Raw genomic sequence first — 144,179 nt, 5'->3', positions numbered from 1 at the left:
GTTTGCTCTTCAATGCGCACGCTCACTAGCGGGATAAGTCAATATTTTGTGTGTGTGATTTGGGCTAAATAAACACAATTTATTTGACCATTGTTGTCATTTTATACCCTATTTTTGAAAAATGTAATTTAAACTTAACAATGACAAACAATTTTGGCGATTTTGATCGTTCCTCATTCCAGTAAACAGTAAACTTCTCATCTCTTGAGGTAACCAAGATGGCCGCTGAAGGGTTAACATGTTTTCAAAAGCGAACTAGGCCTATATAATCATGCTAATGTCTAATAATTGTGTCTGATGCGCAAGTTCATCCATTCATTCACTTATCATCCACACTTTTCTTCCAGCAGAACACCTATGAAAGCTCTCAAGCAGACTTCATCAGAAGGGGGAAACAACCTAGAAAAGAATATTGCATAAAGATAATAAAAAACTGGGAAGACACAAAAAGGGAGCAAAAGAAGAAGGTGAGTAGAAAATGAGGAGTGGATACGTCAGGCTGTTTGAAGTCGGGCATTGTATTAAGGCGTTATTGTGTCTGACAGCGAGCGATATAATGAAGATGAAGAAAGTAAAAGATAGGGCTGATGTTAATAATGCGTCGACCCCCCGTTGCTCCGACCTACCCTCTTCATCGCCTAATTGACCGGGCAGGGCCTCTTGAGCCCTCTGCTATTATTTATTAACAATTCAAAGATAAATAATTCACGATTTGGAAAAGAAGCTAGAGGACAGAAGCTGTTAATTGAGCACTGGAAGGGAATAGCAAGGCCTCTGTCCTGATTTAACACCATCCTGGTGTTTTTATCTCAGTTTTTTCTTTGTCTTAACTTTATATCATACTGAGTGCAGATCAGGCCGTTCGTGTCTTACTTAAGGAGTGGACACATTTAACATCGTTTGGCAAAATGTCATGGATGAAATGTCAATTCCAGCAGATTTCACAACCAGTTCAAGTAAAAAACCTGCTTGGTTTGAAAGGTTTCTTTCACACCTGTGATTGTTCTATCTTTCTGTGGATTAAAATAATGAAGTGTTTTAAATGCAGTTATAATTGCAAAATAATTGCAAAGTTTACTATACAACAAATAGCTAGGCACATCTTAGCAACTACTCAAAACAATTTTCCCCATCTCAAGATAATTGTAAAAGCGTGTACAAAAACATCTGACAAGTGTTATTTAAGTATAATTGAATAAAAAAAATATATATTCTCTTTTCATTTTAGTTCAAGTCTTAGTACTTTTATTGTGTGTTCTTGTATTTATATGTACTTTTTAGTTTTTTTTTATTATGTTTGTATAGTGTTTCTTAATTTTTATTTTAGTTTTATATTGACATCCAGTTAAACCAAATGAAAATGAGACATATTTCCTCTGCATCTAGCAAAGGTTTTATTATTATTAATATTATTGTTAAAAATAATCCATAAAATATACTGAAAAAAAAACGGCAGCTGTGGTTGCCAGAAGTATACCGTAAAAAATATGTTTAACGGTTATACCTTAAATTTACAGTTAAATACCTTAATATAACTGATATAATATTAATATACCAGCAAGTGGTGATGAGAAAGTCACGTGATGAAACAAAGCCCATCACAAGCAGCTTTTAAATAATAAGATATATAGAAGGTGAACAGTGTTATTCACACAAGCACTAAACACCATCATGGTGAGACTCATTCAACTGAAATATTCAATAAACATTAATGTAACAATATTATATGCAACCCTAAAAAATAAGAAGTTATTTCAAAGAAAAAACAATAAATTCAAATACAATTTTAAATGCAACACAGAGAATTCTGGGAACGTCAGGTTATGGTTAAAGGGAATTACCGTTAACCATTTAACAGGATTGTACTGTTGCATTTTCAAAAAAATTCACCGTTAAAATCACAGTAATTTTTTTTGTACAGTTTTGTTTTAGTTCATGTTTATTTATTTATTATTTATGAATAGCATTGTGGTGCCACTCACATTTTTTTTTTTTTTTTTTTTGTAGGAAATGTAGAAATCTATTTATTCTAACGTTTTATGTTCTAGTTCACGCTTTTTTTTTTTTTTTTTTTTTGAGAAATTCAACAGAAAAAATGTATATTGATAACTGTCAATTGTTTGTGTTAAATTATTTATGACGTGATGTAATTTGCTCTAAATAGATATATCCGGAGGGATTAGCCCTGTTCTTAATATCGACTGAACATGAAAAGCTTGAAAATTCTGCCACAGGATTTGGAAACCATCTTATTTTTAACAAAAGTCTCATGCTTATATATGGCTTGCTAAGTTTGATCATCACGGTTCTCTAGGGCTTCCGATCATTAATAAACCAATCTTGATTCAAAGAAGCTAATGCTTAAAGTTTGCTTTTCACTCAAGTACAGTTTCTGCTGGGATATAATAAGTCAGAGAAATATCCCTCTGAAGGTCTTCTTTAGCTTGCTTCTCATCGGGGAACGGTTCATCAGAAGTTTTCAACAAGGTCCATACAAATCTCCAGCTGCCACAGTACAACATACAGAGCCTTTAATGATCGCTGCTTTGGGGAAGACTGCAGATGGGAAGATAGTTTAACTCTGCTCCCTTTATATTTGTATTTTTGAAGGCATCACTGTAGACTTCACTTAATCTAAAAGTACATCAAAGCTTCTAATGCTGCTTGTGCTAAACATTTGTCTGGTCCTTATTACCAAAGTGTATCATATGCCCGTGGGACACTGAAGAGTCTAAAAGGAAAAACAAACATGCGCCTTTAGCTCACAAATAACTGTTTATGCTGGTACAAATGAGCATTCTGGGTAAACAAATACTCTCGAATGCTAAAATTAAAACAGTTTTGGTGCCTTGTGACTTGGTGTAAATGATCAATAACAATGGTTTATCTCAGATCAAAAGATTTTAATCAAGTGAAACGATGAACATTGTATCAATAAATAAGTGGCACAAGTTTCCAGTTTATTAATGACGCTGTGCTTTTATGAGCACAGAACTGCACTGCCTCGCGAGCGGGTCCCGGTCCGAGGTGGAAACACCTCTCCGGAGACGCTGCATTTTGCTTGCTTGATCTATCCGAGTATATTGCGATCCGTCTCTCACATGCTGCTAAAGCAGATCTCCAAACCCGCTGAGAAGCGGGTGAGTTTTGAAGCCCGGGCTGGTGAATATTAGAACAAAGAGAGAATGAGCCTTCTGAGGTTCCTCTGCTCTTCAGTGCCCCTCTGTTGAACACAGGGGGGAAAGAGATCTGCCTTATCATAATAAAATGCACTGATGAGTGGTAAACAATTGCTAAAAAACATATTATTGTGTTATTGTGATGTTTGGGTTAGATAACAGATGCCCACACATACACTTGTGGGGGAGGATGGGTAAAACTTCATCTGAGAGGATTTTGTTCATATTCTTTAGTAGAGAAACAGAAGCTAGGGCTGGGTGATATGTTCAGTGTATATTTGTGATGATTTTGCTGTTGGTCCTCAAAATGGCTTTAGAGTTGTTAAATTCTCTGAATCTGTTCTAAAATCGATTGATCTAAAACTCTGATTTATTGATTTGTATGTGTTTGAGAGTAACTGTTCAAACATTTAGAGTCGTTACGATTTTTTAAATGTCTCTTATATTCACTAAGGCTGCATTTATTTGATCAAAATACAGTTATATTTTGAAATATCTTTATAGTTTGAAGTAACTGTTTTCTATTTGAAAATATTTTCAAATAAAGATTTGATGCTCACGAAACATTTCCTAATTTACTAAATGTTGTGCTGCTTAATGTTTTTGTGGAAACCATGATACATTTTATCAGGATTATTTTGATGAACAGAAAGTTCAACAGAACAACATTATTTAGAAATAATCTGTAACATTATAAATGTCTTTACTGTCACTTTTGATTAATTTAATGTGTCCTTGCTGAATAAAAGTATTAATTTCTTTCCAAAAAGCCTAGTATATATTCCAAATGTGTCTATATTATAATATCTCTATTATACTGTAAACTTTGAAGTTTTATTGTAATATGTGTATCCTAATATTATATATTTCACTGTGCATTTCATGTAGTAAAATGTGAAAACTTTTTACTGTATTTTACTTCTTTCTTTAAAAATGTGGAATTTGATTGGCAACGATGGTTGATTATAGATCTCTCTATCTATAATAGGTTTCACAAATACTTTTTCAAAATAAATATTTAAACATCTGAAATTTCTTTGAACTGTTTTAGTCCTACTGCAAAACCTTATAGACAAAATGTCCTTATTCATCATTTTATCTATATATCTATCTATATGGTTACATCAGTCCTACTGCCATCTGATCACTGCGTTTGCACCAAAAGGCTGCATTAATAATGTTCCAAGATGGGACAGAGTCATGTGGTCCCGTGGGGCACCCCCTTACTTTTGAGCGTCCGAAGAAGAGCGAGTAAACTCTTTGGTCGTCACGTAGAGCGACTGAAGTTTTGGCAGCTTTGAGGCTTCTGCCCCGATGATTATACACTTCATTAGAGCTGTCAGTCACTTGGCTCCTGTGATGGAGCGGCACTACAGGGCCCCCTCAGGGCCTAATCAATGCAGCGTCCCAAGGAACGTGCCATTGAACAGATAACAGGGAGAGGTGCATGCCGGACACCCTCCCCAAATGTGCCCAGATGGCTGTCATTGATCACAGCGATCTCTTTGTGTTTTTTATAACTTAGTTAAAGCTATCGTTTACTTTTGTTCCATACAATAACAAACATTTTACTCCAGGGCCTTAAAGGGATAGTTCACCCCAAAATAAAAATGGTTGTCCTTTTCTAATCCTCATGTCTTTCCAAACCAGAAAGTGCTTGCTTTCCTTTCTTTTGGTCCAATGTTGTTTTGGACCCCATTAACTTCCATCGTATACAGCCAAAAACAGTTATTCAAAATACAATTGTTTTCCACAGAAGAAAGAAAGTCTTACAGATTTAAAATGACATGAGGGTGAATAAAGAATGACTCAATTTAAATGTTGTTTTTTTTGGGGTTGAACTGTCCCTTTAAGAAAGGTTATAAACAAACCTTCTCAGTCCTGCTGAAATGTTAATTATGCAGTTTAGAAGTAACAAAAGCTTTGTTTTATGTTATGATTCATCGTTAGTTTAATATAATTTTTTTTTTTTGTCTCACCATGTACAAAACATGATAAGCATGAAAAATAAATGGACAGATGGCCGCCGATCTCCAACCTGAGTCCCTGGAACAATGAGATATCCTCCATATTGTGTTTCGCAAATACATCAGGAACACACACACACACAAAAAAGGCTAAATATAACATAACAAAATAGACTTTGAAGAAAAGTTCTGCAGACAGAGTTCCTTTCAACAATATACAGATTGAGTGTTTCTCAGTACTTTGTGTTATTCAGAGCATTCCTCTAAATATTTTGAGAGAGTGAGTCGAGATGAAAAGAGCAGAAAACAATGAGGCTGCACCGTTGTTGTGGCGTCGGTGAGCCCTGGCTCGTCTTGTCTTTGTGTCTGCTCCAAAGGGTCCCAAAGACACCCTCACTAGGTCCTGCAAAGACCATAACTGTGTTCCCTAGTACTTCTCCAGGTGGACCCTAGTCAAATGTTTTAACGCAATCTCAGGTAGCATTTTTCAGATATTAAAATGTTTTAGTAAAAACACTACCATTCTAAAGTTTGGGGTTGGTAAGATTTTTAATAGAATCATTCTAATATGCTGATTTGGTGCTCAAGCAATAGATATATATATATATATTTTTATTATCAATGTTAAAAACAGTTGTGCTGCTTAATATTTTTGTGGAACCGGAAAATCTCCTTCAAATGTTTCAACCTTTGACCCGATATCTATATTCATAGATACAGGTTGAAAGTAATGCATCATCCCTTGGTCCCGGCTCAGTTATCTTTGAAGCTAATGCCGCAGTAGCTTCAGAGCGGGAGGTGCATGGGGGTCTGATAAAGAGTTCACCTGTGGGACGATGTTCCATTCATATCTTATTCATACGATAGACCATATACGCATCACTGAGATTGAGCTCAGGCGATATGGTTTGCCATGGGACGAAAGAAATTGTTGCAAAGACATTGGGGTGAATATTTCTTTTATAATATCAACATGAATTTTGCTGTCCCGTTAGTTTAAATTTAAAGCCATAGCTCACCCCAAAATGAATATTTTTTCATGATTTACTCACCTTTGTGTTATTCCAAACCGGTATGATTTTTTTTTCTGTAGAACATAGATATTTTGATCAAACTTTACTTTTATTGTATGAACAAAAATAGGAAAAAATAACAGAATCAACGATGCAGATGTCATCAAATAAGAGACAAATGAGCAAACATGGTATATATGTGCAAATAAGTACATTAAGAACATTTTCAAAAGAGCAGATTCATTATAACATGATTAATTAGTGTCTGTTTTAGATGCGACTCCACGGTCTTCCACTTGAGGGAGCTGTGCATTGAGATGGAACTGGGAACAAAGGATGGTAAATCAGATCTCTCTTGGTTTTATTCTATTTCAGGTCAATTTTCCCTCCGAGGGACATTTATTATAAGGCTCTATAGACTCCTATAGTCCTTCTTTTACAAAAACAAGTTACAGTGTCAACTTCCGATGACAAAAAGCCTAAAACAACACCGAATATGACTTCCCAAACATCACATGCTCACATCTCCAGGCCTGAATTAGGAGGTAAAGACCTTAGTGAATGTTCACTGTGTGGCCGAGATTATTCTCCCTCATAATGGAGTTAAACACTGCAGTCAGCAGATGACACAGCGCAGGGCTCAGTGTGTTGTACACAGTGGCTTTGGAGAGGCAAGTGTGAATAGAGGGACAGATTTAATGCTCCAGCTCGGGATGGATTAGCGCGCTAAACTGCAGCCTTCGTCCTGTAGTCTCAGCAAACTCTTGGGGGGCGATAAGCACGGTGAAAAAGGGTCTCACGTTCAGCCCATATGAAACAGGATTATCTCCCTTCTTCCACCAGCAACCCTTCACTCGATCTCATTCTAAATTCCACGTGCCCCTTGCCTTTCTTTTGTCCTGTAGTTTGAGGAAACATCTCCGTTTGCCGTTTTAAAAACTGCATACATGTGCCAGATAGATGGAAATATGGGCTTGGTTCATGGTCATGTGTCGGGGGGCTTGATGTGGTGAAGGTAATCCAGGTTGATCTGGTTTATTCTGTCACAGATATGCAGCTGAATGACGGTGACCACCGAGTTGGAGCCCGAAAAGGACTAGGGGCTAAAAACAGGATTATGGCGGTACATTGGCGTAAACGGACTGGGTTTATCTCTTAAATTCTCAAAAAAAAAAAAAAAACTCCAGCCTGGCTTCCGCACAGCAGAACCGTCTGTGTTTATGTGGGGGAAAAAAGCACAGGAAAAGTTTCGGGCATCCAAGATTATCTTTGAGGCCAATGCAACATCATTTTACATCAATTTGTGCTTTAAAAAGTAATTATGGTATCATTCAGGGAGGGATAATTCTTCATGGATAGTTTCCACTCGAGCAGTGAGTGACTGCTAGAGTTTGGCTAGTAATGCACTTCCACCACACTTGCTGCCTAAACCCAATTATGATGATTTTGTTAGCAAATAGTGAGCTAGACATGAAAATATGACTAATTGTCAGTTATTTTGAGAATATGAATGTCTGTCTCCGGCAAATCTGTGCACATAAACACATAAAGAACCACACATACACTGCAAAACGGTCATCTTTTTGCCTAATAATTCAGTTTAAATATCAAAAACTCTTAACACTTAGCAACATTTCATAAGATATTACGACTCGTTTTGAGATAATGTTTTTAATATGATATTGTGTCACGTTCAAACATTTGGGTTTGGAAATAATTCTTAATGTTTTTGAAAGAAGTCTCTTGCGCCATGTTTATTTGAGTAGAAGTGCAGTAGAAATGGTAATATTGTGAAATATTGATAACATTTTACAATAAGGTTTCATTTGTTTACTTGCGTTACCTACAGTATATTATTTAACATGGACAATAATTATAGCATTTATTAATGTTAGTTAATATTAAGTTCAAAACGAATAACAAACAGTAAAAAAGATTAATAAATGCTGTAAAAATGTATTGTTCGTTGTTAATTCTTGTTAATTAATTGTTTATATAGCAATGGCAGACAACGAGGGGAGCACTTCTGAGAAAAGTCTATGAAACAGGGTCAAATGTGTGTATGCAGACTTTGCTGGAAGTGTTTTACCCATATTTATTTTAGGGTTAAAAACAATGTCTTTAAATCTAACTGATAATGTCTCGGGAGAAAATTAGCAGTACCTTTTTCATTTTTCTACTGATTTTTTTTTCTTACTGTGAGTGTTTGAAAATTATTTGGAAACAATAATTATTTTGCATTATGTGTGCCATTTGGAGCTGCTTATTGCACATAAATGAATCACTTGAGTACTTATATTTCACCTGAGCAATTTCTGAGAAATGAAATGTTCTTCTGTGAACACTAAATAAAACACACACGCATATTTAAAAACATTGAGCGACAAGCGTTCCTGCACAGCCATGCACTTTGCGTTCCACGGCTCTCGGCCTCCTGACAATTACTCGCGTCTTCTCCAATCTTGCCTCGAGACCTTGCGGATATCGATCTGCGCACTTACAATGACTCCGGCAAGCATAAACAAACAGTCGGAGCTACTCACGCACACTTACAAACACGGGCTCCCACATCCCTAACCACAATCCACAGGGTGGAGGACCCGAAGCACACAGAGAAAGATTCACAGACTGTGTGGATGCTCCAATGTTTATGTTTGCAGATTAGCAATGATGAAAGAATTCCTTTTCATGTCTGTACTCGAACAACCCTCACACACACACACACACACACACACACCCCGCCCGGGCGTCTCACACACACACACACACACACTCCTGACTCCCTTCATGAGGCGAGACCTCCTCGATGAACATGGATCTCCTCTCCTGCTATGGTGGACTTTCAGTTCTTTGATACGTCACCCTCATCTTTTGTGACATCTCATCATCAATGCTTATATGAGTTCATGTGAAAGGCTTCTGTTGTTTGCAAGCAGCATGACTGTGGTCTCTATTGCTCTCTTTCTCTTTCTTTAAGTTTGGCCTGATTTTTCCTTTCCCATGTCTTTTTTCTTTGTGGTGACTGGGATTATGATGTGATTTATTCATGTTGGGGTTCCCATGCCAGGAGCCTTGACTATCTCCACCACTTCCCTGCTGAAAAGACCAGCAGGGGCATATGTTGTGTTTCAGATGCTGGTGTATACTCACCAGGCTTTTCAACTAGCTTAACATGCAAAACTTCCCTGTCAACCAGCTTCATCACAAACACCATGCTCGGTCAACCATCTACAAGTTTATCAGTGAACACTATGGCTATGACCAAGCAAACTAGCACTAATTAGTAGGTCTGCACAGAAAAATAATCACATTTTTAATAACTGTTAACTGTTAACCAAAGGTTTGAACTCAAACTGTGTTAAGAACTGAAGCCCCATTCTTTTCCACAGATTTGTGTTAAAAAATATATAAATAAATAGAAAAATAAATAAATGAAAAATAAGAAGGGAAAATAATAAATAAGATGCATTATTTATAGTAGTAACTTTCCTATTGTTCTAAAGCTGAATGCATTTTTTTCTTTGTGAGGAATTAATTGTGTGTGTGTGTGTGTGTGTGTGTATATACATATATATATATATATAATTTTTATATACTACTAAGTTTTATATTTTCAGATTCGAGTTTTAGTTATTGTTATTTGTTATTTGCTTTTCTCATTTTTATTACTTCTATTTAATTCAATTTGTATTATTTAAAATATATATTTTTTTCCTTAGTTCTAGTAATTTCAATACTTCAACCTAAACTTATTTATTTCAGTAGCCAAAGCAACATTTAATTTTTGCATGTTAAATGTATATTTTATTTGATTTCATTTTTTACAAATTATTATTAAACCATTTTTTTTAAAACAATTTTAGTTAACAATAGCAATAGTTAACAATATATATATTGTATATATATATATATATATATATATATATATATATATATATATATATATATATATATATATATATATATATATATATATATCTTCTTCTTTACTAAAAAGAAAGTTGTACAGGTTTGGGATGATACGAGGGTGAGTAAATGATGACAGAATCTTTTTTTTAAATGTAAACTATCCCTTTAAGAAACATCATCTAATATCTTTGGAACCAAATCAAAAAGAATTGGCTGTAATTTGGAATTATTTTAGATTCGATAGATGTGGCGCCAGTCGTTTGCAACGTAGGCAGCGTAACACCCAATATGCACTGGAAGAGAGTGGCGCTGCAAAACTAGAACAAGGCGTAGACATCGTGTAAATAAGAGATTTATTGAGCAGTGTAGGCCGCTTCGTTGATCATAACGGGATGGAAGTGGTTTAGTATTGCCACATTGCTCAGTTTCTGAGTGTGATTTATTAAACATTTGAATAACAATTTTGTTTTTTATGCTGCCAAGAGGACCAGCGTTGAGTTGGTCATTGTCTTGATTTACTGTTATATGAAAGAGTGATAAATTCAGAAACACAGTTCCCATGTTTAGAGCGTGAATAGAATATTACATGCAGTTTGTCAACACAAAATAAGAATTTTTATGTAATATACATATGCATTTATCGTATGAAATTCATTATCGTATTCATTATCATTTGCATTCACAATTATTATATTAATATTCATTAAATACAATTATGGGAATGAGAGTATCAAGTTAAAAAAGTGTGTTGTTTTTATAACTTTTCAGTCCTTATTCAGGGTTCTGCATTGCTCTCCATGTGATTCACTTTTCCCCTCATTCTCTCCAGGTTGGTGGATTTGGATTAGGGAATCCCGTGGTTGAAGTGGGGACATGCTCAGGCAATTTGTTTCCCATTATTTTAATGCAAGGGCGACTTCTTCCAAACAAAACAGGATTGCTGGCAGCCGAGCGGGCCTCTGGTCGGTGCCTGCGAAGTCAAGATCTGAAGACTTCTCTCTCAAACTCTGAGTCATATTTAAACGGAAGATAAGTCGCAAAAGACACTGAACATTAATCATTAAACGTTAGATCCTTAGGGCATCTATAAATCACTGAGAGCCCCTTCACCTCCCATTAAGGAGTGTGTGGATCTAGCCAAGTCATAATTTCTACATTCATCAGATGTTATTGTTTTCTTTGAATGCAGTGTAATGAGGCACTAACAAAATGATACAAGCCAAATGCAAGGATGGATACGTTTGTTCTTAGGGAAAATATTTGTGTGCATTTGTTTTGCTGAGTGAGCCTTTTTTTTAATTTGTGTAAAAAAATAAAAAAATAAATTCATATTCTGAGCAAGAGTTGGGCAATATGTCCAGTATTTTATATCATGGTAAAACTATATTAATTTATTTATATACATATTTTTGTTTATAATGATTTATAGTTATTTTTGTTGGAAATTCGGCAAAAATTGTTTATGTAAAAATGACTTATATTATATTAATAAATATGTTTGATTGTATAGCACTGTGTTGGACACTACAACTACTTCATCTCTTATTATTATTGTTTCTTTTTATTTAAGTATAACTTGTATGCAAATTAAAAGACAAGAATATTCATAATTGACCACTGAGGTAAATGCTACTCATTTGAACTTTCTATTTATCAAAGAATCCTGAAAGAAATGTCCACCAAAAATATTAAATAGCACGAATGTTTTCAACATTGATAATAATAAGAAATATTATTACTTAAGCAGCAAATCAGCATATTAGAGTGATTTCTGAAGGATCATGTGACACTGAAGACTGGAGGAATGATGCTGAAAATACTGATTTGCATCACATGAAGAAATTACACTTTAAAATGCATTAAAATCAGCTTTTATGATTTGTAATATTATTTAGAAATATTTATTTTTTATTAAATTAATGCACATAAGATACTTTTTTTAAAACATGAAAAAAATCTACTTGACTTTTAAACAATAGTGCAAGTCTGTCGTCAATGCAAAAAAAAAAAAAAACACTTCCTATTATGTAAAAGTTTAAAAGACACAGACCAGTATATTAATATGTACTGACTACTAATCTTCTCTTTGTGTGCCAGGTTTTTCCTCATCTTGCCTAACAGTGTCATATATCAGACATTGTAGACAGACTATAAGCCATTTTCTTGAGAATAATCTGTCTGTTCCTCCTTGTAGTGGGCGCCTCACCTCTTTGTCATTAGGTGAATTGAGGTTTGATTGCACAGAAAATCATCTTATCATTTGAACTCATACTTTACCTGCCAAAAGCTTTCCATGCAGGATGAGAAGCCCACCTCCCTCAGGCTTGTATTGGAGTTCTTATCTCTTTAATAGATAGACGTACTCCAGCCAGAGAAGGAGGGATGATCTCCGTACTCAAGGCCCAGAGGGTTGCGACCGTTCGGCTGTGGTCTGTGATATATGAGCTCTACCAGGTGCTGACACTCAGCCTGAAGCAGAAGTTCAGGGCCTATTTAGACGTAGCACAACTTTACCATGAATGCCGTGATTCACACTCGTGGAATGACAGCATTGGATTACTAAACCTATGTGTCCCTGTCTGCTTGTGAATACACGAAAGACATTAGAAATCTATCTATCTATCTATCTATCTATCTATCTATCTATCTATCTATCTATCTATCTATCTATCTATCTATCTATCTATCTATCTATCTATCTATCTATCTATCTATCTATCTATCTATCTATCTATCTATCTATCTATCGGTAACACTTTAGTATAGTGTCCAATTCACACTTATAACTAGTTGCTTATTAGCATGCATGTCTATTATTAACATATTGGCTGTTTATAAGTGCTTATAAAGTACATATAATGCATGACATCCATAATCCTACCCAATACCCTAAACTTAACAACTACCTTATAAATTATTAATAAGCAGCAAATAAGGAGTTAATTGAGGCAAAAATCATAGTTAATGGTTAGTTAATAGTGAGAATTGGACCATAAAATAAAGTGTGACTGCATTTTTATTCAATAAATTAGTATTAGAATGCTAAACAAAATCAATGTTATATTCATTTATTTTTATATAGAATGACAAAAGACAGCTTTGCGATTAGCATGAATATTTTGAAGCAGTTCTTGTCATTTAGTCTAGAAAGATGTGACTAAGCTTCTATTCCCAATAGTAATTTCAGCACAGTTTTCTAGAAGCATATGCATGCTGAACACTCAACATATTTTTCTGAAAAAAAAATCGGAATTGCAATCTTCCACACGACAGCGTCAGTAGAAAAAACCCAGAGACCCAGAATGCTCTAAAATGGGCGAGTGAATCTGTTTTTCTTAGTGTCGTCCCTGATATCTTCCTGTGCATAAGGGCCCTCATGGACCTGCCGTTGACCCCTCTGTGTGTTCCTGTCCAGGAGCTGAACCGTGGCCTGAGTGCCCTTATCTGGTCAAACTGGGCGGCGGGGGAGTCTTTGAAGCCACACTCATGTAGCGATGTAATCAGCCAGCTAGCTGTAGGGTCTCTGCCCCATCATCCACAGCAGCATCAGCCTTGCTGTAGAAGAGGCCAGAGAATCACACTCAGTGATCACAACAAGGTCACGTAGCACTCTTCTACCTCCAGTTTTGAGAAATGTTTTGCTAATCTTTTCCTGATAACCTGGTCAGCCAAACTCCAGGGATCCAATCAAGAATTTTCCAGCCTTGACGGAAAAAATAGATAAATAAATAGCATAATCTAACAAGAAATAGAATATCAAAACAACCAGCCTGAGAATTTATTTGCAGGAGTAAGAACAGATTTAGAATGATCATTTACAGTCAGACGGTCAATGCAAAATGGATCAATACAGATTTTGTATTATACTGGAATTATTACAGTATTTCTGTTCTCAAAAAAAGGTTTATTTTTTATTTTTATTTTTTTATTTTTATTATTCAGCAATTCATTCACAAAAGATGCATTAAACAAATTCACAAAATATTAAGCAACAAAACAGTTTTCAACACTGATGATAATACAAAATTATAATAAAAAAAAATGATAATCATATAAAATAATACTAAAATAATAATACAAAAAGTTTGAGCAGTAAATCAGCATATTAGAAGGATTCTAAAACTCTAAAACTGTTAAAGTCTAGAGTGATGAAGCTGAAAATTCAGTTTTGCGTCACAGGAATATACTGTGTATTAATATATATTAGAATAGAAAACAATTATTTTTTAATGTAATAACAATTCACAATATTGCTGTTTTTAAATGGCTGCAAACATCACAAATGTATGGACTTCAGTTTAGAATATTTGTGAAGTTTAGAATTCTGTGACTGACCAATCAGAATGAAGTATCCCAGAGACCTGTGAAATCAAATATTTCATATAAATAACCAATGTTAAGCATATAAACAAGTCCAAAAAATGTATTACAAAACCAGACTGAATCATTTACTTTAAAAATTGTTGAATCGTTTTGGATGGCTAAATTTAGATCATTTGTAATTAATATGATTTTGATCATTGGTAAATATGGTAAGAAGGAAAGCGAATGCATTTTGTGCTCTGAATTGGGCCGTGCACCATAACTTTGCAAAATGTCTTGTTCGCGGTGCCTTCTTTCTCTATTTTTTCTTTCTGTGCTCTTTGAAGTGCCTGTTTTAATTTGGAATCTAATTGAATCTGTGCTGCGATGTCTATCAGCTGTGTGATCAGAGATCCCATGGTGCAGTGCGGCGTGCCCCCACACTCCAGTGAGTAGGAGTGCAGATATCCGTCAAACAATAGCAGTGCCCACAGGGCCTTCTATATGTTCATTTCCAATGCAGATTGCACCAGCTTTGGCGCCATCAGGTTGCTTTAATATTAGCCGTATAAAAGCAGTTAACCTTTTCATTCTTCTCCACACACTCTTGGTACCTTGGTAAGGTTCTTCATGGAACAATAGATACCAATAAACAAAACCTTTATTTTTAAGAGTGTGGTGCTACAAGAGAAGGTTTTACCATTGCAGAATCACCACTGGGAGGTTAGTTAGCCGTCTTATGCTATCAATATTAGCATCAAGCATCTCACAAGTAGCCTAACTCATTTTGGCTGAGTGTTGAGATGTTTGGGAAGATCTGACTCGATGGCCTGTTTCTTCTGTCAGTAAATCAAAGCAGGTGGTTTCCTCTCCTGTGAGACGTCTGCACCGAGAGCTGCGCTCCAGGGTGAACAGGTTATGAGGGAGCAATGATAAAAGTCAAGTCATAAATCAGTTCTCTTTCTCTATCAAAGGCATATTTCATTCATGTGTCTATAGCATTTAACTAGCAGTGAGGTCATAAAAAAAGATTTCCATCTGTATGGAAACTACACAGGATATGAGGCTCGTGCTCTTAGCCATATATTAATACCGTATTCTCAGACGTACTGGAAGTCATGTTCAGACACAGAAGGGTGAGGAGGGGAAACCCCAGCGCCTTTTAAACCCACTTTATGCACCGGCCCTGCTCAAAAAGAGCTTACTAATTGTTTATAGCAACACATTTGCATGGAACAACTTTTGTTTTGTTTGCAGTTTTCCTGTAATGTTATTTAAATTGGCTCGCAATGCTGGGATAGAAAATCTGTAGAAACAATATCACAATTAAAGAAACTGGAACGCATTGAGTTCATAAATGTGAGATTTTGAAGAAAGACTGAAATAGTATTTTGTTGTCAAATGTAATCTAATAATCTTTGTGTTATTTTTGTGTAGAGTAGTGTTGGAAACTGAGAATCAGGCTGCATCAGTGCAGTCCAATTACAGAATGAATGACTCTTTTTAGTGAATCAGAAACATACTTTGCAACCAAGCTTGTGTTATTGCTGAATGAATCATTCTTCTGTCAAATAAGTTTTTATTCAGTCATCGAATATCCTTGAAATAATCACAATTGTCAGGATAAATTTTTAAATGCACAAAATACATACGCTTATGTAAAAAAAAGTGATATATATATATATATATATATTCCAGTCTTTCTACTTCAAATTCTATGCATTACTTATTGTTTCTTAAAACTATATTATGAAATTTAGAAATTTTAGAATTTTATTATGAAATATTATGAAAAATTTTAATACACCATTTTTTTTACAGAGTAGATTTTATTTTATTTATTTAGACAAATAGCTCACCATTTGCCAGTTAAATTGAATTTATTTTTCCAAATATTTATTCCTACTAAAAGAATCATCAATGGAAACTTTGAGAAAGTGGAATGGGTAAGAAGAAATAATTTTTTTAATAAATAATAAATAATACAATATTTTCTTTTGTCCATAGATGAAAACTGCATATACATCTCCTTTTCCTTTCTTTATCAAAAAATATAGAAGCACCTTGAAAATTCTGTTGCATTGAGAATGTATCATAAAAATCTGCTAACATCAGGGTGAAAACTAAAGCTAATGAATATGATGCATTTTCAAATCTGACATAGCGTTCTATCCCAGTCGAGCAAATTATTATAAGGCCGATAAATCCATTGCAGGCAAACATCAGGGTAGATTCAAGAGACATGCTCAGATATGCCGGTAATGAGTTTTTTTTTTTTTTAAAGAGCTGCTTCTGTGACTCAGAGGAGAAAGTCTAGAGCGAAACTTAAAACGCATGAAGATAAATAACATGGAGTTACTGCCGGGATCTTTAATAGTGGAGAGCAGTTTACCTGCCTTATCCACCGGCAAGACCACCGCCGCTTTGATGTGCACACAAGCCTTTCTCTCCATCACAAACATTAGCACATACACATAAGTGTGCAAACACTGATCTTGATATGAAATGATGCATCTCGTATGTGTGGCTGAATTGTTTAGAGTCAAGAAAATATGTGTACAGCATTTTAATTGCATCACAGCAATTATGATGGGGTTTACAGTGAAAGTTTATTTGTCAGAAGAAAATTTGCCCTCGCTCCCGTTGCCCTAAAAGCAGGGAGACGTGTTTGTTACTTTTCTCTTAATAGGCTTGCCTTTCAAGGTTGTCGACCTTGGCTCTGATGTAAGACCCAGACACCCTCACATCAAAGCACATAGACCTTCTTTAGATAGATTTCTATCTCCGAGGAGGCTAGTGACTAGGCAGCAATCAATGAAGCATTTCTCTTTGATCTTTCTGCAATGATGCTAAATTTCATTGAGGCCAGTCACTTGCTAGATTTCATTATGTACCATTACATTCATCTACTTTTATGATTGCAAAAATTTATAGGCCATATGCAATAAAGCAAGATGGTGAATCTGATCAGAGCTTTTTCTCCTTTGAGAGCTCTTGGGAAGTACACTTGTGTGGCCAGACACACACACACTTTAATATGGACCCGAAGACACACAGACATGTTTGCGGTGGGTGTACCTCACATAACGCAGGTGCACCCGGGGAGAATGGGGATGTTTCCCCAAAACAAGTCATCAACAACCTGGAGGCGTTTGTTTGCACTATAGGGGCCACCTGTGGTCCTTGGCTCGTCTTATTTTACCTCAGACTACACATACCTGCGGTGCTGATGGAAGAATGGTGGAACTCACAGGTGTAGACATTTATTTGGGGTGGATGTGGCAAGCATATTATTCTGAGATTTTTTTTTTTTTGGCTGGGTTTTTCACAAGTTTACCAGAAACCATAAAGAGCCAGTGGTTTCTGGTGAAAAGCGCAAAAAAAAAAAAATATTCTGTCTAATACACTTGCCTCATCCACCCCAAATAAATGTTCAATCAATAACTGTGATTATCTCCACACACACGCACACGCACACACGCGCACACACACACACACACACACACACACACACACACACACACACACACACACACTCACACACTTACACTCATGTAACATTATTCACTAATATTTTAATATCTCTTTTGCCCACCAAAAATAACTTTTCTACTTGAATATTTTTCAAAATATAATTGATTCCTGGGATGCAAAGCTGATTTTTTTCATCATCATTGTTCCAGGTTTCAGTGTCAAATCATTCTATGCTGACTTGGTGATAAAGAAATATTATTATTATTATCACTTTTGAGGGAAATTATGATGCATTTGTATGCATTATTTAATAAATAGAAAGTTAAAAATACAGCTGTTATTTGAAATAGATTAGATTTTTGTAACCATTTAAAAGTCTTGCTTGCTTCCATTCTCTATGTTTCTATTCAGTTACACAAAAGTTTGGAGAACAATTCTCACTATTAACTAACTATTAATTACTTTTGCCTCAATAAACTCCTAATTTGCTGCTTATTTATATTTAGTAAATTGATTAGGTATTCGATAGGAGGATTAAGGGATCTGGAATATAGTAATGCAGAATAAGGCATTAATGTGTGCTTTTTCAGTACTAATATGCAGCCAAAATGCTAGCAATATACACGCTAATGAGCAACTCGTTAATCGTTATAATTAATATATATATATGTGTGTGTGTGTGTGTGTGTGTTTGCGTGTGTGTGTGTGTATATGTATATATAAATCAGATTTTAATTTATTCTTTGTTCTTAAAAAGCCGATTCTACCATTTGATAAAAGCTGATAGAAGGATTCTGAGGTTTTAACTTTCATTTGTTTCTAGAAAGTCACTTGGTTTCCTCTGAAAACCCACATACAAACACATTCACAGTAATAGTAATTAAAAGCAAGTTGTTATTCCCCACTTTTCCACAGACTGTGAAAGCACTCCTCTTAATCTTCTGTCCCCTGCAGGCTTCTGGCCTCGCTCTACTCCGCTGTTTCAGATGCTTCTGGAGATCATGTACCCGACACACACACACACACACACACACACACACACACACACACAAAGCACACAGGTGGCTGGCCCGCTTCCAGAGCACCGATATGGAAGCTACCTCTGAATGAGTCACTCATACACACACACATAAAGGGAGATAATTCCCCTCGCCCACATGAAAGGAGCATGCAGTGGGCCACTTGCCAGGTCTCGGCTACCTGGAGACAAAGGAGCAGCACCTCCGGGTGGGTGCAGATGCTCATCTGGGAGCGAGCATGCTGACGGATGATATCTATGATGTGTGTATGTGTGGCCGTGCATGCATGCATGAGTGTACAGACATGTGCATGATACGGGGTGTGCTGCCTGTAAGCTGTCTCTGTGTGTGTTTGTGTGTGTTCCCAAAGTGATGTTCAGTCACAACCTGCAATTAATTTGGCCTTCCCTGTGGGCGAGACCCGCTCCCCTCGGCCTGCCACTGATCCCTGCGGTAGGGGAGGAGAAAGGCCTGGTTTGCCACTGAAGCTGATAGTTAAGTGGGACTGAGGATAGTGAGAAATCTCTAGTGTCTGAATTACTAATATGCTGATAGGTTTTCTTTGTTGTAGTTGATCCAGTTGGGCAAAACTCATTCCTAATGTGTTTTTGTTTTTTTACTTATTTATATAGTTATTTACAAATATAATATAATTATTATTGTCATTATTATTATAGTTTGTTTGAAAAACTTGATGATGTATTCCTTCTGACCCTGATGATATCCAAAATATTGCTTTTATTACTTTAATTTGTGGTACGATAGCTCTCTTTCTTTCTTTCTTTGTTTCTATGTTTGTTTGTTTCTTTCTTTCTTTCAAAAGTGTTAAAAAATGTGTTTTTTTTTAATAAAATGTATTATTTAGAGAAATCTAATGACTCTTTTGACAAAATAAATTGTATATATTTTGAGATTTTGAAATAACAAGATTGATTTTGAACTTTGAGGATAAAAAATACAGCTTCAAGCTTTTTGAAAAAAACTGGATGCTTCTTAGCTTTGCCCCACAGGAAGTGACATCACTCACAGTAAGAGCTCCTCTAATGATCTGAGCCGTCATGGTGTCAGGTGAAAGCCGTATTTTTAGCAGTGCAGGTTGTATGTGATTAGTGCTCTGCAGTGTAAACCTACAGTGAGTTTTTTAATGATGTGTGTTTAAGGAGAGACGGAGAGGAGGAGAATATGGAGAGGCTTATCTGTGCTTCAGTGTTACATTCCTCTTAATTAAAAACTCTATCAGTGGCTTTGAAGTTAATGAGTCAGTTTGGTTTAGGGGGAAAAAGAAAAAAGAAAAGCAGGGCCAGAGATATTTCAAATCAAGGATTGCCCATCTTTGATTAAACTCTTATCTTTATGTTCTTCAAGCAATGTTCACCGTGTGCTACACTGACCTGCTCCTTCACTTTCCTCTTGATCAGTTTTTTTAAATGTGTACAAACGCAGGTGTTCAACTTTTAGTCTCAAGTTTCTTTGTCAACACTATCAGTTTGGTTTAGGGTCAGGTTTAGTGTAGTTGGTTGTTCTCTAATGCAATAAAGCAATAACCTTTTAGAGCCACTTAGTGTATATTAATTTATGAACTGCTGTGAAATGTACAACAACCAATGTAAGCGAACATCGTCAGATTCATTTTCATAACCCTCACTGGAAATTCCACTTTGAAAGTGTCAAAATATTTTTTTTTTCAAATGAGCCTGCATTGTTTCATATAATACTACTAGTGCCAATATTAATATGATTTCATATCGCCTTAGGTTTAGCAGTTAGTATACCAAATAAAATTTTGAATGAATTAAACTAACTGATTTATACATTGGATGATATTTTTAGAAAGAAAAACAATCTTGCTGGGAATAGCTGCTGCCTTTTTCATCATCTCCATATTTTACTCTCATTATTCTTAGCTAGTCTTGTACATACGGTTCTAGATTATGTTAATTGCATTTTATGGTTGCACAAATACCATGTTACCAAATTAGGAGGGTGCTATACATTATTTTTTGACGCATGACAGAAGAAAAAATGCTGAAAAGTTGTATTTTTCTGGCAGGTCTAGCTAATGCACTTTTGTGAAACAACAATTGACTCTTTTATCTGTAAAGCAGGACTTATTTCTTGAATTTCTATGTACATGTACAATAGTGATTGCTACGTGGATGATTAATAATTAAGCAGCATTATATATATATAATTATTATTTTAATTTTTTTGTCAGAAGCAAGACTATTTACCTTTACGTCACAAAATGAAACTGTGGCTTAATTATTGTCTATATTTTTTGTGTCTGTTCACTTTGTGATGATCTATAACATTTCATTCTGATGCAAATAAATAGTCCCTTGTGCCCATATGCTGCCAGTCTTTTAAATGCTAATGAAAAAGTGTTTAGAGACCATGGTTTTATTCATTTCACACACAATATGAGAGATCGTTCAAGAAGAGCTTTTAATAATCAGACACACTCAGCGAGCACTGTGCCACAGACAAATACAATCAGATGTTCGGTTCCCTCAGCTGGCATCATAAAGCCAGGCCTTTTGCAGTCTGAAACGCACTCTAAATTTAACTGCAACAGCAGACAGAATGAAAGCTTTCTTTTATTCCTTTGGTTTTTTGCTAACTTCCTCTCACCGTTTCCTGCTTTCAAAGCCCTCCTCTTCACCTCTGAAACTGCAGACACCTCACCTAGATTTCCAAAACCTGGATAGTGTTTTAATGTGCTGTGTTGATTTCTTTATTCCCTCAAGTTGAGTGAACTTCAAAAGGTGCACACAAAGGCGCAAGACACCTTGATGTCACCAGCAATCGGTAGCGCTTTTCTCTGCGGGATTGGAGCAAGCAACTTTCATGATTTGGATGAAAAAAAAAAATGACATAAGAAGACATAAATGGGATTGTTCATTGTTCAAGGCCAAAACGAGTTGTTGTTGTGCACCTGAACAAACTGTCATACTGTCATGCAAGCTTCCAGTTCATTTAGATGTGTCCAAAATACATTTATATGTATCCAAAATACATCTAAGACCAGCCTGAGCTGGTTTGATTGACTTTCAATGGTCTGTCTGCTAGTTTAAGCCCAGGAGACTAAATCAGCTAAGACCAGAAACAAATGACATGAGAAGAAATAACTGGTCCAAATAAAAGTTCTGGAATGGGAGTCGCCTTTTGAAGGTGCAGATTTTTTCTGCATTGTTCAAGTCCAAAATATATTGTTGTCGTTCACCTAAACAAACTGTCATACTTTCAAAAACACTTCCCTTTTCATTTGCAAAATGCCCAGCACTCAGCGAAAAAACATTTGAAATGAGCACAAATGAAAATGAAGTCAGAAAGACAGGCTTTTGAACATGCTGCTTTTGTGGGAACTCTTCAAAGACACTGGCCTCCGCCAGCATTCATGCTTTCTTCGTCTTGGAGCACTCTAAAATGCGGGGTTTCGTAAAATTGCTTCTTTGTGTCTAGAGGTGTAATTCTCCGCAGCATCTTGAGAGATGTCCATATCTGAGGACGTGGAGGTTCTTCCCGCTCTTAAGGCTTTGTTCTGGATAGACTTCCCTGATAGCCCCCCTGCCCCACGACATCTCCCTACGGGTCCAACATCAGTGTAATTGAAGATCATTACGCACCCACAATGCATCTTGACAGAGCTTGGGCTTTATAATGGAGTTGAATAGTAGGGTACACTTCAACGCGTGCTGCTCGGGAAAATGAAGGGGAGCAGCTGAGGAATATTCAGCCTCGAAATGAAGATGTGATTTCCCGTGCACAATGCCATTGGTCGGTGAAATAGCTACTGATTATTGGCTTACGTGCATCCACTCTGCATGCTTTATTTCTTTATTTCTTTATTTTTTGGGGGCTTGTTTTGTTTTGTTTTGGCTGAAGTGGGGTTGGGGATGGGGGGTTGCCTCCACACTTCAAAAGAATTTGTAACAAACCTAATTCATCTGAAGCGTAGGATGAGCTGGTAAGGAAGATGAAAGATGAAAGTCTGTTGGCATGGAAACTGAAAGTACATCAGTGCCTTGTGGTGAACAAAAGCCTGCCTGTGTTGTGTTGGACTCGTGAGAGCATCCAGAAAGGTTTTAAGTAGTAGCATAGAATTGCTAAGAAAATTACCCACTTATGATTATTTTATCAAGTTCGGTTTGGACTTGTTTTGTACATTACAATCCGCCCTCTCGCAATGGGATTTAATTTACCTCACTGCTCACATTTCTTATGCTGAATCATCTGTTCTGTATTTGAATGTAATTTGTGTCATATTAAAACAGAGGCTTTTGTTTCTGAATCACAAGGAGTTGGTAAGACAAGAACCAATCAACAAATACTGATCAGTAAGCCTAAATGGATCTATCTATCTATCTATCTATCTATCTATCTATCTATCTATCTATCTATCTATCTATCTATCTATCTATCTATCTATCTATCTATCTATCTATCTATCTATCTATCTATCTATCTATCTATCTATCTATCTGTCTGTCTTTCTCTCTGTCTCTCTGTCTGTCTATCTGTCTTTCTCTGTCTCTCTGTCTTGCTGTCTGTCTCTCTGTCTGTCTCGCTGTCTGTCTGTCTCTCTGTCTGTCTGTCTATCTGTCTGTCTGTCTATCTGTCTCGCTGTCTGTCTGTCTGTCTCTCTGTCTGTCTGTCTGTCTGTCTGTCTGTCTGTCTATCTGTCTCTGTCTGTCTCTCTGTCTGTCTGTCTGTCTATCTGTCTGTTTCTCTGTCTGTCTGTCTGTCTCTCTGTCTCGCTGTCTGTCTGTCTGTCTCTCTGTCTCTCTGTCTGTCTGTCTATCTGTCTCTGTCTGTCTCTCTGTCTCGCTGGCTGTCTGTCTGTCTGTCTCTCTGTCTGTCTGTCTGTCTGTCTCTCTGTCTGTCTGTCTGTCTGTCTATCTGTCTCTCTGTCTATCTGTCTCTCTGTCTGTCTCTCTGTCTCTCTATCTGTCTGTCTGTCTCTCTGTCTGTCTCTTTGTCTCGCTGTCTTTCTGTCTCTCTGTCTGTCTGTCTGTCTGTCTCTCTGTCTCTCTGTCTCTCTGTCTGTCTGTCTGTCTGTCTTTTTGTCTCGCTGTCTGTCTGTCTGTCTGTCTGTCTGTCTCTCTGTCTGTCTGTCTGTCTCTCTGTCTCTCTATCTGTCTGTCTCTCTGTCTATCTGTCTCTCTGTCTGTCTCTCTATCTGTCTTTCTGTCTGTCTGTCAGTCTGTCTGATGTCACAGGTGTTGGCAGTAAGAGTTAACTGGAGAGTGAATGTTGTGTAGAGGGGGATTTCCACACCTCAGGGCTGTTACTGCTGTTCTCTATGACTCTGAACTCTCTCTGGAGCTATATATCATTCACACTCACAATCTGTGATTTACAGTGAGCACACACACTCATACTCACATAAAATACACACGCACACTCATACTCACGGCTTTGATTTAATCACCCACAGATTTGCACAGTTGTGCTTCAGTGAACTCACAAAAGTATGCATGCACTTTTTCTTTTTAATGACAAAAAAATATTTTTGTTAGCCCTAATCAAAATAAAGAAATTGGTCTCTCTTTGCATGTGTGTGAGAGAGAGTTTGTGTATGTGTGTGTTAGTAAGATTTTTATACTGTTCCTTTCCTAGATTCCTTCTAAAAACAACCACAGATGAAACGGCTATATTAAGAGGCTCCTAAATTACAACTACTGTATGAATATGCAGCCATCATCACTTTTATTATTATTTTTTATTTTTTAGACAATAAGCTGCCCAAACACATCTACTAGTCCTGCATTCATACCTTTTCATGTTTTCTAACCAGAGGAGGAGATGGATCTCTCTGGGGATCCTGCAATGTCACAAATTCGCATGACAAGACAGCAGCTTCAAAGACCATCACTGGCATTTTTTTCAGAATAATGAAATATTCATTTTAAAAGTGGGATAAAAATATAAATGAAATCAGTACAGAAAGGGAAAAGAAGTCTGTGACAAAGCTGTCAGATTTGTGCCAAATATAAAACAACCTTTAAGCACCTCATGTTTTTTTGTTGGTTTTATTGTACTTCTATAAAGCTAAGCTGTAAATAGAGATTTTTTTAATGTTCACTACTGTTTTGTCAGTATATAGTGTTATTGTTGTAAGTTTTAGGCAAGATTTAGTCAGAAGAATGCATCTGGGAATACTTTGTAGAAATAAATACCTGTCCAACTGTCTATTTTATAAATACTTTTTTAATGACCTACCAAAAATAGAGAACACTCATAAATGTTCTCGATATACGCACCCAAATATATTAACATGTAGACTTAGAAATGCATATGTTCAAGTATACTGTACAACCAAATCTCTATATTGCACTCATTCACATGCTCAAGCATATTTTTCCTTCATCATTAAGCCTGTGCTCAGAGTGTTTTTACTTTGCAGTCACTTTGATTTGCCCAGTTCACTCAAGATGATGGGGAAGATGCTTTCTTCTTCTCCAATTAAAACTTTCTGTGGTTCGTTATACTGCACAGAAATCTTTCGAATAACTGGCTGCAATGTGCTTTTTTATTGTGGCTGTTAAAAATCCTATGAAAGGCTGTGATAGGAAGAATTAGAATCTAAAAATGAGGCTCAATTAAAATGGCCCATTTTGGTGGTTAAATACAGCTCATCTCAACTGCTCGTAGCACCAGCTGCATTCGTGATCGCAACAAAATAAATTACTTGATGTATTTTCTTGCTTTCTGTCACACGATAATCTGCTGTCAAGTGTGTGCGATTCTCTTCGCCAAATTTGACAGCTAATTTTGAATGAAGCTTGCGAGGGATAAAAGCTGCTGACAATGGAAAAGGCAACCCTTCTTTTTCCCTGTCATGTTTCCAACCAAACCTTTTAATCTGGCTCTTGTGCGAGAGCTCAGTTGCTTAGCTCAGCGGAAGGCTGGGATCTTTTGGGTAGGCTATTCATCAGGCAACCTCAAACAATACTGACAGTGGAAGACATGACATTAAAAAAAATGAATAGAACTTAAAAACAATTGCATGAGCTGAAGTTATATACTTTTTTGAAAAAAATTTGAAAAAATTACTTATTTGAACTGAAAATGTCAAATTGCCATGAATTAAAATCTGCTGTAGCCTAATTGTAAAACAATTTCAGAGATGTATAACTCGAAAAGATATCTATAAAATCGCTTTATTTTAAACAGATTATGAAATATTTACTGTATGTGTAAATACATTGCATTTTTAATGTTTTTTTCAATGTGCACTGAATGTGGGCAGTTTTACAGTAATACATTTCATGAAACACACAACCTTCCTTTGCTTCACTAGGACTAGCATGTACTTGAAAATAGCACACACGGACCTAAAGACCTAATTACAGTATTCATTCTGACATCAGAAGCGGTTATGTGACAACACAATCATGATAACTCTTAAGGAAACTGTCAAACGGTTAAACAAAATAACATTAATTATATACGCTAATGCATGATGAGTGAACTGCAAATGAGTCGGAACTACAGCCATTTTTTAGAGTGAACTCAAAATACACTAATCCAACTCACTTGTGTCAATCAGTTCGCAATGAGTTATTGGACCTGGATTAATTTGACTCTTTTTGATTAATCAAAATCTCGGCTTTCCAATTACATCAACTTTATCGCAAAATTCAAACAGTAAATGTTTTTGGCGCTCTTCAATGTGCTGTAACAGATCTCTAGCTTCGGCACCAGTCCAAACAGCAGGATGGATGGTGTTTTAAGCTTTTTTAGTAAAGGAAACTTGAGAATGAGAATCAGAAGGTTCATTGAAAGATACAGTACAACTTACTGAAACATATCGTCTTTCATGTAATCGGACAATTAGGGTTTTAGCCGCGAAAGACCTCACTAAATCAGTTTGTGAACAACATGTCATCTGACGTTAAATTTACCTCAAGAAAGTTTGTTAACTGGAAAAAGGAGAATATTGTCAATATACTGCACCATTGCTGTATATAAATATTGTAAATTATATAGTATTCGCTCTGTCATATAAAAATGGTTGAATTTCAGCATGATTATTAGATGCTACACCCTTTATGAAAATTAACCATGGTTTTATTATAAAAAAAAGTGTAACTATGTTTTTTATATATATATATATATATATATATATATAGTATTGATTACCATTTTATAACCATGGTTAAGTTATTGTTACCATGGTTTAACTATAGTAATCATGTTATTATTTGGTTTTATCTGTTGTAAAAATCTGAACAGAGTTCTTTAAAATATTATACTGCCATTTGCACCCTTGTCCCAAAAAGTGGGATCTCCCATCATTTTTTTTTTCTTGGCAGTTTCCTTGGAAATTCCGACCAGGCTGTTTGTTGGAGATTGTACTTTGGGAGGGGTTTGAGCAAACACTTTTTCAATTGTTTTGGTGGTATCGGCCTACACATAGAAAAGCTCTGTGTTGTTAGCACAGACCAAAGCTAATCCATAACCCTTTAGCGGAGCTGATCGCATTCTTGTGAAGCAAGCCACACCCTGAGACCCCCCGGAAAACAAAAGGGAGTTTCCCCACTTGCATACATTTAAGCATTTTTCTTCAGTGTTCATACAATTTCTTTTCTACATATTTTTCTCTCATAGGACTAGCAGTCACATGTTGAAGATGTGACCCTTTAATGTTGCTCCAAGTGTTTGAGGCCTTACTGAGGGGACAACTATGTTGTCTAAAGCCCTGTTCACACCAATTATTTTTGGAGAGTAGCAGAGTAGCAGAGTCCACACCACAACTATAACAATAACAGCACAGAGGAATTATATCTCTGGAATTACTTTCCAACAATTTAAAGCCTGAGCATTTAAAATGGCAAATTACATAACTGTACCACATGCTTATAATTACATGCAGAACTTTATTGCATTATGGTGTGGACGTTAATATATTCATAATTATAGTTATCTTTATAGTTATCATTCTTATGACTAAGTGTCCACATCAGTGGATGATACATTCAAATTCAGTTTATTCCAAGCCTGGACTATAGTTTTGTCATCTGTCGCTTTAAATGCACAAGCGCGTCGGATGGATTCTAATTGGCTTTAAATGTTTTTATAGTTCATCAGTTGGACAAAAAAATAATTCTGAAATTGATTCCAGTGATATTGTTGCTCTGTGTTGTTATCATTATAGTTGTGGTTTGAACTTAACTATTCTCATAGAATTAGAACAATTGTTAAAACTTATATAGTTATAGTTATAAGATTAATGCCTTTGGTGTGAATGGCCTTAACACTGGCAGAAAATGTATCAGTTACAAATGATCATTACTTACCTATAGTGCCCTAAATGGTTTAGCTCCTGCGTACCTAACTAGTCTTCTACCACGTTACAACCCATCACGCTCCCTAAGGTCACAAAACGCTGGATCTTTAGTAGTTCCTAGGATAGCAAAGTCCACTAAAGGAGGTGGGGCTTTTTCAGATTTGGCTCCCAAACTCTGGAATAGGCTTCCTGATAATGTTCGGGGTTCAGACACACTCTCTCTGTTTAAATCTAGATTAAAAACACATCTCTTTCGCAAAGCATTCAAATAATGCACCTCTTAAATATCTGATCAAATGCACATTATTATTCCTTAGCTAGGGTTGAATGAATTAATTTTACTTTTTTGGAACAGCAGCTATGCTAATGATGTCTCTATTTGTTTCTCTGTTTTGCCACGGGTAGAATTTACCCAAGCTCCAGTCTGGATCCAGAACACCTGAGAAGAGATGATGCTGACCCTCAGATGACCCCAGATGATGCTAACCCTGAAACGACAGAACTAACAAATATCGCTACTTACTATGCAATCACATTATAATGGCTGTTAATAGTGTTCATCGTCTAGCTGACTACGTCTTGTATTAATTTTTCTGAAAATTCCTGTCATATGCACATAAACTGATCACCACTTATAAGCTACTATTAAATATTATAGAAACGTAATTTTCTGTAAAGTTGCTTTGCAATGATTTGTATTGTAAAAAGCGCTATACAAATAAACTTGAATTGAGTTGAAAAAAAGTACCAGGTTGTATACGCACCATGATAATGCCATATACCTGAACCGTATAAATAACAAATCAGTAAACAGTATAAAAATAACAAATTAACTGTTCAGCTGTCCAATAATTTGTTCAAAGGAACACACAAACCATTCAACAAATAAACAAGAGGAAGGAGGAATTGAATGAAATACATTTTTCTTGGTTCTCATGTTGCTATAAATGTGATTCCAAGTACTTCAGGGAGCTGGGTTTCTTCATTGTTATTTCAACCTTCAGTTTGAGTTTATTTTAAAATCTTGAGATCGCCTTTGCAAAATATGAATTTCCTTTACTTCTGAAACCAGATTCCCACTGATTCCCACTGAGGGCTAAGACATTAGCATTTGGAGCTTTAGCTCTTCCTCTGTTATCCCTATAGCCATTTAGACATGACAAGACTGTAACACATCTGAGTGAGCCATAAAAATTGCGGCCCATGCTGGGTAAAGTCATGTTAAGCTTCAGTGATAGTATGCCAAAGTGATGCTGTTCAATCTCTTAAAAAGACACTCACAGCAGGAACACGTGTGTGTGTGTGTGTGTGTGTGTGTGTGTGGGTGCCCAACATTTGCACAACACTAATCCCATCATTAATGAGAAGACACAAGTTGACACTAAAAGAGGCCCTTGTGTCAAACTCAGGTGTGGAGGTGAGCAGGGGAGCGCCGGAGAATGGGTAAGCAGGAAAACAGTGAGGAAATAAATATTAGTGATCAGATAAGTGAATAAATCTCACGCTGTGTGTGATGTAGAGGTAAAATGAGTGGATTAATTCATTAAAAGGGATTAATTAATTTTTCTCTCCAGATGACTGTTCAGCAAGAGTGGTTATACAAGGCTGTTTTTAATAATTTTCAAGACATCCTACATTGATTTATATAACAGTTTGGACATTTGAGACATGTAGATGGCTTTATGCAAACTAGTATAACCTGACTCGACTGCTTGTCAATCAAATAAACCATGACACCTCTCGTATTGAATCACTGGGTTTATCATGAGCAAGCAAATAATGAGGAAGATGGAAATCTGTATCTCTCTGCCTGTCTCCCTCTCTGTGTCTCACACCTCTCTGTGTCTCCAGGGATGCAAATCCGACTTGGCACATCTCCCACCCTCACCATAGCTGTTCACCTCCTCCCCTCTCCACTGCTCCAAGCCTTTGATCTGAGTCCAATGCCCACACAGCCCCTGGGGGTCAACCACACTCAACTCTTTCACAGGCTGGCACACTCCTCCCTGTTGGCACAGCCATGGCCTGGCTGCCAGAGTGCCAAGTGAGTTTCACAAGAGATGAGAATGATCAACGCAGCTCGATTGTGGGGAAACAGTGGGGTAATTAACCCAAGAGCTGTGGGTTTCCTTCTTAATGGGAATGGTGCATGTTTGGCCCAGACTGTTTGGTCAAAAACGAGCTTGATATGAATCCTGCATACATGGGATGACATGATACTATCACAAAGAGGCACCTGGCTTTAAAATGTAGATATTTGCAAAGGTAAAAATGGCATTTTTGGTTCTGTTTATGATCTGTGTATTCCCAAATGAATTTCCTTTTCCACTGGCATTCTGTTTTTTGCCCAATAGTTTAATTTGAATAGTTCTCACCATCATGTCATTCTAAAACCTTGGGTTGCTATTTTTCTCCCCAATGGAAATCAGGCTATGTTTACACGAAAAAAGAAAAGAAAAAAGAAAACGTCCAGAAACCCTGTATTACATATGCCAGGCCAGTAGTTGGAGCTGTCACCTTGTTACTAAACAGTACCTGTAGGGAATTGACGATTATATGATCATCCACACTTTGCTGAAGAAGCGTTAGCAAACTCTTGAGCAGCAACAACAATACCATTTATTCTGCCATTGTTGTGTATGTTTGTTCGCGCATTCCTTTAAAATGAACACATACTGCACATGTCTACATACCTAACACATACTTTCCCCTACTTATTAAAAAGCTATACGTTCATTACAGTAGCGAACATCATGAACATGATAAACATCAGACAGACACCTCAACATACATAGCAAACCACAAATGCCCAACTTGGAGGCATGTGTTTCTTCAGTGCACTTGAAGGCAGTATAAAATTAAATAAATCCCTCTTCCTATCATTAAATTTCAATGTAATGTCAGGCTAATTCAATTCAAATTCCCAGCTCTGTTGTTTAACACACCTCCTCTTGAGCGCTATACATGTTCTTGTCTTCTCCACTGGAGCCAATTTTATCTGATATTGCTCATCGGCAATTACTTCAAGCTTCTGCTAGCGTCTGTTCTTTAGCGACGGCATATTCAAGCGAGCTCCATTCACATGCAGATGTTCCCAAATCCCTGTCTTGTTTTGGTTTCCCGTTACCCATCAATCAGCACTCCTCCCATCTGTTTGTTACTCGCTACTTACTGCCACCCTTTTAGAGTACAACACATGAAAACAGCATAATATCCTTCTCTTTATCTCTCATTCTCTTTTCAAACCCTCAGGCCTTTTGTATTTGGATGACTTTTAGGGGTAAAAAAGATGCCGATCCTGCTATGAAACCAGTACACCTACATTTTTTTACTTTCTGGACATCATGTAAATGATCAAACATAGTGCTTCCCCCCATGTTAAATGTAGGCATATAAAAAAGGGAAAAAGTTGTGGTAACTTAGTGATCTCTAATTATGTCATGCCCCTCAGTTCTGCGGTACAGGCAGAGTTGGTGGGAGATGAAAAAAGGGAACCCTGGATGACTGACAGCGCCCCTTCCCTCAGGAACTCATTAGGCTATGGACTAAAAGCTAGTGGGCACACACAAGCTGGTCTCGCTTCGTCTAGTCTTCTTTTAGTCTTACATTCAATCAGATGGAAAAAAGAAATGCCTTGTTTCAGTTAGCTGCAAGAAAAGGGAAAGGAAGGGGGAAAACAGGCTTGTGCGCTTATTTTATCTGATCAGACGTTGCTTTAAAACCCAGAGTTTTTGGCCTTTTCTTTCAATTATAGTTTCTTAGAGATTTTTTTGCTTACTGCTTTTTTCTTACCTCGCTTTCTCTTTTCTGTGTGTGCTCTCTAAGGCTGGTTTGGGTCTGTTACAAGGCTTCTGAGAAGAGTTTTGAAGTCCTCAGCCCTGGGAGAGACTCGCAAAGATGTTGTACAGTTCACATAGAATTCAAGACACTTTTTTCCCCGAAAAAAAAAAAAAAAACACAAAACAAACCAAAAAAAAGTTCGGTTGCAGCGTTTCATGTAAGCTGTAGTGCTTGGACTGAAGGGAACATCAGCAGGAATATCGCACATTTCTCCATGACTTTGCTGGCCTTTTGTCATGAGTTAAATCAGGACCATATTTAAAGACAGCATGCATGACCAATGGTGCTTCAAAGAATACTGATGTTTTATTTCCTTTCACTTTTGTTTTATTAATTTTTTTTTGGCTTATAGGAAGAAATCAACGTGAAATTATTTGATGAATTATAATTCCGCTCCTAAAGCAAACTAATTGTGAACTGCTGCCATAAGCTCAATTTTGTTTCGTGCTGGTGACATAACATTGGTCCCGCTGGGACTTTGACATCATCACAGGTTGATGTGCATTCAAACAAATTTAGCGAAAGTCTACTCCGGGTGTTAGGAGCTCAGCCGGCAAAATCATGTGTGATGTCCGGATGGATATGTATATTGTAGTTCTTTCTATGTTTGAAGTCTGTTTCAGCTTGGCAAGATAAATGGCTCAGTTTTCAAGGAGTCCGGCTATTAGCCATCTCCAATTAGAGAGGGAGGGTGTAGTGTTCTTCCACAAACCTAATCCCTTCTTAAATTAAGAAAGCCTGAGCCAGAGCCACTCAGGGCAAAGGATATGGTCCACTCACTAACCGCTTTTCATTATATATGTCCAAACACACACATCCATACACACGCAGCCACTCACAAAGAATGAGTCTCATTTCAAAGCTACTGTTGCCCCTTCAGTGGGATTTGTACACTCAAGCAAGACATCTCTCAACCCTTATTTTCCTCTCTCTGACCAATTTATTCAACAGGCAATAGATTCATACCCCAAACAGCTATTCATGACTCGGACGGTCTATTGCAGTACACACAATATGCAGATTCTCTCTGATTTGGTGAGATTATGTTAAAATGCACGGATGTGTTGATGTTTCCCACACATTTTTCGCTAAAAAGCGAGTATTAGTGTTCATTTTCAGCTGTTTTGTTTGTATGTATGATTCTAAATATATTACCGCTCCCATCTGCCGTTTGAGCAAATGATTAACTCGCTTGCGAGGGACTTGTGTAGCTAAATGTTTTGGAAAATTATGTTTGAATTGAGGGGATTCCACCACATTGAAAAGCGTTCGGCACAGGAACTGGATTTACCGAGTCGGAATTAATGACTGTTTTGAAGGCTTACGAAAAGTTTTTTGGTGTTAATCCAACAGTTTCGTAAAAAATTAAGAAGAAAGCTAGAAGATCAATGGAGTTTGTTTCACATCAAATCCCTTTGCTTAACGTCTCATTTGAAGTTCGGAGTGAGGAGGCTCATTCACTGGAAATCAAAGAGCTGCCATCTCGTTTTGGTTTCAGGGGATCATAAGATGTTTTAGGAGTTTTAAGGGTTTCAGTTGCAATCTAAATATGAACATCAAGATTGACTGCTTGCCATGCGCAAACAATGATCCCAAATATTCCTCAGATCTAATGGTGCCCGAAACCGCCAACAGAATGTGCAGTTGTCATTGAGTCACCACCTAAGACTCGTCTTTAACATTTTGGAGGCATAACTGCACAGACTGCTGGGAAAGAACCACATCACATGCCCAAGCCGAACACAATTGGAGGGAATCCATGTCAACTGAACTAAAAGAGAACAACTCTTATATAACTTTTGTAAAACACACTTGTATATCATTCCAATGCCTGCAGCGTAAATAAATAAAGTGTGTTGGATGGTCTGAGTTACCGCAGGTTTACTAAAGACCGCTTTTCTGAGTTGAACCAACAAAGAGAAACGCTCCAATCAAAGAGCACTCTGGCACGCTTCGGGCCGGCCGTGCTGACTACTCCACTGCCATACACGACCAAAGACTTCAAGCGCCTCGCCACCCGAAAACCAAACCTAAGATAAGCTAAATGTGGTCTGGCCTGAAGGCTTTTGTGTGGCTTTTGAATACTTTCTGTCGCTCGCTCGCTTGCTCTCGCTCTCTGTGATTCCATCTGGCTGGTCTGAAGCGATGGGGCACACTCGTCGAGCCCCTCAGAGGGTACAAAGGGAGGATTATTCCAGCTGCCAGTCACACTAAGACCCTCAGCAGCCCGCTCCCTTACCACGGGCAACGTCTTCAGCCCTCATCCCCGTCGCTCACAAAGGGACATCATTAACACGGGACAATGGAGCCTTCCAACAAATCACCACCATCAGCCAGACACTCATCCTCCCAGAATACACTCTGTACCCTCGTTAAAAATGGGGGAAAAGTCCTGGAATATTCAGATTAGAGGAAGATTCCAGTAATGTGATTTATGATGCTATCAATCACTGTGCAAAATTGTCTTTTAGATGCTTATTGCTGTTTTCGACAGGGTCGTAACTTGGGTAGAGGTTAACAGAGCACGCTATGTGTGTCTTACACCAGTTATAACATTTAATAACATTTAGAGAGATAGTTCAACCCAAAATTAAGATTCTGACTACATTTACTCACCCTAAAGTTATTCCAAACCTGTACGAATTTCTTTCAGCTGTTGAGCACAAAATCAGATGTTTTGAAGACCGTTGGTAAGCAAACAGTTGACGGTGGCCATTGACTCCCATAGTATTTTTTTTTTCTCATACTATGGAAGTCAATGGCTACCATCAACTCTTTAGTTACCAACAGATTTAAAATATCTTCTTTTGTGCACACCAGGAATAGGAAACCCATACAAATTTGGAATAACTTGAGGTTGAGAAAATGATGACAGAATTTACAATTTTTGGGTGAACTATCCCTTTGAGGTCATGTAAACATTTACATTTATGCATTTGGCAGACGCTTTTATACAAAGCGACTTACATTGCATTCAAATGACACATTTTCTCAGTTCTTACTTTCCCTGATATTAAACCTATGACCTTGGAATCACCAGCATCATGCTCTGCTGTTTGAGCTACAATAAAATATGCTTTTTTTATAAGGTGAAAATAATTTATTTAAATCAGTACATTATTATGCACAAATGGATGTCTAAACGAATGCAGTACTTTTCATTTAAGACATTTCCTTTTTTTCTTGACACCCATCTCTTGTATGTTATCTGACTTTTTTTCTATCTCTTTCACAGATGACTCTTTGTTTCATAGAGGAAAGAAAGCGAGCTGTGGCCCATTTCAACAAACAGCACAGTGGAGCTGAACAGACAGCAAAATTGCGCTGTGTGTGGATGAGGTTGGATTAGGGCTTCATTTTGGTCACCTCTGGGATCCAATCCACCAGCTCGCCATGATCCCCTCAGGGGCCCAGCGTATCAGTGCTGATGATCCTGTGTCAGATGGCGATGGAGTCTGACATGCACAGGGGTATAGGAGCTCCTCTGATGGGTCTATAGGTATCTCCAGTGGCTTGTTAGCAATGGGACCCTAAAGAACCACTTCAGTTTAGACTTTGAATCCGAATTCTGGTAAATTGACATCACATTTTGAACACCCAAATCTAGCTTAATATTAGCTTTCATATTGATCTTAATTTTTCTGCCTCCTATTATTCATCTAAATCTTAAGAAAGTAAGATACATTCAAGTTCTATGTATATATATATATATATATATATAATTCTTTAAGAAACATTAAAAATCTTCCAGATCAGCAGTGTGTGTGTATGTATGTATGTATATATATATATATATATATATATATATATATATATATATATATATATATATATATATATTGAATTTAAATTATAAAAAAAATCTGTAAAGTAAAAAAAAAAAAAGACAGAAAAAAATATCTATGTATTTCATATCTGGGTGTTTCTTTCAGGCACAGCATATGATACCATATCAGATGAACATCGTCAACAAACACAAATGCTAAATCAGTATCATGGGATAAACTGAATGTTTGTGTGTTTATAAGGGTGCAAATATTTTCCAACACTGCGCTGTCTGCGATTGAATCAGTTCTCTCCAGACACGCTTTATCAAAGTCATGCCGTTTACTAAATGCTCAAAAGATGAAGAAATTGAAGGAGACCACTGGGGAGGAATGTTTATGGCAGTGAGGCGAGAAATCAAAGCAAGGACATTAGCACATGGGAGATGCGAGAGGTGCTGAGACGGAATGGAGGAAGGACGGTCAGTCGATGAGGAGGAGATAGAGAAAGAGGAAGGCCGAACGCTGAGATAGAACAGAGGCCCATGGGAAACAGGAAGCACATCAGAGTGCATGCACGCTAGCAAGGAACACTATAAACAAACTTGACGGGGCCACGGGGTCCTCCAGAAATGCTCCCTGTTTACCCACGAATCCTCTTGCTGAAGGAACGATTCATCGTCAAATGAAAGGCAGCTAATATTTACAGAACCCCGCTCAGCCGATGCTGTGGTGTTGTGTGAATTCATGAAAGGACCCTTTGATTTCTGTATTCCCTTGGCTATTGATGATAGGGATTATACAGACAGATGGTTAGGTAAGTAATGACTAGACAGGGAGTGTAAGGGGAAGGGCCTAATCTAAGAGGTGGGGTCAAACACTATTAGTATATTAGATTATAATTTCACAGTTATACACATGGTAATTTGGCACAGTATAGGACGTACAGCTTTAAGAAATGTTTGCATAACATTTATCAGATACTAAAAACCCTTCAAAAATTATTTTCAAAATAATATTTCTTTCTTATTTTTAATGTTTAATTTAATTAATAATTTTTTTACTGATTCTTTGTAATTTTTTGAAAATATTTACTTGCACTTTCTGAAGGCAAATATTTTTTTCTCCATTTTTTTCAGTTTACTCTTCAAAAGTTTGATGTCAGAATTATATTTGTATTTTTTATTTTGAAAGCCGCTTTTGCTCACCAAGGCTGTATCCATTTGATCAAATATACAGTGATGTTGTGAAATATTATTACAATTAAAAATAATTAATTTCTATTTGAATATATTTATAAGTGTATATATATATATATATATATAAGTGTCATGTATTCCTGTGATGCAAAGCCAAATTTTCAGCATCATTACTCCAGTCTTCAGTGTCATTTGTTCTTCAGAAATCATTCTGATATGTCTTATTATTATCACTGTTGAAACCAGTTCTGCTGCTTAATAATTTTGTGGAAACCATAAAAATGTTTCCTTGAGATTCCTCAAAAAAATAGAATGGTCAAAAGAACAGCATTTATTTGAAATAGAAATCTTTTGTAACATTATAAATCTTTTTACTGTTACTTTTGATCAATTCAATGCATCTTTGCTGGATTTAAGAACTGATTTAAAAATATTGATTTATCACTAGAGAACGAGACAATAAATTGACAAAGTAACCCCTTTCCTTATTGCAAATGGTGAACAGAGCACATTTATGTTATTATGTGTGTCTTTCATGACTCTGTTGCTTTAGATTGAGATGTTTTATGAGTGTCTTTTACACCAGACACTTGCTAATAGTCATTATCATGTTTTTTTTTTCTCCTCTGTCATCTCAGAGTTGTTTGAACAGGGTCTTTTAACCCCAAAAGCACTCAATAAAGTCGCCTACCTAAATCAGATAAAAACATGACTTATTGTGTCTAGGAAATCCCTCTGGGACAAAGGTAGGGTTAGTCTTATGTAACCAAACTTTTTTTAATTATAGAAATAAGGCTAACACGCCTTAAATATTTATATAGAAATAAAATGATAAAACCCAAGTTGTTTTTTTCATTTTTTTTTTCATATGGATATGTGGTGGATGGAATTTTTTTTCTAGAACAGGATTAAATTTTCCCATAAAATTAAATGATTTCTCATACAATGAAAGACAGTAAATAAGATCCAAAATGACACTGAAATCCATTGTTTTTCATTTACGGTCTGCAGGTGACGGAAGGAAAGTGATAGGTTTGAAATAAGTAAATAATAAAAGGATTTTCCATTTTGATTGAACTATACCTTTAATCACATTATTATTAATATTTGCTTATGTGAGCGTTTGATATGCAGTAGCATTGAGGGCTGATGTGTCTGCTGCTCATGAGGAGATATTGACAGTGATGGGTCTTGTTTGATCTGGCGGTGGAGATGACCTGTCTGAAGGATGTGTGTGTGTGTGTGTGTGTGTGTGTGTGTGTGTGTGTCTGTGTGTGTGTTTGATTACAGATGTGACTGATGCACTGTGACCGCTCGGTAGGGTGCCCATGACCTTTGACACCTTCCCAGCAGGCCCTGACGCAAGCTCAATGTGTTCTTCAATAACGTGGCAGGATGAAAAGACAGATACAGCATTCTGGGCTGCCGGTGGACTTCCTCTCGGAAGCCAAACACAAGTTGTGGAAATTGCACAGAGGTTGCCTCAATGTGTCGGCTCCTCAAATGTTAAACAGTTTGACTCGTAAGCCACAGGTTCACATTCGAACAGCATTCTGACAACACATTCTGCAATATACCTTTCAAAAGTTTGTAGTCAGTAAGATTTTTTTATTGTTTTTGAAACACTGACATTGTAAATGTCTGTTGCCACTTTTGATTAATTTAATGCATCCTTGCTATATATAAACACAAAAACAGCAAACATGTCCTACATAAATTAATGATAAATATTAAATTATATTCAGTAAATATAACTTTTTTTCTTGACCTGAAAAATACAAGCACACACTGTAAAAAATTTCCTGTAGAAATTACAGTAACTTACTGGCAGCAGTTTGCCAGTAACTTACTGTAAATTAAACTTACAGTAAAAATACTGTATTCATATTTACAGTACCATTTAACTTGCTGTAAATGTATTTGCAGTAATATATTTTTTTACTGTAAAACACAATTATGTTTTTTTCTCCTTTTATATATTTTAATACAATAAAATATTACTTTACACTGTGAAATTTACTGTAATTGGTTCACTTTTATTATGTATTGTAAAACTTTACAAATTATTGTATTTCAACAGGTCTCATGTCTCAGTAGTAAAAACTATAAAAAGAAAGACAGGAGACTGTTTAACTTCTTTTATTGGTTTAATAGTTAAATTGTAATACTTGAAATAACATTTTAATATTCTTGCAGATTGTACTTGCAGTTTTCCAAAAACTTAAATACATTTCATTTATACATAAAAGTTTCATATTAAGAGCATTTTAAAACAACAGACATGAACAGATTCAGTCATAAGAACAATCTTAAAAATTTACAAATTCAGAAAACTCCTGTGTAGAATGTATTTGCTCTTAGTAGCTTAATAGTTTTGCCAGCTGAAATCCAGAAACTCCTTAAAGGGATAGTTCACCCAAAAATCAGAATTAGGTCATTAATAACTTACCCTCATGTCGTTCCAAACCCGTGAGACTTCCGTTTATCTTCAGAACACAGTTTAAGATATTTTAGATTTAGTCTGAGAGCTCTCAGTCCGTCCATTGAAGCTGTGTGTGGTATACTGTCCATGTCCAGAAAGGTAAGAAAAACTTCATCAAAGTAGTCCATGTGACATCAGAGGGTCCGTTAGAATTTTTTGAAGTGTCGAAAATAAATTTTGGTCCAAAAATAGCAAAAACTACGACTTTATTCAGCATTGTCTTCTCTTCCGGGTCTGTTGTGAGACAGTTCAAAACAAAGCAGTTTGTGATATCCAGTTCATGAATCATTCGATGTAACCGGATCTTTTTGAACCAGTTCACCAAATCAAACTGAATCATTTTATACTATTCGCGTCTCCAATACGCATTAATCCACAAATTACTTAAGCTGTTAACTTTTTTAATGTGGCTGACTCGAGAACGAGTCAGTATTTTGTTCATTATCTGGCTCAGCTCGGTGTTCATCTTCAGTTCTCTTTTCACAGCAGTTCAGTCAGTGTACTTTTTGAGTAAATGAATTACTCCGGGATATTGGTTTGTTTGAACTCAGAAGTGTCAGCCACATTAAAAAAAGTTAACAGTTTAAGTAATTTGTGGATTAATGCGTATTGGAGATGCGAACCGTTTAAAATGATTCAGTTCGATTTGGTGAACTGGTTCAAAAGGATCCAATTACATGGAGTGATTCGTTCGCGAACCGGATATCACGAACTGCTTTGTTTTTTAACTCTCTCTCACAACAGACACGGAAGAGAAGACAATGCTGAATAAAGTTGTAGTCTTTGCTATTTTTGGACCAAAACGTATTTTCGATGCTTCAAAAAATTCTAACTGACCCTCTGATGTCACATGGACTACTTTGATGATGTTTTTCTTACCTTTCTGGACATGGACAGCAGACCGAACACACAGCTTCAATGGAGGGACAGAGGACATAAATGGAGGTCTCACGGGTTTGGAACGACATGCGGGTGAGTTATTAATGGGTGAATTAATTTTTTGGGTGAACTATCCCTTTAATGAAGGAGGATACATGAGGGTTCAGACCAGAGTTCTTCCTTTGCACCATCTTCCCACTTCTTTTGATGACGTGGAACTTTGAGGAGCACTTGCTGCTGTCAGGGTTAACATTTAACCTTTACATAACAAAAAAAAAAGTTAGATCATTTGATGTGAAAAATGTCTAACAAAACAACCAAATATTCACAACACAACCAAATACAGAAATGCACTGCAAATGGCACAGAACACAACAGAAATATTTCCAGGGGACCCAATATGTGACGAACCCGGATGGAGCATGTTTAGTACTCAACGTCTACTTTTGTTTTCTTGCAAAAAATACAGAGATTACATATTTATGACATACAACTTTATATGCAATATAAAAAATGTAAAAAGAACATGAGGGTGAGATATTAATCTATACATTAGTAACATTGTAAAAAAAATTGTAATGTTATGTTTAAATAAGTTTCATAGGTAAGAAATGTAAGGTAATGTAGGGTCCAAAGATGAAACAGCTAATTTTAAAGTTGAGACACACACAGACAAATAAAGCATATTACGAAAACTTTTTTGTATAAAATGTATTTATTTGAAACAGTTATTTTAACAGCAATAATAAGACATTTATGTCCTAAGTACAGCTATTAAGCTGATAGACACCATGCTGCTTTGTCACGAGAACATCCCAGGTTAAAATAATGAGGAAATTACGTTGGCTAAATCCGAAATCGCCCCCTTAACACTCATTCACTCATTTCTACATTAGTCCACTAATACGGTTCACTTGAAGCTGTGAATGAAAACGAGTGAATGAATTCGGACAGCCGTTGATCGCGCATTGGATGTACACAGTCGGGTTCGTCACTTACTGGGGTCCCCTGAAAACATTTCCATTGTGTTCTGTGCCATTTGCGGCGCATTTTCGCGAACGAGATTATGTTATTCTCCCGATGCTGATGTACAGAACAAATGTTACATTTGAAGTAGACATATTTTTCTCTTGGTTGTTTAGTTTCCTTAACTTTATGTGTTTGCGGTAACGTTAAATGTCAGACTGAGGGGCGGAGAGGCTTTGGAAAGTGTATGGGCATTCAGGAAGTGCACACGAAAACCTTAAATTCGCCGTGTTTTTATGCCCTTTGTCATGATTAATAAAGGCGTATAATGTCTCCACAGAGACGCCAGTGTTTGCAAACGACACGAACATTGCGGGTTTTACTCTAGCACTACAAGCATGACGTGCATTTATATGGGGTAATCAGTTAACAGCAAGCGATAATAGCGGGAAAAAATCCGACTGACTTTAAGCTAAATCCACGAAAGCTTTGTTGTTCGGCTAACAGTTGACATGAACACTCACCAGCTCCTGGAGTGGTCAAACCCAAGGCAGAGACCCGTTAATTTCCATATTTTGACGGTGAAACGTTCAGAAAAGGGAAAGAAAGGAAATAAATATGAATGTTTGCACAGTGTCACCACAACTCTCTCTAGCTCTCTTCACAGCATAAATGTGAGGTGACTGCGCGCCGTTCAGTGGCAGCGTTTTTTTATTTATATTTTTGTTTTAGTTAAACCAAAGATATAATATATTTAAAGTAAAATAAGTAATATTTGTACCCACCTTTGCATCTGACTGGTTCTTTTCGCATCTGTGTGTCTTGTTTTCTTCTTTCTCCAAGTGGGAAATAAAACTTGATCTGTGATTGGTCAGGTTTCGCGCTCATTTTTTTCTTTACTGTATTTAGATTTACAGTAAATTAAAAATACTGTAATTTAGTGTCGCCAAGAGGGTATTCCCCAAAATGTAACTTTAAAATACAGTAATATGCTGTATAACTGTCCTACAGTAAAATACAGTTCATTTTACAGTTAAATACTGTTAAATTTACAGACATTTCTAACAGTGCACATCAAAAGAGATATTCTCAACTTTTATGTATTGTCTGTAACCCTTTTAATTTGTATTATGTGTTTTGACAAGCTTTAGTGTATTACGCTTGCCAAGAGTGAATTTGTGTAGGTGCAGAGGGCTCCAAACTCAATAACCAAGCATAACAAATTTCCCCTGTTGGGCCTTTTCCCCTCCTCAGCTCCATCCAGAATATGATTTTATTTTAATAACAGTATGTCTGCTTCTCGCCGTGTTATAAATCAGCAGATCACAGAGGACAGAAGTGGGGCTGAACGCTCAACTCATCCCCTCTAGACACTTTCCCTTCCTCTGAACATCACCTGTGTTCCCACCAATAAAAAAGTAGCAAAAATCATCTCTTGCCTCAGACCTCACCCACCTCTAACTCTGCTTCCTTTGACTGATAAATGGCTTTTTTCCCCCTCTCAACTTTAATTGTAAGCTCTTTTCATCTTAATGTGATGTTTGTTTCCTGTCGTTTATTAGCTTCACAGCTATAATTTTCAGTTGGGGGTGGGGGTTGTCAGAACTGAAGCAGGTGGAAGAACCACTGGATCATCTGCCAGCTTTATCATGGAGAGCAGAGGATGAGCTTTCATTCTGCTGTATTGTACTGTAATTGTCTTTGTCATTCTTGAAATTGTGGTTCTGTATCAAGGTAATTGCACTTGAGGTTGCAAATTTCAATCTTTTTAAAATCAATGTGAATTCAAAATTACTTGTCTAATTAGACCAGAAACATGTACTTGAATAATTCACCCAAATATACTAACCCTCAGACCATCCAAGATGCAATGGCAATGGTTTGATGTTAAAACAATGGGTCTGAAGTTCTTTACAAACATGCAGCTTTTCACTTCACAAGATTTTAATTGATGAACTAGAGTCGTGTGGGTTATAGTGATGTTTTTATCAGCTGTTTGGACTCTCATTCTGATGGCACCCATTCAGTGATGCAATGGGGAAGTTCTCCAAATCTGAAGAAATTTCTGAAGAAATAAGCTCATCAAGGGTAGCCTGAGGGTTAATACCTTTTCAATTCTGGGTAAGTTATTCTTTTAATACATGTTCCTGTTTCTATTATGAATGATTCAGCAGAATCCACAGTTTAAAATGTTTGTCTGATCTTTTATTGGAATAATAGCTTGTTCTTCCACTGATGCAAGAACGTCAGTAATACCTGAGCGTTGCCACCCTTGAAGTCCTTGCATCCTGCTATCATTTCTTAAGAGCAGTCAGATTCAGATTGTATTTTTCAACCATTTGAGCCACAAATGACATCATGACGAAGCAAATTGGCTGACGACACACCAAAAAACATGTCCTATTCCAGGCCTTTCAACATCGACTGTCAAGAGCTGCGATATCAAAAGCAGCAGAAAGAGAAAAACATTTGAAAAAGTGCACTAGAAAAAAATAATCTATTTAATAATAAAGAAATATTTGTGATTTAAATGTTGTTTGCAAAACATATTTCATTTGTTATTTCATAAACAGCCTCCTTTCATGATTTTCCTACATTTTTTCCCCCATAAAATATACTATGGAGTTATTTAAAAATACATTGGTTTACTAAAGTAAAATGGGCTGTGTTATAATTCAGTGATTTTAAGATAACATACTTAATAATGTAATTAAGTATATGTATCATTTTCATGCACTTTTTAAATGAGTCAGTATCATATTGAAACATTATTAATCATTTAATCAGCAAAATTTTCTCCCACTTTATAGGTCATTCCCATCCTCAGATAACAGTTGAACCAAATTATTAATCCACAATTCCTGATCAATAGCAGTGCATGCATGGACATCACAGCAAGAGGGCAATCTTTTCTGAATTTCTCTTCTGAACCTAACAGTCTAATTCTCCTCTAGATTAGCTGCGATCTGATAAATTATGCTGTGTTATGGATATATTCCTGGTCCTTCAAGGTTATATAACATTCAGTATGCAGTAGAAGAGTGAGAGACAACTAAATTCAGGTCAGGACACAGCAGGACGCTTTCCTTTTCATGTTTGATCCAGAGGGGTCACTTCTGCAAACTCATTAAGACAGAAATGCAAATGATCTTCTCTTTCACTAGATTTCTCTTTTTTGAAAAAAAAAAGGCAATTATGCTGCCTAATTTCTGTAAGAGAAAAATACTAAGCTAAGGCCTTTAAAGGCCAGTGTACATAGTTTACATGTTTATGCTAAATTATAAGATTTCTAAGTCTAATGTCCAGCGATGATGAAATGCTTGGTTCTTAAATGATGTATAAGCAGTGTACGTTTTCCTTTGAAGTCTTGCTGGATAAGTTGTATCTTCTTGTCCTTACGATCAGGTCAGATACCCACAATACGGTGAATTTGGATTTTTATTCTGACTGTTGACTGTAATATTCAACTGTTTCGAGACAAACATGTAAAAAAAAACAAACAAAAAAAAAAAAAACAACTAAATTGTATTAAAACTTGCATTTAAAATGTTACTGTTATCACTGTTCATTCATTATCCAGATTCTTTCATATGTGTGTGTTCTGCAAAAATAAATCAGAGAAGTAGTGAATTGTTTCTATATGTCCACATTTGATTAGGCCTACATTTTTAGTATTAAATACACAAACGATTTTCGGATTTAAACACACACACATACATATATACATATATTTAAAACAAAAATCATTTTTCAGAGTACATAGTATATAGTATGCATTTTTCAGTGCATGCTTATAATCAATCTGTAGATTTGACTACTAATTTCTAGCATGTACTACCTTTAAAAATGAATAAGTCCTATTATTTTCTGCTACTAAAATAATATTTCTGTATTTGACTAAATAAAAAACATTGTCAGTGCAGACACATTCAATAATTTACCAGAATCTGTTATTTTAAACTAATAAATGTTTTGATCTTGCTGGCTCAGGGCTATGGTATGCCCTTGATGTGCTTCATAAGGAGCCTTACATTTAAATAACCATGCATTAAAATAAATCCACACGGTTTACAATAACAACACATCTGTCCTGCTATGCATACATTTCACTTTAAAACAGAAAGGTTCGATTGTTATCCCAGGAGCCAGTCTTAGTGAGTGAATGTGCGAGTGTGTGTGTTTAAGGCTCAGTTTTCCGCTACACTGTGGAATGCGGCCAGTCCCCTCTCCCTCGCTCCCTCCCTCCTTCCCTCCCTCCTTCCCTCCCTCCCTCCCTCTCTCTCTCTCTCTCTCTCTCTCTCTCTCTCGAATCCATATTCGGGTTCCAAATCCAAAGCCTTTGATCTTTCTCGCTCTGTCTCCTTTACCCGGAAGAGAACCGTCGCTTTCTCTCTCAGCTGGGATGAAGGCGCGCGTGGAAATTTTGGCCCGTCTCCATCCTCACGCCATATATGGTCATACAAAGGCAGGGGATGAAAGAGGCCGCCGCCGCCAGATCAAAGGCAGCCACGGCTCCGCCCACTGACCCCACCTCCTCCTGCTTTATAAAGATCTGCCTCCTACTCCAAACTTATTCTCACGCAAGCCGCAGAAACACTTCCCAATGTTTTTCTTCCCCCTTATTGTTTTCTGATACATTGAGGGAGGGCTCCATGTATCTGGTTTTGTAAATTTAGATCTTGCGAGCAGATTTTTTAGCTGCTTACATTTATGCTTTATTCATCGTAACAATTTCATCAAATCTGTTTAATATAATAATTTGACCAAAACTGTTAATTTAAAATTTGTGTTTTCATATTTTCAATAAAATACTGCAGATAATATATGGATTTTCTAAAAGTAATTTAAGGGAGAAATTGTTTAATTGATTTTTATGTCATTGCCACTTATTTTTAAAATGCTTGGACAGTTTCAAACAAATATGCCTCCAAACATTTCAGGGAAATATGCTTTATTTATGCTTTATAATAGGCTTTATTTTAATTAATTAATTTCTTTATTTATTTGAACGTTGTTGTTTTTTGTTTTTGTTTTTCTAAATTTACTTGTATGCAATAGAAATATTTCGATATGTATGAAATATTTTCGAGTTCAAATGTGACCTCTAAGATCAATTGAAATTAAGCTATTTACAAAAACGTTGTATATCAAACATTGGGTGATTAAACAATGTATGTTCTATAAATAAGCTGTATTACCTTAAACATTTAAATTTAGATTACCTTGAGAATAAAGCAGCATTCAGATCAACATCATGTGATGTTGATCTGAATGCTGCTTTATTCTCAAGGTAATCTAAATTTAAATGTTTAAGGTAATACAGTTTATTTATATATATATCTAGCTATATGCATGATAAGATTGACTAATAAGAAAAACAACTTCCTAGATCTTTTCAAACGGAATCTCATCCTCCATTATATAGCGGCATTAAATGCGATTCATGCATTTACATTTTGCATCTTTGATGTCACCTTTGCAGCGTAATGCAGACCATGGTATAGTTTTTTTCTGTCCACATTACATTGTCATTTTTATAATAGTCTTTTTAGTTATTTTTCGTTTCTGTATTTCTTTTTATTCAAATGTTATTTATTATGATAACAATGATAAAACATTTTTGACATTCTGGTATTTGGCAGCTTTTAATTTATTTATTTTTTTTACCACTGAGTCAAGCGTAGCTGTTGACACTATTTATTTCTGGTGACATTTATAGATTTATATTTTAATCACCATTAACACAATTTTTTAAAGGTGGTAATCAAATGTACTTGTTCAAAAATAATTAGCTATTAATAATATATTATTGTGCCATCCACATAACCATTCTTACTTTCATTTTAATCATTTCAATTCACATAAATAAAACGTGGAAACAAAAATATAATTTAATAAAACATCATTAGAGGTTTTATTCAATATTGTGCAATATTTATAGTTCCAATGGAAGTACATTATTAACAGTTTCAACCACCCGCCAATCTGGTCAGTGATGGTATTTCAAATTTTTTAAATATTAAAGCTTCATTGGATGTTCTATTAAACAATATAACCTGTTGATTCAGATTAAGCCAGTTCTGCCAACATTCAAAAACATGTTAACAAATAACTTAAATAAAGATGCGTCCTGTAGATCCTCTATTTTACACAGATAATTGATAGTGATTTCACCCCTGAATCTTATTTCTAATTGGTTAAACTGGCAGTGTTGCGACAATGTTTTTGTTTCCAACAGCCCCAAAATCAATAGGAGAACAGCACTGGTGTCTCCTACATCCACATTTCAGCGCTCTCTGTCCATTTGTTGGAAGAAATGTATAAAATTCCCCTTTACTTTCCTCAGGAGTGTCAGTCAATGCATGTGCGCGCTCGCGCGTGTATGAGGTGCCAATCAAAGCGGCGGCTTCTCTTTGATCTCTGTAGTCAGTCAGAGATCAGGGGGAGGAGTGCAGCACTACACTCTCTCCAGCTCAACATTACTCTCAGTCTCTGCTGAGCGCATTTCTGAAGAGGGACACCTTTTTACCCAAGAAACCAAACGGGAATGACACACAGCATCTGAACTCCAGCACTTTTTTAGTCGTTTTTTTCAACATTCAAAACTGTCCTGCGTTCAACTTTAACTTCTACATTTTGCGTTTTGAAAACACCATAGGAGTCGTACTTTAACTTTTAAAGCACTCTGCGTCGCTATATTGGATTCTCGAGTGTTGCACCGGTCGCGCGAAACACTCACGCGCGTATTTGGAGGTGAAGGTATACGGGGGTTTTCTGTTGCAAGCGTTCGCTTTCCGGGCGTTTGTAGGGTGAGGAGGACTTTCAATCACCCGAGAAATGCCGCAGTTGTCAGGTGGAGGAGGCGGCGGGGACCCGGAGCTCTGCGCCACCGATGAAATGATCCCGTTCAAAGACGAGGGAGACCCGCATAAAGAGCAGATCTTCGCGGAGATCAGCCACTCCGAGGAGGAGGGAGACTTAGCGGAGATCAAGTCATCTCTGGTCAACGAGTCAGAAATCAGTCCCAACAGTAACAGTCATGACGTGAGTACGCCTCAAACGCACGTGAAGGTCCTGTGTAATCTCCGTCAAACTTCAACTGTCCTCTGTTGTTGGGAAGTTGGGATTTGTTTTCAAATTAAAGAGTCTTGTTAATATCTTAACCTCTGTTCTGTGTGTGTTTGTGGTTTAAATGGCAGAGCTACACGTGTTAAAGTCAACAAACTCATTTTGACTCCACAGTCCCCATTTATTCGAGGAAAAGGTATAAAAGGGCCACGATGATCCGTATTCGCTTTAATCAGCACAGAAAGTGTATCTTACATTTGATCTGTTACGGATTTTATCTGTAACATTTTACTTATTCAACCAGTTAACATTTTTTAAATCCATAGTCATAATTTAATTGTCAATGAAGGCAGTGCTTATCTATCTATCTATCTATCTATCTATCTATCTATTACTGATCATAAAAACATTAGCATTTAAACAGATTTTTATTTGAAATTCGAGGTTATATTATTTATTTTATTTGAGATATTTGTTTAGTTTAACAATTAATATTTAACATTTATTTAAAATATAATTTTTTGCTATGCTGCTATCTCTACTAGCAATAGCAACGTTAAACTTTGTTGTTGTTATGATTATTGTTATTTTTGAGAATTATTTAGCAAAGTCTGCCAGATAATGTGTGAGATGCACATATTTTAATATTTCTGAAACCGCTTATTATGCCTCTGGTTTATTGTGATATTCTTTTACAATTATCCACAAAAAATGCTATATGCTTTTTAAAATTAATGTATTAATAGACATTTTTAATTTGCATTAGAAATCAGCACATGCCATTTATGGTGCGAACAAAGTTATTTGCCTATTCTTGTATAAATTGCATATTGCAAATTCTCAAAAAAGGAAATGGCAAACAATTATTTAAACTAAGCCAAATGGAAGTCTGTATCCATCTGAATTTTGGGAAGGAGCTGTCAGATGTGTGTGCTGGTGTAAATTCATGTTTTTGTGTTACTCTGGTCATGTGTGTTTCTTCCATTACTACCTGGTCATGTGAATCAAGTAAAAATTGAACTAAATAATTTAAAGATGCTTTGCTTTATTAATGAAATGTATTTCCTCCTGGCATCAACAGCATGCAGGATTGTAGCTTAACATGAGAAAGAACAAACTGATGGGCTAAATGTTAATTGAGAAAGCAGTGCAGATCTCTCACTCTGCTGGAAGGCACCCAGAGGGAGCTGAACTCCAAATGGAGTTTATTTCCCGGCACTTCTGATTCATAATGCGGAGCGAACGAGAATAGTAACGAAGCCTTTCTTTTTCCTTCCTCAAGATACCGCATTTGTGGTCAGACTCCACAGCAGAGAGAAATAATCAATGTATAAAAAAAGCAAGATATATTTTCCTTATGAATGCTTTCTGCTAAAAATATGATAAACGCATGCCTTATTTTGTCATCTTTTGTTTTAGAAATTATATTTTTTTCTCCAGAAAGCAGGAAATACTGGAAAATAAAAGAAATAACTCTGCACGTTAGCAATTAAGCTGTTAATATCTCTCTCTTACATTTATGAACAGGCAGCTAGACAGTCCCAAATAACACCAGACTCTTATCATGAGAACCACAGGGACCATCCAGATGATGGTAAGTCATATGTTTTGGGGAAAAATGTGTAATATTATTAATCCTTTGATTTAGTGGTGTAAATGCCTTAAACAGCATGCTTCTACAAAATCATAGTATTTTCATTCACTTTTGTTAAACTATACATTTGCAAAGAAATCAATTTCTTTTTATATATATAATCTTTTTTTTTCTTCCAAAAAAGTCTTACAGTTCTAATGCATAACAGATTTTGTTTTTTATTTTGATTTGATTTGATTCATTCATTCTGGTGGCTTTGTGAAGGGAATTTCTCAGCCCAAAGTCTGTTTGGTGTCGACATGTAATGACACGTGTCAGGGAAGAGCCCCTTCTTCCTGTGACACGCTGTCCTCCAAACACACCGTCTGAGACGCTATTGTCAAGAGCAGCATGTTGCTGTGATGGCCCAGAGTTCATTTGATCTCTGTTTGCACCCTGCTCTTTTTTACACTGGGCAGGGCACTGGGGTCACAGTGAAGTGACTTGATTGTCTTTTCCCCTTTGTTCTCCGCTTGCTGTGAATTAGGATGCAAATTTTCAGCTAAACACTTCAGTGGCCTCAAAACGGCTCCTCTGTTTTTGATACCGTTAGGATCTGCTTGGTTTCCTGTTTTGCTTGCATTTTTTTATCATTTTTTTTTAATTTGACATTTGGTCAGGAAGTTCATTTTGATTCATTTAATTGCTGCTAAATGTTCAAGCCTCGAAGTTTTTTTAGTGACTGGACCACAAAAAACATTTATTAACAAAATGAATTTTAACCATGCCTTTCATTTCAACTGCATAGCATTTCATAGAGAATATATGGAAATCCGTATTAATTGAAGCTGATTTATTTTATTCTCTAACAGGTAAGCATCAAGACATGTACAGCAAAGGCCACCCGTACCCCAGTTACCCAGGATACATCATGATGACCAATATGAACAATGAACCCTACATGAACAACGGCTCTCTCTCACCTCCCATTCCCAGAATGGTGAGTGTTATCCCGTGCTTTTTGCTCCCGAGCCCTCACTGTCCAGTGACATTTTTCACTTTGTTTTATCTTCCCTTGTCGTAGCGTGCAGCTCGGGGTTGTGTTGTTAGTTTGTGATTGGCAACGTGTCTGTGTCTAATGCTGTGACCAATATCTGCTCGTACTGTCTTGAAATGTCAGCATGGCAGATTAATTTTTTTTTTATTTTGAACAGACTTGCATTCTTGTGTATAGAAGTTGAAGACGTTTACCATATGAATTTTTCTATAAAACGAATGCTGATGGGGTGGGGGGTGGGGGGGGGGTGTTAAAAAGAAGATGGTGGATACGCTAGCAGCTGTCCACCCTAATCCTGTTTGGTAGTTTTTGTGTGGTTAAGACTCCGTTTGGCAGTAGACTGGTGCCTGGAAGAGACGGCCGCTGGAGGCAGTCTGTGAGCCCGATGAGAGACAGGGCTTTCTCCGCTGAGCTCATCTCATCCATTGTTTGCACAGCTCTGGATTCAGCTCCTTTATCAGTCTGTGGCCGTGCGATTATAGTTTGGTTTCGCCGCTGTGGTGACGGACGACAAACAGAAGATGATGCAGCAGTTGCCCTGTAGTAGATCTAAGAATTTGGGATAAATGATTCTGACTTGAAAATGTTTGTTTAGTTTAGTTTCTTAAGCATATACATTATTACAAAACAAAATGGGGTTTAGCGGTATATTGGTAATTGGGTCAGCAATGTTGTCAATGGAATATCTGTGTCAATCCTTTGCTTGGAAGGTAAAAAACAAATTGCAGAATTATTCAGATCGATTGGTTACAGAAATCATTGCAACTTACCCAAATTTTCTCCTTTTTCTCTCGTTTTGGAATACAATCCCAATCACGGCAGGTCCATTTCCTTAACCTCCTCTGTCTGTTGTGTCTCTCTCTCGTTTGCGGTGGCTCAAATATTTGGACACAGTATCTCCAAGGTCTGGGATCGGTTTTCAGCGAGATCAAAGGCATCTTCTCCTCCTCCGCCCCCCACCTTCATTCCCCTGAAGTTTGGATTGATTACCATTGGCCATGACATTCCAGTGCCTGAACTCCCACCCACCCAGTTATGAAGCAGACAATTTTGTAGCTGTCAGCAGATATTTTTTGGGGGTGTGGGAGGGATTGCTACCTGGTGAAATGCCAGTAGTATGAGTACAATGTTCTCCGGCCCCCCCAATGGTAGTGGATATTGGCATCATGGTGCTTAGTGATCCATGAAAGCTTTACATGTTGCTCTAATCTGATGGACGACATCTGGAAATGGCATCCAGGGCTCCATTGAGATGCCTAACTTGGGGTCAGCAGATAATGTTTCCAGGTAAACACTGGAGCTGCATTGTCTCTGGTGCCTGTAGCTTTGAAGTTTTAATATTTTAACATTCGTATGAAATGGCGAATTGGGAATTAAGACAACCTAGGCATTTCCTCCTTTTGAAATTATTTCCCTTGCGCTGGGACGTTTCATGTAGTTCCGCTTATCTCGGCCCCTTTTAATCAGTTGGAGAGAATAATGGGGTGATGGGGTCCTGGATTTCATTGAATTCTATAATCTGTTCTCCATCCCCTCTCTTTTATTTCTTTCTTGGATATTGGATTATTTAAAGTTTGAACACAAAGTTTCATCTCACTGAAAGTTTTTGAGATGCTACATGTTTGACCTGTGACCCATGAATTAGTTAAAAAATGTTTAATGTCCTCATATTTTTCAGAATTTTCTGATTTGAAGGCTTTTTCACACGAAATGTGTTCCGAAACAGATAGCGAAAAAGAAAACGAGTGGTATACTCAAAGGAAGAGGAAACAAAAATTTGTATAGTTAAACGAAAATTCAATTTTCCCAGGTAAAACAGATGCCATTTTCAGTGAAAACCGAGTTTACTCCAGCATAGTGGTTTGTGTATCGCACTTTTCTGTTTTACCGTAAATTTCAGATATTTGGTAGTGAAGTTGTTATCAGCATCATCATGTTATCATGCTCATCAAAGAATACAAATTTTATCATCGGGAAACCTTGCAAATAGCATTTGTTTTATTTAAATATTTTGTTTTTGTCAATATGTGCATATTCATGTTCAGTGTGCAAAATTCTAAGAGAAAAGCATTTGTGAATTTAGAAAAAAAAAAAAAAAGGAAAATGTTAAAAATGAATAAATATAGACAAACCTCTACTATAATAGTAATAATGAGCTGGAGCTGCTGGTGGAGCAACTTCGGTCCTCGTGTTTTTTTCCTCCCCCATCCTGATTGGCCTCTGGCACTGGAGCTTTGGAAGGACCGACCCAAGATGCACACTCACACTCAGCCTGCTTTGATGTGGGATGTGACGGGTCTCTCAGCGTGGACATGCCGTGGAATCACAAACCCTGGCTTTACCTAAAGAGATTTCACACAGCTGGATCTTCTACTCTCAATCTGTCAGTTTTTGCACCATTCAAAGAAACTACATTTCCCAGCAGCCCTTGTGTGTGGTTTTTGTAACAATATTTGTGAACCACATTTTACTGCGTTTTAATAGTTTTCAGTAATATTGTTCTTTACATCATAATCTGCATTAATAAACTCACCCATAAGTCTCCCTGGCGCTCTTAGCACATACTTGAAACATGTATCATACCGTCTTTTAATGAAGGCAAGCAAAGTGCGCCGCCCCCACACATGGGTGATAAGGGGTAAACAAGTAGCCGTATCATCTGCTGAGAAGGTCTGAACACCAGCATGGTCTAGACCTCGCAGATTCGGCAGCCTACGGCCCCTTTGAAGTCCACTGGTACAGACCCAGGGTTTTGAAACAGAGGGCCATTGATACTGTGTTTACATCGGCTGGTTACCACAGCCATATTGAATCCATGTGTTGGATGTATGAAGCAAAAAGGCTGGCAGTGTTATTAGGTGATTTTTGAAAGGTTTGCCTCCATGGGGCATTTCACCACCCTGACCCACTGAAATGTGTTAATTGAAACGTCTTCATAGTAGGAGACTCCACAAACTCTGAAGTTCTGGAGGGAATGTCTAAATTAAATTTGGTCTTGTGTGTATTCAAGCAGTGCATTTGTTTTTGTTTTATCTTGGCTTTGCCTACACTCACACATATATGTGATTTATAAAAAAAATTGTATTATGCAATGTCAGGTTTATTAGACAACCATATACCTTATATATACTACAAATTGTATGTTATTTTTGGACAATGAGTGCTATTTCTTGATCTTTTTATGCTCCGCTATTATGCAAACTATCGGTAGCACCTGCTGAGATGTTCATGAGGGCACACGCAAGTGAAGTGCAACGTTGTGTTTTGTCTTTGCGCCACAGTTGTCATCACTTTTCCTGCATGTTATGTCTCAGGGCCTGACTGTGACCTCAATCACCCTCCAGCGGCCTCTTTAAGCCCTGCTTTATTTTGATAATAGTAGCTGTCGCTCTCGTCCCAGTTTTGGTTGTTTTTCTTGTACACTTATTTATTGATGTTTTTTAACTCCTTTTCATTTAATGTTTGTTGCTTTATTTTGCGTATTCTCATTCCCAGTGTCAGTGAAAGCTTGTTTAGTCTCAGATGACCCAAAATCCCCATGTTTTTCTCATTTTACAATTGTTTGTTTGAGAAGCGACATTAGATGCAAGTCAGTAACCGTCTTCTATCAAATCACGCTAATTGGATAACTGTTGGAGATTGCGTAGTATTGGTAGTTTTTGTGCTGTAGCAGTCTTGTCAAACAGTCATCATCTCAAGAGAAATTCGTCAGTGACAGTGATTGAAAGAAACCGCGTTTTTTAGCGTACATGCATGCATCTCTGAACTTCATTTGCACTGCTTTCCACTGATCAATAGAGGCTCTGTGTCACTAGGTTCACGGTTTTCATATTTTTCTGAAGCTCATTATATTTTTTATTTTTATTTTTTTGCCGGGTTGTGTGTGTGGGAGTAAAGGAGCTTCACATGCTCTGTGGATCAGACTCCACTGAAATATTCATGCTCCCTGGTGTAGGAGTTTGTTAAAGGGTTTCTCTGAGTTACAGTACAAAAGATGGCTTGCCATCAGGCTTTATTAGCAAGGCTGTTTAATGTATGTGTAGATTCAACCTCTTTTCCCCCCCCTTTCTCATGTGCACTCACTCCCTCTCTTTGTGTTGCACATCAAATCATCCCTCTGACTTTCTATTTCTCATAGTCAGTCAACTCATGTTTGCAGCGGATGGGAAGGGAGAGCTTTGCTATCAGCTCTTTTTGTGTGGTCTCGGCCATAAAAAACACCCTGTTCTTTGAATGTGAAAAGAGCCTGTCTTAAATTTTTGGGAAACTCATAAAAGTTTGTCGCTCCTTTCAAATCTGCCGCAGAATTGAAAACAAATGCTTCCTTTTTTCATCTGCCTTTATACTGGCCAATTATGGAGTTGTGAAAATAAAAATCACACTGTCAAATCTCTCCTGCTCCCTCTTCTCCTCTTTTACTCTTTTCTTTACCCAGCTTTTTCATTTTAACTTCGCTCTCTTTGATTTCTCTCCTTCGCTAACTTGCTTTTTGTCTTTTTTTTTCTGTCTTCCCTTCTCACTCATTTGTGTTGAAGGTGTGCGTGTGTGCGTTGGGGGGGATCAGTGATGTCAAAGTCAAAACCGAGTGCATTAAGAAAACTAGTGAAATGCAATCCAGCTGCAATCCGACATGACGCTGGAAAAAGGGGGCTGTGGAGCAGAGAGCTGCGGCGTATTCCCAGGGCGCACAACTGCTCGCGGCCTTGGCTTTGATCTCTTCAAAGCCTTCTGCCTCCTACTAGATGAAGAGTCTTGGCTTCGTTTCGTGAGCGCTGGAGAGAGAGAGAGAAAAGGGGAGGGTGAGCGAGGGATGGTGTGGGGAATTAGAGGGGGTTGTTGTGCATAGGAAAGGATGAGGATGGGGGGGGGGGTGCAAATGGAGATGGGAAACGTAAAAGAAAAATGACCAAGATACACTGAAAGAGGGTGGCAAGAAGTTAAAGGTGTCCTTTTGCCCTATTCAGGCCGAAATCAATCAGATCATGGGAGTAATTACATGTAATTCAGCACAAGTCTCAGAGGGTTTTGTTACCTGAGGTACTCTGACCCCAGAAACGGAGCCGAGGCCGGGAAGGGAAGGGTGGGCCGGTGGAGGGAGGGAGGTGTTGAAAAGCAGGCTGCCCTGTTGCCGTCCAGCAGAGCAGAAAATGGGAGCACAATGCAGTGATTACCCTTGCAGATGTCCCCATATTTATGTCGGCGATGTTTTGGTGGCGTGGGCGGTGGAATTGTTATGGAGCTAACGAGGCCCAGCTATTGTAGTGGAGCGTGTGCCCATTTCTGCCCCATCAGCAACCCCAACCTCCAGGCTTTCCCACATTAGACTGTAACGAGGTGGCTATCCCGCCCATGGAGGTGTCCAATTTGTGAAAAATACACTTGCTTAAGCTGATTGCAACAGAAACACATTATGGGTGGAGCTTTTCAGTGACTGACAGAGCGGGGTGTCCTGTAGCCGGTGTGATTGCAATATATAGTCTACATAATATCATTGTATAAGGACCAAAGAGATCTGCACAAAATTGCGAAAATTATTTTTAATACATGTATGTTTATAATATATCAATTTATATAAACATCAATTAAATATATATATATTTTTTAAATTGCTGAAATTAAATGTTATATATGTATGTTTATAATAATAAAATTATTAAAGACACAATATTGATGTTTTTACTGTATTTTGAATCAAATAAATGCAGCCTTAAGGATAAAGATATGCTGTTACATACTGAATATATACTATTTAATACTCCATTCTTTTTTGTTTTTTCACCATTTTTATAAATTTATGTTCATGCTAGCAACATGATAATGGATTTTTGACAATATCTGGTATGTCTTTTTTTTTTTTTTATACTCATTTTGGCCAACTCGGAATATAATGACAGAATAGCGTACGCAGTTTTCATCCAGCAGATACACTCCAAAATGTTGCTATGGTTGATGCGGAGAGACACAGAGGAGACAAATTGTTAAATTCGTTATTCTTCTTTGTGTACAAAAGGTATTCTCTTCGCTTCATTACATTACGGTTGATCCACTGATGGCAGATGGACTATTCTGATTATGTCTTTCATACTTTTCTGGACTTTGACCGTGTAATTTTCTTGGCAGTTAATGGAATGGCCACAAGCTTCCCGGTTTTCATCCAAAATATCTTAAATTGTGTTTCAAAGACGAACAAAGGTTTTACAATTTTGGAACGACATAGGGGGACAGTGATTAAAGACAACTGAGTGGGCATTAGGACCCCGGGGAATCCTCTGCTGCTGCTGCCACTGCACTTGATATTATGGTTTTCGCTATCACACACATTTCACAGATTAAATGCAGTGATCCAAAACAGTCAATCTAATCATCATTCAGATAAAACTTTGCTTTAATAATGAGCCACACTGTTGATGTGATCTAATCACTAGCACAACCTGAGCAAATGTTAGTTAATGTATTCCACTTATCGGCAAGACGTATCTGCATAATTTTTCATATTGTGCCAATGCCGATATGTACATTTAAAGCCATTATCGGCCGATTCTGATATCAGTGATAATATTATGCATCTCTAGTTCACGCTAAGATCATGGTTTACACAAACTACCAGTGCCCCTCATGTCAGCCTATTGTTAATAAGGTTCATTAGACAAATTGACTGCTCTGCCTCTTTGATCTGATCTATCATCTCTGAGTCTGTCCTTCTGCATTACTGTTCCTGACCTCCACAGACCTGCACTGGGATGATGTTTTTTTTCCCCTAACACAAATTGATTTGAACCCATGTGGAGCGTTCATTTATTACTGTAGGGCCATTCACAAATATATAGAGCCTCTGAAATGAGTCTTTTCGGTATTTTAAGGACATCTGCTATTATTCACCCCCTGTTTTGTTGTATGATATGCTTTCTCTTTCTCAAATAAATTCTGGGTACGGATGTGAGACCTGAGATGAGTAGCACTTTGTTTACTTTCCTCGGTTGTTTGATGCTGGATGATGAAACCTATAAAAATACTCTGCAAGACTGCATTTGCTCGTCTTTGCCTTTGTGCCTCATACTAACTCCTCTCAACCGCTGGTTATTAACTGCATCTGTGCCTCCCAAAGGATGTGCATAGGTAATAATAAAATTCAGTTTACAGATGCTGATGCTGGGCCTGTGAAAAAGTCTGGACACACTTAATGGAGTTTGTTTCTCATGATCTTAAAAACTTTTGATCTGAAGCTTTATGCTTAAATGCTTAAAATGTTTTTGTAGATAATTGGTCTAGTTGATGTGAAATACCTTTGGGAAGTTATCAACCTGTGGAGTGTGACCTTCTGTACATCATCTAAACAGTACTTTAGAATTAGAAACTTTTGTGTTTTTCTACTTTTGTTAATTGTATAAAAAATGAAAAGAAAACCGATAGAATACAAAAAGATTAGAAAGCTAGTTTGATTTTTTTTTTTTTTTTAAAGAATAGAATTAGAATAGTGAGTGTTAAAGTTAGAGAGTCAAATAAAGATGGAAGAGATGTGTTTTAACCGATTTTTGAAGAAGACTAAGGACTCCCTGTCTGGATTGAGTTGGGGAGGTCATTCCACCAGGAGAGAACATTTTAACATGTAAAAATTTAACATACTGTATTTAATTTTTTTTTTTTTCTTAAGAAGTAAACTAGCTCACAGGTGATCCCCCCCAAATCTAAATATATTCTGACTGGCTGTGATTTGTGTAGCACATTGTGGAGTTTCAGGATTTCGTAGCTTTTGGAAAGCTCCATCCAGGAAGCATCTGTCTCGTACCTTAATGGTATAATCATATTCCAGCAGAATGCGCTGAGATGTTTACCTGGTCTTTGATCAATATTTAGGTATCTGAGATGGCATACATCCATGGAAAATGGTGCTCAGGCTGCTTATGCATTATGGATTTAGTTTGCAATTATTAGAGCTATTTTGAGAAGTAACCTCACTGCATTAGACTGACTGACTGTTTCTCAGCTTGATCTGTATCTACACAACCAAGATGTGATGTTAGTCATGAACTCATTCTGAAATTGAACATGAATTCAAAACTTCTTGGAAATCTGATTATTGCAGCACATGACACCTTTATGTACACTTCAGTTTTTCCATCTGGCATTTAATGGACAATGCACCCAGTCCCAACCCAAGGGTTAGGCTAATTTTCCTGAATCTTCATCAAACAAAAGCCAGTTTTCTTCTGGTTGACCCAGAACTTGGATCGGTTCCCTCTCCTATCCTATTATCTCAGAGAGTCAGGAAAACAAAGACCTTGTGCGCGTTTGCATACTCCTCCACCGTGTCTCGCCTTGTTTGCACACAGCCCATGTTTTGTTTGCTTTAGTTGGGACAATAGTCACAAAAGTATCGAACAGGGGGAGGTCCCCGTCCTGCGTGTGAGTCGACTTTTAAGAGCTCGTTGAAGTGCTCCCTAGTCATGCGTGGGTTGGGAAAAGTCATTTGTTCTCCGGGGATTATTGTGTGTGTGTGTGTGTGTGTGTGTGTGTGCTCTCAGACTGAGGGTTTTCACTGGCTGATGCTAAATTGAAAAGCAGTTGTGTTGAGGTTAACTAGCTAATTCCCTAACAATGTGGGGAGGCCACATTTATATAAGAGGTTTGTGCGTAATGCAGTATTGTCCTACCTACAAGCAAAACAAAGCGACAAAGGCTTTATGTGATAAAAGAGTGAAGATGTAGGGTTGTTACAATTGATCCCGCGGTCTTATTGAGATGTATTCAGTCTTGAATCTGTCAGAACAGGTTTGGATTTCTTGCACCCTTTGAGAAATATGTTTACTTTAAAGTATCTCTGCAAACAGAGACAATTTCTGTGTCTTGTCTGGGTATATTTCAAATAAATAGTAAGAAAGTGATCTCCGGAAATAACTGGAAGTTATTATTTTTTATTCTGTGGAAACAGTGATGCCTCAAATCACACAGTCTTTTGAGGACACGTGTGCTGTTATTTTTCTTTCTTAGTGATTAGACTTCATTTTAAATTAAACCAATATTTAATAAGCCTGTAATAAAGAGGGACCTGAGTTATATGTAGTCACCAGATATTCATAGATATGTGTGTGTGTGTGTGTGTGTGTGTGTATTTGTATGTTTTTATATATATATATATATATATATAAATTTTTTTTTATGCTTAAACTTTTCCCGTTTAATTCAATGTGTTGCCTGTAATTTTTTTGTAATGATTTGTTAAATTTACTGTCCGCTTCTGTCCATATTTTTTCAATGTGTGTGTGAATGCTATAAGCTGCACACTAGGAATTGCACTTTTCACAATTAAACATAACAATATGATTGTGATATAGAATTGGGTTTATTAAGACACTGCACTATTCCTTTCATTGAATTCTATCCATATGCATGGAAATTCTGGAGCCCAGACATACGAGCTATTGTTTTATTCCAGACTTAAATTTTAGTGAACTGAGAGCTGCACATTTGTAGGAGGTGAAGATGCGTCACTAATAGAAGATTGATATATCTCGCTGAATTAAAAGAACACAAACTTTAAAGCTGCAGCGTTGCAGGTTGTATGTTTTTGCTATTTATTTGTTTGTTATTTGGGCTTTAAAGATGCCGCAGAGCATGATATCATAAGAAGAACTTTAGTGTGCTTAAAGTCTAGTGCAAACGCCTTTTAATGGAGACCTCTGTCTGTGCATGCAACTATTGACTGTTTACGACGTGTGCAGAGCAGAAAGCCACATCTTCTGCTATGTTAATTTGCTTTCAATCGGTGTAGACTTCAGTCTCTTTCCCACCCTCCCCCTGCTCCGCTTCCTCTTTTCTTCTCATCTCAATCCCTAACTCTGGGCCGTAAAGCTCAGGCTTTGTTGCTGTGAGTGTGAAACTAGGTCAATACCCGGCATCTGAAGTAGCTCCATTCAGCATAGCCACTCTGATGTTGCAGGTACAGTTTGTGAGCTCACACGTTTACACGCTCACACGGTAACAAACACACGTGTAGCAGCGTATCACCGCTTTACTCAAACACTAACCTGAGCCTCCTGCCCTGCAGCGAGAGACAGAGAGGGAGCGGATTGTTCCACCCCTCCATCACAAGTTCCCCTGCAGGTCTCATTCTCCCCTCGCCGCAAGTTCTTCCCAAATCCAGAGTGGCAGCCATTTATGTGCCGTATACCTGTGTGAATGTGCCAGTAAAGCACCGTCTGCACATGCCAGACAAATCCCACATCTTCAAATGCCTGCTTAAAAATGACTCTGGAACTTGACATATCTCTCTCTCTCTTTTCTCCTGCTGCTCCATTTTTATTTTTGTAGTAGAAGAAACTAGTTTTTTTATATTCTGAGAAAAACAAAATGTTTTGGAGCCGATCACCCATGATTATAGGTGGTTTTTGGTAATTGCTTTGCATGTGCTAAGGTATTCTGAGCTAATCTAAACTAGCACAGCAATCTGAAAAGTTGAAATGGCTAAACAATCCGCTCTCTCCCTCTCCCTCATCTGTTTAGTTGTGCATTTATTGAATGAGCACCGTGCGATGTCCGAACTGATTGCACTGCATTTTACGTATTCACTGTATTTTATGTAAAATCATTTTCTATTTATAACTGTTTTAAATTCCTTTAAGTACATTTTTAAATAATTTCCAAAGTTTTAAAATTGCTTGTTTTTATTTTTGTTATTTATTTCTTCATGATTATTTTACTTTCTTTTGTGAAGCACTTTGAATTAACAATGTGTACGAAATGTGCTATATAAATAAACTTGCCTTGCATAAATTATTTTTTTAATACATTTTTAATTACTTTTTATTTTATTGTATTTTTATATATTATTTATATATTATATTAATGTAGTAAAATACATTTAAATATAATTCTAATATTTTTAAAATAAATATAATATATAAATAATATATAAAAATACAATAATTTTAAATACAATTATTTGAAATTATTTTAATAAAATAAAAAAGATGAAATAAACCAAGATACAATTTTCAAATGAAAAATATTCAATCTTTTACTCTACTCTGATTTGATCAGTAGCCTAAGAAAGCGCCCCTACTATACGTTTGCAAAAAAAAACCTGTAGTCCTTTCATTTGTGCTTTGCTTTTGAGCTGCTGCTTTTCTGTTGTTTGTCAAGGTAGCACTAGCATGCAATTGGCCAGTTTGATTATGTTGGAGAATCGGCCTTCCATAAATAACCGAATGAGAGCGAGAGCTGGCGCAGTATGAAAGCAAAGAATAAACAAGTGTTCATTCATATGCTTTCTGCACTTCCAACAAGGTTGTGTGGATCATGGATGCATGTGTTTGGCATGTAGGCACCGGGCTGGTGTATGTGACTGTGTGTTTATGTCAGAATGCATGCTAATGGCACGTTGTCTGTGTATTTGGTCAGTGGACGGCATGCTGACCACTGACCGCTCCACTCCAGTGTAATGTTTGACCTTTCAGTGACGCTTTGAAGTGACCAGGTCCTGCCGTGAGAATGAGCCCTGCATAAACCACAAGGTGAACGTGCAGCGTGATGTTGAGAAACCTTGCGAAACCTTTATATAACCTCCACACAATGCAGAAAACCAATCAGCAACTTTTGAATATTTCTGTTGTAAAAGTGCAGTCTGTCGATTATTATCAAAAACTTAAACTCAACGCTTTTCACTTTTCGGTTAGTCCTGTGTTGTATGTTAGGAAGCGTCCTTGTTGCCTTATTGTCTTGATGAATATTGTATTTATTCTCAATGAGCTTTAAATCCCTGGTCCATGCATTACCTCAGGTTGGCGCAGTTCCAACGCTTATGTATCACATTTGTGTTTGTTTTATGGTTCACATCTGTCAGAATGTAGCACTGCCTTTGCCGTTGATGTGGTTTTCTGGGGCATTAATGGGAGAGATGTTTGATGTTCTGCCGCTCTGCTTGCCTTTTGCAGATGACAGCTGGTGCACTGCTGTCAAATTTCTTAATGCCATACTTTGAACTTAAGCTAGCACATGGATCAAAGTAGGTAAAGCTAAATAATAATAATAATAATAATAATAATAATAATAATAATAATAATAATAGTAATTATTTTAAAAATTACTTCTACTACTACTACTACTTCTACTACTACTATTGGAAATTATTATGTTCACAAAATATGCATTTATTAAAAATAATTCAAAATAATAATATAATTTGTTTTATTGAGATAATTTTGCCCTCTTTGTAAAGTTTTTTTTATCTTATGTAAAAATACAAAAGGAGATTAAATGTTTTTCTTATATTTATTCATTTTGTTTTATTTTTTATTCATTTATTTTTTCAGTACTACAACAATCATCATGTTCAATTATTTTATTATAAGTTTTTTTTTTGTTTTTTTTGTAGGTGTAACTTACCAGTGTTCATCCCTAAGAATTATTAAAATAAGGTGTCTCTTGCTCTCTCTCTCTCTTTTTAAGCCTTTAGGGCAGGCTTTCCTCTACCTCTCGCTCTCTCCATCTTCACTTCCTTCTCTTGTTTGTATCGTTACCTTGGGCATGTGCCATGAGAGCGCTTCATTAATTGGGTCTGGTTACATTAAGCCCCAGAGCTGACAGGCCGTCCTGCCAATATCACATTCCATTAATAACCTGCCGCTCTAGACTGGGGCCTCTCTTTATGTACTGGGGTTGCTCACTTACTGGGGCTTTAAAGGGCCAATATATCGAACTGAGTGGGCACTGTGTGTGTGTGTGTGTGTGTGTGTTCATCTTTGTTGTTTAAAGGTCATGAATTCCTACCAATGGGATGAGAGCATGAATGTGAGTATGAACACCTGGCTGTGTGTGTGTGTGTGTGTGTGTGTGGGCGATAATTGTTTTGGCTGATAGTACAGGGTGTGTTTCTATTCAGAACCGTACTGTCTTTTGTGCAGTGTTTCAATAGTCAAAACTTAAAGCAAATCACAACTTTTTTTTTTCTTTTTTTTTTTTTTCTTGTACAGTAATTTAAAGGATTTTTTTGGGTTAAATCTAGGATATCGTTGTGTCAGTTTACAGCAGAAGATAATTCCTAAACTAATTTTATATTATTGATAATTCATTCAATTTAAACTCAGTCTGCAATTTATTTCTTTATTTACTCTGATTCTATAAACTTTAATTCTGTTTGTATTTTTGCATTTGAAAGTTAGTTGCCTTTCTCGTACAGTGCTTTAAGGGAATTTACAAGGTTGAATATAAGTTACATTTGAGTGAATGTCAGCTTACTGTGGAAAATAATTTCAACTCATTCCTTTTATCATCACTATTACAATACACACTGTTTCCAAAGTATAGCCAGAAGACTTAAGCATAATGCTGAGATGGACTACATGAGACAAAGAATTATGATCTAATCGTTTACTGGATCTTAACTATCCAAAGTTATATCTAATATTTCAACTTTTGCTTTATAAAAACAAAGGATTATAGTGGTAATTATGCTAAAATTGCTTAGTGTGGACTACTGAACCGAGAACAACCTGACTTGTTTGAACTCACCTGTCCTTGCATCTTTAGTTTGCTTTTATTCATGTGCTGGCATCTCTCTGTTTCTCGTAGGTAAACAGTGTGAATGGATTTCACCTAGATTTGTAGCTGAATGGCAATCTGTCGTTAGTGCTTAAGTTGCCAACTCTTCAAATGTTTCCAAAACACCTCTCGCTCTTTCACACAGTCGCTTTATTGTAGCCGCGGGCATGAGGAGTCCTCATTGCATATAAATTACAGTAGAGGGAAGCGATTATTATAAAACAACCCCCTCCCCTCCCCAACACCATGGAAATGAGATAATTGAGTGGAGGACAAAGGGCTGGTGGTGTGAAGAAAATGCTTTTTGGTAAAATTGACTATGTTTTGGGCAACATAGGCTGATTGGAAAAATGCACTTCTACCAGCATTTTTGCAAAACTCCAAATTTGTCTGTACATCCAATTTAATGCAGTTTTCATTGGGAATAAACACTACTGGCAATAAAATATCAACAACTTATATTCCTTTTCACACACATCATGATTCAGGTCAGATTATTTTAGAATGATTCCTTGCACAATACTGTTATAACCTCGCATAACACTTGCCATAGTGAATGATTTATAAACTAATACATTTTGATGTTGGCATCAAGTACTCCAAACATTATATACATACACTCACCTAAAGGATTAATAGGAACACCATACTAATACTGTGTTTGACCCCCTTTCGCCTTCAGAACTGCCTTAATTCTACGTGGCATTGATTCAACAAGGTGCTGAAAGCATTCTTTAGAAATGTTGGCCATATTGATATGATAGCATCTTGCAGTTGATGGAGATTTGTGGGATGCACATCCAGGGCACGAAGCTCCCATTCCACCACATCCCAAAGATGCTCTATTGGGTTGAGATCTGGTGACTGTGGGGGCTATTTTAGTACGGTGAACTCATAGTCATGTTCAAGAAACCAATTTGAAATGATTCGAGCTTTGTGACATGGTCCATTATCCTGCTGGAAGTAAGCATCAGAGGATGGGTACATGGTGGTCATAAAGGGATGGACACGGTCAGAAACAATGCTCAGGTGGGCCGTGGCATTTAAACGAGGCCCAGTTGGCACTAGGGGCCTAAAGTGTGCCAAGAAAACATCCCCCTCACCATTACACCACCACCAGCCTGCACAGTGGTAACAAGGCATGATGGATCCATGTTCTCATTCTGTTTCAGCCAAATTCTGACTCTACCATCAGAATGTCTCAACAGAAATCCAGACTCATCAGACCAGGCAACGTTTTTCCAGTCTTCAACTGTCCAATTTTGGTGAGCTCGTGCACATTGTAGCCTCTTTTTCCTATTTGTAGTGGAGATGAGTGGTACCCGGTGGGGTCTTCTGCTGTTGTAGCCCATCCACCTCAAGGTTGTGCGTGTTGTGGCTTCACAAATGCTTTGCTGCATACCTCGGTTGTAACGAGTGGTTATTTCAGTCAAAGTTGCTCTTCTTTCAGCTTGAATCAGTCGGGCCATTCTCCTCTGACCTCTAGCATCAACAAGGCATTTCCGCCCACAGGACTGCCGCATACTGGATGTTTCTCCCTTTTCACAACATTCTTTGTAAACCCTAGAAATGGTTGTGTGTGAAAATCCCAGCAACTGAGCAGGTTGTAAAATACTCAGACCGGCCCGTCTGGCACCAACAACCATGCCACACTCAAAATTGCTTACCGTATATTTCGGACTATAAGTCGCACCTAAGTGTAAGTCACATCAGTCCAAAAATACGTCATGACGAGGAAAAAAAACATATTTAAGTCGCACTGGACTATAAGTCGCATTTATTTAGAACCAAGAACCAAGAGAAAACATTACCGTCTACACCGAGGGCACTCTATGTGTTCAGTGTAGACTACAGGAGCACAGAGCAGCATAGAGCGCCCTCTGCCGGCTGGAGACGTTAATGTTTTCTCTTGGTTCATTTCTCTTGATTCATGTCAAATTAATTTTGATAAATAAGTCGCACCTGACTATAAGTCGCAGGACCAGCCAAACTATGAAAAAAAAGTGTGACTTATAGTCCGGAAAATACGGTAAATCACCTTTCTTTCCGATTCTGACATTCAGTTTGGAGTTAAGGAGATTGTCTTGACCAGGATCACACCCCTAAATGCATTGAAGCAACTGCCATGTGATTGGTTGATTATATAATTGAAGGGATGAGAAAGTGAACAGGTGTTCCTAATAATCCTTCAGGTGAGTGTGTGTATGTACACACACACACGTGTGTGTGTGTATATATATATATATATATATATATATATATATATATATATATATATATATATATATATATATATATATATATATATATATATATATATATATATGTGTATATATATATATATGTGTATATATATATATATGTGTATATATATATGTGTGTATATATATATATATGTGTGTATATGTAGATGTGGCTTTTCTGATGTAGTAAACTAGCTCGGTATCACACCTGGTACAACATTGCATTTGCGACACGAAACGCTCTGTTGTGAATCTTGTGAAACAAGTCATGGTAAAAGAGCTCAAACAGTTGTAGAAGCAAGTTAAAATATCATGGTTTCTGTAATCCAATGCACTCTCTCTCATTTTCTTTTGTTAACGCTATTAGTTAGGTTTAGTGTAGGTGGTACGTGATTTTACTAACATGATAGAGGGATTAGCTTTATAAGCACCACTCACCAATTAATTTCTGAACTGCTGCAATATATACAACAACCAATGTAATGAAATGTAACCAAGTTCACATAAATCAATTTAAGATAAAACGCTTTTAGTGCCACTCGCTGGACATTTCCCCTTTAAAGCAAAACTTTCTGCAAAATGATATTACGTGCAAGAAGCAATGTAATATAATTTTGCAGAAATGTTGCCACAGGCACTTTTTTTTTTCTCCCAGTGAGCCTGGGTTGGTTTTGGGAAGGAAAGCAGAGGGTGCTTGGATAACAGAGCTGATTTTAGGTTAGGAAAGTCATGTGTGGATGGTTAAACTCTTTCTGGGAAAATTCAGAAAAGGGTTACCAGCTGGACATCAGCATTTCGTGCTGATTGGTTGAAGTTGCGGTGCTGTCATGAAGAGGTTGTTGAACTGAACAGTGTTCATTTTGTCTCCCAACTCCCAATTTTTCTATTTCATGAAATCTAGCTTTTCCGTCTTTCCTCTCGATTTTCTGCAGGCCCTCAGTCAGCTTGAGTTCTCCACAATGAAATTTCTTTTAAAACCACATCTGAGGGGCTCTAGAAGCAGGCTTGGCCAGACCTGCTTATAAAATCCTAAATGGACATGCTTCTTTTCAATCGGCACCGCCTCTCTGCAAATATGAATAGAAGGACCTAAGCCTATTATTTTTCTTCATAATAAAAGAGAGAACGGGGGAGGTAAGCCCATGCTCTATCCTGCCACCCTGGCCTGTGAAATCTCTGAAAGATCTTTGGGGATAAATCGCTATGGCACCATCTGACCCGGGTTCCTGTGGTCAGCTGGGGTGTCCAGCCACTTCCTGGACGGGTTGTGTGAAAGTGCTTTTAATTTAAAGTCATTGAGCCGGGGTTGGGAACAGGGTGGTGCATCCCGTCATCTCAAACCACCTGGAAGGATTTGAATGGCCTTGAGTGGTGGTGATTCACCCTGCCTGACTTTTATTTAAGACCACAGAAAGCCAAAAGCACCAAACCCTCTCTACGTTTATTAAAAGCAACCATATTTTTGGAAAGCCGAATGTATTTTAAATTTGACATTTTATTTTTTCCGGAAAAGTGGATCCCTTTTGAGGTTGTGCCTCGGGGACCCCTGCAAATTGGCACAGCAGTTTCGAGGTTCCCTGCTGGAATTGTAGCCTCATGCAATGCGCCAAGATGGCAGTTTATTAAGAAGTTGAGAGAAATGGGCTCTGACAGCTGCGACTGAGAGGACCTAAAAGAGGCCCAGATCGAATGAGGTGGAACGCAAAGTGCCAGCTCTCACTTTCCATGGCTGCCGTTAAGTCGAGGACCCCGTATTGACATACTGGAGAGTTGTGGTGTCTTTTGTATGATGCTTGCGTGGATTCCTTAACTCAAACTGTTTTAAGTTTTTCCTCCACTCCTCTGTATCTCTTTTCTCCTTTACTCTGAGACAGAGACTAGGGGCTTAAATGAAAAATATGCCTGCCTCTTATCTCTCTCCCAGAGGAAAAGCCAATAAGAGCTAAGAGGCATAAAATGAAGAGAGGGTAAGGATGCTATCATGCAGTCTTCCAGTGAGGGCCTTTTTCAGTAGCTACTGCCCCCCAGTCACATATTTGTAATGAGGCAGAGTCAGGGATAAGGTTTCCTTGAGGCAGGATAAGACCCTTTTAAAAACTACTCGTCCAGATTAGCCATCACCTCTATACAAGAGTCGAACCGTATTTAAACCACATACTGGACTCAACTATTTATAGGCCCCTTTAATAATAATAATATAAAAGGTATTTTTTTGCTTTTGAAACCTTAAAGCAGATGTTTTTAATTAAGTTTATTTTTTTCTGAATAACATTAAAAACTATTATTTTCTGTTCTATTCTATTCCCCAGTTTCATGTTAAGCATGTGATTTTACCTGGTCTTATCATACAAATAATCATCGGCTCAACAGTGTCAGTCAACATTTTTGTGGCACAGAATCTGACCCATCATAATTTTTGTCAGTCTGGCTCATGAATATTAATTAGGTACATAACATTCACCTGGTACCAATGGCAAGTTTGTTCACTTGGCTGCAGATGGGACCGGATGGCAGCGGCTTGTTCTTGGTCTCAAAACGGATATTTCAGCTGGATGCAATTTGTTTTCTTTGCACTGAAGTAAAGTTTTTAAAATATGTTTAAGTTATCATTACCCAAAAAGCAGGATGGAATAACCTTTGAAAAGTGGTTCATTATAATCGCTGCTACACCCCTACTTGATTTTGCCAAAAACGACATGCTCCTGGATCAACATCCATGTTGGTCTTGGAACAACATTCCCAACATACTTTAGGGATTCGCTTAGGGCTTGGGGTTTGAATAACATTATCAACCTAACATTTGCTTTGGTTTTATAGGGTTCGGATTAGGGATAGGGTTAGGCCTATGTTTGTTTTTCAAAGGATCCAGGAGCTTGTCATACATCCTGTCATTTTTTAAAGCATTTAGTAATTTACAATTGTGTATCATCAGCTTCCACGCAAGAATCCCAAAAATGCTTTGGAAAATGTAGGTCCTTCTGATGCGTTTGTAAATCCAAGTGTTGTCGAAAGTTATCAAAGCTCAGATCTTTCCAGAGAATGCCATCCCTATCACCGTCTCCCCTCTCTCGGCTTCTGTCCTGTGTCTGAGAGACCCCAAAATAACCCACACTCCTCCCGCCCCGTGGTTTTACAGCAGTACGTCTGCCGAGGAAATGGCACCCTACACCTGCCTCTCTGGCCAATTAGCTGGTCGGAAACCGCAACCTTTGCTCCCAAATTAGGACCGACTGCTCGTTCGTGCCTGTGGGATTTTGCCTGTGGCACGGGTGGGCCACTTCTTACCCGTCTCGCCTCTCTCGCAAGTTCTGCGGTTCAACATTCAATACAGCTTAACCTTATGCACTTTTCTCTCTGAGTTTTTGTTTTTGCATTTAGATGGATTTCATAGGACATTTTAATATATATATATATATATATATATTATTTTTTTTTTTTTTTTTTTTTTTTTTTTTTTTTTTTTCTAAATGCTTATGGTTTGAAGTCCTCCTGGGAAGTTCCCACTCGTGAACAAATGTGATGTGTGTTCAAGTGACTTTGGTCAGAATAAATCAGATTTATTAAGTACTTTTTTTCTTTTCCTTTTTTTTATTTATAGTTTTCATATTCATAGGTTTTAATTTTGTCATATTGTAAATATTTATGTAGTGTTATAAATTTAGTACATCAAGTTAAACTAATTGAAAATGAGTTTTTTTTAAAAAATTATTTATTTATTTTTTCTATCATTGTTTTAATGCTTCAGTTTAGTTAGTTAGTAGAGTTTAGCATTTACAATATTTTGCACATATCTCATGAATACACAATTTTAGACCTAAGACAGAAATCTGTAGGCCAGGTAAAGGAGAAGCTCACCAATTATCTGAAAAATTGCTCCATGTTCTTGAACACTGTGTACTTGATGTGCTTTCGTGGTGTGCTGAGCATTGCTTTGTGAGTCAGATCTGTGTGTGTGTGTGTGTGTGTGTCGAGTCCGCTGCTGACGTGATTAACCCTGCTTAGTTCCACCGCAGACGGTCGGGGCTCTGTAATGAACTCCCTTATTCACTGGCTAATGATTCCCTTTGATCTTCAGCCCCGAGACCTCTGGTCTGCCTCTGCCCTGTGGCGTTCCCTCCCTCCCTCCCTGTTTCTCATTCTCTCCTCCTCTAACCCACACTCTGTCTCTCCCAACCCCCTTCTTTATTCATTAGTTTCTGCCCCAAAATACTGCAGTACACAATCCACATCTCATCATTGGTGAGATGATCGACTTTGGTGGCTCATTGCCCATTTTTTCTTATTCTGAATGCCTCGGTCACATGTGATGTTTTTACAACATCAGTATTTCCCTCTGTGTTTTGCAGTCAAACAAGGTGCCGGTGGTCCAGCCGTCCCATGCCGTTCACCCCCTTACCCCTCTGATCACATACAGTGATGAGCACTTCGCACCCGGCCCACACTCGGGACATCACCCACAGGACATCAACTCCAAGCAAGGTAAACACATTCAGACTGCACAAACACAGTACAGTTCATTGCAAATTATTAAAGTCATTTAATACCACAGTTTAGAAACTATGACTTAAAGACAGGAAACAGAAAGTCCTGCCTCCAGTCACGTCTGATTTTCAGGGGAATCAATGTGCAAAGTTGAATATTTTTATTTGAGTAAATTACCATAAACAAAATGGCATTACCTTTAACTAAAAATATTTGAAATGCATTTTATTAGTAAAACAGTATTTTCAGTGGTGAATTATGTAGATTTTATTATTTGGGATTTGACTGAATTGAAATGTAGGCTCTGATATTATTGGTCAATATTTTTTTTCTTTTTTCAATCTTTTTGGTTGCATCCACAGAAATGAGCAGATTGTTGAATAACAAAGAAAGCTATTATTATTATTTATAATTTTATAAATATTCTAAAAACAAAGGAAACCCAGATGCAATAAGGGTCAAAATGTATTCAATTTTATTTTGTCCATTTAAAGGGGCATTTCTTTTTACCCAAAATTGAAAAATCTGTATTTTTCCTACACCCTTACGTCTTTCCAAACCAGTATGACTTTCTTCTGTGAAGTATACTATAATATTTATATATATATATGATATCAGTAGAGTGGAAGTCAATGGTGACCAAAAATGGATGGTTACCAAAATTTTCCAAAATAATCTTTTGTGTTCCACAGAAGAACTAAATGCTGGATTAGATAGACATGAGGCTGACAGAATGTTTATTTTTGCTGAACTTTTCCTTTCCTTCCGTCTGTTTCTATGTGTTGTAATGCTATTTCCTGGTGTTTTAAGCACTCTTCCTCCATTATCACTGATCCGAGGAGACATGAACTTTATAAACTAACAGCTCACTCTGACTAGAACCCTCTTTTCCCCAAGTCTGTGTAAAGAACTGAGGTTAAAGTTTAAAAGGGCTGGAGAGATTTTTGGCTGGCGTTGTTGCACGCGAACCCAACTCCATATGTGCCGCTTCCGGCTAAAGCTCACCTCTGTGGCGACCGCTGAGGGAGAGGGCAGGCAGGATGTGATGAATCGGAGGAGGTCTGGAGAGCTATAAATAGCCTGAATGAGACTGCACGCCACGAGCAGATTGGCCAGTGATCCGAAACTTGCTCTGTTTTCATACACAAACACAAACATGGAGTCACATATTCATCACACATAATACACTGAGGGTGGAATTGAAAATAATACACTTACATGAAGAAAATGTGAGAGAGTATATGGAATATATGTGGAGTGTTTCATGATTTAATTCTTTCATTTAGCACAGAAAGTCAACATTAAATCAAAATAGACCCTGTTTACCACTTAAATACACATTCCTGTTTCTACTGTGCACAAGAGTTCATCTTGAAATCTTTCATCAAACCCTGCCTCTTGAACAACTTTCCTTTTCCGCTGATGTCACCCAGGCTGTGCAGAAGGAGAAATTTATGTTAGCCAGTAGTTAACACTGTAATTCAATGCCCATTTTAGTCCTTAACTGTAACAGACTGCGCAATTTAAACTCCATGTGAAACAATGGAGAGAGAAATGATGAGTTGGAGATGCAGGGGTTGTTTTTAAACTGCATGTTCTTGCTGTGTGTGTGTGTGTGTGTGTGTGTGTGTGTATATATCCCCTAGTGGTTTGTTATCGTACATGGATGCCCCTTTGACAGTTTAATTTAGCCCTAGGGCCTTACTTCGCTCACTTACTTTTTCCCTCCTTGATTTAAGTCTTTATACACAAACAAAGTCTTGACCTTGGTGCAAATGTGTGTATATATGAGCGTGTATGCGTGTGTTTGGAGTGAAGTTGAGAAGCTTAGTACTGTAGGCCAACAGACATCCATAAGCAGCGTGAATCATATCAGCAGGGCTTATTAGAACAGCGCAAAAGCATTCCTAATTATCCCATGATCCGCTTATGCACCGCTCCGGACCGTAGGGCCCAACTGTGCAGCCCACATTGACGCCACAGTGCTGCTCTCCAGATGTGTCTATCGAACACTAACACACACCTATGTCGTTTTCTCATCCTCTTCTCTATTCTGAAGCAGGTATGCCTAGGCATCATCCTGGACCGGACATTCCCAATTTCTACTCCCTTTCCCCTGGGGGAGTTGGACAGATGACCCCTCCTCTGGGATGGTGAGTGCACACATGGCCAAACTGATTACAAATAAAAGATTTGCATGATTATGTCAAATTATGATATCACAATTTACATTGAATGATGTTTATACCATTGTTTGCAACTGCATGTCATATTTTTATATGAAAGTGAACAAGCTAAAAACACTCTAACTGAAAAACTTTGTGCTTTTCTATAGTATTATGTCAAATGTCAACTATACATCAGATTGTTTTTTTTTCCTTTAAATTAAAATCAAATAAAAATATGAATGGTATTATGGTGTTATACTAAAACTAAAAGCAAAACAATGGAAAAACCCATGAAGATAACATGTAGAAAAACTCAGATTATGTTTTGCTCTCAGGTTCTCTCATCATATGGTACCAGGCCCTCCTGGACCCCATGCCACGGGAATCCCGCATCCCGCCATTGTTAACCCACAGGTGAAACATGAACCACAGCACGAAACCGACCTGATGCACATGTGAGTATCCAATTCAGTAAGCTGCTAGCATCCTACAGCATGCTAAAAATACAGTCTATGCATTTATGTTCCCTGATAGCACATATTTACACTGCTTTCATTACTGGCATATATATATATATATATATTATATATTATATATATATATATTTTTTTTTATATGTATTTATTTTATTATTTTTTTATTTATTCAGACAAATATGTATAGAAATGTATTACTGGCCATTTATCAGTTATTTTTATTATTTAGTTCTGATTTTGACCAGACATGCAAATACCTTGAGGTATTAGGTCCAGGTCACCAATGGGAGCGAAATGCTGGGAGTTGTAGGGCTTGGGAGTCATAGAGTTGGAGGGAATATGAAGGTTTGGTTGCCATTACTGGTGAGGTCATCTCTTTGCATGAAAGCACCCAACTGGACATAATTAAAAGCCACTGCGAACTTTTCGGCACTGGCTCCCAGATTGTTCTCTCATGCAGCCTTCTGAATCAGACATTCAGCGCTCTCACACTTCATGGCGTCGCTGTGGCAGCGCTTTCACACCACCCCTTAGCATTTCCCCCTTTGTATTTCCACATATCACTTAATAATCCTTCCTTGTCTTTTTTTAACTGTTTCCTCCTCTTGTTTCTCCAGGAAACCTCAGCATGAGCAGAGAAAAGAGCAGGAGCCCAAAAGACCTCACATTAAGAAACCCCTTAACGCTTTCATGCTGTATATGAAAGAGATGCGTGCCAATGTGGTGGCTGAATGCACGCTGAAGGAGAGCGCCGCGATCAATCAGATCCTCGGGCGGAGGGTACGTATCTGATTCACGGGTCACTTGCACCATGAGACCTCCTTCACAAAGGGGTCTATTGTAATTAGCACTTTTGTCTAACTCAATTTAACAAGTACACCAACCAACACACAAGCTGACAGCTCAGAAATTCGGGCAGGTAGGATCTTTAACCGAGTATGTTCCTCCATTTTGGAATTGGAAAAAGAGGAACCATTAAACATTTAATGCTTTAACCAAAGCCTCTGTGGTTAGAGGCGGCTAGCCACAGCAAAGGACCGTTTTGCGGCAGTGTGGGGTAATTGCACCCTGACATGGTTTGAAGTAAAGCGCCGCTAAATTGGAACCAGTGTTTTGATATGAAATCAAAGTTTTGTGTTTTTTTTTTTTCTTTTCCCTTCTCTCATCGCTGCATATGTTAATCTCTTCGTCATGTTCCATTCCACCCCCAGGCACGCGTGCACATGCACTCACACACATTTGCACGCACACACACACACATGCAACTTTTGAGAGTTAACAAGGATTTTTAGCCAAATGCCAGCACGCGTCTCTTTGGAAGGAACTTAAAAGTGCATGTCAGTAATTGACTACTTTCCCCCCCTCTCTCTAATCTCCCTCTGCACTGAACAGTGGCATGCTTTATCTCGGGAAGAGCAAGCAAAGTATTATGAATTAGCCCGCAAGGAACGGCAGCTCCATATGCAGCTTTACCCAGGATGGTCTGCCAGAGACAATTATGTAAGTGTCCACACTAACACACTGCCTGAGAGTAAGAGTTGTGTCATGTGTTGATTGCATGTAAGTAAATATAATGCTTGTCTTTTAAAGTGAAAGTTTATGCATATCTACTACTGTTGATGACATGATTCACAAGACTTTGTTTGCTTAGTAGACCAAATGTTAATCTTATAAAAAAACTTGTTAAAGGGGTTGTTCTGTCAGGAAAGTCTAAAGGCCTATTCACATGAAGTCTGAAGGGACTGAATGATACTGCAACGTATTAACTGTTATAGAACAAAATAATCACAAGTTAGATGCTAACATTTCTCTGAAACCTGAATCAAAGGGACAGTTCACCCAAAAATTTAAATCCTGTCATAATTTGTTGACACTCCACTTGTTCCAGACCTGTATGAGTTATTTTCTTCTGTTGCACACAAAAGTAAGATACTTTGAAGAATGTACTGTAGGTAACCGAACAGTTGACGGTAGCCATTGACTTTGATAGTATTTTATTTTTCCATACTATGGAAGTCAGTGCCTACCATCATGTGTTTAGTTTAGAGTAAATGATGACAACATTTTGGGCTGAACTATCCCTTTAATCAATGATTTGTTGTATTTGTTCTTTTAAAAAATACACTGGACTTCATTCATGAAACATAATCAGCACAGAATTGAGTAAATTGCTCACAAAAACTTAAACTGTTGCATTGAATGTAACTGTTGGCAAACAGTTTGTTGATTTAAAGAATTCATTCTACTTGGGTTTCATAAGTGTTTCCGATACACAGACTGCATCTCTTTAAACTGTTTTTTAAAAAAAACTTTGTGTAAGATGTTGCATTGACAGGGATACTTTACTATGGTTTTATGACTGATTTACATGTATTTGTTCTGATTAAGTTTCATAAATGTGCAGGAGAAACCAGAGCAGAATGAATTTGTGTAAACTCTCCATGAAAATATTCTTGCACAAATTGTTGCATTGCACAAATTCACGCACTGAATCATGAAACAAAAGTGGAACAAATTTGTGTAAATGTATAATACTTCTTCGTAAATTCCATAAAATGTGACCGTTTCAGAATGATTGATTTTATGAACCACTTACACAATTTGTTCTGATTGTTTCATAAACAAGGCTCAGAAACATGAACATTTCTGTATTACAAGAAATTGTTTGTAAAAAATTTTCTTATGTAAATTGTTGTGTCATGATAAATTACTATTATTTTTTTTCATTTCTGTTCTGCTTACAGTACATGAATATCAGTTACATCTTATTATTAGCATTTTTTTATGCCAAACAATTTTGGAAATGATGTGAATGGCCATTAAAAGCTTCCACTGTTTGGAATAGTAACTGCCTTCAGTGTTGCTCCTGAGCTCTTACAGCTGTCACACACTAAACCTCATTAAGAAAAAGGTTTTCCATGTTGCTAACCATTTACTCAATATTATGAAATTTATACAATTATTCCTTTAGTTTATACAAACGCGGCAGATATCAAGGCAGTTAGCTTGTAGAATTCACATCTCAAATATATGTTGTGATGACAACTATGGACGCCTAAGTTTCTACCGACATAAATCTGACTCAGTATGAAGTGCCAGGATGTGCTGCTAAAACTAAAACCTGGCTTTCACACTAATCACCAAATGGAAAGGCAACAGGGCTGAAAAGAAATACTTCAAAGGCAGATGAACTTTCATCTCCACTTATATATTAGTGGTGGGAGCACACTTGTATTTATTAGTGCGAAGGATTCTGAGCGTATCCCTGCTCCGTCATAGACATTTCTACTGCTCTGGGCTTCTTGGTTCTGTCAGCCAGAGCTAGAATACACAGATTAGTGACTGAATAAGTGGATTATCAGACTTTACAGCAGGCAACCAAAGCGTGGTTCATATTGGACTGCAAAATGACAGTGCGGCGCTATCTATACCTATAGTCATCCTGCCAGGGGATTTTGGGTAAGCTACCAATCCTAAAGCAGTCCAGACTTCTCACTCTAGAAGTAGTGTTTGTCATGTCAATTGGAGCTTGGGCAGATCTTTTTTTCTTGTTTAACTTTCTGATTGGTGATTAGACCATGAAATCGAGAAGAATTAAGAGTATAGGAGCTTTATTTTATACAGTTTTATAAATCCAGAAGAATTTAGGATTTAAGAATTAAAATAATTTGATTTTTTTTTTTTTTTATCACTTTATAAATGGCAGAAATGTCACGTGCTTCTGTGATGACGCTTTTAATAGTCCTCTGGTTATTTTATAGGGAAAGAAAAAGAAGCGGAAGAGGGAAAAGATCCAGGAACCTGCTTCAGGTAAGACTCCTAAACCTTCTAACTCTTGCTTCATTAATGTATGCACTTAACTAGCTTTATGTGGCTTAGTTTGTGAATATGGTGGTAAGCAGTTAATGTTGGGATACCGCATTTTTCAATACGCATTTACACAAGTTTCAGTCATAAAAGGATGTTTTCATAGTCAACAAGAACATTTATGAATTCAAGTCTTTGGTGGTTGAATGAAAATCCACAAGTCATGCGGTTTTACTGTTCTGTATATTTCTTTAATCTGTAAAGTTTGCAACATTTATGAACAGTACACCCCCACCCCACCATTCCATCTTTCCATCTTCTCCTCACAAGTTTAAGTCTTTAGGATTAGTCTGTTTTTAAAATCCACGTTTCCGACAGGGCTTCTAACTTTGCTGACTATTTACCCTTTTATAAATGCATTATTAGTGATGTGTACTTGTACTTCTGATGATTCAATATACAGTAAATAATGCGCAAAGTCTAGACGATTTAATTTAGAGTTGTGTATAATGGACCAGTTAAAGGAACAGCTCTCACACAAAAATGAAAATTCTGGCTTCATTTACACTCACTCATGATTTTCCAAAAGGATATGACTTTTTTTTTCTTTTATGGAACATGAAAGGTGAATTTTTGAGGAATGAGTACTAAGGCTGTAAAACTACCAAATGACAAACAATGCTGTAAAACTCTCCTTAATGTGTCACTATGACTCATTTGTGAGCAAATAATTTCAATCGCTTAATCCAATTCACAGGAATCAACCTGAATGATTCGTTCAGCACATTATTCAGAATTTCTCCCTTTATGTTCAGTGAAAGAAAGAAAATCAAGGTTTGAAAGGAGATTAGAATGAGTAAATGATAACAGAATGTTCATTATCGGATGAAATGTTCCTTTAATGGAAAATGTTGATATGTTAAATAGGCCAGCAAATTCTGTTTGTTAGCCCTACATTGACAACTAAGACCAGAGATGGACTTAGGTGTTATTTGGAGGCACATCCTGGTCATTAAAAGCTACAATTTCCTACAGGTACAGGCCAGAGAATGAAAACGGCGTACATCTGAACAATGGTAAGAGCCTCTTCCATACATCTGGTCTGATTGAGTCATGATGTGGTAAACTCCCGATTTTCTAATGTGGTTCTTAGCAATCTGGAAAAATATGAGACTAATCCTAAAGGCCCACGTTGAGTTCACCAATCCACCATTCACTGTTGTATTGCGAAAACTGTTGTTTGCATCCCATGCTTTTGCGCTAATGTTAAAGGGCTTCCACTTCCGAAACATACTGATGAATTGTTGGGACGAGTCATTTTTCTTTCCTTACTCTAAGAACTCCATTACATTCCTTTTCCTGTAGACTGATGTGTGGTTTATGGCATTGGGTGGCGCATTAGTAGTTTCAGAATACCATTGCTTTTTATCAAGAACAGTTTGCAAGCATACCAATTGTTTAAAAGATCACAGAACAGTGTGATCTTGACAAAGTCAGCTCAGAAAAACAAGTCCACGCTATCAGGTTTCTTTCTTCATTCATTTCTTCCATCTTTAACATTTGGCATGCAGCATCAGCATACAGTCCTGTGGCTCGCGGCCATGTTGAACTGGTGCATTTTCAGTTTTTCGAGAACGTTCTGAAACTGGGATGGTATTGAAAGAGTAGACCCAGATGTAAGCTAACTCGTTTAGCATTCACCCATATGGCCCCCATGTGTTATCTAGCCAACCCTGTGAATGAACGAAGCCCTTGCCAGCTTATTTGGCTTGCGTTGTGCGTTTTAATATTCTAGCGATTAAACTAGCAACTGGCCTAAAATACGTATTTTTTTTTTGCTAAACACAGAAGAGAATCCTCTCTGTCAGGTGAAAGTCTGAGAATTATTCCACTTCTTTTTGCCATGAAAACTGCGCAGATGTGACAAATCTGGTCCTACCCAAAAACCTACAAGACAAAGGTTTTACGGTTGATCAGTTCACTACCCTGTGGCTCCCAAACACAAATTGGACTGTTTCACAGACTTTTTTTTTTCTTCTTTCTTTCTTTTTTTTCTGTGGGCAGCAATAGCTTTGAAAACGCATATAAAAGGCATTCTATCTTCGATCCAATAATTGGCGGTGCCAAGCAAACTGTGGATGGATGCCTCTACTGATTCATCGTGGCAGCCTTAAACTAATATACATAAAACGGAAAATAAATGCCACTGCTTGTCAATTTATGCAGATCAGACTAACTGAGAAACAGCAATTTTGTCTTTTTTTTTATTAATCTTATAAATTATATAATATGAAATATAAAAAAATAAAATAAAGTGATTGTATTTTTTGATAATGGATAGGATCATAATAACATGCAACAATGGGGGAAAAGTTAAATCCAGCATTTCCAGTTAAAATATCCAATTGAAATTCACTTGAAGCAACAGAGCATGATAATATACAGTACATGAAGCAGAGGATATTGCCACAGCGTGTCCATTTATGCAGTTCCAAAAGACTGAGAAACATTACATTTGTCTTTTATATTTATTCCAAATCTTCCGAATTATACAGTGTGCACCTAAATATTTTTAAACAAAAAATGCAGCTTTTCCAGTTAAAATACGCATTTAAAAGACCATAAAACTAGAGAAATTTTTCTTCTTTTTTTTATTTTATATATTATTTTTTTTTAGAAATGTCTTTTAATATAACATTTTAGGACTAAACGTATTAAATACACACTACAATTCAAAAGTTTGAATCGCATAGTCTTTGAAATAAAACTGTACATTGGAATAATTTCAGGTTCTAGAATGCTCTTCCTCACACATCCCACTTTTCCTGCACGTACAACATCTCCACATCCTCTTCTTGTTCTCAACTGTGTCTGTTTGTCAGATTTAGCTGTGAGAGCTTTTGTCTGACTAACCCTTGTGATTTGCCGACTTTGAGATTGTTATCTGAGCTGAAGCACACATGCCCTCCGGGCTGTTACTTTTTCGCCACTGTGCATTTTTTTCATTGGGAACTGGGGAAAGCATTGTAACAATGGTGGTCTTTTAATGAAAACTAGCTCTTGAGATGTAGTCTTAGTCATTCAAAGAAGCCAAGGTTGTGAGTCACCACAGTCTGGCACATTTCAACATGCTGCTTTGTTGCCACCTGGACATTGACTCTTTGTTACGCTAACTGTTCTGCTGTGTTTCACTTTTGATTTTTATATCGACTGCATTCTTCACCCAAGTTTAATGATGTTGGCAGGCCCTCTCTGAGGTTTGCCGTTCTATTGGGAGTGGTCGGCTGAAGGTTTGAAAGCTTTCAGTGTTCCAGAGGTTGACAATAGTGGGGACCAGTTTGGGAAATCATTGGAGGTACAGGCCACTGTGGAGTTCATGGCCTTCTCTGTGAAGAAAGTGCTGTTGGACAGCTGTGCCCGAATCGGGTCATCTTTACCCAGCTCTGTGTCTCTGATGAGTGAGGCCAGAAGTCAGATGTCAGCCTTTGATGAAAAACATGAGAGAACAACTAAAAGTCCCTTGTGTGCTGATGAGAGCGCCTTGTCTTTTCTTAATGTCCACTCTGCCTCAACCCCATGAATAGCAGAATCACTGATACCCTTTGTATCTAAAAACCCATTTCATTTGGAGTAAGCTGGAACTGTGTGCCTTGGGCTGCTTTAACAGATTTGGATTGAAAAGGTTTGGACCTGAATTGGATTTGTAAAAAAAAAAAAAAGGATACCTAGAAGAGTCAGGGTTGGGAAGAATTAAAAGAATTTTCACTTCATTATAACGTGTTTAATGTGAACTGAATTGGCCACAGGAAGTTGAAATAGAATTTTAAGATTTCTTTTCACCAAAACTTTCAAACAAGAACTTGTAAAATTGTAAAACAAACAAAATAAATAAAAAGTTAACATAAGATTCTATGTTAATATGAATACACATTAGTTTCAGTTCATTTTTATTCTTCCTCACATCTATCTATCTGTTTATCTATCTGTCTGTCTGTCTGTATCTCTCTGTCTGTCTGTATCTGCCTCTGTCTTTCTGTCTATGTCCCTGTATCTCTCTCTGTCTGTTTGTCTGTCTGTCTATATCTTTGTAGCCCCTTTGACACCGCACATTGGACCCAGAAAATTGCTGGAACATTGTTGGGTCGCCTTCTGTGTAAGCAAACACGTCTCAGGATTGATCCCGGGTCGGTGGATTAGTAACATTGCCGGTTTCAATCCTGGAACGAGCTCTGTGTGAACAAAAGCCAGAACTAATGGCGTGTCGTAATGATGACACACGTTGTCGCACAACTTTTTTTACTGGGTGTTTTGAAGGAAGATCGACGTTCTAGATCAGTTAACTCCTCACTATCGGCACTGAAGCTGAGATCGTTCGCCAGTTTAAAGGAACTTTAACGTGCTTAGCGTTTTCAGCTCGTACATTATATACACATTCCGGGAAATCACTGGCAGTGTGAAAGGGGTCACATTTTTCAACCCGGGAAAAATTGTATCTCTGTCTCTCTCTCTGTTTCTGTCAGTCTGTATCTCTGTCTATCTGTCTGTATTTCTGTCTGTCAGTCTGTCTGTATCTCTCTGTCTGTCTGTCAATCTGTCTCTGTCTGTCTGTATCTCTCTGTCTGTCTGTCTGTATTTCTGTCTGTCTGTCTGTATTTCTATCTCTCTCTGTCTGTCTGTCTGTCTGTCTCTCTGTCTGTCTGTCTGTCAATCTGTCTCTGTCTGTCTGTATCTCTCTGTCTGTCTGTATTTCTGTCTGTCTGTATTTCTATCTCTCTCTGTCTGTCAGTCTGTCTGTCTCTCTGTCTGTCTGCATCTCTTTATCTCTGTCTCTGTCATCTATCTCCGCTTTCAAAATTCAAAAGTTTTTACTTCAGTAAAAATGAAATAATGTTTATTCTTCTCCATTCAAATTGAAATAGCAAATTTTGCATTAATAGGCTGAATTGGAATTTAAAAGACATTCTCAGTTCAATTCTGCATGACTCTATTCTAAACCCTGGAAAAGAGTACAAGTCACCTATGATAAACTGGTTAATATTACTGAGGGCAGCGGAAACCCAGAGGTTTCCTTCCATGTTTTGCTGCCAAGAGACAACTCTATAAAAAGAGTCTGGGAGTTTTGCCTGTATGTGGGTACAAGTAAAAAAACTTGCACAAATGGTTGAATTCAATATGCAAATCCGAATCGCCTCAATCAGATCTTTCATTTAAATCTTTTGCCGGATGGTTTCAGGATCTAAGCAGCGAGGGAATCTGTAAACTATGTGGTGTCCACTACATTTCCTCTCCTCTCTTTCTCACTCTTTCACACCCCAGCCATCGTCTGTCTGTGCTTTGCTGGAGTTCCTCTCCTAGGGAGTAAATCTGGCTCCCATTGTGAAAGCAGGCGGAACCCCTGCTCCTCTTTCCCCCTCTGCTCCCTCCCCCGACTGCGAGCGGTCGCGGGGCCTTTGAAGCAGCCGGGCGGAGGAGGGGAGCAGTCATTGTGCTCTTTAATAGTGCCGCCCTGGCTTGCAGCTCAGGCTTTGCAGAAGCACGTCATTCCCGGGCTCTCATCCCACTACTCCTTAGATGTTAGCAGACCCCTCTCACGGTCTCCATTGGAATACCAAGCCTTCGCCCTTCTTGTGTCCCTCACCTGAGATTTAAACTTTTGTGAACTTTGTTTCCTCAGCCTCTTTAGAAAGCGGAAGAGAGATCGCAGGAGAGAAGACCCAACTGCGGTTGCTTTGCAGTTATACAGACGTAATTGTGTAGGAGTTTCCCCCCTCTTTAATGTTACTGTCTCAGGGCCAAAGGAAGTGCTGACTGAACGAAGTGGTTTGTTTAAATCAGATTTTTCATCCAGGTGCTGTTTTTATTACTCAGGCCAGGTTTTTTTTTATCCCGTCGTCCTCGTAGCAGATCATTGGTTATAGCGCCTGTTGAATTTTTATGGACTCCTTGAAGGACGCTGCCAAACCAGACATGAAGCCAAGTGCTACAACACAAGGTCACTGGTCCAAAGTCCGTTTGGTGTGAAAGTGGACCTTTTCAGCTGACTAGGCTTAACACAAAGCAGATTCGGGCTCTTAATCTGTACTCTCTTTCCTGGCCAATGTTTTAATCGTAACGCTTCTCTGGTTCCTCACATATAGCAAAGTGTCTGCAGAAACGGCTGCTTTTCTAAAAAAGCCTGTACGCTTAGTTTTTCCGACTGTTAATTCTCAACAATTCACACTTTTGATTGTTTTTTACTCCACCTGACCTATGGAGGGGTAGCAAGAGTTTATCAACTTAAAAATCAAAGTCAAGTTGTTCAAACACAGGAATCTTTCGCACATCCTTTGTTTGATTTTATAGGCGCACTGCTAAAAAATAAATAAATGTAAAAAAAAATGTTTTGCTTTTTTTGACCAACTTTCCAGCCAACAAATCTTGAAACAAGATATATTTAGCTTGAAAAGCAAAACTGAAGCCTTTTTAGAGAATGTATTTTACATAAAAATATAAGCCCAAAAAAAGGCTTTAACTGTATTTCTATCTTAAAAAGTAAAAAGTCGTTAAAAGTCGTTGTGCTGGCATGTATTTTTTTTTTTTACTTATTTAAAAAACAAACAAATTCAACACTCTTTTCTCAGCCCCCCATATTTTGTACTTGTTTATGCAGAAAGAGAAATAATTTGAGCTACAAACAGGCCATTCAGATCCTGCTGGTAACAAAATTTAGCGGCAAACATAAAACGAAGCACATTTTCTCCAATTTTTTAGAGCAATGTTTTTTCTTTTTCACTGAGCACTTAAAGCCACCTTCTCTGGTTTTAGAGGGAAAGGGAAGGGTTAGACCGAAGGAAGGAAGATGTGTTGGTCCCAGCTGCAGGCTTTTTGATTTGCCTCAAGAGGTGAACAGGCCAATTGAGTGACACAGGGCCATGCCTGTTATCTTAACCTCCCACACTTCAAAGAACAGCCGAGCTACCGCCGAGCTACCGCCGAGCCGAAGAGAAGCACTGAAAGCGGCTGGCCCTCGAATACAGAGGAGTGTTTAATTTCCTGCAAGGCGGGCCTCGGCATTCCACAGCACGAATGGGAAGTAGCTCTTGAATCCCTGCGTTTGTACGGGAGTGGAGTTATAAAGCGTGGCCCGACGGCACCGTCCTAACCTCTCCAAACACCCCGACGCACCCCCTCCCTTTCCAACAGGAGGCTGGCGGGGAAAGGCAGGAAAGCATGCCAGGCTTTTTCATCTGCGGCTGGGAAGGAAAACGCTCTCCAGGAAGGGGGCGCAGGGCACAGGGAAGCTTTGAGTTCATAGGATGAAAAGGGTGGGCAGGGGAAGTAAATAAAAGCGCCCCCGCTCACTTTATTCAGTGACTCTCTTTCTCTCTGTTGGTTCGGCACCAGGGTCAGCGCTCCCTGGAAAAGGAGTTGCCTTTCATCCACATGTGGTAAAGCCTTCCATACAAGTGTACGAATGTATTTATGTGTGAAAGTGGTCCAGGGTGGAGTTGTGGAGCAAAACTGACATCCCGCAGAAAAAGGTTGCGTTCGACCTCCGCTCCAGAGAGGAGCCCACTACTAGTGTGGCATTTTATCCATCTCTCTCTCTCTCTCCATCTCTCGCTCTATCCATCAGAGGTTTGCTCTTGTATTCCTGATTCTCACTTTGATCAAGAATTCCATTTGATGCACTTCTGAAATAGCCCCATACAGCTTGTCGACCAAAATAGAGCCTGTAACATTTAATATTTCACATTTCAAAAGGGATTCAGATTGGACAAACAGATTGAGATGGAAGACTTTGGGTTTCTGAGAATACGATTCGTGATTAATGTTGGACGCGGGATTCTTTTTTTCTTTCAAAATGGAATGCTGGGTCATTTTTGAGTGTGCCAGTTTGTTGAAAGCTTGCAGTCTGTTTTTGCTCTAAATGTCCTAATGTGCAATATACAAATTACAATGCATAGTAAAAATTAAAAAATTAAAATTACAATGCAGTGCTTTTGTTAGGTTTTATTTCTGTCACATGTTTTCAAAGGCAATTTTTCATGCACAATGTTTTAGAGACCGTACACTATGAACTGTCACTATAAATTAGACATTTGGATTAAACTGATTTAAATATTTCGAAATATTTCAGCTGTTTTTGTCAATACAATTAAAGTCATTGGGATCCATAACAGAACTGTGGCACACTGAATATACATATACATTTTATTAGATTATTCAACTTACCATGTTTTTCTTTCCGTTGGTGTTCTACAGGAGGAAAACGGACTTCTTTTTCCTCTTGCAAAGCTAAGGCCGCAGCTACAGGCCCCCTTTTAGAGATGGAGGCCTGCTAGATTCCTCAACCTTTCACCCCTCCGACACTTCTTGACCCCTGCGGAATCTCCAGAGGGTCCCGGTCCTTGAATCTGCTCCTCGGCTGCAGGCGCTGCTGTAGAGACGTTGAACTGAGAACAGACAATCACCAACACAGGCCCTCACACAGACCCGTGAATACTCGTTTGAACCCTCCTTTTTGTTTTCTGTCCTTAATTCACTCCCCAAGCCGAAGGCGTTGCACTGATTATGCTCCTCGACCGCTTGTAAAGGGCACATATGGCCACATGTAAACAAACACATACATTCCTACACCTGTTCCTAAGTTATTCTAAGTTATTTGGCACCTCTGTCTTCTGTGTGTTCACTACATCACTCCCTCACTTCCTTTTGTGTCCCCAAAAATGTAGCAACACGGGGGCCCGACACACCTCACGGCGTTGTATCGCAACATTTTAAGGATCACACCTTTCCCTGGAAACAATTTATCCGTAGGTTGGGTTTTGCATTATGACACATTGGTGCAAAAAAGGATCAATGTTTTGATTTTCTCCTCGAACATCTTGGGTTCAAGTTTATTTTGAATGCTTTTTTTATTTTGTATTATTCTTTATTTTGATTTCTCGGTGTATATTTTAAGTGATTTTTTTAAACATTATTTTATATATATATATATAATGGTATATGAAAAAGATTCTTGGAGACAGGAAAGCCATTTTTCTTGTTGAAGCATCTTGCAGAAATAACATTTGAAAGTCTTCTTTTTGATAACTATTTGTATTGGATATTGACCTCTCAGTCTTGCGCAGATGTAAAATAATGCTCAATGTGTACTTTTTAAAAAGAGATGTCTGGATGTCATTTTTCTTGGTATTTTTGCAGGCAACATTAGGACAGAGGTGAAAGAGTGGGTACCCAGAGGCCTATATTTTATTGATCTAAATTGACAAATGAAGCAGATATATATCTATATATATTTACCCCAGCACTTGGCAGTCTTTCTTTAATTGCAATGTACCTCTGTCTCTCTGGTAGGTAATAGAATGGTCTTTACCATGTTTATTCCATGCAAACATTTCCACTTTTTTTTTTCTTTTAGCATTTTCAGATTTGTTTTATTTTTTATTATTCATTGTCCTATTTTGAAGCGTTAACTTGGTGTAGCATTTTGCTTCCAAGTGGTCACATTCGAACTGTTTCATGTCTTTTTTTAAAATAAATAGGCATCTTTGACTGAAAATGATTGCAGTAGTTTCTTATTTTCTTTTACATTTTATTATATACACCTGAAATGTTTTATCACTGTAAGTAGAGAATGCAATTCTACGTCCTATACAAGAAGCATTAGAAATGATAGAATATATCCTTTGGATCTCAGAGGAAACTTCAAAAGACTGTAAAATAAAATACAGCTAGTTACTGTACCTCGGTGTTCATTTTAATATGCATTTGAATATTCATGCAGCTTTAAGTACATGATAATAAGGAAAAAAGGATAAAAAAAAATGGCCATTCATTTTTATCCTTACAAATGTTTACATTTGGGCTCTAAAAATACATAGTGGCTTTAAAAAAAAACATGCATTATGACAACATACTACATGTAGGTTGATTTCAGGATCAGTAAAACTCATCGAGTTGCTGTCGATGTTTATTGTACAAAAGTGCCACCGTACGCATCAAATACAACAATCATGTGTTTTCTGGCGAGTTATTGGCATTTGGTGTTTGTAATAAATTCCTAACCCATATGAAGACGGTCTAATATTGAAACCGGATTGTGAAGAGTTAAATAATAAAGTGTAGTTCTTAATAAAATGATTGTAATTTCCTATATAATTCACAACTAAACTGTGTAATAAGGGTTGTTTCGACCCTTTTCTGTGGCTGTTGTGCTCATGTTTGTCTTTTTGTTAGTATCGTCTGACTGTGACAATAGATGTGTAACAGTAGGATTTAACTGGCCAATGTTTGTTGTAGGGCGCCATCTACTGGACGAAAATGAAATCAAAGCGCTACTGTCTCGCGCAGCTATCCGGCATTACTGGTTAATAAATTAATCCGATGCATTAACCGACAGTATCAGCATACTAAACTATCTGAATGGACATTAGCAGAAAATACTGAATCTGTCACATGATCTCGTCATATTGATGTTTCAAGAGCATTTCTCATGGACTAAATGCTGAATGCTGCAGTAAATAAGTTATTTTATTTCCTCTTAAATAAGCATTAAAATAAGGTAGGCTAAGTGTAATTATAAATAACTAAATTACCCACTAGATGAGCTTTTAATATTACAGTATATTGCACAATAGCAACAGTCCCTTACGAAAATTAACCATGGGTTTATGATTATTTTTTGGGGCCATGGTTAACCATTAACCATGGTTAATTTGTGGTTATCAAATTAGGCTAGTAAACTCATGGTTAATTTTCGTAAGGGATACAAAGAAAATGAAACCAATGTAAGCACTAAACAGTGTTTTTAAATTAAATATTAATTTAAAAATTACCACGATTCATGCATTTTAAATCCATCTCTATTAGCCCATTTTTATTTTATTTTTATTTGATTGCAAGCTTATTATAAGGCATAGCGATATTGTATATAGGCTAATATCATCACAAGGTTCCAATTTGTTTGATCTCAAACACATTTACGGATATTAAATAGCCTAGGTCAAATTAATCTAAAACACAACATTAACTTTCACCCAGGTTTAAAAAGTCCAGTTAAAATGATAAACTGTTTCTCACATAGCCTAGCCTATTGTGGAAGTGGATAGTACTCAGAAAATCAACAATTACGTTAATATCATTACAAAGTATAATCATGACCGTATGTAAATACAGTAATATAAAAGTTTGACTTGTTTTGACTTCGTCACAATGTTGTGATCGAAACAACAACCCCGTGTCCTGTCCCGCACACAACAGACAGGCAGCTGTGTGTTTTCTAAGAGCTCATTTCCTCGCTCGTGATGTCATTTACTCACTCCAGCTGCTCAGATGCGTGTCATTTCCTGCGGTCTGCTCTCTCTTCCGTGGGCACCTGGCAGAAACCCACAGAACAAACATCAATATGAGGAGAAATCAGAAAAAGAGCTTTTTGATATGGAAAACTCTGAAGCAGGAAACTCTCCGCTGTTCCCATGAAGTGTTCACACGGACAGAATTTCCAAAAAAGCCTCGTCGTCCGGAAAGAGTCGAGTTAAAAGTGAAGTTATTCTGAGAAATGCTCGGAAATCAGTTGTTTGCATCCTTCACTTGGTGTAATATCTTGTTTGGTGCAATTAGACAATACATTTTAAAATGAATTTAGACGTTTTAACGATTAAGAGTTCATATTTCTGAGATGTAAAATTAGGTTGTTTGAAAAAAAAAAGATCAATGAAGGTTTTTAATATTTGCATTTCATTGATAAATGATCTAAGCTCCCAACGTCCTTAAAACCTGCATGCAAACTTAAATTAGAAACGTGCGGTTTTATTGGACATTGCAGAGAGCTGAAGATATATTCATGAATTCTTCATAAGGCAAACTTCTGACACAATGTGAAGAGAGTCCACAGAAAGGGTATCCGAGGACACTGAGTTTGGGATTTTCGGTTATGTAACTTAAGAAACTCAGAAGCCATCAGAAAACCACATTGCAGAAGTCAGAAAATATCCAAGCGCCAAAAGTTAAAATGAAGCACAGAGCATTTGAATGAACCCGAGATTATATTATATACATCATGTGCATACAGTGGCCACAGAATGATGGGATCTATACAATAAATGTCACTTGCTGTTATATTTTGCTATCTTACTGAACCTACTACTGAACCTATCCTACTGAACTGAGTGAATAAATGATGAAACAGCGACATCTATGGCTACAAGTCATATTAGAAACCAGGTTACCTTGCAACATGAAACCGTTTTACTATGACCAAATAAACATCTGTTACATATGATTGACAGAGATAATCAAACCCACTATATTTACTAAAGGCTTGTCTTTGAAATGCATTCTTTTCCTGCCAATGCCAATTCATGTTTTTGATAAAACAATGACTGCAGAAATGACTAAACACATGACACAATATTTTAAACCTTTAAAGGGTTAGTTCACCCAGATAGCAAAATTATGTCATTAATAACTTACTCTCATGTTGTTTCAAACCCATAAGACCTCCGTTTATCTTTGGAAAACAGTTTAAGATATTTTAGATTTAGTCTGAGAGCTCTTATTCCCTCTATTGAAGCTGTGTGTACGGTCTACTGTCCATGTCCAGAAAGGTAAGAAAAACATCATCAAAGTAGTCCATGTGACATCACCTTGTGTAAATAGGTATCTCCATCTGAAATATTAAAAAATGGAGTTTTACAAAGTGCTTGATGTTGTGGATATTCAGTTCAGAGAACGTTTTGAGCAGGAAGGGTTGCTGAAGCCAAGGAATCTGGACGGGGGTGGTCAATAATGGGGTACAAATGTACCCAGAACTGGACAAAATATCGCTTAACACACAATTGGCAATGTTCAGATCAAAGCATGACATGCAGTCCAGCAGTGAAGCAGCTAGCATCCTTCAGGGGATGTGTCCAGAAGTCCCCAGTCTCTTTAAGGTGGAAACACTTGTCCGGCTGCTTCTTGTCACTCCCGTGTCCTCCGCAGAAGCTGAGAGAAGTTTCAGTGATCTCAGGAAACTAAAAACATGGCTTCGTAGTACCATGACACAAACAAGGCTGAATAGTGTTGCTGATCAAAACTTGATCAATTAGAGAGAGAGAAAAAAAAAGCTCAACAATTTGTGGCCTGCAAGGAAAGCCAAAAAATTCAGTTTGGAAGTTTTGATTAAAATCTCACTTTGATCTTGAAAATATTAAAAACTTGTAAATACATTGATTTAGGTTTTATTTATATATTTTCATAAAATATATGTTGTATAAAATTACTGTAGATGTAATCTGTATACTCATTTAACACTTGTTTTTGTCCAACTGTTAAGTAAGAAAAGGTGTGTAACAAATGTAGTGTAACAGAAATATCTTTCATAAAATATCTTTATTTCATAAATACAAAGTATAGATGGTCTCAAAGTCCTGCAGTATAAATTTTGAATATGATTTAACAAAAATAGGCTCCAAGCTATCATGGCATGCTCCCAAAATTGCTACTTGGGTGCTGTAAAATGCAGATTGGTATTCTATTTAGAATTTATTATTATTAACATCAGTTTTGTGTCACATCACCATACAGCTGTTTCCATACAGCTATCACCATACAGCTATTGGTCAATCTCTGCATTAACTATTTTTGTGTAATGACAAAAATTATACTGAACAGTATAAGTTGTGATGACGGTGACCCGGTGTTCCTCCCTCTAACCTCCAGAGGGCGCCACTTCCATTTTCCCGGACTCATTACCTTCACTCTGCACAGCTGTGTCACCCACTCGCACACTTACACACACACCTGGTCACTAGTTCGATACAACTGTCACATACTCTCACACACTTTTGAAGTCGTGGCCTAATGGTTAGAGAGTGGGACTGGCAATCAAAGGGTTGTGAGTTCGAGTCTTGGGCTGGCAGGAATTGTAGGTGGGGGGAGTGCATGTACAGTTCCCTCTCCACCCTCAATCCCACGACTTAGGGGCCCTTGAGCAAGGCACCGAACCCCCAAATGTTCCACAGACGCCGCAGCATAAATGGCTGCTCACTGTTCTGGGTGTGTGTTCACAGTGTGTTGGCCTTTTGTTTTCGTTCTTATTAAAGTGAATCTTCCCTGCATCTGGACCCTGAACTTGTTCCTTCCAGCACGTCCTGATATTGCTGAGTTAGATGTGTTCCTAGGTGAACATATTTTGTTGACCCTGGAACAACATTTTAATCAAAAAATGTAGTCTTGACCATATCCCCACACCTAAACCTAACCTTAACCCAACATGAGTGATCCTTAAAATCAGAGGAACTGATAGATGAATGACACTGATGTACAAGCACCTAACAGTGATTGTAAGCGTAAACTTCACAAAATCTATAAACTGGTTCTTCAAATCTGATTGGTTAATCACAATGTTTTTCCAGGGTCAACAAAGGTGTTGTCCCAGGAACATGTCTCACTTGGTAAAATCAGGTTCTGCTTCCTTCCACGGCACCGTCTCTACCGCGCCGTGACAGGCCATCTTTGCCAACTCTTTGCGAATCTTCAGGCACAATTTATTATACAAATATTATATTTGTTAAATAATAATTGTTTAATTAATTAACACAATTAGAGATCTATCATAACATCTCAAATAAATAAAATGTGATTTTACATAATTCTTGATGAGTTTGATGGACAGCAGTGTTGCGCTCCACCACAGACAGACTGTATAAATACAGGTTTCCACCCATTCAGTTGGACTAGAATTTGCTGCTGTGTTAGAAAATGAGAGAAAAACAGCAGCAATGCAGAATTCTGTTCTATAAATAAGCAGTTATTAAATATCGCCAACATTTAAAAAGTTATAGTTTGAGCACATCTTCAGAGTTATGGATTAATTTCCTTTTTGTAACATTGGTAATTGCATAAACTTTTTTTTATATATATAAAGAAGTGTTTATAAATTTCATACAACACAGGGTACACTAGGTATTATTGTAAACCATTTATTTCCATAAAATGTCATTATGTTTTTAAGACACAGAAAATAAAAATAAAAGAAACTGAAATAACAGTTGGCGTGAATCATTAGAAAAAGAATGCATGCATTTCTAATATAAAATTGTGTATTAAATTAATGAACGACACATTTTATGACAAATATATATTAAGAGGACAATTAAATAAACAGACAAGGAAAAATATGACAACTAAGAAGCATGCACAAACTAATAGATCTGTTTTGACGGAAAGCAAGAGATTTTCCAAAAACCCATCCTACTATAACATTTTCAGTATTCCCTTCAAATAATTACTAAAGTGTTTATTTAAAAAGCCACACAGACTGAATATAATTTAATGTAAAAATATCAACAATGACTTGTCAAATAATCTGAGTTTTACAGTATTTTTGTTATGTTTGGCCCAACGTTACAAGAGATGTAATTAGCAACAATAGCCAAACAGTCTTTGGTCTCTGGTATGCTGTAAACACTGACATAGCCACAAGCGAAATCGAAAACATTTCCACATGCTGGTCAAGGCATTGTGATGAATTCACAATGTCACTCCTCCCGGCCGCTCTGCACCATGGAATATTTCTTACAGGGGTTCTTCAGACAGGCAGGCGGCCATGTGATCGGCCAGCAGAAAGAACAAGGCACATGGGTCTGAACGTTCCTCTCAAAGAAGTTAAAAACGGGGTTCCACCAGGTGTGAGTGAGGTAGTTGTTCGGCGAACACTTTAACGTCTGAAGAAAAAAGGAAAATATGAATTTAAATCATAATTAGGAGGAATTCAATTAATCAAAACCAACCATCAAACAAATAAGCATTTCCGTTTTCATTATTATTATTATTTTGTCGATGCATTTTAACAACCATAAATATCCTTACTGGCATATGACAGTTTTGATATCATAGGCTGCTTTGCTTGTAACAGTATGAACATGATGTTTTGATAGTTTAAAAGGATTTTTCCTGTTTAAAATATCTATTTGGGCTTCAATCGAATGTGCAGCACTTTACCACAATCAGGAAGTCATTTCTCAGATGCTCGGCCTAATGGATTTGGATATTCTCAGTGTACTGAGTCATGTAAACACTCACAGTAAAAGGCTTAGGGCCCTTTTTGTTGCCTTGGCTTTAATGACACCCTGAATCTAAATTGCAACTTGAGCTGAGAGCTTCGCTGTGGTTTCAGATGTGTGTGTTTGTAGTTGTCTACATGAGGCTGGAGGTCAAAAAGATCTACGTGCAAAATGAAAATAGATCCAAATATGCGAACAAGAATGTATTTTAAAATAACAGGAAGACCACCAAAATCCTCGTTTAATAAAAGCCTTAATGAAGCATCTCTATTGTTTCGTATTACTGATATATGTACCTGCAGATTAGCCATAGTGTGATACCAGTAGAACAGTCGGGTGGTGATGAAATACGCCACCACCACGTCCACACTGTAGTGCTCATGGGCCACCAGGATACACACGGCACCCACAGCAGCCGTTAGCCAACACAGAAGATGGTACCACCAGAAAGAACGAGGAGAATCTAGAGAGAAACCAAGATTCAGTTATCAATCATTTGAACCTGTAAAATGAATGGTCAGCAAGTGTCTCAGTGTCTAAACAGAATCTAAAGTTGCTTACAGTGACCTCAAGTCTGTAATTAGCAGACAGTCTTTGTATTTGAGTCTTAAAATAAAGTCAGCCATCTGAGAAAGTGACATACACTCCTTGAGGAAGAGGTACGTGAGCGTGAGAATGACTGTGTGGCCGCTGTACAGGAAGTCGCCGCACAACAGATGAGACCCGGTGATTGATAATCCACCGCCGGAGAGCAACTGCAGAACACGCTGCAGCTTGGCCTGGGAATCTCCTTGTAGCTGAACGACAGATGCAGGAGAGAAGAAATGAGTGAGGATATTGAATGCTGAAAGATGAGTGGTTGGTGACATGATTCATGAATTGAAAAAAAAAAGTTTTCTATCCATAAACTGATAGAATCTGAAGCCTTGTAAAGCCTGCGATGTTTGTCTTGAGGAAGGATGAGGATATTACAGATTTAGAAGCCAAATGCATTTGCTTATCTAAGATTATCTAGGAATAAGATCCTGAGGGGATCATGTGAAAGAGGCTGAAACGGCTGAAAAAAATAAAAAATAAATAATATATGAATTTTTTTTTTTAATTGGTGTTTACCTTTGGTGCACAGACCATGTGCATGCCAGGCACGGGTAGAGTGGTGACGTACATGGTTATGCATCTGTACATGTACAATGTGCCCAGAAGGAAGAAATATCGTCTTGCTATAATAGCCCTTTATGGAACAGAAAAATAAAAACAAAGCTCATTTTTTGTCATCATTAAACAGATGTGGGTTAGGATGGGATTTCTGATCCTTACAAAGCCTTTTTGTTTTTTATAAACTACGATACAAATCACATGTTGTGATAACAAATTAGATTTGATAATAGTCACACATCTTGTCATCATTTTGTTCAGTCATTTTATTATTATTATTATTATTTTTTTCTTTGTGTAAGTTGTTAATATGTAGCTGTGTAATAATATAAAATATGTAAGAAGTAACATCAGTTGGACCCTTCCTGGCAGGACAGCAGAAGGACCAGTAAATAATTCAATTTATTTGATTTTGTTGATTTATCAATGCTATACCTCATATAATACACATAAATTATATTTTGTTAGGTAAAAAATGATAGCCTGAATGCACTGTAAGTCGCTTTGGATAAAAGCGTCTGCTGAATGCATTAATTTTATTTTATTTTATTTGACAACCTGAAATTGATGAACAACATCTTCAGAAGTTTAAGATCCTATTACAAGTGACTTTAATTTTATACCATTTTTGTGCCTTAAAATGGCTTGATAATATTCATTAGATTTATTCCTTCAATGCAAAATTTATTTTTATAAGTGCCCTCAAGACGATTCATTCACTTCGCTCTACATCATCTTAAACATGACATCAACAATCCATCAAATGTAATCTAACAGAGCTGATTAACAGGCTACAATGTCATCAGTAGAATGTTGAGTGATGTCTCTTACTTGTATCTGTGAAAGAGCAATTGAACGGACCATATAGACACCAGAACCATTCCATTGACCTCAGTCACTGTAAATGCCCACTGCACGCGGTCTATATAGTCAAAGAACTTATCCGGCAGAGGTGGGCTGCTCTCCTTGGGTGGTACTCTCTCATGAACCACTGTGATCATAACCGTGGTCAAAACCAGGTTCAAAACAGCATAAAACAAAGAGATGAACGTCTTCCACCATTCTGAGGGCAAACGGTTGCCCTTTCCTTCAGGCACTGAGATTTTGACGTAGTCTCGATGTCTGACCAGGGCTTTCCTCAAGCCATTCTGCTTTGCTTCTTCAGCAGCGTGGCTGTGGACGGGGCAAGATGTACCAGGGGACGGCGTTCCATCTGGTCGGGAGGTGTCTGTGGGGTCCTTGTTTCCTTGGTGGTCTGACGATGCCATGAGTACTCACAACTTCCCACAAATGACTGACTTCCTGCCAAGACTCTCTCCTGTAAGGCACTGTAGGTTACTCTCCTCTGCGGTGATAATGAAAGGCCAGCGTTTTCAGCTCTCATATGATGTGGCTGGAACTGTCTTTTACAAAAAGAAAACAGAAGTGCATTAAATATAGAACATTATAGACATATTTGAACATTAATAAATCAATAGAGGCTATTTCGATCATGAATATCACAGGCCAAACTTTTATATTAAAAGCAAAACTAATATACATAATATACTTGCTTCATCACATTAAAACAAAAGATTATGTCAAAGAGATGCACATATTATGTACTAATTTTGCACATTAAAGTGACAGTAAAGTAATTTATAATGTTTCAAAAAATATATATTTAAAATAAATGCTGTTCTTTTGAACTTTCTATTCATAAAAGAAAAAAGAAAAAAAAATTCGCAAACATATTAAGCAACACAAGTGATTATAATAATGAGAAATGTTTTTTGAGCAGCAATCAGCATTTTAGAGTGATTTCTGAAGGATCATGTGACACTGAAGACTGGAGTAATGATCCTTTGATCACGGGAATAAATTACATTTTACAACATATTTATCTAGATTCACAATGAAAATCGACATTTAAAATGTTCTGTTTTATTTTATGATCAATTATATTGATTAGCTATTAAGTTTCTCAAATTGTAAAAGCAAGTTTTGGTATGTTTTTAATGCACTTTTTATATTCTCTATAGTCTTTTGGCTAGAAATCTTTGGTTTATATATACAAAACATTCTCTGACCCTCTTTATGTGCTCGATGCATTCAAATAAAGCAAAGCATATAATTTAAAAACTGAAACATCTGACGCAACTTTAAAATGCCATCTAGAGAAAAGCCAAACATTATAAAAAAGCATCCATGTTCAGGTTTGAGCCCAGCATTGACTTCTGAACCCAGAAACAAGAAGATTTCAGGAACGGCCTTTTCTGTGTGTCTGAAAGCTTTCAGGTCTGAGAACATCTCTGCTCCATCACACCCAAAGTGCATCACAATAACCCTCATTACAGCGACATACATTATTTACAAACAGTAAACAGAGCTTCAGGACGGACGCAGAACGAATGATGGATTGTACAGATCATTCAACACGAAGGCATCGATTTCCTCCAAATCAATTTAGGCTGAAATATAATTACATTGGAAATGAGTTCTTATTACAAATCTGCCACAAAGGAACATTAGATTGTACACAACATATGTTCACTCAACGGCAACAAGAGAAAACCTATCATTATCTCTAATAACTTTTGTACTATTACATTACATGGATGCAACTAAATTACAGCTCAAAACCGACTAAAAGAGTTTTTTTCCCCCAAGCAAATCTCTTTAAAGAGAGATTTCTCCAATTCGAAAGCACTTGCCTGTTGTGTCCCGCAGCTTTGCATGCAGAACTGAGCTCTATCGGCCCCACACTCCTCCTCTGACAATGTCTCTGAAACTTCTCTTCATACAACCACGTTCATGTTTTCCCAGTCTCCACCCTGCACTCTAATGGTGATGCTTGTGGTGGAGACCTGGCAGGGGAAAATCTCTTCCACATGCTCCCAGAGACAGTAAATGGATGGCTTGGCTGGCTCCGCTCCGCACGTCCCCTGCCCTGCCTCCGTGCTATTTCCAGCCCTGCCTCCTGTCTCCAGACCAAGCCTGTATTTTTCTCCCAGGGAGCAGTGGTGCCCGGTCTCAGACAAATTGGTAATGATATGGTTGCGAGGCCTGTTGAGCATCCCCCCTCCCAGCTCACGCAGAGGTTAAATTCAGCATCAAAGGGAAGGACCGAAAAAAATGAAGAGACCCCGCCTTACACTTAAAGAGATGAGAGAGAAAGGCTTTTCTTGATTATATTATCCCTTGCAGGCACACTCGTGCACTTGTGTTTTTGAACTTGCCCACTTTACTGAATTTGTAGGATTCTACACTTGTGTGTGTCGCTTGCATAAAAGCATGTGCTAAAGGAATAATGAGAATACACATCTGCATACTACACTAACCTACACCTGGAATGTAAAGTAGTTATGTGAAGCTTTTGTACAGATTGTATTCTCTAGTTTATGTATAGGTAATCATTTATAGTATATTTACAGTCAAACTCTCTCAGTAGGTTAGTTGTGTTGTATGTCTATATTTATGTAGCACCGTGGTCCTGTGAGGCAGGTGTATTTCGTTCCACTATATGCCCCCACTTGAACTTGAACTTGAATTTTTTTGTGGACGTGGATTCTCAACCAATCTTTAGATATCACCATTTAAATTTTTACTGTTTGATTGTGTTGCAGCTGCTAACTCAAGGGGTTATTTCTACTTGTTCTGGCCTTTAACAATATCTTTAGTTTATGTAAACTAATGTATTCTGTGATATTTTGATGGAGATGAGTTTGTGTGTGGTTTGTCTATACCTGTTGTATATTTTAAAATTTTGAAAATTTGAAGCAATGATCACTATTTAAAATATGTTTAAATGTATCAAAACGTATCAAATGTATCAAAAGTCTACTGATATCAACAGATTTGTGGTTTAACGTTGGAGTTTAGCAGACATCATCACTTCTATGAGATATCCACACTGATATAGTAAGACCAACATTTTGTGTGTGTGTGTGTGTGTGTGTGTGTGTGTAACCATACAATTATCTTCAGCTGTAAATTATGAACTATATACACACCCTTTGAAGGTTTTATGGGAAGCCTCCTCGGCTGGGCCTAGACCACTGAGCCTCCCAAGTGAACTGATGGATGAACAGGAGAGATGATGGTTACAATGATCTGAAGTTGAGCAAGTATACGCTACAAAGAGTGTAAGTAAAGTAAAGCAGCTTTTCAAGTTTACATGTGTTCATTGAATTGGATAGACTCTGAACTAGATGCAACTAGAAAAATAATACAATTAGAATGATCTAGAAACAGGATTATTCTCTAGAGAAATCCCATCATGGGTAAACTTTCCTCCATATTTCCTGTTTTACAGTTTTTAACCTTACAAAAATTAACCATGGTTTTACCACAAATAATAATAACAATAAAACATGGTTACTATATTTAAACCATTGTATTTGTTGTAAAACTGTGGGTAAACAAATGGTAATCAGTACGCAAAAGTTACTACACTTTTACTACAATAAAACCATGGTTAATTTTTGTGAACGTGATTTCCAATGGAGTCAGCTTTACATTAGGGGCCATAAACTGACATATTTATAACTCAAATAACGTATTAAAATGGAAACATTACCTTTTTCGGGCTTAGTTTAAAACGTTTCAATGACCACAAAATATTTATTTAGTTATTTATTAAGCGTGAGGAGGTAACCATAGCAACTGGTAAAAATAAATAACGTTGTGAAAAAAAGTGTTCTGTAGTACCTTTCCATTGACAGCTATAAAATATATAATAATAATAATAATAAATCAAAAACGTTCATAGTATAATTAACGCACTGCTAGGTGGAAGAATAATCAAACGTTTTATGCAACGTTGTTTTGACATTACTTTGTCAAAACAACGTTGTAAAGTCACTGCAAAATGAACTGAAGTTTCGACGGTTTGCAAAGTCTCCCACGTAAATAATTTAATTACTGGAATAATGCAACATAGTGATTTTACATGATAAATTCCTCGATATATATGAAAAATAAATGTTTTAAATGTTATTCGTTAGTTGTGTATGATTTTAAACGTCATAGGCCAAGTAAAGCGTTGGTGGAACTCAAAACGCGATCTTCGGTTTATAGTCGGACTGTTTGTAATGTAACACGGAGTTTTCACATGCGTTTCCAAGTGGATGTTTTGCACAATTCAACCACTGTGAGTAGATACACTTCACTTTTCATCATTTTATTTGGATTATTACTTTTCGCTTTATGTTATGATGTCGTGACATGAGTTAGATTGTAACCTCAGTGACTTAAAATACAGCTAACAATTCAAAGACTATTCCAACCACTTATGTACAGTTGCTTTTTGCACAAAAAATTAATGCTACATAGTTGAACACATGCTCTTTCATTGACATGACTTGACCTCTTGTTCATAACACTGAACTTGTGTGTAACTGCTCCAGGCATTCACTCTCATAATAAAGTCTGTCCCTGGCATTATGCTGCCTAAACGTTCAGATTTTGCGTTTTAAATGCGTCCCTTCATTTCTGTTGCAGATTTCAAGCTCTTCATGTGATCCCCCTTCCACTAGACTGTCAGAATGAAGCCACAAAAAGACAAAGAGAGCCTTTATCTGGAGGTGTCCACTGTGAACGAATCCGTATCTCTGCCCCTGCACTCCTCTATCGTCCTCTTCCTCCTGTCCTACACTGAGTGCTCATCTTTCCATGTCTGTCTGGTCACAGATCAAGCAGACATCTTGCCATCTCTGTCAGGTCTGGTGCCCGGGGGTCTGTCTGTCTCTGAGGTGAGGAGAGACCAGCTGCCAGGGCTGGTGAGGATGTGTCGTCTGCCGGCTGCGCTAGAGCCTGCCGCTTGCTTCTGCAGGGCTGGACTAGCTGTCATACTGAGACACATCATTCAGAGAGCATGCCAGCTGATGCCAGGCCGCAGGGATGTAGCATCACTCTTGGGCTTCAAGAATACCTGTCTGAAGGCGTGTGCCGAGGTGAGACTTCAGATTAAAAACAACCAGAAGACAACTGCTTTAAATCTCTTTGCATAATCATAAGTGTGAACTAATAGTGTAGCTGTACGGTGACAAGCATGTTGACATGTTTTGACAAGTGGAATCACTTCAGTTTTGGAGTTCAGCATCACACATTGACATGTTGAAATGTGAGCCCAGTGTTTGCAGATAGTAGCTATAAGGCATAACAGAGCAAAAACAAGCTTGGGTTGTTTTAAAGTGAAAGTGAAGTGACATTCAGCCAAGTATGGTGACCCATACTCAGAATTTGTGCTCTGCATTTAACCCATCCGAAATGCACACACACAGAGCAGTGAACACACACACACACACTGTGAGCACACACCCGGAGCAGTGGGCAGCCATTTATGCTGCGGCGCCCGGGGAGCAGTTGGGGGTTCGATGCCTTGCTCAAGGGCACCTAAGTCATGGTATTGAAGGTGGAGACAGAACTGTACATGCACTCCCCCCACCCACAATTCCGTCCGGCCCGAGACTAGAACCCACAACCCCTCGATTGGGAGTCCAACCCTCTAACCATTAGGCCACGACTTCCCCACGTTTTCCTGTTTCTCTTTCCGCTGTTTTCAGAGCCTTGGGCTGTCAGTGGGACAGGTGTGATGTCTCAAGACACCTATTTCAGTCATGTCTGTTAGATATTAGAAACATTTATGGTATGAAGATACTGTAAAGCAATTTTTATAAGTGCATTTCTTAAAGACATTCTCAGGAAGGTCAAACATATACAGATGACTGGGACAAAATACGAACCAGTGAAACAAATTAGGAGTTTGTGCACATTTATGGTAATGTACTGCATTGTTCTAATTGTTAAATAAAGCTATTAACATTATTTTTGGAAATTGAAAAAAAAAAAAAAGAAAAAAAAGAAAGTTAAATTATTAAAGTTAAATTATAAATGTAATAAGTTTAAGTTGAAGGACAAAAAAAAAAAAAAAAAACTGAGATAAATTAAAGGTAATTAGAAAAAAAAAGAAAAATAATTCAGTATAGCCATTGTTGCTGATATGGTGTTAAAATATAAATACATAATTAACCCTTTTAATATGCTTTGTTTTAATTTAAGAAGATGGCATCAGTTTGTAATATCCAACATCTATCAGTTATTGACCGTAACTTGTCAATAATTACCAGCTTTTCATTACTGGCTGCAATGTCAATATCAGTGCATCTTTAGTTTGCTTAATTATATGAAACTCTGGAAACATACAAAGACATGTCACATTATCCGTCCATATATTTCATGAGTCGTACCTCACACATGTCTATTATTAAATGATTTCTGACTGTGGTTTGCTCCTCAGGTGAGTCAGTGGACTAGACTGTGTGAGCTGGACATTCCCTCCGCAGTGGAGGAACACTTACGAAACCCTGAAGACCAGATGTGTCGACTTCCCGCTGCAATCCTGAACTTAGAGAAGAGGTTAGGGGAACCCGTCAAAGTCCACAATGATGACAAGATACGCCGGCAGAAGCTACAACAGCAGAAGAAGAGCGATTCTCATCTTAAAGGCCCTAGCTCAGAGATGGAGAGTCAATCGAATGAATCCCATCCAGGTGTTGAGCTCAGTGCTGCTCTGGCGAAGCTCTCTGCAGATGCAGGTCCTGCTCCCTCCACCAGGGAGCGCTCTGACATAAGGAAAGTCAAGACCACAGATCTGCCAGAGCTGGAGCATGTGTTTGCAGAAGGGCTGTATTTCACCCTCACCGATGTCGTCCTGCTACCCTGCATCCATCAATACCTGGTAAAACAAACAAATCGAAAGCAGTTCTTATCCCATTACTTATAAATCACAATTCCTCACAAAGAGAGCCATTCATTTATTCGTTTTAGAAGTGGAGTAGACCTTTGAGGCTCACAGGTGCTTTCAAGTTATATCAAACACAGACGTCTCTCGTTCCTCTGTGACTTCTCCTACTTCAAGGTGATTCTCTCAGTCCTGCATTAATAAGGCCAGAGGTTTGTTCCTGAACTCTTTCAGTCTAAGAGCTTGACTCAGTCTGACACCAGTGTTTGTTAGACTATTACTCTTGAGAATCAGAAAAGCTGTGGCAGCTGATTTAATAAAGACTGTTCACACCAAGAATGATTCCTGTAAGGATAACTAAAAGCTGACCACGTCTACAGACTATAACCGTTAGAATGCTATTAAAATCATTGATTTTAGCCAATCAGAATCCTCCACTTCATGCAGTTAGACTACATTTGGTCGGCGGTGTTAAAGGACTACAACAGTTCATGAAGTCGAGATGATTTGATTTATAAACCTTTAAACTTCTAAACCTTTAAGGACAGACCTACTTGTGATTTCTGAGGTTGTTGATCAAAGGTAAATGCTTTTGTTGAAGTCGTAAAAACTACATTAGCTATGATTGTGCAGAGAAATCTTCACCGTTCAGAAAACCGTAACAAACGAATCATGCCAAAACAATATTATACCGTCCATCAATGATGAGTGACAGTCAGTTTGCGAACAATCGCAAACTACTTAAATATTTGCGTATTTGCATAAAATATACGTATTTTGCAATAAAATTTAAAAAAGCAGTTTCTATATAAAAAAATGAAAGTCGGTAACACTATATTTTACGATGTCTTTTTTTAAACATCTCACATGTACATACTATACATGTAATAACAATAAATTACATGCAACTAACCCTAAACCAAACACTCATCGTAACCATATAATAATTAAATGTAGTTAATTAATATTACTCAGTACAGAGTATAGTTACACTGACTGTAGCAAGAACACTGTGAATTACACAAACACAAATGCATTGATTCAATTGAGAGAATGCCTTTATTAACCCCCAAGAGCCGCGTGGAGCATGTTTTATGATGGATGGATGCACTTTTTTGGGCTTCCAAATCTTGACCCCTTATTAACTGTCATTATAAATCTTGGAAGAGCCAAGACATTTTTAAAGATAACTCTGATTGTATTCGTCTGAAAGAAGAAAATCATATACACCTAGGATGTCGTGTGAGTAAATCACTGGGTAGTTTTCATTTTGGATGAACTATACTTTTAATGCCACGCACATGGTTGATTGAGCAACAGCTATTTAATATTCCTATAATGCTTGTTTTAATTGTATTACTATTTTTAATGGTTTAAATTTGAATTCGTCATACATCCCTGATATTATTGCTCATACCCAGGGTTATGGACAAGAATGATACCTTAATGTATTCTCGCCACAGATCTCCACACCAGAGACGCACTTTGAAGTGATAGCTAGGGAGCAGAATAGCATAGTGAATGTGTCCCTTCAGGAGGTCTCCATCATCCATTTCTCTTTCTCCCTGGCTCTTTTCTTTCTCCTCTCTGCATTGTTCATCCTCCTCTTGTCGTTCTTTCACTCGTGGCTCTCTGTAGTCAGAGGCGCATCGGTGCCTCCTAGTTTCACACTCCGTGTAGCATGTCTCCCTCCTTCTGTCTTCCTCATCCCTTTCTCCTCGTTTTCCCTCTGTGGAGCGATGATAGAGCGTCACAGCTCCCGAGCTGATCTCGGTTCAGTGGGCACAACTCTTTGATGGGTTACTTAAGTCAGAGCATTTTGCTGTCAGTGTGCATTTTTTAATAAGCATTCACGCTTTTTAGAAAACTCCACAGGAGCACGACATACACGCAGAGCCTCTGCTGTCTCGCCCTTTTGACATAACAGTTGTACATTGTTTTCTGAATTATGACCTGCTCTTATACCTGTTTTTTAGATCCTGACTTCAGTTTTGACTACCTAATAATTAATGAATTAATATACAGTACATACGCAAATGCATCATTTATTTGGCATTCTGTCTGTAAATTTGTAAAAGCTGTATGCTGCATAAACATTTTGCAAAAAAAATACAATGTGCTTATTTGTCATGAAAAATATTGCAATACAAAACATTTGATCTTTATAACAGTCCTAAATGTCATAATTTTTCTTAAAGCAGAATAGGTTATAATTTCATATGTGAAACTCTTAGTCAGACTTTTTTTTTTTTTACATATTTTATTATGCCTTTCTGTTCCAGAACTCACTCCAAAAGCACACCCCCTCCACACTTTCCCATCTCCCCTTGCTGCTGAGATGGTACCAGCATGTACAGGAGCTCCCCAGCGTACTGAGGGCCGCAAAGGATTGTGGGATGGCCCTCCTCGGTCTCAGCACGGCTGATCCTTGCCCTCCGCAGCCGGAGAATCCACAACCCAGTGAAGCAGAGGAGGAAGGGCCAAAACTCAAGCAAGAGCCCTTCATCGGGGGACCGCGGCCAACTCTCACCAAACTGCAAGTAATTGAATTTCACTCACTTTCTTTTTCTCCCACTCTCTTGCTCTCTTATTTGATTCTCCTCGTTCCTCTTCCCCTAACTTTTCCCTCTCACGGAAAAAGCGCTTCATTTTGCCCCTTCACTAAACATGTCAATGGTGAACTCACATAATCCCTAAACAGCGATCTGCTCCCAGTGTGTCCAGGGCTGTGCTCTGGTCCCTTCACGGCAGCCCTGTGCACCACTGGGGGCCTGAACCATGATGATAAAGGATTTATGCACTCCAGCGAGGCAGAACAGCAGCCGACTCTTAACTGATGGGGCTCTCTGCCACTTGATACTTTAAGGAGGCTGGTATTACTGGGCTGTCTGCACTGCGATTTCTTCAGCTGTGGGTCTGACGTTCATTAGCTGGGGTAAAGAATATGTGGAGGGTAAACTTTATCATATAATGAAATGCTTACATGTATCATGAAATGTTCTAATCCATAAATAAAAGAAAGCATTTGTGATCCTTATGTAAAAAGATATGAATGTGATCGCAGTAACCTAAGAAGTCAAAAGAACATGAGACGCATGAATTCAGTGCACATTTGCTTTTTTTTTTTTCATAAAATTAAGATATTGCATAAAATAAATATAAGTTGTGTAATTCTTCACACTCCTGCAGACTAAATCACAATTAATAATAAATGCTATGTTCATAATTTAAAAATAAAGCCTTTCTGGTAAGTGGGAACTACAAACATCAAAAATTGTGTTGAATTGTTAAATTCGGCAGCTGTTCAGTCTTGGTGATAATAATAAATGTTTCTTGAGCATCACATGATTTTTGAAGGATCGTGTGACACTGAAGACTTGACTGAAAATTCAGCTTTGCGTCACAATAATAAATGACATTTTACGATATATTTAAATAGAGACCTGTCCTTTTAAATTGTAATATTTCACTGTATTACTGTTTTACTGTGTTTTTGAACAAATAAATGCAGCCTTGGTGAGCATGAGACTTTTTTTTTTTTTAATCTTACAAATCCCACACTTTACAGTAGTGCAGCTAGGTATTGAATATTAGGATTTATTTTTATTGAACAGTTTTCATTGAGAATGAGTTGGTGTATAATGGCCTGAAAAATAAATGGCTCTCACAAGTCAAACTCGAGTCTTCCTCGATTAATAAGAGAAAAAGTAAATGAGTTTCATATTTTGGTTCATTAATTTAATAAGTACCAGTTAAATTTATCTTCATTGCTTTAAGAATCCTGTGCACCACATTTTCATCTAATTAACAGATGCATTATATCAAAACTCAGAAAGAAATTTTTCTTTTCTCACAGTAATCTTTTTTTTTGTTGTTTTTTTTGGTGGATCTAGTGTTTAAATGAGTTTGGGCCCAAAGTACGACATACTTTCCAAGTGCTGTTTACCCTATACCTCTGTACAATTTTGTGCTTTTCCCACCAATTTTATACCGTTGTAATGCAGCATTTGTTTCTTTATGATGAATCACTTGCTGTAGTCAGTCACAGACCCCCATGTTTCCTCACCTTTCCAGATAATAATGCACCCAAAGGCTGTATTTCATGGAAAGCTCAGCTTGTGACATCATAACTGTGTCCTGATGAGTGCCCTCTTTTTCCCAGGAGGTACCGCTGATTCAGTCTATAACCTCCTGTGCGGTCTTCTGCCTGTTTATTCAGTTCCCCACCACTTCCATAGCAGACCTGCTGATTTACCCAGCATCTAAACAACCCACAAACTCCAACAACACTTCATCGTTGCCGAAATCTGCCAGTAATGAGTAAAGAGTCTCAAACACTTCTGCTGTATGATTCCCGCAGGAGAGGCAAACAGAGTAACAGTGCTGGCTCTCTTTTCTGTCTGCCCCGGACCAAAATGCAATAGTCGGGTCCCCAGCAGGTGATAAAAACACACAGCTGCCGTCGAGTTTCCAGGCCTGCTGCAGAACTTCTCTTGCAGGTTTTTCTTTGTGTGTGTGTGTTTGGTGTTTGCCATCTCTGGCATTCTGCAACTATAAATCAGATATTTCCCGTCACGCTAGTGGATATCAATTTGGTGTGTGTGAATGTGTTGGAGCTCAGCAGGCTCTCTTAATGCATAGCAGTCCACTGGGATCTTCCAGGCTGCGTGCTTTCTGCTTTAGGTCTGCTCTGCAGCTGTTGCTGGTGGCTTATTGCTTTAGAGCAAATTACATTTTCATGCGCGAAGCCAAACATTATGGCCAGCCTGGATTTGTAATGACAGAGCAGCAAACCGAGATGCATCCTCCTCACCAGCTTCTGTTTAACAACCAGAACCAGATCAATGACCAAGAGTGTCTCAAAAATTCAATTTAGTTGTTTAAGAGAGAATTAATACGATTTGTGAATTTAGGTGTAGCTAAAGGGTGTCGTTAGGCATGACACACAGCATTACATTATATAGTGCGATTTAGCATGTCTCTGTAGTTTGTGTTGACCAATCAGAAGCCAAGACTGTAACGATGCTTTTTATAATCTTGTTTTGGGACTGTCTGGAGTGATTTTCATTCATTTGTAGTATTCTTAAGTTCTATTGCATAAGAAAAATGTGCCTTAAATAGAAATAAATTATTTTTTAAAATAAACTATATAAAAGATAACTGCAATATTCAGTTTTGCAGTGGTATTAGGAATACTAAGGTGTCTGATATTAGACTGGGTTTTAGTATTGTGGGAACACGTTTTTGTACATTTTGTTTTCACTTTATTTATAAGTAACTGAATGTACAATTCTTATGACCTTACCTTTTTGCTTGTGGACAGAATATGTTTTGTACACAGTTAAATTTTAATAAAAATAAATAAAAAAACTGTTCAGTTAACAGTAAAAATCTGGATAGAACACCAATCTCACTCTGTCTCCACCCTGTTCCACATGAGTTTGTTTGGTAGTTCAGGTTAATTTCATTCTAAACCGGTGACTAACTTCATCTTGCCAGACTGGTGAAAATCTGTTGCTGCTACTAAAAAAGTACCCCCATAAAATCTCCCAAAACAACACCATATTTATTGACTTCTGTGTCTGTAGCGATCTATCTGTTAGTGCTTGTTTGCATCTCCTATTCTCAATGTGGAATAATCAACATGGCACACTTTTTACCAATTCCCATCTCTTTGATTATTAAACACCAACTAGGAAAAAAATGTCAAATCAATTGTAGGACTTCAACCTTTAAAGGAGTTTCTAAAGTGGGTTGAACTGCTCCGTAACTGGTTCTTGATTTAATTAGCACCTTGTCTCAGGTGTTCTGAGGAAGTGTGCTCTTGCCTGGAGGCTTCTGTCAGTAGTCTATGGTTAAACCTGTGTTTATATGTTTTTTTGTCCTGCAGGAGAATGGGATAGACGCTGTTTACTCCGCTCACCCTTGCCCTACATGGACCGTTGATTGGGAGAGCCTGCCGGCAGCTGTCAACCCCACTGAAGGTAACCTTGGGTGTTTTTTTCCACATGTTCTGCAGCCAATGCATTTAGCAAAAACAGGGTTTTATTGACAACATTAAGTAGAGAGAGGCAAGGAAAAGATGAGTAAGGAAAGGGGAAATTCCTATTCCTATGTCAATAGAACCTTGTTTTTTTTTTTTCATTTCCATCAGCCAATCCTGTAAGGACGCTAAAAACTGTTTTCCGGCTCTCCTTTGAAGCATTCAAAATTGTAATCCACTATGCATGACAAAAAAATATACTTGTCAAAGAAATAACAGTATTGCAGTACTTGCTTGGTTTCCTAGATTTCATTTTCAACTGTTTCTGCTTCACACGTTGCCTGAAATAATATCCACAATTGAAGTGACAGCTTTAATGTCTGTTTTGTGCATCTAAAATCAGTTTTGGAGCATTTTGTCCCCTATAACTAGAAATTGCTTTGCCTTTTTGTAAGCAAATGTATACCTGTAGAAATGTGTTTCCGAGCGAGAGTATTGATGCCTGTCCTGTGCTCTGGGGTCTTATAGCTCAAACAGCAGGCAGCTGTTTTTCACCAGGAATGAGCAAGATGTCAATCACCTCGCACAGACAGTCAAGTGAGCTCCATGGAGAGACAGAAATCCAGTTCATTTAAAGAGTCTAGAAACAATCCTCATCGACTCACGCCCCTGAGAGCATAATTTACTTGAGTCAGAAGACTACATATAATTCTAGTTGGTAAGAATAGTCAGAGTTAGTGCTTAAGAAATTTGGTGCCTAATTGTCTGCTTTTTGAGGGAAGATTTTGAAAATAAACCCCTCTCTCAAATATGTAAGGAGGTTAGAGCATTCTTTCCAGTGTTATCATTAATTAAAACTAAAATAAAAAATTAAGACTAAAATTATATTAAACAGCTGTTACTTTAAATAAACGTTACCTTAAAACATTTAAAAAACCTTAAACTTATTTTATTGTAGCTACGTGCCAAGCCATGATTTCTCATTTCATTTTATTTAAATTTGAAGTACTAAAACTAAAACTGAAATAAATTTTTAATAAACGTGCCTTAGAAAAAAGTTGCGTTTCCACTGTCACTTCCGGAGCTTGATTGTGCCTCGTCGGGGCTTCCTCGGGGCCAGTGGCCTGGGTTTTTTTGCCCGATGAAAACCTTGGGCCAAAGCGGGCCAGCTGGGGCTAGAGGAGTGGTTATGAACAAAGGCTGATTTTCTCCATGTCTGAAGAGTGTCTGCGCCGCTGATAATTTGATAAAGATAACTGCTACAAAACCATCATTAAAAACTTTTTTAATTAAGTTGAGCTCAAAACTCGCTTTCAGTCAGCAGCGAGTGTTTGAAATAACTTGATCCGATGTGGATTATATTCACCATACAAGGCAGAAATATTTATAAGCGATGTAAAAGACTGTGCACGTGATGCTAGGCATTAACATTACCATAGTAAACATTGTAAATGTGGCCGCTAGAGAAATCAGAGTTCAGCTTTTTATTCTCTATCTCTGTCATTTTTTTTTGTTTAGTATCATATATTAGTATCATAGCATCAAGTCTCGTCTTGTTTAGTTTTTGTTCAGGAACTTTTATAAAAATATAGAAATTATCATTCTTTCTAAATGTGATGTATATATTAACAGAAATAAATAGAAACATACTCGAATGAATAGCAGACTATGTTCACAATGCTTTATTTCTGTGTGACTAATTTTCAATCCTGATAAATTAATTCATTATGATGCCTCAACTTATTATAGTAAAACATTGATGCTTTTGGATTTAAATATTTAACAAAGCATGCAAACAAACTGGTGCTTTTATCGTGTTAGTTTTGTGATTGCACTAAAACCACCCGGCCCGTTTTAAGCCCTGGCTCGCACTGGCCTGACAGTGGAAATGCGGCTATTTATACTAAAGCAACACACTTCCTCTCTTCTTGTTCCCCCCTGCATATTACAGAAATACAGTAGTTCTCCCAAAAAAATTTAATGGTCAAATTCAAGATTTTCTAAACTGTATGGCTTCCTTTTCTTCAGCCTCATAGACCACAAAAGAGGTATTTATTGCATATTGCCCAAGCTGCTCTTTTCCATGAATATAAAATGAATGGAGACAACAGCTATCAAATTAGATTACACAAAGCTATTATGAATTCACTTGACTTGTAATATAGTGACATATATGGAGTACTGTATTTTTTTTTTCCTTTTTTTGGTGTTTGTCTGCCTCCAAAATTGCTTTGCTTAGAAGAGAGCAGCATGAACATTTTTCTCCTCTTGTTTTCCATGAGTGAATGGAAATAGAGGTTTGTGGTTTCTGGGTCCCTTTAAGCCCGTATGACACATTTAGTGTATTTTACTGTAAGTCCAAAGTAACTGCTTTGACCCTGGCCTATGCAGGAAAAAGGAGTTGTTTTTTTTTTACTTCCATTTTACTTTTTTTTTATCTTCCATTTGCATTTTAAGATTACTTATAATTTTAGGCTTTTAGGAGATGTTTTTTTTTTCTCTCTTCAGTTCAGTCTGTAGTGAAATTACATTGCTCTATTCATATTTGCATCAGACTCTATTTCAGAGATGAACTCCCAAATGAGTAGAAATGATTGTCTGCAACGTGCTGTGGGAACACAAGAACAAATTCCCTGGACATTTTAGATGGTCCTGGAGTCATGTTGCCTCTGCTGTTGATTTTCTAGTGTTTTAATGCAGGGCACTTTAGAGAAAACAGTTTTGAGACACTTACTGAACATCGGCACTTAGCTAAACCCCCACATGCAAGTATGCTGCTTTTATTTGGTACCATCTTTTCCTTTACTATAGTAGCTCTGTCTGTCAGCATACACCCACACATGCCTCCTCATAATGTCTTTTCAAGTACTGAATTCATGAGCAGTAACAGAGAGAAGGTGCAAGAACAGAGAGGCCTGTATATGTCATGCTGTTTGTTACAAATCCTTTATCACCTCAGTGCTCCACTAATCGCTCTTGTCGTCTTTCAACAGTCAGGTAGCCTGTGGAGTAAAGACAATCTCCATTGTTATGGGATTGTCATAGTCTGCAACTGTTGGAGAAGTTGTATCAGCAGTCTGCCTGTGCCGCCCAGAGCACTTACACTTGAATTGTTGTATCGTAACTTTAAAACCAGATTACTCAAGCAGACATTTAGATGTGCTGTCAGCAGATCCTGGCTTCCAACACAAAGGAAAACATGGTCTCCTGGTGTTTAAGTGCTAGTCAGTAGATCTCCTGAATAGAAGATGGTGTAGGAGTGCCTCAAGGCACCGTGTTGGGCCCCTCCACACTGTTGAACTAAACATCATCTTTACATGATTTTCCCACTGTATGTATGGTGATCATAACCCCATGTTCACATTGAACAATGAGATTGTCCTCTGGGACATTTTTTTTACTACTCTTGTAATATTTTTACCCACATTTAGTTGTTTCAGGGTGTGTTAGTTTCAATGTCTGCTTCATGGCATAAGATGTTGATACGTGGGCAGGTCTATAGAGGAGCTGTCGTATGGACAAGATTACATAGTCCGGTTTCATTTGAGAGATTAGCTTCAGCACTAGAGTCTGTGGAAATCTGACACGCTCTGTTCCAAAAAAGGCAGTGAATGAATTTTATTTATTGGCCATTTACATTGGGAGCCATTTTAGCTAAATATTTAGACGTTTGTGAGACTACTGCAACTACCACCCACATTTTGCAAGCCACCTTCTGAGTGCTGATAAATATTGTTTTAAATTGAGGGCAGTCTGTGGGAGGATTGCATCGCCAGGGTGTCTATTATGCAGTTTGTCGAGAGCAGGAGAGAGAGCTAGTCACTGTCACCACTACAGAGCAGAGAGAAGCCCCGGGGGCCACCTGGGAAATGTGGCAGGCGATGGTGCCTTGAATATGAATTCATTTCCACTGTCAACAGCGACCCTGTTGAGCATTAAGACACTTCAGTGTGTTTACGTTGGAAGGGGGCGATTACATGGGAGGTGCATTCCGGACACATTGGCCTGTTTTGGCAGCTACTTGTCTGAAATGCTTCATCTCTAGACAGTTTATGGCCATAGAGGAGAGAAGGTCAAATGAAAGCCTCCTGAACCTGAAAAAAAGCGATATTGCTCAGTCACATGATTGAATGATTTAGAAAGTACTTCTAAACCCTAAAAGACACATGCTGCTTCATCTTAAGGAACTAGACTCTGACAGTTGGCAAACATGTGGTCCGTACTGATTTTTAGACTGGAAGAAACCTTCTTGGCTGACTTATAAATGTGATCAGCACAGTACAAGGCTGGCATGCAACCCTGAAGCAACATTGCAGTCAGACATGAGTTTGTTTCTTGGTAGCTCAAAAAAACCTATGCACCCTGATATTGGAAACCAAGTAGAAGCTCTTGCATATATATATATATATATTTTTTTTTTTTTTATTATTTTTTCTTGTAATTTGCATCAGGCAGTCTGCAGCAGTGAAGTCTGAATCAGAGATTACCTGCTGCTTTGCCTTTTATTGCTCACTTTAGTGGCTTGGCTGGATTTAGACATTTTGAAGCATTGTGAAGAGTTACTGTAGCTTGTCTTATACCTGAATTAGTCTGTGTTGTTGCTGCCACTTTTGAATGCAACAGTCAGAGTTGAATTGAAAATACCTTTTAAATTACACTTCAGCTCTTGATTTTTATTTGACCCCCTGCTGATTTTACAAGTTTTCCCACTTACAAAGAAATGAGGTGTCTGTTATTTTTATGCTACATTTATTTAAACATATAGAGACAGAATACCAACCAAAAAATCCAGAAAAATAAACATAATATAAAGGTTAGAAATTGCTTGCATTTCAGTGAGTGAAGTAAGTATTTGATCCCCAAGCAAAACATGACTTAGTACTTGGTACAGAAACCCTTGTTGGCAAGCACAGAGGTAAGAAATTTTTTGTAGTTGGTCACCAGGTTTGCACACATCTCAGGAGGGATTTTGGTCTGCTACTGTTTACAAATTCTCTCTAAATCCTTAAAGTTTCTTGACTGTTGTTTGTCAACTCGAAGGTACATCTCCCTCCACAGCTCCCTTTTCTATAGGATTGAGGTCTGGAGACTGGCTAGGCCACTCCATGACCTTGATGTGCTCCTCCTTGAGGCACTCATTTTGTTGCCTTGGCGGTATGTTTTGGGTCATTGTAATCCTTGAATACATCTTCAGTGTTCTGGCTGAGGGATGGTGGTTCTCGTCCAAGATTTTACAGTACATGGCCCTGTTCATTTGCCCCTCAATGCGGTAAAATAGTCCTGTACCCTTAGCAGAAAAACAGCCCCAAAGCATAATTTTTGTAATGGAAGTTACAGATTGTGTGGACAGGTGTCTTTATACACCTAACAAGCTGACATTAGGAGTAACTTCTTATGCCGAGTTCACACTGCATGATTTTAAAACTCATCGGACTGTGTCTCTATCTGGGGTAGCATTCAGTTGCTGCTGTGTTCACACTGCACGATGGATCGGCGACAGGGGGTTTCACATTGCATGACTTAATAATAAGAAGAATCGCAGACAGCTCTGTCTGGTCTGCAAACTACATTTCGCAACAAAACATGTGATAAGTGATGAGAAAATAACGTGAGAACCTGCGTGCATCAGACCAGAGTTCTTAAGCAGACTGGAATTATTAAAAATATATATATATATATATACAGCCCACAAATTGACTGTGAGCTGATTTCCAGCTACAAGGAGAAAAAGAAAAACTGATTATGCAGGAGGGAGATGCAGGGAACAGGGAATGGGTATTCTGCAAAGAGAGTTGGAGGTAAAAATTGTTTGAAGTAACGGTTATGGTGATGTTGTGGCTGGTCAAACAAATGTTTGTGTTTGTTTCTGTGTGATATAATTGTTCATATCTATTAAAATACGAATATTCTGGTCTATAACTCCTCCCCGAATTTCCCTCTGCTCTGTATCTTGGTCCCTCATTGGGTGTAGGTCATCATCGATGTAGTTTTCAGTCAGAAATCATTGCACACAGTGTGATTGCAAATCGCAGACAGCTCCAGATATTTAGCATGTCAGCGATTCCCTCAGATCGCGTCTTTGATAATTCACACTACATCATTGTCACTTACATGAACAAGCACCGATTTGCCTCCGATTTCAGGCATTTGTCAGCAATTTCGCAAAACCTGTCGGCAAGTGAAAAAGCATGCTAAAATTATGCAGTGTGAACTCTGCATTAAAGTGACCGGACTAATCTGTGTTCCACATGGACACATAACCAATCTGTGGGATCCAGAATTATAGGCTGGTTGGTAGGGGATCAAATACTTATTTCACTCACTGAAATGCAAATCAATTTCTAACTTTTATATAATATGTTTTTTCTGGATTTTTTGGTTGATATTCTGTCTTGATTTGTAAAATAAACCTACCATAAAAATTACAGACCCTTCATTTCTTTGTAACTTAGAAAATCAGCAGGGGATCAAATAAATATTTCCCCCACTTGTAGGTCCTACTTTTTCCACCATACATGTGCCAACTACAAATGGCACTTACCTTCTTAGAGCCGATATTTCGTTCAGTTAGATTAATTGAGCCTCCATTTCATCAGTTGGATTGGTTCAGTTAATCAATACCAATTAAATATTGCTGTCAAAGCCGGCTTGCAGTTTTGTTGGTCCCAACTGGAGATTCATCAGCACTTTCTCGGCTTGGTAGTGGTTTCAATATAGGCCACAACCCAGAGAGCTTTAAATTTAAAGTTTAAAGTTTTACTAATTGATGAAATGTTTGAGTCATCAATTTGAGTGCAATACGGCAGTCCATTTTATTTTTAAAATGCCATCTAATTATTCCTGTGCGTCACTTTCTTAACCTGGCAATGTTATTTTTCTCATCATGTGAAGTAATATGTTATGTGGGATTATTTTTTATTTTTATATTTAGAAATATCTATCCTTCTGCAGTGCTTGGGTACCCATGGTTAATTTAATTAATGCTTGTGTTATAATTTACAGCCTGTTTCCAGTGTTAAATGAGCATTTCTTCTGCTCTCTTCTCAGCCTTTCGATTTTTCCTTGTTAATTTTCATGCTGTGTTCTTCTGTTGTTATCCTGAATAATACATTGGATCAGGCCACAAGGAACCATAAATTACAAGTGTCATTTGCATTTTGTTTTCTTTTTTCCACCCTCCTCATGTCTCGCTCTTCTGCATTTTCACTGCTTTTTCTTTTCTTCCTTTTCAGATTCTCATTTCATATGCAATGTCTGTAGTTAGCCATCATCCTTCAGACGCTGACCTCCACCTGTAACTCCTGTCTAGCCGTCAAGTTTATTTTTCACCCAAAATGTCCACTTGGGCATACTGTATTTCTGCTTTCAAATGATTGTCTGAAGACTCAATAAAACAGAGTTTTCTTTTGGATTCATTCGAGTCTGTTTACAACAACAACGCCTGTAGTCACATACAAAACTCTCTTTTCTCTTTTTTTCGGTTGAAGATGCTCATGCTAAACTGTAAAAAAAAAAAAAAATCACCTCATTTATCACATATTCCTTATAAGTGGCTTTGAAGAGTCTTATTGAGACCTCTTTTAGTTTTGATCTAAAAAGTGTATATAGGGATTTTTTTTCTTAGCAATTTGGGAGAAATGTTGTTATATATATTTTTTTTTTGCTTTTTTTCTGGGATTTTGGCCAAATTCGTGTCCTTTTTTCATATGCTAAGCCTTTAGCTGCTGACATTTTTCTTCCTCACAAAAATCTTCTTTGTAAGCCAAGTGATGACTGCTGCAATCTTTTTGAGGGCCTTTTTTTTATTTCTTTTTTTTTTATTTGAATTGATCTTAGGTATTTCCAGATGCATCACAGTTAGTGAGATGTGCACCTTATTTTTTGGTCTACATTACGATGCAGGTGCAAAAAGATGGATGTAGGCCATTTTTGGAATGCGAGTATATTTGCTGTCTTCACGTGTGACGGCTATTTCCTGGAGTTCAACCATCCGTCAATGTCAGTTCAGGGAGCCAGTGCTTCACTTAAAGTTCTCAGTTGAATGATAACATGATGTTAAAGGCAAGATGGATGCATCAGTTATGATTCCTCTGGGTGTTTAAAAAAAAAAAAAGTCCTAGATCACAGTTTCTGTATGAAAAGGTAAACGAGAGTTCTTCATGATAGAATGAAAGCATAAACGAATCTAGTGCATTGACTGCCTGCACTTTTTGTATCTGTGAAGGCGTCTCATCACCCATTGCAGACACGTCTTCATAAGGTGGTCAGCACCCAACACATCTGTTTTTATAACACCCGCGCTCCCTCACAACTCAAGTGTGAATTTGAAACTCTCTGGTATGGCAGAGATGTGTTAGACAAACAGAACAACTATTGTGACATCGCCGTGGAACAATGTAATCTCTGACGTCTTGTTCGAAGGTGGTGTTTGGTTTCAGAGGTTGTATTTACATTTCTCCAGACTAGGAATGTATATGTTTTGGCGGCGTCTTTATCTGACATGAACCCACATACTGAACGTATGCATGAGGACATCAGTGTTATCATAGCTGTGTTGGATTGGGTGTTAAATACAGATTATTTCCAGGGGAAGCAGTGTAGTGTTTGTTAGTGTATAGGGGTGTATGGGTGTTCCCAACTAAATGGCTTTACCGTAACACCTAGCATATCTAAAGCTTATAGCTTTTAAAGCACTTCTACTTAAGGTTTACATTTATTTACATTAGAATAGCAATGTTTTACAAATATTTAATTGCAACACTGAATATTGGGTCTTTGGTTTCATGCAGTTAATATGATCTTTTTGTATTATACAACTTAATTTAGCTTTGTCTTTCAAGTGTTTGAACTACTATGTTAATATAAATTCTTCATTTTATAGTGCAAAAACTTCAATTGTCCAAAAAGTGGTTTAATGTGTGCTTTTGTAAAATTAACACCTTTTTTTTTTTTCTCGAACACAAAAACAGTTTTGAGGTTAAATAATCTAATTGCTTTGTCATTGGATAATATGGATCCATTAATTTATTCATTGGCATTTCAAAGTACTGAATGAAACCATTCAATCTGGTTTCATACTATATAGGTCAACATATTATTCATATAATTATATAATATAATTCATACTGGTATTCTATCGTTTTAATGGTCTGAATTACTAAATTTACAATTTAGCAGGAAATGCACACAGTTCTTGAGGATGCAAAAATCTTTCCCTGCACCATGAATTAACTGAAATTGTTTTAGATTAAAGCATCCATATAAATGTAAAATATAACTATTATTCCACCTGATATGACAGATGTAGGGGAAATTCTGCAATAATTTCTGCAACTTTCATCATTACAACTGCAAGGCCTTAGTTAAAAACCTGCTGTATAGAAAACTTTGGAGGGGCAGGGAATGTGAGATTTTGAAACACAGCACTCTCAGGAAAGAGTCCCATGTGGCTTGCAGCCGCAGGTTGAGTACATAGGCTCTAGCGTCTATGAAGATTTTCTGTTTTCTTTCTCAGGTGGAGATCATTTCCCAGGCCTCTCTTAAATCCTGACTTGAAGCCGGGCTTCTCTGCACTGTGCTCCTCTTTCTGTGAGAGTAAAATATTTCTCGATCGGGTAGTTCTTGTCAGAACTGGAATCATTCTGGCTGAAAGGGCATAAATCCCAGCAGGCTTTTGATCATTCCTGCTTCTGCATCTTGCTACCCAGGTGGGTCGCTTCTGGACACTTTTGTCAAATTAGAATCCAGTCCTTGTCTTGACAGTTCACTTGTGCACAGTGAAATGAAGGCGCATTGTCTTCCGGAGAGAATGAAGTGTTGCACAGATCACTTCGTATATTCTTTTCACACTGCCTAATGGCTGTTCTGCCTGGCTTTTTTGGTTCACTAATAAACCGAAGGGCTGCTTGAATCTTTTTACTCTCTCTGACAGCATGTCTGCCTGCAGATGGGTCGGCTTTTTCTAGCTCTCGTCACCTTTCTCCTTCTATTCACAGTCTGTTTTTGAAAGAATGAGATGTGCACGTCCATCCAACCCAAGGAAGTCCATAATAGCTGGTGAGAGCTGGCATTGGACCTGTAGAAGTATGCGATGTGACCTTTCCAACCGGCTATCCTGAGCAGAGATGTCCAAAGCTGAAGACAAGGAAAGACACTCATTCCTTTTCAAGACCTTAAAAAAATCAAATTGGATTTCTGAAAACATCTACTATAATAAAATGAATGATATATGTTTGTTGCTAAAATAATGATAAACCATGCTAACCAGACATTAATAAAGCATCCCTGCTGCTTTATTGCTGATTAACTATAAAACTGCCCGAAGGCTGTTTTTTTTTTTTTTTTTTCCTCTAATTGTTCAAGAGAAATTTGATTTTGATGTTTTGCATTTATTTTGTCTCTCTTCAGAAACACTGCAGTGATTCTGGTTGCCCTCAGAGCAGCAGTCAGGGAACATCATGTCAGGAGTCAAGGGCCATTAATTTATTACATGACTCCGTGGCAGAGGTTCTTTTGAAACCAAGACTTCTCCTGTAATCACATAGTCAAACCTTTATATATATATATATATATATATATGTACACAGAAACTAGGAGTGGTAGTATATTAAAAGCAAATACAAAATTATTTCAAATATTTGATAATTTTAATAAATAATTATCACTGATTACTGTAATAATGATAATGTTCATGATGACTGTATTTATTTATTTTAAGTATTTTGTTTTATTTTCTTCCAAATAACAATTTATCAGAAATTTCTGCTCAACAAAATATTTTATAGCTTGCCTACAAAACTAGTTTTGTAGCTTAACTTCAAAAATGTAATTTTGTTAAATGACATTTGGAAGTGATTATATTCAGATTTTTCCACGTTTTTATTTTACTTTTTTTTTTTTTTTTTTTAAATAAGACCACTCTGAGTATAAAACATAGTTTGTTTTTTTTAGGCACAGTTTGGTCCATCTTGCGTTGTCTGAGAGCTTTAAGAATGTTCTGGAACTCAAGTTTCAACAAAGGCGTCCCTGTTTTCATTGTGATCTCTGAGATATTGGCGTCCAAGGCACAAAACATGGCTGATAGAGTCCCGATAAGAGACCTTCAGCATATAGAGTCAGGAAAGAGTTTGAAAGATTTGCTCAGCAGGATTAAACTTTTTTCACTTATTATTTGGGCTTTTCATGCACGTTTTCTACTGACTATCTGTTTATTGCTGTGGTTTTTGTGTAAATTCTGTGCCTTTGTGAGGACAGGCTGACCTGTGAGCTTCCACTGGGACGATCTGAAGGGTTTTGGATGGAAAACAAAAGCGGACACCTCGCCCAGTGCTGTACGTGAGCAGAATTAACATTGACTCGAATTGCTCCTTGTCACTGTGAGAATGAAGGTTCTGTATTCATTTATTCCCCTTTTTCATTTTATTTCCCTTCCACAAAAAGCTTGTCGGTCAATAACGGGTTGCACTAATCAAGCTGCCATCTTTACTAATGAGTTTCAGTAAAGAGAGTCACTTCATGGAAGTAGCATTGAGCTTCTGTTGGCTGCCATCAGCTTCCCACACAATCCACGTGGGCTCCCTGGGAACGTGAGCTCAGCCAGATGAGCTGCACCGCCATGTTTGCAATACAGCTGTTGTTTTTCTCTCTCAGCAAATGTGTCTCCAAAGGAGAGCTCAGGGCTGGGGGAGATTGCTGTCTGTGCAGCCTCCCCGTCCCCACAGCTCTTCCAGTTTCCTCTGAACAATGTAATCGTGGAGGCGCAGGCCTTTAGTTTATCAGAAAACAGCCTTCCTGTCATACTTCACGTGTGTTTTCTCTTTTTGAAATCACTAAGAGGTCATTAAAATGCTGTTAGATGGTTCGGTGGAAAGCGTCTCTGCATGTCTGCCGTGTCATGGTTTGTGTTTTAGTGCAGATGTTTGTGTGGTTAATCATTTAGGCTTAATTTAACACAAAGCCACATCATGATGTCTGTCTGGAATGCCTCATACATGCAGGATAATGCAAACGTGGTTTCAACTCTTGCTTGCCTACTTTGAGATTTAACCTTGTACACGGCTGACCTAAATGTGTCAGTTTTTAGGAAGTAGCCGTTTTTTATAGCTGTGAAAATAACATGTCAAAAAAGCAATTAATACAAATTTGACCTGTTGCGAGGCTCTGTTATCTTGCGGCATTCCAGCTTGAGCTCAAATTTCACTGTTTTGTGCCTCTGCATAGTAACCAGAACAACAAGAACAAAACATTTATTTCATAAATGAGAAAAATGTTGATTTGAGTTGAAGTCTTGGAGGTTTGGCTCAGTTACTTGTGAAAGTACAAATCTGTGTTTTTAAGCACAAAGAAAAAATGGCACATTTGCTTTTAACGGCTTTATATAGCCAGAATGTGAGCAAAATGTGGCTTATGTTCAAATCCTCTCAATTTTTCAAAGCTTTTATGTAGTTATTCCCCGAATGCACTCCCTCATTAGTGTTTGTGTTTTCATGTGTATGCCATAGTGTTAGAGGCATGTATTATGAAGAAATTAATGAAAAACGTATCTTACCATAAAGTGCTGCTGTAGAACAAGTGATGTTTTAAGTTGTAATACCACGGTATTTTGAGATGGATGTGTGGCCTACCAATAATGTGCTTGTTTTCAGTTCATGAAAGTTAACTTTGGAAAGCAGTGTTGGGTGGCATGTCCACATTTTCACAATCGATCGGACCAACCAAAAAAAGCTTCGAAAATAAAAATAGGGGAATCGATTTTAACCAAATATGTACACGATTAATAAAAAAATAATTAAACCATAAAAATATACATGTAACAAAACTCACAAACAAGCAGAAAAAGAAAATAAAGAAATCCGAAAGTGCAGTGTACTTTGCGACAGCTAGACAGAAAATACCAGCAATTTTACGCGCTTATAAGACCCAGTGACGTCGAAAGCGTCCTCTTATGCTGCGTTCACACCAATCGAAAATAGAGCGTCTGGCGCGAATAATTTCAATAATAAATCAATGTAAAGACGCGTTTACGCACGTCTGGAGGTCTCGCGGTGCGGTAGACACGAATTCGCCTCATTCGCGCATCTAATTACAGGAGATTCTGAGTTATAAAAAAGGACCATTGCAAGCTGACAGCGACCGGCTTTGTGGTGGAAAATTGGCAGTAATACCCCCACCTTGCGCAGCTGTACCTGAGTGTCCCTGGGACATCAGTGCGGTCGTAGCACGTCTTCTCAACAGCTGGACATATAGTGAATAAACCCTGAAAATGAAAATGCTCTGGACCCCGAAAATGTTGATCGACTTGTTTTCCTGTTCAATAAATTTGTAACTTTTTGCGCATTTCAATATGCCTGCCTGAACGGTTGTTTGAAATGGATTGAATCATTATTAAAATAATCTTGGAGATATTTTAAATGCCTAAATCATAAATGCAGCCGGGTTGAAGACTGCAGTGATGTTTTTCTTTTGTTATGGCAGCCGTCTCCTCTGCATATATCTTTTTTCGAGAATGTTGCACTTCTGTTGCTGTTTGTTATTCTGCACTTCATCCCAATAAATAAGAAATATTGCTGACTTTTGCATTTCCAGCGCTCTTTACGTTCGTCCGTTATTTGACGTTGAAAAGGGAAACGTCTTTTTTTTTTTTAGACATGGAAAATCGATTTTACAATCGATTCAACGAACAGATGTCTTAAAAATCGAAAAAGATTTTTTTCACAAAAGTGGCAGCCCTACTTCCAAGTGATTTGAGGTCGATGATTTTGGCCTTTTATCTATTAACTATCCGTGCATTTTGTTCCAGCTCCCTGAAGCTGTGCCTGTGAATAGTTTGCAGAAAAACAACCTTGAGGATGTCCTCCTGAGCAATTCTTGCTTAAATACCTTCATTCAGGCCTCTCTTAATCTTGCAAACACAGATGTAACCTCTCAAACAAGCTATTCGGACCGTCCACTCGAGGGGCCTGTTTTCTTCTGCTTTTGTGTCCTCTGTAAAAGTTCCCCCTCCCCTGCTTGTGCTCACACATTCACACTTTACAGCAGAAAGGAAGGAAATTGAGGTCTACTCTGGATTGCTGGAAAATATTCTCCCGTTGGTTCGCTGGCTGGAAGACTATTGGAAACTCTTTTAGACTGAGTTATGTTGAAAAGACACGCTGTTTTTCATTTTCTCATCCTCCATTCCGTCGGTTTTGAAAATGCTAGTTCAGTGGGAACATTGCATGCTGCCATAATTTGCTGTTCTGAATCACATATTGATTCACTACTGTTCAGATAGAAAGCCAAAATTGACTAAACAAATGTAGCCTTGGTGAGCACATAATTTTTTCAATCATTTTAAATCTAAATTACAATATTGCATTGATGCAATCAGGCTTTTAATTATGTCTTCCTATTATATTATCTCCTACAGTTCAGTTAATAGAAAACCTGTCTCTTAAACCAGAACTGTAAGGTAGCTGAGATAACCATCCCTACTGCAATACACATGTATAGATCAATACATCTCTGTACATTGTTAGAATGATGTCATTCAGAGGTACGTACAGGTGTACATGCACATAATTGACCACACGGAGAAATGCCAGTTTATTAAAACTGTGGGATAATATATGAAGAGGCACATAAATAAACATGGATCTAAAGTAATGTGAAAAGGAATTGCAGTATTGATGATTGCTTCAGTGCAGCCCTGATTAGACCTCATGATCTTTTCTTCTTTGTTTCATCCTTTCTATTCCTAACACATACACCTCTTTCTTTGTGTCTCGTCTCAATCATCTCTGTCCACACTATCAGCCTCTCTTTTTGTCTCCGAGGACTGCAGGGGGTTGTGAATCAAACCTGGCTGCTATCTCGGGTGAATTAAAAACTCTGCCTGATCAATATATCTCATTATTCTATGAACGTCTTTCTGCTTGGTTTCTCCTTCATCACTTTCAGCATCACAATTTTCTGCTTGCAGAATACAGCTTTTGGTGGAGTTGATCAGTGTATTTTGAGAGTTTCTTCCTTATTTATGATTATTTATTTGCTTACTGTATTTATTATTATAAAAGGACAGCAAATTATGGGAAATTAGAGGCTTATTTATTTGCTTATATATATATATATATATATATATATATATATATATATATATATATATATATATATATATATATATATATATATATATATATATATAAAATTTAAATAAAAAATAAATAAATTTATGCATTTAGCAGACGCTTTTATCCAAAGCGACTTACAGTGCTTTCAGGTAATCAATTTTTACCTATCATGTGTTCCCAGGGAATCGAACCCACAACCTTGATTACGCTTGATAACGCAATGCTCTACCACTTGAGCTACAGGAAGGATTTGATTCTCTTGATGTGTTAGGGATCGTTTTTTGACGGCACGCCGATATTCCTCTGGATTTCTGTCTTTCAGAGCCTGTAAATGTGCTCTCGGTTAATGAGTTACATCTTCCCTGCATACTGTGTATCTGCTCCACATGCGTCTTTGCGAAAGAATCAGCATGTTTGTCTTTTCTGCCTCACCTGAGCCTGATTGATTCTTTTGTAGCCTGTCAGAATCATAGACATTAATTATCAGGTGTTGATAACACATGATAAACAAAACTGTACAAAGCTTTGTTAGCGTGTTTTGCGGTTTGTTTCCTATTTGGCTCCAGGTAGTACTTCCGTTCTCATCAGAGAGTTGTGCATAAATGAGAGCAGCAGTGCACAGCAGACGCATCTGTGATTTATATTACAGTGATGGTGTTTCTTCAGCGCAGCTTCAAAACAGGAAATCTGCTGCAGATTGATTCCCCGTGGCTGTGTGAAAACTGCCTTTAACTCCAATTAAAGTTCGAGGTGACTTGAGTGGCTAGGGAAAAAAAGGTGTACTAATGTATTTTTGAGAGCTTTCCTGCTTTTAACATTTCTCACACAGCCGATGAAATAATTCGATCCTTTAATCACAGCTGAGAGTGGTGTTTAGCAGTTTCAGTTTGTGAACTGTAAGAATGCTAAACGTCGCCAATGCCGTTTTTAGGTATTCATTAGCTTGATGTTCAGAGACTGATGTAAATTGTGCAGAGTCAAGTGAGGGACATAACAAATGGAGACGCAAAATAATTATTAGACATTTTAATGATGATGTAACACACCCTGCCTTGACACTTGATGTGCTTGATAACAGTGTTAATATGTAATTATTATTACCCAAATTTTGATGGTTTAATTAATAATACAACCAATTTCTGTTATTTTCCTACATTGTTAGTCTCTAGAATTATTCCATTTTTTCCCCTTGTCTTATAATAAGACAATTTATGCTTATGTTTTTATTATAACAACAATAGTTTACGTATTTACTTTTATCAGTTATTTCCTACATTAGCTTTGCTAGGCTCTAGAATCACTCTACCCTTTTTCTTCTCTTAGGATAAAATGTAATCTTATTTAAACCAAACAAAACAACAGTTTGTTTTATGCTCTCTATATTTTTTTTGTTGGTTCTTGTATTTGTTTATCTGTTAATCATATCGGTTATTTATATAGCCATATTTACTTCTAAAATAATTGTAAATTAATTTGTTTTTAAATAAACCAATAGTTTGTTTGTTTACCGATGTATTTATATCTATCTATCTCTATATCAATCAGTTTCTTTATATTCGTCTTAGGGCTTGGCGATATGGCTTAAAAAAAAATCTCAGATTTTTTCACACCAAACACGATTTTCGATTTTAATCAAAAAAATTTTTCTATTTAAAAACAAACTACAACCGACAAAGAAATTGCTCAAAACAAATGTACTCTTTATTTTGTTCTGATTTTCACTTATGCAGTTTAATCTAAATCTTCCCTTTGTGCATAAATGTAACAGGAAACAAGCCTCAAAACATGCTTGTAAACGAGATGGCAGGCACTGCTTGTAAACAGTGAAAATGTAGCTTATCAGTTTTCTAATAACTTACAGTCACACAATGCATCTTCAAAATAACTTAAAATATAAATAAAAAATAAAATTGTGTGTCCCTCTTTGATAAAACACTTTTGGTTAAATAAATGTAACCAAAAAGACAAAATTAGATCCATTACAAAAATACATACTTGTCACAGTGGTATTCATAAAGTGCTAACAAAACTTTAAACTCATTAGCGTTAGCATCACAGAAAGGTCTGATTTACGCACTGTTACAACAGTCATTGTTTTTTTCTTTTTTTTTCTTTTCACATTGACATTTGAGTTCATGATTTTAATGTTGTTGTTTTTTGTGGCACACTAAAGACTAATGACAGACTGAAGAGATCTTTGAATAATCTCAGCTGGTCACCCTAACGCTAGGGAAGTATAACCACACTTTGGTAAGTTTTACTCTCTCTGCCATCGTCACTCTTTATTATTTAGCGGGAGTTTTCGTTCTGTTATTCGTGTGTGTGTGCGCCGCGCTCGTTCTTGTTGTGTGTGTGTGTGTGTGTGTGTGAGTGACTGACAGACAGCCTCCGCAGCGCGCATGACCGATTTCGCAGATCTCACAGACAAACGACTTAATATGATCGCACATTAGAAATGTTTGGTGAGATAAAATGTGCGGCTGTAAGGAAAGCGGGGGGAGGGCGAGCCCACTCTGAACTACGGAAGCCTGAGGGGAGAGCCGGTGGTGGAAGTTAAAGAGAAAACCGATTTCAAACAAAACAGATCGCCCTTAACGTCAAATTCGAGTTAATCGATAAAATCGATAAAATCGATAGGGCCCAGCCCTAATTCGTCTGTTATTTATATAGCCACCTTAATTTATTTAATTATTGATTTCTGCAGAATCAGTCATTCTTATAATAAATCCATTCGAGTTGAGGGACTGATTGTGATCTCGGTTTAGTTTGATATGGACACTCATTTTTAATTTGGCTTCGGTTGAATCTTGTTGCACTGTGTTGCTGTCGGCCGTCTCAGTCTTCACATTTGCTTTTCTCAAAAGGTAAGATGTCAGACGCCCGCGCCGTGCGCAAACAACAACAGCTGAACAACCTGCTTGCTGTGGTGAAGGAGCTGGCCCGCCCCGGGCACACGGTGGTTGATTTCTGCAGCGGGGGGGTACGGTGCCTTCTGACATTTTAAAACTGTATTGGACTTGTTTCTGTTTTCTCACGAGAGTCTGTATGTGTGTCAGTAAGCATCTGTTCTCCTCCCTTGTCACCTCATGTAATCTTGTTGTTCTGTGCATGCATACAAGCACCGATGTTACAGCCTGAGAGCAACAGGTCAATATTCGGATGGGCGTCTGTGTTCTCATGAGCCGACTGTGATGTGATGAGCTCTTTGAGCTCTGTTTCTCCAAGATCTTTTGCAGCTTTCTCTTTTCTTGTTTTCTTAGGGGCACGTTGGGATTGTTTTGGCGTACACGCTTCCTAAATGTCAGGTAAGACTTTCTGATTTGTTCAAGTGTAGCAGGTTCAAGTTAAAGGAGTCAAAGAAGAGAATCTAAATCTGTCTTCCTCCCAAGTGACCTCATTTGTTGACACTGGAAAAATAAACTGATTCCCACTCAGTTTTTTTCCCCACAATACCTTTTTGGGAAAATTGTACAGAGAGAATATGAAAATCAAGGTGATACTTACTCTGCATTAGAATACTCTTTGAGCGTTAATACACTTTTGATAGTTCAGTGGATTATTAGATGTACTTCATTTTCTTAGCTGATTGTGCTGAAACGGCTTTTCAAAGAAGAGCAGTTTGAGAATCAATGAGCAATGAACCAGTAAACTGTAAGAGGTGTTCTATGAGGCATGGTGAATTATCCCTTTTTTATTGTTTGTTATCGATCAGGTTATTCTCATTGAAAATAAAGAGGAGTCACTGGTCAGGGCCAGAGAGCGAAGTGCTCAGCTTGGGTTGACAAACATCGGCTTCGTCCAAGCAAATCTTGACTATTTCACTGGAAACTTCAACATTGGGGTAAGAGCTGCTTTATATTATACGCATGCATGATATTTGTCTGTGAAGTGTTCAATATTTCAGCAAGTGTGTTTATATATATTTACAGGCATTGTTGTTTACAGTGCACAATTATAATTCTCACTATAATAATGCTAACAGATTTAGGTGGCATTTTGGTTTGGATTTTAGGAAATGGTTTGTAATTCATCCAGCATCTTATTTGTGCTACTGCGATCATTTGATTTAATCATCATCGGTAGCACGATTTGTTGTAAAACTATTTTTAGTTTTTCAGTTGGTCAGAACAAAACTGGCAGCCATGTTACTTGTTCAGGTTCTGGTGAAAATTCTTATTTTATTGTTATGGTGAAGTACAGTGAACTGGTGCGTTGACTGACAGCCCACACATAGACCCTTAAAACATTAGATTAATCCGTGCTCAGGAGCCGTGCCAATACTCAACCCATGTAATGAAGATAATTCCACAAATAACTCCAATTGCAGGCTTCAAATGGAGATTTACATTCAGTCATTAAGCAGACACTTTTATCCAAATTGACTTACAAATGAAAACAATAGAAGCAATCCAAACCAACAAAAGGGCAAAACTCATGTAATGCAGCTTTCATTTTTTTTTACATTAGATTTTCAATCCTTTATTTTCAGCGTGCTCTTACACATTTCAACCCCCCATAGCCTTTCAATGAAAATTGCTTTTGTTAATGTTTGCTTATAGCATTTGTCTCTTGCTATAGAGAGCAGTGTCAGTAATTTCACATTAAGGTGTCCCTTGCATTGTAAAACCTGTTTAAAAGTTTGGATTCTGGCTCTCCGCAGTTGCAGTTTGATTGTTCCTGCCATCCATATTAATTATGCAGTTAACCCTCACGTTTGTCCTTCATTTCAAAAGCGAGTGGGTTTCTCATTTCTGCATTTTGAGCGATGAAATTAACTCCTCGACATGACCCTATCAAACATACCCAAACAGAGTGCATTCAGTTTTAGCTTAATTTTTCATTTGCTCAAGTGTTGTAACCACAAAGATATTAGAAATTTGAAACTACTAACTGGACTGTACCTGTGTTAAGCACTCTCTGACCTTATTTAATACAACAGTTTGCCAGTGTAGTAATAAATAAACTTAATGCAAGATATTTTGTCTGAAAACAGTTTTTTTTGCTGTGTAATCTTTGAGGGATACTGTTGTATTTGTAATAAATGAGGGAGTATGTGCTTGCTGCAGTTCTTGTTTGTTTGTGGAAGTAATGAGATGTTTGGGAGTGCAGCCCCTGGCCTCGTCTCCACAGAGAGCTGCAGATGCAGTATTGAGCTTCACACGCGCCCCAGGTTGGGGGATTATCTGCTGCCCACACAAAGGACTTTTATCAAACCTTTACTGTTTCCCAAAACCAATACCTGTATATCTATGTAGAACTTCTTTTGGGCAACTAGCACTATCATAAAAAAAGAAGAACACGCAAGATTTATATCAAATGGGCACCTAAAGAAATTTGTCAAAATTACCATCCTAGGTTTATAGTTATTTTTTCCCTCAAACATTTACCAATGTGGATGTGAAATATTCCTTGACTTACATCAGAAATAAGTAATAAAAGTGTAATCGGATTATTTTAGCACCTTTGAAAGCAATAGGACCTTTTTTTTATCACATTAAGTTAAACATTAAATATCTTCTAGTTTATAACATCACACAGGAGTGGATGGAAAAATTGCTTGTCTCTAGATTACTGAAAAAATCTGGAAATATCAGGGACATTTAAATATTGTGGTTTATAGACTTGAAAATAACACTGTGTGTGTGTATATATATTTAAATAAAAATGTTGTTTTGCTTTTAATTGGAATATTTCTTTATGAAGTTTGACATGCTGAATACTGTATCATTTGCAGTGCTCACGCAAAACAATGTTTACAAATTATACAGGCTAATGTTATTACTCATGCATAACAGGTGCATGGTACATGCATAATATTGAGCAAACATCAGTTGAACGTTAACATAAACCGTTACATAGTGAGTCGTCCAAAACTTCAGAATTGGAGGAATTTTGTCTTTTCTGACTAGTCCCACAATGCTCCGGAAAGCACTAGAATATTACTAAATATTCTGCAATGTTACAGAAATGTTGAGAATGTTACCATCATTGCAAAAGCAATATATCTAATAAAAAATTTAAAAAAGTACAAAAACGAAAAGGAAAAAAAACCTTCTGTACTAAAGCAATGCTTCATAATTAATGATAGCAGTTCTAAAATTTACCTGACCTGAATATTTACAAAAATATTGAAATTAATAATTCAATAATAATTAGCATAAAAAAAATTACAGATAAAACCATAAAAACAAATTAAAGTGAAAGAAATCTTGGTCACATTATGCAATTAGTCATTGAATTGGTTTTATTAAAATCTTGTACAGCAAATACAGATGACAGCAATCATGAAAACACATTCAGATGGAAAAGATTGTTGTGGTGTTTGGGTTGAGTTTAAAGAGTCATTCCACCATCGATTAACAGTTAATATGAAAGCTCTTGAAAGTGATTGTGCACTGTTGTGTGTTGGTAATATAAAACAGATTGCCTTGCTGTTTAGAGACAGAGGTCTTTTAAGGCTTTCCATTTTACCTCGTCTTTGGGTTTCTAAACTATTAACTCACATTTCATTAGCATTAATGATTAAAAGGCTTTGCTTGCTAAACAGATACATATTGTTTCCCAGAGGGTTAGATACCTGAAAATAGCTTCTATTCGTTTTTTAAGACAGTCTGTAATAAGTCTTGTAGCTACACCAAAAATAAATAAATAATAAGATTAAACGTGGGTAATGATGTGAAAAGTGAAGTTGTAGGCTGTTTGCTCAAACTTGATTTGTTGTACCTGTTGAATGATTGTGTAAAAGAAAAGAGGCGCACTGCTGTGCTCTGCGGCTGTGAGAAATTAATTTGCATCGTAGTCATGAAGCTGTGTCTTCCACACCTCAGGCAAACTACTTAATTATAAAGACAGAAATGTTTTTTATCCCTATTGAGGGGAAGAAAAAGAAATATCATCAGCAAAAATGTCCTGCTACAAAAAAAAGAAAAAAAATCCTAATGAAGAAATATGCTTTTGCAGCATGCTTTATTATTTTGCCATCCAGTGCTGAATAATTTCTGCGAGGAAAAACAAGCATCGAGGCTGGCGTTCAACTTGTTGTATTTTAAATGCTTTCAGAAAACTTCTGTTTGTTTTGTTTGCTGGATCCTTCAGACCACACAAAACTGATGCAAAATCCACTTTATTTGCTTGCGAAGGGAAAACAAACTTGAGCTTCTGTCCCGTGCTAAACTACACTCATCTGATCTCTTGGGAGACAGCCCACGAGCTTGGTCTCATTATGACTGCAAATTCGTTCTAGAGACGGAGCATCCAACATTCCGATGAAAGACAACCTCTTTCCATTTGTAAAAATAAATATCTAATCCCAAGAATGATTTCACGTTAAGCTCAAGTGTAATTGCTTTACAGTATTATAGCCACAGTAAACATTCACCCACAAATATTAAAAAACAATATTTTAATGTTCTTTTCTGTTGACCTGTTCTCACTAAATATTACAATTCAACAGACAATTTTTTGTTTTGGAGTTTTGACATTTTATGTTTATTTTTTTATATGCTCTGGTTTCAGTTTTCCTTTTTATTTATTTATTTATTTGCTTTAATAGGAGAACTGTTCATTTTGTCCGTGAGAAACATAAAAACCAACAGTATTCATGCAGATCAAAAAGACATGAGAAAGTGTCTTAGATATATTTGTACTTTGCCTACCTAGTCACATTTTTTTGCTAAGCTCTATATTATTACTGTCAGTACACCGTTATTGTTTTAGTTATTATACCTTCTATTCCTTTATCATCCTATCACTATATATCTACATAAAAGTAATGTATTTTATCAGAGTGGGTAATATCGTTTCTCAGTTGTGCTATATCTTGCATTAAAGCATTTGCCTGAATACTTTTTCATTCTGCCTTTGGTGTGAATAGACTTATCTGAAAAATTCCTGTACTTTGTACCTGTTTTCATACACTAGTTGTGCATTGATTTACTCTTAAAGTCTCTTGTCCGTCATTGTAATATCTGTAGTATTGGTGCATTGCAACGATGCAGTTTTGTTGCATTTATTTCAGAAATTCACAAGCACGACGTCTTCGAAGCTCTAGGTTTTCTAGGTTTTTCTCTAGGTCTTAGTGGTGATGCGTCGCTGTTGATTGGATGGCCCCATTATGAGATGGTGGTGTACTACAAATAGCCGAAACCCTGCATTAGTGGATTCTGATCATTACATAAGGGTGGCCCTTGAATACTCAAACACCTGCCCTGGGTTTTTGAGAATGGCTTAATTCCAGATCCTGTTGAAAAGACATTACGAATCATTTCGATCTAATTAGCGTCTCAAGAACTTAATTACAATCCACACTTGATTTATTCAGTCACGGCCTATAAAATATCAGCTAAGGCTGTGTGTTTTTCCCACACAGAGTTCACAGACATATTTCCTCCTCTATGGCAACTCCAAGCAGAATGTAAAGCGAATCCTCTGTGATTCGGCCACATATACCAGAAAACTTCTTATGGGGGATTTAAGGGGTGTTAATCCATGGATTTGGTCGGCTGTGCGCACACACTCACTGAGACAACAGTTAGCATTATTTGTTCCAGTTTCTCACCCTAACAGTGATGGATATAGGCACTAGTCCGTGAGCCGAGCTGAACGCTTGATCTTCACTTGAGCTTCTGTGAGGACATCTAAGACTTTCCTTTACCCTCCATCAATCTGTTCGATCCACTTTTCCTGCTAATAGGCAGAGCGACGTCTGCTGTCATGCGGTGTCACAGTGACGGGGTATGACTGCCGCTCTCTCTCGCTCTGTGCCCAAACCACTAACAGATCAATGAGAACACTGCTAGATAGACAAAGATGGGAAGAGCTTTGAGATGATGTGTGGAAATGTGGTCAAGCACAGGCGGAAAGCAGCGTGAAGAGTTTAATCTGGTGGTTTTTGTCATGCATTAATTTACACCACCCTGAACACTGGAAACTAGTCGAATACACACATTTATAATGATATAACAAATTGTATTTTATGTATTATGCTTTAGGTGTAATACTGGTTTAAATGTCAAGTTCCTAGTAATGTAATCTTTTAGGCTTTCATGTTGGCTTCATGCAGGTTTGAAAAACTTCTGTACCAGTCTCTAAATTTGTTTATTTATTTAATGACTTCAAAAATGTGTCGTGTGATTATCAAGTAATCAAAGGCTTTCCATAAACCCAAAGTATTTTATCCTTTTAATGAGAGCTGTGATCCTTTCCACTTTGGTTATACCTTGACATATTTTGAAACATATTTCAACACAAATCTGAAAATTAATTTAATTACGTTTTAAGTTATGTCTTCAAGTCATTGTCTGTATAGATTACATTTTTAATGCATTTTTTCAGTAAATTCATTTGACTCAATTCAAGATGATTTGGGTCAGAAAGATTATTTTGTGAAGATGAAATTAAGAAATTAATGGAGAGATGCATTAAATCTGTCAAAAGCGACATTTATAATGTTACAAAAAAAGTTTCTTTTTCAAATAAATTACGTTCTCTTGAACTTTGTTGATCAAAAAATTATGAAAAAGTTATCGCGCGTTCCATAAAATTATTAGGCAGCACAGCAGTTTTCAACTGTTATTTTTCATCTGTTTTGAGCATTAACTCAGCATATCAGAATGATTTCTGAAGGATCATGTGAGACTGAAAGCTTGAGTAATGATTTACTTCGCTCTATTATTGTTGTTTTACTATATTTTTGATCAAGTAAAAGCCGTGGTGAGCATATGAGATTTAAAAAAAATGACATCAACCCTCTTATCCAAAAGTGACGCATTATTTTCTTGCGCAACTGTGATTGGTTGGTTACCAACTGTTGGTAAAGCACCCATGTGTTTAAGGTGTCTTGTGTCTGTTTCAGGTGGCCCTGCATGCGTGCGGAGTGGCGACAGACATGGTGTTGGATCGCTGCCTTCAGGCGCGGGCGGGATTTGTGATTAGTCCGTGCTGCTATGGGTTCATTCAAAACACACTCAAGTTCAAATTTCCCAAGAGGTGATAAACATGTCTTCTGTCTCTCTGATCTTTGTTCATTCGTTTGCCTAATTCCACAGTACACGGCAACAGTGTAGATCTATTATAATCCACGGTATTAAATGTTAAGCTCTGGATGCTCTGAAAAAAATACTGATGAGAATGAATGATGACGATCAAAAGTAGCTCACCATGATAGATTACCATAATAAACATTCGTTATTGCGGATCAGTTATTTCTCTTTCTCTTCACACCGATGTTCAGAATTGAATGTCCTGTATCAACAATCCCACAGCTGAGTCTCATCATTCCCACATTTAATGTTGGCAACAACATGTTAAAAAAGAGAGAGAGGGTTTTAAAGCTTCCTAACAGTCATCAGTTTTTCCCCCAGTCGCAAGCTATCATTCACCAAATCTGGCGTAAACTTTCATTTAATCTCAGGCAGGAATTTTGCCGCGGGGCATGAGCATCAGGGTGGCAAGAGCAGCGAGCACAGGAAATTATTTTTCCCTGGTTGTTCACTGTGTTGCCGAGACTTTCTCTTTGTCATTTGTGGCATTCGGCAGTAGACCAGCAAGGGCTTCCTGATGACAGACAGTCAGTGTACCAAACATTTCCTACCACACACACATCTCCAAGAGATTCAGAGCTCTTCTTTATCATGCAAGTGTTACATAAGACATCCTGTGGTTTACACACCGCTTATTTCTGCAACCGAACCACTATATGCATTTTTTTTTTTTGTATGTAGATAATGTTTTTCAGCACCTCCTTTGATCTGAATAGACTGTCCTCTCCTTAAACTTTTTTTTTTTTTTTTTACGTGTCATGTAATTTTTCATTCATGCCTCAGTGTGTGTCAGTTCATTAAATCTGGCCCCCTCCGTCTCTCTCCACAGCGCCAGGTTTACAGAGACTCTGAGCTATAAGGTAAGTGTTCCACTCTTTTCATTATCGCCTACACGTGTGGGACGTCACACGGCCTGATTCTGAGTGGAAAACCCCACAGGAGAGCCTCATGTATGTGTAGAGCAGTGTTTAGTCATGTTCAGCTCATGTCTGACAAGAGGTCATGACACTGTAATTGGAATGAGTCTTATTAGCCTGATACTGGAAGCAGATGTTCAGACCTTGTTTTTCTTCTTTAAACAAAATACTTTTGAAACCTGGCATAGAAAATAAAGCACTAAATGCTAATATTTTATATATCAGTTGTTATTTTAGTATAATAATAATATCATATTAATATATAATATAGAAGCCAAATAGATTTAAAATATCGACCAGTGTTTATTGGCGTAAAAAATTAGGTAACCCTTAAGATTAGGGATCTAAAATGTGGACATGCAGAAGATATATGTTCTTTGTTAATACTAATATACAGCCAATATGCTAGAAATATGCATGCATATAAGCAGCTAGTTAATAGTGAATTGTTACCTAATCTAAATTGTTACCAGAAATGATAGTTTCAGCCAGAATTTCTGTACCAGTGCATCTCTAGTTATAACTATAGAGGACAAAATAGAAGTTGAGGTGAATCTCCATCAGCTCTTTGCTCCCACAACCAGCTTTGTGAAAATGTTACTGTACAAGAACATATACCATAAGCCGGTGTTTTTCCTTCACTTCAAGCGCTGCAGAAATAGTGTATTCCTGGGAATAGCGTGGCTATGTACTGTAGTTGCACGTTGTCTTTTCTCCAGGCGCTGATGGCACAGTGAGGCAGAAGTGTGAGTAATGGATGAGGTTAATCAGTCGTATCTCACAGTCACAATGTTCTCTTGACTCCTGCATCTGCCTCTCTCACACTGCGCTCACGGCCCCTGCAGAGATATCACCTACATAGGGAGCCTACAAGAGAAAGGCAGTTCCCTAGAGCCATTTCATTAGTGTTGTTTACCAAAACAAGCATCGCTTTTGCTATTACTATTGGAATTTGAACAAACTGTATTATGAATTAAACTGTTTGGACTTGTTGAGGATACTGTAGGTGTGATATTACTTTCCTAATCTATTACAGATGTAGCAAACCTGGCAACCACCCTTAAAATATGATCTGCACATATATAGTTTAGATGCATATACTTTTGTTTAATTTGCAACTGGTTTGGTAAATTCGATGCAGTGATTGCATTGATAAAAATGATTTCCGTGCATTGAATTTCCCTACGGAATAAGCTATATTATTTGAATTATTATGACTTGATTTGTTTAAAATGAAATTAAAAAGATAGATTCCCTGGGTTTCTTTCCAAACTAACATAATCGATGCGATGTTTCTCATCGGTACAAATACTAAACCTGCTCTAGAAACACTTTACTGTGTTAAAGCCTGTTTTTGAGACATTGTACTGAGTTATAGCATTGATCGCAGCTATTAGCCTAGAGGATTGAACTTGATAGGAGGAATCAATCTGCCAGGGCTGTTACGTTCCTTTCCATCAGCACTTGTTTCACTCAGTTAATTCAGAATAATGGTTGCTTGAAGCCATCGTTGGTCATCAACAGCAGAGGAAGTCATTTTGCGGCACTTCCTTGCAACGTTCCCTGCAAAAAATGCAATTAGATTATATTGATTAATATAAAATGAACTGGGTGCTGCTTTTTCCTCTGTGTTTCCCTTTAATGGCTGGTTGTAAGGGTTGATAAATGGACCGTTTCCTCACCACAACCCTAACGATCTGATGCATCGATATTTCTCTACAATTTGCACTAGCTGAGCCACACACATGCTGTTTATCAGATATTTTTTTGGGTGTATTTTTATGTGCAAATGTGTTTATTGATGTGTCTGCATGTGTTCGGTATGTTATGTTTTCCACAGGAGCACATGATCCTGTGCAGGTTTGCAGACCAGACGGCTATCAATTTACCTCCAGAACGACGATTAATCGGTAAGATGTGTGGTAATTTTTTAACAGGTGGTCAGAATTGTTGTGCCTGTTTTGCTTTAGGAGGGGAAATACTAATAGAGATCGTCCATATGGCTAAAAGTGTTGACTATTATCATTAACTAAAATGGAAACTTAGACCATGAAAAATTTAGATTTTTTTTGTTGTTGTTGTTTGAAAAAAATAAAATAAAAATCCGGCAAACTATCTATGCAAAAAAAATCTCAAAATATTTATTCATTGACAATGTTTTGGTCGCATTACCTTCATCATAAATTTTCTGAAAATTCAAACATCAGGAATTTTTAGAAGTTTTTTCTCCAGCGAACTTATCTATTGCCGTTAGATGTGCAGTTTTTAATTGTTAATTTTTTATTTGAATTTATTTGAATTAAAACAAACATTGTGTGTGTGTGTATATATATGTGTGTGTGTGTGTGTGTGTGTGTATATATATATATATATATATATATATATATATATATATATACACACACATACACATGCATAAATATAAAATGTTTCATTTCAGGTACTTGCCAAGGAATTATTTCTCAATTTATTTTCGTTTAAGTATTAAAATAACAAATATATAAAATTTAAATTGAAAAGCTATTTAGAAATGAAAATGACAAACACACAACAAAATAACTATAACTGTAACTAAAATGTAAAGTTGCAGTATGTGATATTGACAGCTAGTGGTTGAAATGGGTACTGCTGTCCAAATTCAAAATATTCGGGAGAGGTGTTTCTCTCACCCCCTCCCGCTCAGACATGACACTCCAATGGGTTGACAGATTGAAGACACAGAACAGGAATGAGCACAACTGACAATGGACTTTGGTCAAAGAGCTTTGTAGATGGATGCCAAAGCTTTTTAGGTTGGGCAGATTCTGTGATCTCTGACCTGTTCATTTGATGGCTTCCATGGCTGCAATACACTGTGATTTCCACCAACTGTAAACCTGGGATGTCGAAATACTATTGGTTAAACTGGCAGTGGGCAGAATCACACAGACCAAAACAAAAACAGTCATTCCGACATGGAACGCACACTTCAAACAAGAAGAACTGGCTGTAGCGAGTAGTTAGTAACTTGCAAAAAAAGTTACATACAGCACCTTTGAAATGAAAATGATAAAAAATAAACAAATTTTAAATATTAATAACAATTAAAATAGTATATCAGTAATACTTATTTTACATTTGACTCAAAATACTAGTTGATGGTTAATTGTGTGCACTTCCATTGGATGTTTAAAAACCTTTGTTAATGTTTCTCTGGACCAAAAGCACTTGTTAGGTTACCAGTAAACCCTTTAAAAGCATTTCTGTTTAGTATAAATGGTGAATCTATAACAGTACACATACACATGCTCGGTGACCTCTCTCTCCATCAAATTTCTTGCTACACACATTCAGCCTCACCGTCTCATTGCACTCTCAAATAAATCTGATGCCACTGTCATCTTTCCTTCCACTGCCCATCTTTTATAGCTGGCGAGATGACAGCCTCTTCACAAGACACATGCTAATCAGCGCCGATGCCTGTGATGTGTCAGTCAAAGCCGAGACCTTCCAAAGGCTTTCAGAGTTTAGATGAGCTATTAATTACAAATTGATAAGATGATAAAGTTTGTTTTTAAGTCTTTAGTGTGTTTTCAAAAAGCACCGCTTTAAGTTTTACTGTTTTATCCCTGAGATAACAGAATATCTTTAAAGAAATGTCTGTTATTAAAGTTATTTGAAATTCCACTTTGGAAAAAGTTTTTGAAAATGAATTCATGAAATTTGAAAGATCTTTCTATTCATCATCAAATAATCCTGAAAAAAAAAGTTTCATGGTTTCTATAAATTTAGTAAGAAGCTCAACTGTTTTTAACATTGATTCAACTTTACATTTCTTCTTTATGCACCGAGAGCTTGTAACACTCCAAAGAGAAAGGAAAAATTTAAATCGCATCATATGACCCCTTAAACATATATGTACTAACTGCTTAATAAAAGCAGTTTATAAAAAAATGTTGGTAACACATTAATATAGGGTCCATTTCTCACTAATAACTAGTTGCTTATTAGCATGTCTATTATTAACATATTCTCTGTTTATTAGTGCTTATAAAGTACATATAATGCATGACATCCATAATCCTACCCAATACCCTAAACTTAACAACTACATTATAAACTATTAATAAGCAGCAAATTAGGAATTAATTGAGGCAAAAGTAATTGTTAATGGTTAATTAATAATGAGAATTGGACCCTAAAATAAAGTGTGACCAACATGTTAGCTGCACATTTATGTGTTTGAATCCTTTGGAATTTTTTTTACCCTATAGACTGTCATTGTAAATTATTACATATGTTTTTTTTTTTTTTTTTGGCGATTCAAGGTTAAAATGTCCATGGAAAAACCAGAGCATTAATTTAATTTATTTCATTGACTGATAATAGAACTCTTTAAAAAAAAAGTTAAAAGTACATTTAGGCATTTTCTTGACCATAACTAACAGTTCTACAGCTGAGTAGTTTTCTGGCCTGTTTCTCAAAGATAAAGTTCATCTAATTTCCAAACTGTTTCTCCCTTAATCACCAGGAAAGCGCTGTATGGGACTGGTGGACTTGGACCGCAGTTGGGCCGCCGAGACTCATGGGTATTCTGTGAGGGTGATGACCATGGTCCCTGAGGGCTGCTCACCTAAGAACAATATGTTGGTGGGAATACCGACAAGATAACACTGAGACTCGTGAGAAATAGCCACGTTATGTAAGGGCCACAAATACCTCCATGAAAAGGATTTTTATTTTTTTATTCCAAGAGATGCTTGATGTCACTACTTTTTTGTTTTTACTTTGGACAATTAATATTTGTAAACATCTCATTTTAAGTGATCGTTCAACCAAATATTACAATTTTGCATTCATTCTGACAAATTTGTTAGTCACTCTTTTCAATACATTGGTATGATGATAATATTTAGATTTTTGGGTGAACTATTTCTTTGGATTGCTACAGTACAACGTATTTGCACACACACACTAGAATCATGGTTTGATCTAATTGTGCAATTGCTATTTCAGATTTGTAAAAGGCTTTTAAACTTAAATTCATCTAAACAATTAGAGTGATTTTTATTTCTGTAACGTCTTCTAGATCAATACTTTCCACTTGATTTACATGCCCAGGGTTTGTTTGTAAAAGGAGTCAAAAAACCAGCATGCCCCTCAATAAATTAAACATTATTTCAAATGCCGTTTGCAAATCAGACACATTGAATTGTAATGCAAAACCACCTTAGACCCTTTCCTCCACCATTATCGTGTATTATGCACAAAACAAAGGGGTCTCAAAAGCCTGCTTTTCTCAAGTTATTACCAATGTAAAATTATTCAATGTAATTTGCTCTTCTTTCTCACAAGAAAGCAGAGATGTTGAGCTTTTGTCCCAGTGTTTGATTAAATGTATTGAAAGTAAACATGAGGAGCTATTTATTGCGATTCCCTTGTGTCAGGCGCGGGAGAATTGGAGGGGTTAATATTTACGAAATGGTGCATGGATTAATCTGACCATGGTTATGAATATTTGATCAGGCCACGGCTCACACAAATGACAAAGTCATGTCATTGGTCTACAGCGTATGCTGATATATATACTCTACCCCCAGCTTTACTTTGCAGTGTTTGGACCCATACTGGCATCACGCTTGCCTCCGGTTAGCTCACTACAGAAGAGCTAAGGACTGTCACGTTTGTGATATAGAGATGAGATCTGTTCCTCTGCTGTTAGGAAGTGCACAACCTTTAAGCTTTGAGGGGACAAGCTAGCAAAGCTCATCTGAATTCTGGTAGTGGAGCCAATCTCTCGGAGTGTGAAAGACCGGAGATGGGGACACCTTCCAAAGAGCTGCAATCATTTCAGTGGGAAACAGTGCTTGGATTGGCTCTGGGCCCTGACTAAATGTACATGGAAAAACAAATACATACAGTATAGGATAGAATGAGGCTAGATATAACTGCATTACTGTAATGCTGGCATAAAGAAATTAGAAGGTTGTTTCTTTTTTTTTTTTCAGCAGAATGTCAAAATACAAAATATGATGCAATATGCCAAAAATCTGACCACAGCGCCACATGTACAATGCTTAAAAACAGGCCATGTAAAGCCCACACTGACGGCAGAAGTGTAGGTGTATGTAGAATTTTGGTGTTGAGCTTATTTTTTTATTATTTTATTTTTTTGCATAAAACATGTTGAAAATACTAATCGACAAAACCTTCTGCAGTGTAGGCCTCTATGAAAAAAAATATAATATAATGAAGTGAACTACTCACTCATTAAATGAAAAAGACATCTGTTGGACGTGATGCAATGTAAATCAGAATTTAGGCAGTTTGGGTTTTGGTGCCTTTCCCATTGAATTAATTTAAATTTGGATGTAAATATGGTCTTCCTCTGTATGCAAATGTAAATAATTTCATGGCATTTATTGAAAAGAAATATTGAATGCAGTAACTCAGAAATCACTGTTTTCTGTATAGAGCGGAGTTACACAACAGAAGCACTATGCCTAGTTATGCTGCTGCTTTGCTTAAGAACTGCTTGTGTGGGCGAAATGGTCCTTAAACTTTGGCACATATCTCTTCCCATACCATTTGTGCAGTAAAAGTGAACTAAATGCATTAGTGTCCGAGAATGTGTATGGGAATGTTTAACTAAACGGTTGACATGAGCCATTGAATTCCATATATGGGAAAAAATACTGTGGAAGGCAATTGCTACCGTCAACTCTTTGGCTACCAAAAGTTTTCAAAATATCTTTTGCGTTCAACAAAAAAAAAGAAACTCATGCAGGTAAATGATGGTTTTGGTACAGTTTGCCAGTCATTACAACTAGACTGGTGGAATTTTCCATACAGCATCATGGGTTATGTAGGTTTTCAACACAAATTCAGCTTTTAAGCACAATTATTTAAAAATAAGTGGAAATCATATGAACGGAGAGCTTCAACAAAAGCATTTACCATTGAATAAGAACCTTAGAATTTAAAGCAGGTCTGTATTTAATGGTTTACAAGTTCTTAAAAAAAATCTGCCCAGTTTTTACTTTTTTTTTTCCACAAGTGATCAGTCTTATGAAGCTGGAGTTGAAAGTGGCAATATCATATATACTTGAGGGCACCCATTTGACTTGGATCAGTAAGCAACCATCTAGCATCCACCCAAAAAACCTTAGCAACCGCATAACAATGAGCTGAAACCCCACTCAACACCTTATCAACCATATAATGGTGTCCTGGCAAGCACCTACAACACCCTAGCGAGATTTTGCTTCCTGCTGAAAATGTCAAAATGTAATTTTTATATCTGCAACTCTTCACATGCTTTCTACAATGCTAATTAAAATCTGCTTGTGTAGCCAAGAACCCAAGAGCTAGAAAAGATGCATCAAATGTGCTTAAAGCACTTCTCTGATGACAAGTACAGAGTGTGTTATTGCTTCCTTTACAGTATCTCCCATTTCATCTCTACTTCTCGGACAGGAAAGTCAGTTTCTTCAGAAATATCAGAAGAGAAATGTGCAATTTCACCTATGGCAGGCTGCAAAATTCATGAGCAAATCAAGCCGCAATCCACCTTAAATTCATCTGTGACAAAACCTAATCAGAAAGCGTGGCAGGCTCTCCGGTTCTGAAGAGGTTGAAAATGAGTTTTTCTCCAGTCTTGCCATTCATAGAGGCTGTGGACGGATCTCCGTGAATTTAGAGTGACCGTGTCTTTTCTTAACATGTCTTGAAATGTCACTCTGTAGTTCATGTTCACCTGGACTGAAAATACACATGAAGTACATTTCTCTTTGACGTTGATGATAAACTTAGTAAGGCATTATGGATTTAAAGCTCTGTTGTATAATAGAGCAGCATATTAGTATGTCAGGTAGATGTGGCCATAATCACTGAATAATTTTATATCTGTATTGAAAAATTGCACAAAGTACTACTAAATCAAAGGCTTAAAGGCAGTTTTATTGAAGTCTTTTTGATCTTTTTTTTTTTTTTGCTTCATCAAAATTTATGATTTTAAGAATATATTATTTATAATTTTAGATTTTATTTTGAAAATTTGAAAGCTGTTGTTTTCCAATAATACGTGACTGGTATGTTTTCCATGTACTAAATCTTTGAACAACGACTTTCCTCGGATTAAAGCACATCAACATATATTTCACTTTCTTTGAACTTTACATTTAAAGGGGGGGTGAAATGCTGTTTCATGCATACTGAGTTTTTTACACGGTTAAAGAGTTGGATTCCCATGCTAAACATGGACAAAGTTTCAAAAATTAAGTTGTACGTTTGAAGGAGTAAAACTGTTCCAAAAATACTCCTTCCGGTTTGTCACAAGTTTCAGAAAGTTTTTTTCCAGTATGGCTCTGTGTGACGTTAGATGGAGCGGAATTTCCTTATATGGGTCCTGAGGCACTTCTGCCGGAAGAGCGCGCGCTCCCGTAGAGCAGAGCACTGAGAGCACAACAGACTTCACTGATCAGAGCGTCGCGAAATGTCACAAAAGGAGTGTGTTTTTGGTTGCCAGGGCAAGAAAACCCTGCACAGATTACCAAAAGAGAAACAGCATTAAGGGACCAGTGGATGGAGTTTATTTTTACAGAGCATCAACGGAGTTGTGCAAGTGTTTTTGTTTGTTCCCTGCATTTCGAAGATGCTTGTTTTACAAACAAGGCCCAGTTTGACGACGGATTTGCACATCGTTTATTTCTTAAGGATAATGCAATCCCAACGAAAAAGGGTCACGATTGTGTGTTGGAACCGCAGGCGGTGAGTAAAACTGCTTCAAATATCTTTGCTAATATTGTTAACTTAGCTATCGGCGCGTAAGCACATCAAGTAAACATCATGCGATGTTGTCATCAAACTGCACTTTCCACATGTACAGCTTAAAAAAAAAAAAGACGACAAAGTGGAACTTAGTCATTTTCCAAAACCGCTAAGCAAATATATACAGTTTCCACATACCACATAGAGACGTCGTTGCTGATGCTGCTGTTGTTAAATTTCAGCCTCTGGATCTGATTCTGGATCATAAATATACGCTAAATCTCACTGTTAGCCATGGTTTGTTTTTCCTCAAGGTAAAGTCACAGCTTCCAAACGCTCTCAACGCAAAATCCTACTGGCGCTCGTGATTCTTTAGCTCCGCCCACACGCCACGCCTCCAGCCACTCGTGTTTTTCCGGGAAAAATCGGTACAGACTATCTTTCTCTTATGAATATAATAAAACTAAAGACTTTTTGGAGTTATGAAGGATGCAGTACTACTCTATAGGTACTCAAGATTAACAGGATATTGAGTGAAAACGAGCATTTCACCCCCCCTTTAAAATGGAAATGAACAGTCCTGCATCACAGGAGATATGTTGAGTACATATTACACTTTGAGTGTGACTTTCTAATATCTCACAAGACTCACTGCAATGTGAGCTGTTTCCTTGTCATTTTTCTGTAATCTAGCACCAGCATGAATATGGCATTATACTGCTTTGAGATGGCTCCAGATATAGATGTGGTCTGGCATACTTGCATGTCTAAGTGTTCACC

At 37.4% G+C, this 144,179-nt stretch overlaps 3 protein-coding genes and 1 long non-coding RNA gene across 7 annotated transcripts; 3 read left to right on the top strand and 1 right to left on the bottom strand.

Moving 5' to 3' along the window:
- The first annotated feature begins 34 nt into the window (after positions 1-34).
- Positions 35-11,571, top strand: LOC127945924 (uncharacterized). 2 transcript variants are annotated; one of them, XR_008150987.1, is made up of 3 exons: positions 35-209; positions 351-467; positions 10,898-11,571. It is a non-coding gene; the product is annotated as an uncharacterized LOC127945924 (long non-coding RNA). The 2 variants fall into 2 exon arrangements; XR_008150981.1 differs by having other exon boundaries at positions 348-467.
- Positions 11,572-47,656: 36,085 nt separating this feature from the next.
- LOC128017683 (lymphoid enhancer-binding factor 1) lies at positions 47,657-87,239 on the top strand. Of its 3 annotated transcripts, none has more exons than XM_052603124.1 (11): positions 47,658-48,329; positions 49,881-49,947; positions 50,799-50,926; positions 71,109-71,241; positions 73,304-73,397; positions 73,748-73,867; positions 74,506-74,668; positions 75,281-75,388; positions 77,650-77,698; positions 78,731-78,771; positions 85,940-87,239. In XM_052603124.1, the coding sequence occupies exons 1-10, from the start codon at positions 48,123-48,125 to the stop codon at positions 78,763-78,765; spliced, it is 1,104 nt and encodes a 367-aa protein (XP_052459084.1). In that variant the 5' UTR covers positions 47,658-48,122; the 3' UTR covers positions 78,766-78,771; positions 85,940-87,239. The 3 variants fall into 3 exon arrangements, with proteins under 3 accessions (XP_052459094.1, XP_052459084.1, XP_052459092.1); XM_052603132.1 differs by having other exon boundaries at positions 47,659-48,329; positions 73,307-73,397; XM_052603134.1 differs by lacking the exon at positions 78,731-78,771 and having other exon boundaries at positions 47,657-48,329; positions 73,307-73,397.
- A 5,487-nt stretch (positions 87,240-92,726) lies between these two features.
- LOC127945883 (phosphatidylcholine:ceramide cholinephosphotransferase 2-like) lies at positions 92,727-97,856 on the bottom strand. The gene is made up of 6 exons (XM_052542018.1): positions 97,571-97,856; positions 95,713-96,280; positions 94,840-94,957; positions 94,370-94,523; positions 94,023-94,189; positions 92,727-93,387 (listed from the first exon to the last, which is right to left on the bottom strand). The coding sequence occupies exons 2-6, from the start codon at positions 96,147-96,149 to the stop codon at positions 93,202-93,204; spliced, it is 1,062 nt and encodes a 353-aa protein (XP_052397978.1). The 5' UTR covers positions 96,150-96,280; positions 97,571-97,856; the 3' UTR covers positions 92,727-93,201.
- A 2,019-nt stretch (positions 97,857-99,875) lies between these two features.
- Positions 99,876-140,041, top strand: LOC128017638 (glutathione S-transferase C-terminal domain-containing protein-like). Its single transcript, XM_052603087.1, has 12 exons — positions 99,876-100,012; positions 100,363-100,814; positions 102,161-102,601; positions 104,887-105,144; positions 108,495-108,588; positions 126,559-126,674; positions 126,955-126,999; positions 127,407-127,535; positions 133,548-133,681; positions 134,564-134,594; positions 136,492-136,561; positions 139,162-140,041. Exons 2-12 carry the CDS (start codon positions 100,407-100,409, stop codon positions 139,299-139,301), a joined length of 1,866 nt encoding a protein of 621 aa, XP_052459047.1. The 5' UTR covers positions 99,876-100,012; positions 100,363-100,406; the 3' UTR covers positions 139,302-140,041.
- Positions 140,042-144,179: the final 4,138 nt, after the last annotated feature.

This window comes from Carassius gibelio, chromosome A1 (genome assembly GCF_023724105.1).
Source record: "Carassius gibelio isolate Cgi1373 ecotype wild population from Czech Republic chromosome A1, carGib1.2-hapl.c, whole genome shotgun sequence".
In the NCBI taxonomy this organism is placed as follows: Eukaryota; Metazoa; Chordata; class Actinopteri; order Cypriniformes; family Cyprinidae; genus Carassius; species Carassius gibelio.
The sequence above is the reverse complement of the archived record's forward strand: the minus strand, read 5'-3'. Positions and strand labels throughout refer to the sequence as shown.

What these genes read in the sequence shown, in the direction of transcription:
- LOC128017683 (XM_052603134.1), top strand. Translation starts at nt 48,123, where the DNA reads ATGCCGCAGTTGTCAGGTGGAGGAGGCGGCGGGGACCCGGAGCTCTGC. An exon ending in GGACATCAACTCCAAGCAAG is followed by an intron (nt 71,242 to 73,306) that starts GTAAACACATTC and finishes ATTCTGAAGCAG; the next exon opens with GTATGCCTAGGCATCATCCT. An exon ending in GAAACCGACCTGATGCACAT is followed by an intron (nt 73,868 to 74,505) that starts GTGAGTATCCAA and finishes TTGTTTCTCCAG; the next exon opens with GAAACCTCAGCATGAGCAGA.
- LOC127945883 (XM_052542018.1), bottom strand. Translation starts at nt 96,149, where the DNA reads ATGGCATCGTCAGACCACCAAGGAAACAAGGACCCCACAGACACCTCC. An exon ending in TTGCTCTTTCACAGATACAA is followed by an intron (nt 94,958 to 95,712) that starts GTAAGAGACATC and finishes TGTTCCATAAAG; the next exon opens with GGCTATTATAGCAAGACGAT. An exon ending in ACACTATGGCTAATCTGCAG is followed by an intron (nt 93,388 to 94,022) that starts GTACATATATCA and finishes TTTTTTCTTCAG; the next exon opens with ACGTTAAAGTGTTCGCCGAA.
- LOC128017638 (XM_052603087.1), top strand. Translation starts at nt 100,407, where the DNA reads ATGAAGCCACAAAAAGACAAAGAGAGCCTTTATCTGGAGGTGTCCACT. An exon ending in CTGGAAACTTCAACATTGGG is followed by an intron (nt 127,536 to 133,547) that starts GTAAGAGCTGCT and finishes TGTCTGTTTCAG; the next exon opens with GTGGCCCTGCATGCGTGCGG. An exon ending in AAGTTCAAATTTCCCAAGAG is followed by an intron (nt 133,682 to 134,563) that starts GTGATAAACATG and finishes CTCTCTCCACAG; the next exon opens with CGCCAGGTTTACAGAGACTC.